Genomic DNA, 133,703 nt, shown 5'->3' with positions numbered 1-133,703 from the left:
ACAATCAACAACAATCAACAACTGATCGTTAATTGTGATAATTGAGTTTTAATTTTTCTTTATATTTTATCTTTTGCCATGTTAATTGATTGATTAACCGGTGACAGGTAAATATCAACAAGTTTAAATTGTTACCTGATTGATTTGTAATCAACTTTGTTATATTTGCTACAAACAATTTGTTGGTTATATCAACAATTATTAACCTTAATTATTACCTTAATTTACTTAATTAATCAAAATCATTTCATTTAATCATCGACATCATCAATTTACTAGAATTCAAATTTTCCCCATTGAGTTAACACAGAGACTCATCATTATCACCCAACTTTTTGCTTAATCTTTTGATTAGAATAATCAAACTTATATCAGTTTGAAGAGCACCAAAAATATGACCGGTCAATATTCAGAAACAATTAGTTAATTGTATTCACTCAGAGTAATTAACTGAAAACTCAATGTTTTCAGTTAATTTTCAACATAAACAAGTAATTCGCACACACCAACCAAATGTTGACCAAGATGTCAAAGGTTATACTTATATATATATTTAGAGAGCTCATGAGATGAACAATTGAATGGTACATGTTACATTTTTCTATCGTCAAAATTGACCGAGTAATGACCGATAATGTTTGGTCCATTTCCATTTCCCATAATTAACGTTTTTCGCTTATTGTAGCTAATCAACATTTCCATGTAGACCAAACATTATAATTGGTTAAAGGTCATTAAGAAGAAGATAAAATTAAGCTCAATACTTACCCATAATCCTTTGGTCTCTCATACTGGCGCCTTAACCTTTAAACCTAAAACTTACCTTTTCCTTTGTTGATCCTCCGTATGCTCCTAAGCTCTAATCTCATCCATATGCTCATCCAAATTGATCATCTCCTTTGGCGCTTCAATGCTGTTCACTTTCCTTTGTTAATGAAGCAAAGACAAACTCAAACCAACGGTCACTTCAAATTGACCAATAAGGTTAATTTTTACCTTTTCTTTGTAAACGCCTTTCTCACTATTTAAACTCATTTCTTTATTAATAAATTAGTCCAGTTGATGATGTACAAGTAAATGTTTTACTTGATTTGACTCTCTATGTTTTCGTGTTTAATTTAAATCAAGTTTAAGTTGATCAATTGATCGACATATTTAGTTGATTTAATTTTGATTGTGATTAAGTTGGTGAAATCAACAGGTTATGGGCTCAGTCGCTTCTCTTAAATTGTGTTAATCTTTGCGACAAATTTTGTGCGTTTAATTTTTCTCTCTCTCATCATCTCATCAATTACCTTACCAACAATTAATTAATCAACAATTCAACAAAATCATCATGATGGATCATCAAGATATGATTACGATTAAATTATCAAGTGATAATTATTTACATTGGAAAACGTATATTCAGGCTGTTCTAGAGTCTAAAGGAGTTTGGGAAATAGCCAATGGCTCATCTTTGTCCACTTCCATTTACAGAGGAAGAAATTGAAACTGAATCAGCCGCATCAATCAACAGAAGAAATAAATCAATAAGTGATTGGAAAACAAGTGATGCTACAGCGCGAATGCTTCTCATGAATTCAATGGATAAGGAACATATTAGTTTGGTAATTAATTGTTCAACCTCCAGCGAAATATTCAACTACATTATCGACCACAGAGAAGAGAGGACAACAAATAACGAGTGGACAATTCGGCGTAAGTTGACTGACTTAAGATTTACCTCATCTCACACGGTTACAAGCTATTTTGCTGAATTAGAATCTGTAGTTAAACAAATGAGAGATTTAGGTTATAATGTTGATGACACTCAATTAATGATAAAAGTTCTTGATGACTTACCTCCTAGTTTTCGGTCGTTTCGTCAGATGCTTGAAATTTCCCTTATCTCTGGTATTAATATAAACTTGCGAAATTTGAAATCTCAATTATTAATAAATGAAAAGCAAGATGAGCGAGAGAAAAATAATAAACATGGTGATGCTTTAGTTTCGACTAATAATTTCAAAGAAAATCAAAGTAACAATGTGAGAAAATGTTACGGTTGTGGAAGTGCTGATCATTTGCTACCTCAATGTCCTCAGAATAGGAACAGAAATTTTCAGAGAAACAACAAGTTCAACTCTTATAATAAGAGATCATTCCACAAGAACAAAAGGTTCAACAATAATCGAAATAACAACAGAAATAACAACAATCGAGACAACAACAGTAACAACAACCAAGAAAACAACCGGAATAATAACAACAACAATCAGAATCAAAGTAATAGAAACAGATCGAATCAAAGTAATCGTAATCGTGATAATAATTCAAACAGATCAAACAATCAGAACAACAATAATAATAACAATAATAATAATGAAGAAAATTCTGATAATAATTATGTTTCTTTCACTGTCAATGAAAATGAATCAAGTTGTTCTCAATGGTTGTTAGATACTGGAGCAAGTTTTCACATGACAAGTAATATTGAGTATTTTACTCGTTTCCATGAATTAGATGAACCGATTTTATTAACTATCGGCGATGGTAAGAAAATACAAGCGATAGCTAAAGGTGACATTCTTGTTAGTTGTTTCAATGGAAACAATTGGATAAAATGTGAATTGACCAATGTTCTCTATGTACCTAAATTAGGAAACTTTAATTTGTTCTCTTGGGGTCAAACTGTCACCAAAGGTTTTGGATTAAGATCCACATCTAATTCAACTGAAATTTTCGATGTTAATTCAGGTAAAACTGTCATGATTGCTAATAGATTTTCAAATACTTTCAAATTAATGATAAAACAAAGAGACAATAAAGATTCATTTTCATTGGTATCGAAAGCGACACTTACCGATTGGCATAAGCGACTTGCTCACATTAACGTTTATAAGATTATTCAAATGTCTCGAGATGGTATTTTACCTAAAATAAAAATCGATTATGAACCAAGTAAATTTCACTGCGAGGGTTGTATTAAAGGTAAAATGTGTCGAAAAGTTTACAAGTCAGTAAAAGAGAGAGATGTTAAGACTGGAGAATCTATCCACTGTGACCTCCAGGGTCCAATGTCAGTTAGCTCATTGAACGGAAGTAAATATGCTCTTGTTATTAAAGATGAAAAAAGTTCTTTTCGCGCCATTTTCTTCCAGAAACAAAAATCAGAATCTTTTTCTAATCTCGATAAGTTCATTAGATACGCTGAAAAAACGACCGAAAACAAGATAAAGTTCATCAGAAGTGATAATGGGAAAGAATTTATTGACATTAGAGTTAAAACTTTACTAGAAAATAAAGATATTGTCCACGAATTAACTGCACCTTATTCACCACAACAAAATGGTAGAATCGAGAGAGAGAACAGAACAATTACTGAATTAGCCAGGTCTATGATGCTAAATAGCAAATTGCCGAAGTTCCTTTGGGCTGAGGCGATGAGTACCGCTGTGTATGTGTTAAACTTAATTCCGAATAAGAGTCAACAAAATGTTAGCCCTCTTGAACTGTTCACGAAGAAAAAACCGAATTATACTCACCTTAAGACCTTTGGCTGTGTTTGTTATACCAAAATTCCTGATCACATGAGAAAGAAATGGGATCCAAAAGGAAAGAAAGTTATTTTCCTTGGTTACACCAATACCATCAATAATTATCGCATTTATGATCCATCAACAGGTAAAGTGTCCGTGAGCACTGAAATAAAGTTCAATGAAGAAGATTGTGATGGATCCAAGGTGATTGAAGAAGCTTTTGATGAAGACGAAGTTGATCTTGAATTACTATGTGGAGAAAATAAAAAACAAGATGATGATGATGATAATTTTGATGACAACTCCAGTGACACAACGGAAATAATAGACGATCCACCTGAATCAATTGATGATAATAATTTAATTAATCAAATTGCCTGTCAAGCAGTTATCACTAATCAAGAGCCTTTAACATATGAAGAGGCAATTACTTCTGACGATAATATTAATTGGATCAATGCTATGAAAGATGAAATGAAATCAATTGATGAAAATGATACTTACACTTTAACTGAGTTGCCAAAGGTAAAAATGTATTTCCTGTCGTTGGGTTTTCGTATCAAGAGGAACACCGATGGTTCTATCGAAAGATATAAGGCCAGGTTGGTGGCCAAAGGCTTTTCTCAAAAGCCGGGAATTGATTATTTTGAAACTTTTTCCCCTGTTGCTCGTTATGATTCAATTAGAGCAATTTTATCCATTTGTGTTGCTCATCGAATGCACATTATGCAGTTCGACATCAAAACTGCTTTTCTTTATGGTGAACTTGATGAAGAAATTTATATGCAGCAACCACCAGGATTCGACGATGGTACCAATCGAGTTATGTTTCTAAAGAAGGGGCTCTATGGATTAAAACAGGCACCACGTCAATGGAATAAAAAAGTTAACCAGTTTTTCCAATCGATCAATTTTCAACAATCAGAAGCCGATAAGTGTATTTTCATGAATTTCCATGATGGATTAACTATTTGTGTGATATATGTAGATGATGGTTTGATTGTCAGCTCAAACCAACAACAATTATCATCTTTAATTGACAATTTAAAGAAAACGTTTCAAGTTAAAGTTCATTCCCCTCAAGTATTTGTAGGAATGGAAATTCATCAAAGTTACGATCGATCATCAATAACAATTAAACAATCATGTTTCATCAACGAGTTATTAAAAAGATTCAACATGAGTGAATGTAAATCAGTGGTAACACCAGGTGACTCTAATCTCAAGCTACAATCAACTAATCAACCACCCGATACAAATTTCCCTTACCAGGAAGCCGTTGGTGCTTTACTTTACCTCTCAATCATCAGTAGACCGGATATCACCTTCCAAGTAAATAAAGCAAGTCAATATAACTGTTGCTACAATGCTACTCATTGGCAAGCGGTCAAACGAATTTTTCGTTATCTTCGAGGAACAATCAACAATGGAATCACCTTCTCATCTACTCGTGACAATTTAGAATTAATTGGATATTGTGACGCCGATTATGCTGCCGACATCGATACAAGAAAATCGACCTCAGGTTTCGTGGTAACTTTAGGAGGTTCGCCAGTTTCTTGGGCTTCTCGCTTACAGAAATCAGTTGCTCAATCAACCACTGAGGCCGAATACGTTTCAATTGCAGACTGTGGAAAAGATATACTTTGGTACATACAACTACTTAAAGATTTAAAAGTTTCGATCGATTTTCCAGTTAAAATAATGTCCGATAATCAAGGAGCAATTAAATTGTCGAAAAATTCAGTTTTTCATAAACGAACAAAACATGTTGATGTTCGTTATCATTTCATCCGTGATCATCAAGAGAAAGGTACAATACAATTGGACTTCATTCCAACTCATGATCAACCGGCGGATATGCTTACAAAGTCGTTATGTTCACCGTCATTGCGAAAATGTTGCAACTTTTTAAACATTTATTGAGATCGAGCTTGGAGCAAGAGAGGGTGTTGGTTATATCAACAATTATTAACCTTAATTATTACCTTAATTTACTTAATTAATCAAAATCATTTCATTTAATCATCGACATCATCAATTTACTAGAATTCAAATTTTCCCCATTGAGTTAACACAGAGACTCATCATTATCACCCAACTTTTTGCTTAATCTTTTGATTAGAATAATCAAACTTATATCAGTTTGAAGAGCACCAAAAATATGACCGGTCAATATTCAGAAACAATTAGTTAATTGTATTCACTCAGAGTAATTAACTGAAAACTCAATGTTTTCAGTTAATTTTCAACATAAACAAGTAATTCGCACACCAACCAAATGTTGACCAAGATGTCAAAGGTTATACTTATATATATATTTAGAGAGCTCATGAGATGAACAATTGAATGGTACATGTTACATTTTTCTATCGTCAAAATTGACCGAGTAATGACCGATAATGTTTGGTCCATTTCCATTTCCATAATTAACGTTTTCGCTTATTGTAGCTAATCAACATTTCCATGTAGACCAAACATTATAATTGGTTAAAGGTCATTAAGAAGAAGATAAAATTAAGCTCAATACTTACCCATAATCCTTTGGTCTCTCATACTGGCGCCTTAACCTTTAAACCTAAAACTTACCTTTTCCTTTGTTGATCCTCCGTATGCTCCTAAGCTCTAATCTCATCCATATGCTCATCCAAATTGATCATCTCCTTTGGCGCTTCAATGCTGTTCACTTTCCTTTGTTAATGAAGCAAAGACAAACTCAAACCAACGGTCACTTCAAATTGACCAATAAGGTTAATTTTTACCTTTTCTTTGTAAACGCCTTTCTCACTATTTAAACTCATTTCTTTATTAATAAATTAGTCCAGTTGATGATGTACAAGTAAATGTTTTACTTGATTTGACTCTCTATGTTTTCGTGTTTAATTTAAATCAAGTTTAAGTTGATCAATTGATCGACATATTTAGTTGATTTAATTTTGATTGTGATTAAGTTGGTGAAATCAACACAATTTAATAGATTTAATTTAATTGCAATTATTTCTGGTTAACATTAAATGGTGTATTTAACTAACTGTGAATATCAATTGCGTGATTGCAATTGGATTTAATTTAAACCAGATTTAACATTTTATTATTGTCCAGTTTTTAATCAAATCCTAATCATGACCTAAATTGTTGTTGTTGATTTAGATCACAATTGAAATTGTACTTTTTATTACCCAATTTAGTTAACTAAATAATGATGGGAAATTGATGATAATTAAAAAAAAACTGAATCAAATTAAGTTGATCTTTAACAAGTATTTTCAATATCACTGTAAACACAATTTAATTAGTTAATTGTTCCCGTAAATGTTAAGCTTAATTTTTACAACTTTCCAATCCTTTTAAGTGATTTAACAATTTAATATATTAACTGAATGGACTTTGGGTTTAAACATAAGTTTTTTTTCACAATTGATTAATTGTTAATCATTTCAACGTTTTCTTATACAGCAAATAGGCAGAAAAAAACTGCAACAATTAACAAATTAAATTATCATTTCCTCGGAAACATATTTGCTGATTTTCTTGGAATTACAATTAAATTGTTTACTCTAATCATCATTTAGCTGATTATGTTTTTTAACTGGACACTAATCAACAATGACAACGAAATAATCAACCAAAGATTGATGATTAATTAACTGTAAACAGCAATCATCTGGTTTCAATCATCAAACTAATTGAATAAATAAACAACAATTATCTTGCAAATTTCGTAAACAATTAAATCAAATTTGAATGACAATCAAATGTTGTTCAATATCAAATTATAATTACAATGATTCAGTTAAATTGTTGATAAATCTGTTTACCATCAATTAGGTTAATAATTAAGTAACTAATTAATCTGATTAATTTAGTAGCAATGGTTTTGATTATCAAATCATTTTGTCACCAAAATAGTGAGATGATTAAACTTTATGATCTTTGGTAAATTAACTAATGTAATTGACAAGCAAATTGACAAATTAACTGTTAACTGAGACTGTAAATTGTTTTGATGAGAACCATTATTATTATTAGAACTGTTAATTAATTAATCAACTGACAGTTGACAATTGAAACCATTAATTTACCGAGAAAAACAAAAAAAAATCACTCACAATATAATCAATCAAATTTAACATAAGAAAATCGTATCTCATCAAATAATTAACTTAATTTAAGTGAAATAATAAACTAATTGTTGTAACATCTAAATTGTCATCTCAATATTTACATTCACAATCTAATGAAAACAACAACAAATGATTAGTTTTTGATCAGGGATATTGATTGTGATTAAAATAGACAAATGTCAACAACAAGTGACATTTAATTAATATCAAAATTAAGGTAAACATCAATAACTAAATCAACTGATTATCAGGTATAATAATAATCGCACAATCAATAATCAATAATCAATAATCAGGCCAAACAATAACAGTTAATAAAAAAGTTTCAAATGCCCCGAGGGCCTAGAAAATTATGATTAACAATCAAGGTGGATAAAAAATTTACAATTAACATAAACTGTCAATTTAAATTTGTTATGGTCAAATAAATTACTGTCTCAATTGTTATTAAAATGAGGATAACAATTAACTTTATCAAATGAATATCATCATGATAATAAATAAATCAACTGACAGATTGATTGAAAGTGATGATTTATCAATTAACTTGATAATCTGATTGGAAATTGTAATGATTATAATTTGAATGAATTAATCAAGATGAGAATTGAAATTAACTGTCAACCAATTTTTTGATTAGTTAATATTTTCCAATTTAAATAATAACAATAATAGTTAATCAAGTTGAAAGAAACTCAAACAATCAACAAAAAGGATGAAATAATTAACAAGGAATAAGAAAAATAAATATAATTAAGAAAAGTAAATTAAGTTTGAGTATCACAATGAACAACCATTATCTGGAATGATGTAGATGAACATTATCATTGGTAATTAATTAATTTGAAAGCAATTAAATTAACTTTCTAAATGGAAAATTTAATGAAGAAAATAATTAAATTGTTCAAATTGTTATTACACCTTAAATTTCATGGTGATTGTGATGAATTCTGAGAGAGAGAGAGAGAGAGAGAGAGAGAGAGAGTTGAATGTATAAAGAGTGTCAATGTTTTACTATGAGTTGGATCATTTTAAAATAGTAACTGTTAACATGATGAGGATGAAAAAGAGATGAGGATGGAGATAAATGATGAGAGAACAAATTATGACAAAAGATTCATTTTCTTCTTCATCATCATCATCATCATCATCATCTTATTTTTACTACTGTCAAGAAGAGCGGAAAAAAATGGCTACTGTTGTTAAAATTAACTCTCAACATCTCCATTCACAGTTACGATTCATTCTGAATTGTGGATTAAAATTGTAACTTTATTAGCTTAATCTGTCTCTCTTTCTATTATTTCCTGGGTTTAACAATTAACAATTAATTGTGTTTCTTTGAAACAATTTAATTTCTCTCGCCAATTGTAAAACCAACAACAGGAAAAAAGGTTTCGTATGGATAAAGAGGATTAAAGGCAGAGAAAGATAATTAAAAAGCTCACTTTGGTAAATTAGATTTTATAATAACCTGAGAACAACAATTAACACAACAGAATTGTAATCATCAACAGTTAACCATTCCAATTAACAATCTTTAACAAGGATTGTAATTAAATCATCATCATCATCAAGGAAAACAACAACAAAGAGTAACTGAAATGGTGAAAAACTGATCCTGCAAACAGATTAAAGGAAAAGTAGGATTTAGATGAGAAACGAATTAAATTAAAAGGTTAATCCAAAAAAACCGCATAAACTGTTAACTAAATCACAGAGATGAAATAATCAAATAGAATTACAATTAACTGCGTTAATTAAGGGAAAAGTTTCTGGTCTAATTAATGGGAAAGTTTAAATAATAATAATAAATGTCAACACTTTTCCCTCTTAAACTGACCGATCACATTTATTCATTTACCATGTTCATTGACCAATTGATTTGAATTTTCTTTTCAATGTATCTTAATTGTTCAACGATTTTCTGTTAATTGAAGTGTTAACAATTAGGTGACCATCATCATCTTAATTGGAAAATCGTCTCAATTCAATTCTATCTTTTTTTTCATATTCTTTTCAATGATTAACTCTCTCTCTCTCTACCTACACATGGTTCTTGTTTCTTCATAACAACCACACACCTTCAATCATATTCATCCAGTTAATTCATTGAACAATATTCATGTTTTCATGATGATGGAAGATTATTATGATAATAGAATTCACTATTATGTCAGATAGATAATGGTGTTAACTCAGTGACCAGAAAAACAAACATCACAATCATGAAAACCCGTCAATCAAATGTTAACCGTTACGAGTAAATGGTAAAAGTTTTGGAAAAGTTTTTCTTTTCTTTTTCAATATGTTTTCTTTTTCTGTTTATCTTTTTTCCTAATCAATCCAATCAATCGAAATAACAATTAAGGCCTTTCAATTAATTAAATTAATTCTCACAAGTTTATCTTATTCACTTACGTTGTTGGTCTTAACTGTTAATCTAAACAAAACAATCTTCAATCATCTCTCTCTTGTTTTCCTTATGGATCTTGGAAACAATTAGCTAATTACAATTACCATTAAAAGTGATTACCTGATAAATGATCAACTCAATCAATTTTCACTTTAATTTGATTGTAATTTCATTAAATTCAACGACATCCATCCTAATATCGTGATTACCATATCCTAATTTCCCCAATGATTAACTCAAAACTAATACAATATTAATAATTTGGATGATCACAATCAATTTGATTAACTTGAGATTACCTTATAATCCTATTGAATAATTGTCAATCTGATTAAATTGATTTGTTCACCCACAATTGACAAAGACTTTGTCACTGACCCTTAATAGTTACTTAATCATTTACACAATATTAATAATAATCAAGCTTATGATTAACACGCCATGTTAACAATCAATTGAATGGTTACAGTTTTGGTTTATTGGAATGAAAATTGCTCGAAAATCAGTGATTACAATTAGTAAATTACTCAACAAAAACAGTGAATCGAATCAATCAGAACAATTATTTGACCCTAACACAAAGGTTACCGAATCAAGGAATCAATTGATTATCATCAATCTTTAATCCAACAAGTAACAATTTACTCTTAATCTAAAACTAATCCATTAATATTGATTGGTGGAAAAGCTTTCAAACAATTAACCAAATTAATCTTTCATAACGATAAACACTGCTGATTAGTATTCAATGTTAATAATCAATAGCAAATTTAATTAGCAGGTTGATGACATATTGATTAATTGGTAATCATCAACAATTAACCAGCGATGAAAAATTCTGAAACAATGTAACAACAATCAGGGGATAGAAAATGATTCAGCTACAATTAGGAATGAAACAATTAAATCGGTGACAATTTGTTGATTTAACTCTTTCAATAATATTATTACTTTTTGATCTTTATTGTTGATTTTTAATTGTTTCCTTTTGATTAATTGTTTATAATTATTATCATACATTTATAATTATATTTGTTATACAGAAGTTGTTATATTTACAATGGCAAGAAAATCAATGGTGACGATGTTCAAAGTTTCCCGATAATTTGATGCTGATGGACAATTAAAATTACGATGATGATGATGATGAAGATGATTAGATGACCAGATAGAAGGAAGAAAAAAAATGATAAACAATCAAATGATGAGGCAGAAATTAATGATGATTATGGTGAAAGATGATAAAGCTTTTTTCCTCCTTGATGATGAAGGGATAGACACACAAGTGATGATCATGATAGAGCTGATTAAGAGATGATTATGATGATCCATTGAAAGATAATCAGTGTTTCCATGTTTATATTGGATTATTAGTGGAAAATGAAAAGATGGAAACAAAATAAATAGAAAGCAAGATTGATTCTTGTTAACAAAGGTACGATCATGGAATCGGCATCGGTTGATGAACCGTACAAACGATTCTTATTTGCTGCTGGTTCGGGTTTTTTATCAATTATCGATGAAGTTTTGATTATATCGGTTTTACGAATGTTGAGATCGATTCGTGGTGTCCAAATGTTGTCGATCCTTTGGTTACGTATGATTGCAAAGTTGATGTAGAAAGATGAACCCAAAGAGAAATCAATATTTTCCAATGTGAAAAATAAGGGAAGAGTAAAATGGATTCGGGTTAATGGACCATCTCGACGAATAACGGGATTCCACATGATTGAACTTCTATTGGGAAGTGGTCGAGGCTCGGATAATGATCCGAAGATAATTGTCTCCCTGCAAGATAAATTGTCGCAAGTTACAACGTAATCATCTCCAAATCCATTGTCAGGAGAAAATTTCAACTGAATTGAAGTGAAATTTAGATTCAATATTAACAGAACATGGAGATAATTTTGCTGAGGCCAACGTTCAACCAGAATCCAAGTTCGTTCAAAGTTTTTCCAATGATAACAGAATTTAGATCCACCCGGTTTATTACAATTATCTCTTAAATATTTTACCCGGTAAATGGGTAAATTGTTGGTTGGCTGAGTGGAAACAATCCCATTGGAACTTAATTCAAAGGAAACATTGTACCAATTAATCAGATCGATACGTTCATTTGGACCATAACGTGGCCAACGAGATGAAGAATCATCAATAATCTGATGATTATTGTTACTATTTTCAGGATCGATTCCATCTTCGATTGATCCTTCCAACAACCAATGGCAACTTAAAACTTCATCATCAATTGTACCTCCGGTCTCATCGACGATTGGATCACGATAAGGCATTCGAATTCTACCTCGAACAGTTGAATTGGTGTAAATACACTCATATTTAGTTCCCTGGTCACCATAACGTATATAAAGGTACATTGAATGTTTCGTCTTTGGTTTAGAACCAAATCGATAAAGTGATAATTTTAAATCATCTGATATATAACGAGTTCGAGAGGCTTGGGTTACCTTGAAAATGGCGAAAACATTACACGAATTGGTCGCTAAACAAGATGAATCCAGGTAAAGATCATTGATGGCGATACATGTTGACCCTGAGGGCGAATATGAAGATGATGAAGATGCTGAACACTCACGGTGAAGATAAGATCGGAATGATGATGAACTTTGACTTGAATTAATGAATAAAGTCAATAGATTTACAGAGATAATCATTAAAGTAGAACCATAATAACCGAGAGTCACCATTGTACATGATAAAGTTAATTATCTCTCTCTAATTACAATGAGTATAATCAATTTCTCTGTGTGTTTGTTTGTTGATTAAATAATTGACTAGTTGATTCGTTGAATTTGTTTCGTTTTTCCTCCTATTTTCAGGTAACAATCAAATGAAACAACATCAGTGACAATCAACGACAATGATGATGACACACTAACTATTAATACGTTAACACCTGACGGAAAAGGTTAATTGTAACAATTTTCTCAATGATGATTGTTCATTTGAACGGTTTATTGAACCAATGGAATTGTAATCAACAAGAGGATCCATTTTGAAAACGAAAACAAATAGAGAAAAGAAAAGAAAACAAATCAACAAAATAACAGTAAATTTGTTGATTTGGTTAACATTTTTCTTTTCTTTTCCAACAGTAAATGAAGGTAAATTAATGAATTCACAATTAGTTGATGAAGAAAAAAACAACTACACAATTAGAAACACAATTAACTGCGAGAAAGATAATCAAAGCGCCATAAAAAAATATTATCGTTGATTTAATGTTCAACAATTGATGAGATTTTTGTTGTTTACCTTTTACACTTTGATATTAATAAAAGATGATGATGTTGATTATATGACGTTGATGATGAGAGGAAATAATTTACTGAATTAGTTATATGAAAGAAAAGAAGTTTTTTTTTTCAAATAGAACAAAAATTTTGAGGGAAAAAGAGAATCAAAAAAAGGAGAAAATGTTCATGACTGAAGCTCGAATGAAATCCAACTGGCTCAAAGAGAGGAAGATGAAGATAGGGAGGGAGAGAGAAGATGGAAGAGAGAAAGAGAGCGAAAGAGAAAGATGAACATGATGATAAGTGAGAGAGCGAAAGAGAGACTGTTGATAACAGAATAGAAGGAATAACATTGTGAGAGAGAGAGAAAGGGAGAAAGACAGCTGATTGTAAGAGAGAAAAGAGAAAATTCGAAAGAAAAAAAGAAAGAGGAATCTCGATTTTCCTATTTACCGAAATTTGGGCCAAAAATAAGTGACTTTTGGTTCCTAATTCTCTTTCTTTTTCTCTTACAATTCGATGCAATCAAAATCAATTGATCTTCTCTCCATCATCTTCATCATCTCTCGAAAGAAAAAAAACAACAAACATCAGTCTCTCTTTCTCTCTCTCTCACTCACTCATTCACTCACTCTCTCAGTGTGATATCACTTTTAATAGGAGAAAGTGGACCTTAGGTTATCATCATCTCTTTTCTGATGATTGACCCTTTATCTTCATAACAATGATGATCTCATATTAGCGCCACTAATCAATACAATCAAAATGTTTCACCATCTTGATTCCCTCTGATTGTTGATCAACTCCGATGGTTGAAAAGTTGTTTAGTTTTTAATACAATTGATTAGAAAGCCATTATTTTGCTTAATATCATCAACCCACCTCAATATCCTTGCGATTCTTATGAATTAAACCTTAAATTATCATGACGATTATCATTATCATCATTATTTCATATATTATCTCCTAAGGGCCTAACATAATATTGTTAAAACACAGCGAGAATCCTCAACATGATCAGGCCTCATCATCTTCATCCGTAATCATTATAATCACCAAATCAGCTTATTAACAGTTCTCACTCGCCAACCATATCACCACAGTTAATCTTCAACAATTTATTTTACATCAATTCCTGAATTTCAATTACATGTTCAGGACTTTTTATCAATTGTTTGTTGATGAAAAGCAATCAGGATGAAGATGGAGATGGAGATGAAAATGAAGATAAAGATGAAGATAATGACGATGATGATGATGATGCTGATGATGATATTGTCTAATATGATGATTGATGTTGATTAGGAAATTAAATAAGTGCTTGAATCGTACATTGATTAACTGGTACTACTTGATTATAGTGAATTAATCAACGGAAACTGTTGTTTAAAAAAAAACGATTGTCTAAATATCCAATATAACTGATTGTTGACAATTAACTGATTGTTGTGAATAATTGAATCAATTAATTATCAACCAGTTTTCCAGAATAATAAACATCCAATAATCAACACAAATCATTCAATTAAAAACTATTACCCTTCATCTTTTATCCTCATCCTCCTCTCGATGTCTCATCTTCCGTTTCCTCCTCCACCCTCATCATAACCGTTGACCATCAGACATTTATTATTATTTATGTCCATCTACACTTACGATTATTATAACTCTTGACCTCTCTCTCTCTCTCTCTTTTCCTTCATCTATTTAATCAGAGAAAGAAAAAAAATGACCAATGGTCATTTACTATTTACATGGGTAACTTTGGGTCTTTCTCTCTGTCCCTTAATCGTTAATCTCTTGCTGTCTCTTAACCAAACAATTACAATTGTAATCTAATCCTTTTTAATTTTCAACAATTGAATTAAGGATCAGACTTTCACTTTTGATTTGTTATCATCTCCTAATCATAATCAATTGTGATAACAAACCCAAAGATTTTTGCTATCAAGAATTGATATAAAAATGAGAAACATTTATAATCGTTGATTGTTGTTAGTTAATTGTAATCGGATACTTATTAGTTGTGGGAATTGTTATTTGATATTCATTGAAAATTAACCATTGCTGATTTTTTTATTTATCAATGTTTTCCTATTAAACAGTAACAATTAAAACCAAATCAACTGTAATTTTGTCAAACAATTAACTTCAACTAAACTCAATTGTGTTTTTCAATTTAAATTGTTGCTATTGAAATTTTATCCAATTGTTTTAATCAGTAAAATTTATTATTACTATTATTTTCATCATCTCTATTGTATAATTAATTGTGAAGGACAATTAATATAAATTTGCTATTAATTTGATAGTAATTGTTATCATTTAATGACAATTAAAGAGTCTCAATGGTTTTATCATCTAATTAGGATCAACTTTTAATGACAAATTGTTGTAACAATTTAATAGATGCAATTTGTTGTGTAATTTTGTAACAACCCCTTTTCTTGTAACTTAGTTACAATCACTGTTGATGTTGTTGCAACTTAGTTGCTTGTTTCCTTTTCCTCACCTTCTTGACCTCTCACTTCCTCTTCCTTTTTCATGGTATAAATACCTTCTAATTGATTGTTTAATTAAGTAGTACTGAAGGTCCTAAACTAAGTTTAGTGTCAATCTATTGTTTGTGAATCTCTCATTGGGATTGTCTCTCTTCCTCTCATTAAGATTGTCCTTCTCAGAAGGTTAAGTTTCTACCCCACACATTGTATCTAATTGTGAATCAATTAACACTTAAAGTCTCGTCTTGAACTATTGTTATATTAATTAGTGACTAATTGTAATTGACCCAAACTCGTATTTGAGACTGTGATTAAAGTCCATTTATTAATCCCCAAGAAAATCAACTTAGTCGTGCCTAGAGCCTATTTTGCCTTTTTGTCTCCATGTTGGATTTTGCCAATATTGTAACCAGATTGTGACAACTAAGTTGTCGAGTGTTGCTAAAATTATAATCGGTCATTATTTTATCTAACATTTGGTGGAGATGCCTCATCGATCTGTAGCTCATTTTAAGTGAGGGAGGAGTGAGTCTTCCTTATTTAAAGTCGCAGTTAAGTTAGTGCTGATTCCCATTCGTCATTTGTAATTGATTGAAAGTGCTCAATCTTTTTGTCTTGTGTTATATTGATTCAACTTAGTTGAAATAGATTGAAAGTGCTCAATCGTAGTGAGCAAAAGAAAGTGCTCTTTTGTGTGTTTGTTTGAAAGAACTCAACCAACACAACTCAGTTGTATAAGAAACTAAACCAGAGAATCAACTTAGTTGAAAAGTGCTTCGACTAAAATGGACAAAGAGAATAAGAGAGTGGACCTTCTTACGAACCCTTTAACTCCTACGAGTGCTACAGGAGCTAAAGCAGAGACGACCTTGGAAGCGGTCATGAAGATGTTGAATTCTATTCAGGAGAATATGAAAAAGTTGGAAAGTAAAATGGATCGTTCAGATAGCGCCATGAAGACTAGTTTGTCTGCTCTCGCTAAGAAAGTGACTAATTTGGAATCGACTGTTCCGATTCAGTCTACCTTCTTAGAAGGTCATGGTGGCGGTGGATCTAACTTTCTGAATATCGGTTCAAGTGAGAATCGAGATGGTTCAAGAGCGAATCAAAGAATTTATGGTTCAAGAACGAATCAAGAAGACGATGGACTAGAAGGAACTAGTACAGCTTATGATTCAAGTGCGAATCAAAGACGACCAAATGAGTATTCAACGATGAATACATTTTCTTATGAACTCAGTTCGACCAAATCTTAGATTTGAAGATTTCCCAACGTTTGATGGAAGTAATGAGAAAGCTTCTAGTTGGTTGATCGATTATGAGTTTTGTGCATCCGTGAATAATTGGCAAGGAGAAGATCTTGTCAGAGGTGTTGTAAATTGTTTTAAAGGTGATGCTAGAAAGTGGTACATATGCATCTACCTTCCGAGTGTGAATCGAGGAGAACACACTTGGGCAAATTTCAAGGAAATGTTCAGAGAAACATATGTAAGAGATGCTGATAAATTGGATCTTCAGATGAAGATAAGTCAAAGAAGACAAGGATATAATGAAAAACTGACAACGTATTTTCATGATATGTTATCTTTGTGCCGTGACTATGACGATCAGTTACCAGATAAAACGATAATAACTCATGTGCTGAGAGGCATGTTGCCTATGAATCGAACCGCATTGTCAACTGTACTTGGAAGTACATCATCATTGAAGACATTGGCCGTTCATGTAAGAAATATAAGTGACAACGAAGTTGTGACTAAGAATCTTAGAGATAAAAATCCTTCTAAGAAGGAGGGGAATCACCGTTCACGTTCGAAGGAACGAGATAAAGAAAATTCGATGGAAAGAATGAAGAGACGAGACCCATCGGATGTAATCTGCTACAATTGTCTAGAGAAAGGACATTTTGTTAACAACTGTAAACGACCTTTTGACCCTATTCGTGTAGCGACGAATAAGAAAGAATTGTATGAGAAAAGGTTCAGGAAGAATCCTGTTAATTGTATTGACCATGTTGAAGATTCAATTGAATCGAGTCAATCTGAACCAGAATTGTCTTTATCATCGATTGATTTATGGAGTGTCAAGACAATCTCTGCTGTTGAATTTAACTTTGGTGCAAAGTTACCTGTTCTGAATGTTGACATTAACAATGTGACAAGAGAGGCATTGTTAGACACTGGAGCGAAAATCAGTCTGATGAGAGATGATTGCCGAGAACTGTGTAAATTAAAATTGTTACCTTGGAAGTTTGGACCGTTAACTATGGCTAATGGAAACAAAGATTATCCTTTCGGTTACACTAACTGTTGGATGAAGGTTGATGATCTGTTGATTCCAATTAGATTCATTGTAATGTTGAGAATGAGTCGTCCACTGATCCTTGGAGCTGATTTTTGTGAATCACATGGTGTTGAAGTTTTGTTTGCTAAACGTTCAATACACATTACCAAGCCAGGTAAAGATGTGATTAAGCTGAACAAGAAGGTTACGAATAACCCGTTATCTGTTGAAGAGAACTTAGTTCCTGTAGAAGAGCCTACAGCGTTGAACTTAGTTCAAAATGAAATCAATTTAGTTGATCTAAATGATTACGATGATGTTTTTGCTAAATCAGTTAATGATGTTGGATGGATAGAAGGTGTTACTCATGAGATAAATACTGGTGATCATCCACCTATTTATGCTAAACCTTATCCAGTCCCTGTTTCTTTGAGAGAAAAGATCTCAGAAATGATTCAAGAAATGTTGGAACAAGGAATAATCAAACCAAGTACAAGTCCTTGGGCAAGTCCAATTGTTTTGGTCGCCAAGAAAGGTGGATCAACCCGATTCTGTGTAGATTATCGTGCATTGAATAAGATAACAACAAACGATCCTTATCCAATACCTAGAGTCGAAGATGCTTTAGATATTTTGGAAGGTTGTATCAAGTTCTCATCGCTAGACGTTGCTGCGATGTATTGGCATATAAAGATGAAAGAAGAAGATCAATCTAAAACTGCCTTTGTTGTTTCTCAAGGATTATTCGAATTCCTTCGAATGCCATTTGGACTGAAGAATGCCCCGGCCACTGCTGTTAGAACAATGAATCGTGTTCTTGCTGGTTTGAATAATGTAAATTGTTACATTTACTTCGACGATATTTTAGTGTTTGGAAAAACAGAAGATGAACATGATGAAAACTTAAGAAAAGTTTTGCAACGATTACGAGAAAACAACATTAAATTGAGACGTGAAAAATGTAGATTTGGTGTTGATAACATTGACTATTTAGGCTACAATATTTCGGTGAATGGAATATCGCCAAGTGAAGCCAATGTTGCTACTGTGATTGCGTTCTCAGAACCAAGAAATGTCACTGACATTAGAAGTTTTGTTGGATTGTGTTCCTATTTTAGACGATTTATCCCAAAGTTCAGTGAAGTAGCTCGTCCACTACATGTTTTGCTGAAGGATAAAGCAAAATTCGTTTGGACTGAAGTGGAACAAAAAGCATTTGATAATTTGAAATTAGCTATTACGTCGAAACCGGTCTTAGCTTGTTTTAAAACTGAAGGTGAAGTAGAACTTCATACTGATGCTTGTGATTATGGGATCGGTGCTGTTATGTACCAACGAAATGATGATAACGAACTGAAACCTGTTTGTTATATCTCACGAACATTGAGTCCTGCCGAAAAGAATTATGGTGTTACAGAGAAAGAATGTCTTGCGATTGTTTGGAGTATCATCAAATTGCGACATTATCTCTTTCAAAGAAAGTTTAGTGTAATAACTGACCACTGTGGATTGTGTTGGTTCATGACTTCTAAGAAGTTAACGCCGAGATTAACTCGCTGGAGTTTGAAAATGCAAGAATTTGAATTCGATGTAAAATACAAATCAGGAAAGTTACATGGTGACGCTGATTGTGTATCCCGTTATCCATTACCGAGAGATGAAGACGATAACGAAGAAAACGACGATGAATGTTTTGTATCAAGTGTTGATATAAAAGAAAGTGAGTTCTTAGAACTACAAAGAAGTGACCCGTTTGTGATGAAAATAAGATCATTATTTGATAATGAATCCATTTCCAAAAGGAAAAAGAAACGATTGAACAAAAGATTTGTTCTTGTTGAAGATTTGTTATATCGTAAAAGAGGTAAAGAACTACTTCCTTACATTCCATTGCCATTAAGAAAAAGAGTCATGAAAGAAGCTCATGAAGAAGGACACTTGGGTATGAATAAAGTTTCTCAGAAACTCAAGCAACAAATGTTCTGGCCGAAAATGGATCACGATATAAACGATTTCATTAAAAGATGTGATGCTTGTCAGAAAAGAAAACCGTATATGAAATCTAACCAAGGTTTCATGATACCAATTAAACGACCTGACAGAATCTTTCAAGAAATTTCCCTTGACTTAGCTGAATTCTCAAGAAGTGGAGAAGGATATAAGTATGTATTGGCGATAAATGATCGATTATCAAAATTTGCTGTGTCTGTACCGTTGAAAACAATCACTAGTTTGGATGTGATAACTGCGTTAGTGAGTAATTGGTTCTATAGATTTGGTTTACCTGAAGTTTTGATCACTGATCGAGGAACTAATCTAACCTCTGAAGAGTTCAAGGAATTCTTAGAATTCTATGGAGTTGAACATAGAACAACTACTCCATATCATCCACAATCTGATGGACAAACTGAAAGATTTAATTCTTACTTGGGAACAAGTATATCGATATTGACTAAAGGAGAACCAAAGAATTGGCCTTCTTACCTTGATCAAGTTATGTTTGCTTACAACACTACCCCTCATCGATCAACAAAATTTTCACCGTTTTATTTAGTTCATGGTATCGAAGCACGATCACCATGGCAAGGAAAATTAAAACTGGTACCGAAGATAAGTGAAAGATCTAAGATCGAAGATGATTTATCAAATCGTGATAAAGTTAGAGAAAAAGCAAAAGAAAACATTGAGATGGCTCAAGAAAAATCAAAATCTTATTATGATAAGAAAATGATCGAACCAAAATATGCTGTTGGAGATTTGGTTTGTGTTACTCAACCGATACTCAAGAAAGGAATTTCAAAGAAATTCATGGAACGATACCGAGGTCCCTATAAGATCAATCGAAAATTTAATGATGTTAATTATGAATTAATTAACTTGGATGGACCTATTAAAGTGATTGATTGTCATGTAAAAAGAATGAAACCTTATCATGCTGACTTGGATGAAACAATTCAAGAGAGAAATTCATCAACTCAGTTGATTAAGAAGAAACGAAAAGTTAAAATCAGGAAATTTGATTCAGAATCTGAAGATGAAAATCAAGAAATCATCTTAGATGAAACTGTACCTCGAGATATAATTTTGGATATCTTTGACAGTGATTAAATTGCTGTTAATTTAAACTAAGTTTAAATCATTACTCGTTTTCCCTGTGTAATGAATTGGGACTATTATTATTTTTTTGGTAACAAACTTTTCTAATTTTCGTAAAATTTAATGGACAATCCTATGAAAATTTAATGGGACAATCCCTATGGAAAATTTAATTGGGACATTTAATAATTAAATCAATGGGATCAATTGTCATCAATCAATTATGCTAATTGACACCTACACCAGAGTCGCCACTGTCCAACCATAACAACCGTTGTTAAGAGCCATTGGTGAAACTAAGTTTCCTTTTCCTTAATTGATTAATTGTGTTACTTGACTTGTTGAACTTAGTTCATTTTCTAATTCATTTTCTATTGAAAATTGTGTTTGAACTCAGTTCATTTATCAACTAATTAATTTTGTTAATCAATTAACCTTCATTGTGTTGAACTTAGTTCAAGTTTTGTTTATTTTCTATTGAAAATTTTGAGTGAATTTAGTCAATTGTTGATCATCTAATTTCTGTGTTGAACTCAGTTCATATTCATCATGTATCGATTACGACCAGAAGACTTGGAATGGAATCCAGTTCCTATTAGAAATGATCCAATTGATGCTCTTATTGATTCTCAAGATGGAGAAGTGGAAATTTTACATGTTGCTGTTCACCGAATCCTCGAACTCAACCGACAATCTCTGAATGGGTTTCGAACAATGCTGTTGAAACGACCTCTAAACCGAATGAACTTAGTTCAGATTCTTTCATTGATCAAGAGACAATCAAAGATTATGAATGTTGTATTTGTTGTAATCTCGCTAAACGACCAATGATTTGTTCTAATTGCAATTGTCTCATGTGTTCTCATCCATGTCTTCGAGCTTACAAAGAATCTGATGGATCTCGTTTTCCATGTCCATTGAAATGTAGTCGAATCAATATTCGATTCATTCCTTTACCGAAAGAAGGAGGAAGAAAGAATTGGAAAACGTTTGGAGATCTATTGACCCTTTGCTATTTTGCCCCTGATTGTCAAGAAAGAGTAGCCGCTCGATATTATTCTCATCATGTTAATCGATGTAGAATGAATCCAGAATTTTGTCTTCACTGTAATATGTTGATCTCAGATCAAAGGCAAACGAACTGATTGTGTTAAAGTTCAGAGAACTAGAAGATAGTAAAAGACGAAAACAAAGTGATGAACTTAGTTCATTGAAATCAGAGATTAATTTTCTCCGAGAAAAGATCAAGAAATTGGAAATCAAACCAATCGCTTCATGTCATTCAAATAATATCCGAAGTGCCGTCGATCATAAAATCCCGAGAACTAAGTTCGCTGTTACTTATGGAGATAGAAAAATCAGAATCGCTGGAATCGATTTGAATGAAACTGGTGCTACCTTAAGAAACGCAATTGAAACAAGATTGGGATGCAAAGTTGGACCTATTTTGAGATTCGATCACACAGTTATCAAAGATGATAAGAAATTAAAGCAACACCAACTTTGCTACAAACCGACCGAACTTGTGGCCTTACCAATCAATCGCCCTGTTGAAGATGGTCGAATTCTGAACATCGATATCACTGGCCGTCAAGAGGAATTAGTCTAATTTCAGAAGGGGAGGATGTTGTGTAATTTTGTAACAACCCCTTTTCTTGTAACTTAGTTACAATCACTGTTGATGTTGTTGCAACTTAGTTGCTTGTTTCCTTTTCCTCACCTTCTTGACCTCTCACTTCCTCTTCCTTTTTCATGGTATAAATACCTTCTAATTGATTGTTTAATTAAGTAGTACTGAAGGTCCTAAACTAAGTTTAGTGTCAATCTATTGTTTGTGAATCTCTCATTGGGATTGTCTCTCTTCCTCTCATTAAGATTGTCCTTCTCAGAAGGTTAAGTTTCTACCCCACACATTGTATCTAATTGTGAATCAATTAACACTTAAAGTCTCGTCTTGAACTATTGTTATATTAATTAGTGACTAATTGTAATTGACCCAAACTCGTATTTGAGACTGTGATTAAAGTCCATTTATTAATCCCCAAGAAAATCAACTTAGTCGTGCCTAGAGCCTATTTTGCCTTTTTGTCTCCATGTTGGATTTTGCCAATATTGTAACCAGATTGTGACAACTAAGTTGTCGAGTGTTGCTAAAATTATAATCGGTCATTATTTTATCTAACAAATTTAATTAGACTTACCTTTTTTGATTAATCATCGATTGATATGATTAATTTCAATTAACTTTAATCAATCAATTTAGTTGATTGTGTGATTATCAAATATAATTTGAGGTTAAGGTTGAAACATTTAAATCATTTGGATTATAATTGTTGATTAAGACAATCATTAGTTAAATTGTTGTCCTTTATATTTTGATTATCATTTCCTTTAGTTAAATAACAATTAAGTTAATCATCTTTTGAAGGATAACAACAATTTGATTACTATGGTAATGGTGATGATGATTAAGAATTGTAATTAACATCGGAAGACGGAAATTTAATCAAATTAAACAGATAACAATTAACTGATCAATTGATTATCAACAAAAACAAAATGAAACCTTGAAAATTAAATCAATCGTTAATTAGGTTGGATGATTAATGATTAATGTTAAATTGAACATTGGACAATTTAAATTGTCATTATAAATCAAATTGTCTATCATTATTCATTACCTAGATTTTAATTGTTGGCATTGAAAGTTGATTCTCATTGTTAATTGCTCAATTTTTTAGCCATTTATGTGATTTAATTATAATTGCTGACTGATTATCAGTTTAATTGTGAAAGGAATAAAAAATTTCCAAGTTAAAAAGGTTACCTGATTAACGATTAATTTAATTGTTCATCATTTTAACCATTCAAGCCGAAAGCAAATTAACTTGATTGTTGAGAACAACAATTGACTGATTAATGATTAGTGGAAATTGAAACTTTATCAGTGATTAATTGTTAACATTGAATGAAAACAAATTCTTAATTCTTCCTGATTGTAATCAATTAATGCCAATGTTAACCAAAAAAAGTGAACAATTAAATCAATTAATCATCATGTTGGAATCAACAACAATTAACATGTAGGTGGATTTTAAAAAGCTGACAAACTGATTAAGTTAATCATTTAAAAACCATTTAATTAATAAGTAATCATGTAATCATAACCACCCAAGAGCCAACAATTAGAGGGATAATTAATTCTGATTACAATTAGATCATTGTAAAGAAAAATAAGTTAATCATAATTTCACTCTTTCCAACAATTAACTTTGATTGTTTGTTTAGTTGATTACAGTTATTTAGAGTTAATTTAGTTTCTTGTTTATTATTTTTAATTGTCAATTGAAACCTTGAAACAATTTGTTGATTTTGACATTTGATTGACAATCAATTTGGTAAATAAAATTTTACGACAATTTGATTAACCAGAATTATATTATTCCAATGTTGGATCAACAATTAACTAATCATAATAGTTAATAAATTGAGCAAATTGAATGTAAATTAATCATAAAAATGGAAACAGAATTATAATCAAATTGTTGTCAACTAATAATCAATGTTGATTATGTTAATTGTTAGTTTAACTTTTTAAATTCACTTTCTAAATTGTGTGTGGGAATCTTATTACAATAATCAAGGTATTTGATTAATATGATTAAATAATCTGTGTTAATTATGAATACTAATCATGTTGTTTAGCTTGATCATTGAGACGATAATGGGTTTAATTGTGATAATAAATAACCTACGCTTTTGATCAATGGGTATTAACCAGTTGGGGTTGGGTTAAAATGTTAGTTAATTGTGATCATCATCAGTTGTTAATCACATATGATTAGTATAATCAATCAAAATCTAAATTACAACTAGAATCAAGATTTAATAATAAGGTTGAGATGATGATGGTTAATAAATATCATAACCTAAATTGCTGAGGAGGTTTGTTGTTGTTGCTGATGATGAATTAAATGTTGATTGTGATGATCATTTATTATCACCAACAATTTAAAGATGAGTTTTTGTAGTGTTGAATTCAATCAATGGAATTGATCATCTCGATTAAATTAAATGTTGATCAAAATGGTTAACGATGAAATTTTTTACTCTTTTTTTGTTCAAATTGTTGATCAACTTTTCCAATTTAATCACCTTAATCCTTTTTTACTGCTACGTGATCCTCTCGTTGATTGTTGATTGTTGATTGTCTCGACGTGTTGATTAGAAGAATAGTTAATTTAGATGTTACCCTTATTATAACAATTCAAAATTAATTAATTGGTTAAAAGTGATTAATCAATTCTGCCAAGGTTAATTCCAACTATTAATTCACTTTTGCGACCATTTTTGTTTCCATTATCTTCTTACATATGATTAACAATTAAGACGTTGATTATGATTCACTTTCAAGGTTAATTGTTCCAGATATTTTCAAGATGGTGATTAACTCAATGATGGTAATTTAATTGGCTATACTTGATTGTAATCCTTTCCTCCTTTTTCACAATTGATCAAGATGATAATTGTCGTTATTGATAAGCCAACGCCTTGAGACTAATATGTTCATTGATTGGAGATTATGATTTTGACAGTTTCACTTAGATGTTGATAACTGGTGTTACTCATAATCAATAGATGATTGTTATGTTAATCATGATAACTTGAATTGTAATCAACTTATCACATTAAATTTATCCTTCCAATATGAATGGTTAGTGATATTGATTAGAGATGGTAATTAAAATTATTAACCAATATTGGTGATGTTTCTGGTTAACATGATTAAACATCAATAACTTTTTCATTTTGGTTGATTATTTGATTCCAATCAATGTTTCCATTTGTTATTTTTACCATGACAATTAGAGGATAATAATCATTAATCATCAATCCTATTTCCACAATTTCTTTATTGTCTTTACCATCATTACGATCATATCTTTGACTCTCCGTCTTTATCTAACACGATCAAGGATAATTTCCGGTTTCCAGGTTAATCAAGAATCCATCATGTTGATCATCATAATTGTGGTGAAACAATTAACTCCATTAGGTATTCACGTTCCAGTTAACCATTGGGAAGACTCCAAGGAGATTGACCAGGAAAATCATCAGACTGACAATCATTTAATCACAAACATTGAGTTTAAATTGGGTTCATTTATTTGCTCTCATCCTCCATTGATGATCCTATAAATGTCAAGGTTAAAGAAAATTGTAAAGAAACAACAAAATATGTAATCATTAATTGTCATGGATGGAAAGGGAAAAGGAAGAGAACAATTATCGATGACATTACTCACTTGCTTCATCTTATTCTCATCAAAATGATTCCATTTAATTGTTGACAGAATCAAATTACCTTTAAAACAATTAGGAAACAAAAGAAAACAAAGAGATGAAAATAAACATTGTAATCAAAGGGTAAAGGTAAACACAAGTGAAAGAAACAATCAGAAAGAAGGAGATTCAGACAATTGGAAAGATTAAATAGAGTAAGTTGTAAGTTGAAAAGTCGAAAGTTAATTTTTCTCTCGTTAATCAAATATTATCATAATCAATTCCAAGTTAATTAATTGAAACATTTGGATTAATTTCTGATCACAAACAATTAACATGAAAATCAATAGAACGATCTGTGCTTCCATCTGGTGGAGAAAAGGAAAGACTAAAGTTCATTTTCTCGAAATTGTATTGACAGTTGGATGATTTTACTCACAATGTCAGTGAATATTAGAATTGAATTTATTAATAATTCGTTGATTCTTGATAAATATTGAGTCAATCTTTTGTCTTTGTTAACTTCTAGAAAACTAAAGGTAAATGTCAAAGATTCAGAGATGTTATCTATCAGTTATAACGAACTGTTTGACAATTTTAACACAGAACATGAGAAAAGAACTTTTATCCGAAATCGAATTTCGTTAAACTTAAAATAAGATAACGATTCTGTTAGAACGAACCCTTCAATCAATACTTCTCTAAAATGTCCCGTTGGGCCAAAATTGCCGTCGAAAATCGTTAAAAGTTTTTTGTCAATATTTCGACGATGATTGGAAAACTTGTCGATTTCATTTTCAGCGCATATTATGATCTATAAAAAGTCGTTGGAAATGCTCAAATTCAATAAAAATCGATAGAACTTCGAACGTTTTATAAAACAATTTAATTAGATTAATTTCCATCCAAATGACATTTTAACCTTGACAATTATCGATTTCGAGTTTGTTTACAGAAAAGATTATCCTTTGAGTGCTGAGCCTTAAATCTGATTGTAAAAACGAGGAGACAACCAACAATTACTATTTTCTTCAGCTCATAACAATCAATCAAATCAACTGTGTAGCATTCTGATAAAGATTGATTATTTTTCTACAAATTCTGATTCAATTTTCAACTGTCTGAGTCTTGGAAAAACTCTTGCTCTGACCAGAATAACGGAAATAAAGGTAAACGATATTTTCTCGGAAATATTTCGTATCAATTGGTTTATTGTATTCCAACAATTTATTGATTTTCATCTCTATTCAATTGCAAGTCTCTATTTCCAACTCTTTGTTTACTATTTTCCAATGTCTTCTATCAATATCATCTAATTACGAGAATATCTTAGAAACAATATCATCATCATCATCATCATCAAACTAAGGGGAGTTATTGATGCATCTCAATGTTAATCGTTCAGAGTTAATGTGATTTAATTTTCTCTAAATCAATTAACCGATATTGATACATTTTCCCCTTGATAACAATTCAATAAACGTCTCTACAGAATCAGAGATAAATTTAGTTGTTACAAGAACAACGATTTACTAATTACTTTGTGTCACGTTAAAAATAAATTACTGGGAGTTAATTTAATGAGAAGAAAACAAAATAGATATATTATTATATATTAATGATATTAAAATGATCAATAAAAATCAATTCTCATTACAATTCAATTGAGATGCGAAGAAAATGAAAAAAGTATCAACTCCATGGAAAGAATATGAAAAAGTCTCGTTTTTTTTGTTCTTTTATCGGATTATATTCAGAATTATCTCAATTCTCAGTCTATTTATCACTTCTAATCCCCTTGGTTCCTATTTGTGTCTCTAAATTATCTCAGTTCTCTTCCTCATTTGTCCTTGAAGAAATTTGTACTTCCGGAAGATTGACCTTCGAGGCAAAATATTGTCTTCTCGTTAATCTAATTTGTCAACAATTAATTTGTGTCATCCCTTTTGAACAAATTGTTCCGCTGATTTGATCATGTTTTCTGAATGAATGAAACTCTTGAAACAATCAACATGAAGGTAAACAAGAATCAGAATCAGTTAATTTGTTTACTATTCCGGTTAATTACAATCCAACAAAATGCTTTACAACAAAAATCAACCAATCAATCAGTTAATTGTGATATTTTCGCTTACATTGTCATTGGATTGTTAATTTCTCTCCTAATTAACTTAATCATTCTCTCTCTTCGGCTAATTTTACCAATTGATAGTGAATTTGATCATTCAATTGAACTGATTCGGACAATTATCTGTATTGTCCAGTTAATTATAATCTGTCGTCAACGATCATATTGGATTAATCTTTATGCTCTGTTGATTAACCATAATTTCAATGCAAACTTTCAATCTAAATATATTTATTTTATATTCTCGTTAATTGTTACAATTATCTTAATCATCGATGGATCTTCCTGGTTTGCAGATAAATCAGATAATTACAATTCGATTGATAATTGTTTTGATTTTTTCTTCTTCCCATCAAATAGAATTGATTATTTCCATTTATCTTATGAGGTTAAATTCACCTTGGTTTTAATTGCGATACTTTATTATGGATTAATTGTTCATGGAATTCAACTTATAACAATTAACTGGATCATCTACATTTGCTATTTAACATCATCATCACTTACTAATCATCTTCAGTATTTACAATTTAATCTGGTTAATGGTAAACTAATTTCTCTTGATAGCAATCAGATTAAAAAGGAGCGACTATTTCGTATACGATTGATTGTTAATCGTATTGATAAACTACGTCGACAATTAGATGACTCATTAGATTGGCTTCCATTTGTTTGGATATTGGCTCATCTTTTTGAATCATTTAGTTGTCTAATTGAATATTTAATTACTTCAAATGGACAATCAACTAATCACACTCAAGTTATTCATTTAACTATTTTCCTTCGTAGATGGTCACTATTTAGTTTATCATCGGTGTTTATGATTATCTTGTGTTTGGTGACAATTAAAGTGAAATCAAATTACCTGAACCTTGAACAACGAATTGCGACTCAAAATCATCAAATTAATTCACAATTAACGCGATTATCATCCAATGGGATCACCGATTTAGAGGAGATACTTTTTAAACAAGAGTTGTCTCGATGGAGACAACAATTAATGGAAAGACAATCAACCAAAGGAACCAATCAAATTAATCAATCGCTAATGGCGCTTCTGATTAACACAATTATCCCGATGTTTATTATACTCAAAACATGAAGTAATTAAAGTCCCAAATTAAATCAATTCTAAATCTGATTAATCTTTTTCCAACACTTTTCAATTTCAAAAATCTTCCTTTGAACAACAATCAGGATCTTCGATGATGAATTTAAAATTGATCAGAAAGAAAACTAATTAAACTGATTTCTTCTTAAATTACAATCACAATGAGATCAAGTTAATTGTTGGAATCAAGTTGGAAAACTATTCTCCGGAAAGTTAAATCATAATCACAATCAAAATCGGTCTGAATCATTACAAAGCCGTTCACTGGACTTTCACTGGTAACAAACAATCAAAATGGTGATTACAATTTAATTGCAACAATCAAATTACTTGGAATTGATGTTCAACAATCACTAAATGATTTAAATAGTAATCAATTAACTTTCCATTCATATTGCTCGTGTTCATCAATAAGTGGATATCATTGGACCTTTATCACCATGTTATCATCTGAATTGTTTTCATTGACAAGATAATTTACTTTCTAATGACAATTAATCAAAATCAATTATTGATTTGTGTCCTCATGTACCAATTGAAATGAGTAATTAAATCAGTTGAAGATGAGCATGTGAAGATCCACAATTTACCAAGGAAAAACATGACATAACATAATCGAAGCAATTTAATGAGAATCAATTGTTACTGTTTAACAATTAATTCACTGATTGTCATAAAAGATTCAGGTAAGAGAATCAAATTGTTACAATTAACCAACACCCTTATCAACCTGATCCTTTTAATTATTAACAAATAGTATCAATAACTTACAGGTAAACCTTTGTCACTTTTAATTTGTACAGTTAATTAATCATTTACATTGTATATTGTTACAGATTAATAGTTGATTAGTTTGTTCACACTAAATGATTAACTAAATCACCAGGTTCCAATTAACTGTCCAGTTTGATGACCACATGATGATTCTGGACTCACATTGATTTCTGGACAATTATTACATTGGAACATTAATTTATTAATTTAACAGTTTGAATTCACTTAATTGTTAATAATCAAGATCCCCTGGTGATAATTTAATCAAATTTGCTCTTTTAATTGTTGATCTCTTTTACAATTACTTAATGTAATTTGATTTTCTCTTGCAAATTTAATAACCAATTTGTTAATTACTTTGATAAAATTAAACATACAAACATAGATAATAGTTAATTCAGTTGATTACGATAATTGTTATCTCATTTTTAACATTATAATCAACAATTAAAAACACTCTTAACCAAATAAATCACTTAATTGCCAATTTGATTTCTTAATGAAAACAATTAATTGATAGTTTTTCACTTAATCAATCAACTTAATCAAACAAAGTACAATTTAAATTTCTCTTGATTATCATTACCATGAATCAATATAAATCATCGAGGACTAAATGTTTCAATACTAATCATGAAAAAGGAAAAACAAAACAATAAAGTTAATCAACTAATCAACTAATCAATTAATCAACTAATCAAATGATTAAATCACTTTTTCAATCTATCTTCAAATCTGATTACAAACAATTAGCTAATCAGATTAATGATTAATTACTTTCACTTTTCTCTTCTCGTCCTAACAGTGAAGTTGATTGTCTGATAAAAGGAATTGAATTCCAAATGATTAGAACTAATTGTTGATTTAATTGCGAATTTCGATCGTCCCTCTAGTGGAAATAAACGAAACTATCGAATAAAAGTTCGCGCAATCGTAAAGCCTTTGGGAGGAAAGAGAGAGAAAGAGTAACTGTTAATCTCTCTGTTCATTTCAACTTGTGCTCTCTTTTATTATAATTGTATTTTCATTTGATTTAATTGTTAACTGCGAACTATTTGATTAGTACTGAACCAATTTGGATAAGGGTATTCAAACAATTCGTTGATTAAAGTTAATTTTATTTCTCTTTGGATAATTGATTCAGTTTCATTTTCGTTTTCTCTTCAAATTTACTTTCTCCTTTTTTCTCTGTTTCCTTTTTGGTTCCTTTTTTTTGTTCTATTCTCTTTTCTCTTTCGCTTTTTTCTTTCATCTGTCTAATTTCTCTCTCTTCTTTCTCATATAAATATTTTTTTTTCTTTCTCTCTCTCTCTTCTCTTTATTTTCACCAGTATTCACTTACTGATCTTCTCGAATTTCTAGAGAGATGGTTCAGCATAATTGTTCGTCTTCACCTCTTACTCTTTCCTCTGATTCTACTACGTCTTGTACTTCATCAAAATATCATCACAGTCTCTTTGATCCTAATGATGAACGGGAAGCTTGTGGTGTTGGATTTATCGTCAATATTAATGGTCAACCCTCTCATCAGCTTCTTCTCGATGCCCAAACCATTAGTAAACGTATGGAGCATCGAGGTGCTTGTTCATGCGATAATCTTACCGGTGATGGTGCTGGATGTTTAGCATCAATTCCTCATGAGCTTTATTCTCGTGTTCTCAAAGAAACTCATGGTATTGAACTTCCACCTTTTGGTAAATATTATTCTGGTCTCATCTTTATTGGTGTTTCATCGTCTCCTCAAAGTGAAAAACGATTCAACGAATTGGCTGAAAGCCTTGGATTTAAGGTTATCTGCTGGAGAGATGTGCCAAAAAATAATAGCTGCTTGGGTGAAGTAGCTAAAGCATCCGAGCCCCTCGTTAAACAGGTATTCCTTATCTCGACTCGAAATGATTCAGGTGATGATGATGAGGCCACTGATCGTCGGGTTTACCTTCTACTTAAATGGTCTGGTCGTGTTCTTTTAGAAGAAGGTTTGGATTTTTACATTTGTTCACTTTCTCGTCGCACAATTGTCTATAAGGGACAATTTACTCCACCCCAATTATGGGATTATTATAAAGATCTTTCAGATCCACAATTTAAATCTTACCTTTGCCTGGTTCATGCTCGTTTCTCAACAAATACTTACCCAAATTGGGCTCGCGCTCATCCCTTAAGGTTATTGGCTCATAATGGTGAGATCAATACACTCAGAGGAAATGTCAACGCAATGAGAGCCCGTGAAGGTGTAATGAAAAGTACCCAATATGGTAAAGATTTAAACAAATTGTATCCTGTGGTTGAACCTGGTGTTTCCGATTCTGGTTCCTTTGATAATGTTCTGCAATTCATGGTGATGGCTGGTAATCGTAGTTTACCGGAAGCGATCATGACAATGGTACCCGAAGCCTGGCAAAATGATGATCTCATGAACATGGACAAAAAAACCTTCTACCGATGGTCAGGTTGTACCCTAGAACCTTGGGATGGTCCAGCTTTGTTAACCTTTACTGATGGACGTTACATCGGAGCGATTTTGGATCGTAATGGACTTCGACCTTCAAGATACTATGTGACAAACGATGGATTCGTAGTGATGGCATCCGAAGTTGGTGTTCTTGATATTCCACCGGAAAGAATCGCTGCCAAGGTTAGTTGGAAAAAAGAATTTTTTGTTTTCTCTTTCTCTTTTTCCCCTTTCCCCTCTCTTTCTCTCTCTCTTTTCTCCTTCTAACCTTTTTCTCAACTTGAAAATATCAAAATATCACCATAAATTATTTTCTTTTTTTTGCCTCATTGGAAGAAAAATTTAATTAATAGACTAATAATTATCCCTATTAATCAATAACAAAATTGATTTCATGTCAACAGGTTGATTGACATTGAAATATATGCAAATGATAGTTCACTCAACTCTTTCTGTCTCTCTATCTCTCTCTATCTCTCTCTATCTCTCTCTCTCTCTCTCTCTTTGTCTCTCCCATTTAATCAGCTACATTGTTTTAACTAATTTATCTCATCTGTTAAGCTATTTGAAGTACTTGTTAGCTAAAAAAAGAAAAACAGAAAAGAAAGAAAAAAAAGAATAAGAATATAAATATAACTCTCTTGATGATTTTCTCTCTCTGTGTAAATATTAATATTAATACATTTTTTTCCAATCACTTGATCATCTTTTACATAACGTTTGTAACTCTGTCAATAAATGGGAGAGACAATGACATTGTTTATTTTCCTCTATCAAAAATCAATTAGAGAGAGAGAGTGAAAGTTAATGAGATGTTCCCAATATTTTCCACTCATCAACTAATTAACCTTTTTGTTGATTTATTAAGATACTTTTACTAACCTATTCTCACTTGTGATGTATCAAAAGTATAATATAAAAATACATTTATTTTTATAAACAATTATTATGATGCCAGAGAAGATCATAATTACGTCATTTAATTAGATGGGGATGTCTTCTTTTATAGAGTAATGTGATTTATCATATGACACTTTCTCTAATTATGTATACAGGGTGTTGAGAGATTCATCAATTTATTAATAGCTGGAAGCTTCTTAAATCTTTTAATCAACTTTTTAATTCATCTTTTGCTCTATTTCCTTTTTCTCTATGTTTAAATCCTATTGGATTTTACCTTGAAAATGACTTGAAGATTTTCAGCTTCTTTAAATTGTTGCTTTTCATGTGATTAAATTTTGATTATTATTAGCTCTCTCTCTCTCTCTCTCTCTCTCTCTTCGTGAGATGCGCACGTTCTGGTTAGCTGATTATTATTATTTTAATCGAAAGTGCTTGAGAAACAAATTAATTGATTACTTAATCATCATGATAAGTGCAATCAGAGGTTGATTATTGTTTATATAACCCTTAGTCCAACTATTGATTTGATCCACTCATTTTGTATTGATTGTTGACTGTTGACTGTTAGAGTTGCTATTAGGATAATTTTCTATTAATAGTTTAACTGATTATATTAATTGCTCATTATGTCTGTTGAATTAATTAAATATTTTATTACTTTATTTTTTATCTTGCATTCATAGAGTCGTTTACGTCCAGGTAGAATGCTTCTGGTTGATACACAACAGCAAACTCTAGTCAAAGACGAAGAAATTAAATTGAACATAGCCAATGCTCGACCTCTTTCGAACTGGCTTCAGGAAATGTTTACTTTGAAAGAGTTGCGAGAATCCGCGGCCAACGAATTTCAAGGAGCCGATGCAACCGTCAGGCGTCGAGCTGTTTTCTTGGATGGTTTGGCTCGAGGCGATTCTCTTGTTGGTCGAGCTCAAGTATTACAAGATCGACGTTTGGCTCTATTCGGTTATACAACTGAAACTATTAATTTCCTCGTTTTACCAATGGTTAAAACGCAAAAAGAAGCACTTGGTTCTATGGGCAATGATGCTCCATTAGCTTGTCTTTCATTGTGCCAGCCTTTGTTGTACGATTATTTCAAACAACTTTTCGCTCAAGTTACTAATCCACCTATTGATCCATTCCGTGAGAAAGTTGTCATGTCTTTGGCATGTCCGGTTGGACCAGAATCAAATCTCCTCGAGCCCAGTGCAGTTCAATGTCGACGGTTATGGCTTGAACAACCAATCTTATCCATCACAGAAATGGAGATAATTAAGAAAACATCTTACAAGGGTTGGCACTGTAAGACCATTGATTGTGTCTACCCCGTAATCGAGGGTAAAGCTGGTCTTTTAAAGGCAATAAACTCCATTTGCGATGAAGCTTGTCTTGCTGCTCGAAGCGGCTACGCAATTATTGTACTTTCCGATCGTAAAGCGAATCACGATCTTGTCCCTGTCAGTACTCTTCTGGGTTTGGGTGCTGTTCATCATCATCTGATTAATGAAAGACAGAGGATGAAGGTTGGTCTTTTCCTGGAAACAGGAGAAGCTCGTGAAGTTCATCATATGACTGTCCTTTTGGGCTATGGTGCTGATGCCATTTGTCCGTATCTTGTTTTTGAGACAATGGCAACACTTCGAGAGGAAAGATTGTTATCCCTTTCGGATTCCGAAATTTTCGATAACTATGTTGCTGCCATGGAACGAGGTATTGCCAAAGTCATGGCAAAAATGGGTATCTCAACGTTACAAAGTTACAAGGGAGCTCAAATTTTCGAGGCTCTTGGTGTCGCTGAAGAAGTGATTGATAAGTGTTTCAAAAATACACCCTCACGAATTGGTGGTGTTAATTTTGACATTCTTGCTGAAGAAGCTATCGAACGTCACAATATCGCTTTCTCTCCTTCATATACTGCAGACTCACTGATATTGAGAAATCCTGGTTTCTACCATTGGAGAAGTGGTGGAGAAAAACATCTCAACGATCCATTGGCCATCGCTAATCTTCAAGATGCTGCTCGTTCTAACTCACCACAAGCTTATAAAACTTTTGTCCAATGGACTCAAGAAGCAGTCCGAGGTTGTACACTTCGAGGTCAACTAGCTCTAGTCTATACTGATAAACCTGTTCCATTGGATGAAGTTGAACCAGCCGCCGAAATTGTCAAACGATTTTGTACTGGTGCAATGAGCTTTGGTTCAATTTCATTAGAGGCTCATCAGACTCTTGCAATTGCCATGAATCGTGTTGGTGGAAAGTCAAACACTGGTGAAGGTGGAGAAGATGCTGATCGATGGGTAATCAAAGATCTCAACAATAATCGTCGAAGTGCGATTAAACAAGTAGCTTCTGGTCGGTTTGGTGTTACTGCTGCTTATTTGGCCGCTGCTGATGAACTTCAAATTAAAATGGCTCAAGGAGCTAAACCAGGAGAAGGAGGTGAACTTCCTGGACACAAAGTATCCAAAGAAATTGCAGCAACTCGTCACTCAGTTCCAGGAGTCGGTCTAATCAGTCCACCTCCTCATCACGATATTTATTCTATTGAGGATTTAGCTGAACTTATCTATGATCTTAAATGCTCCAATCCGGATGCACGTATCTCAGTTAAACTTGTCTCGGAAATGGGAGTTGGAATTGTCGCCGCTGGTGTGGCAAAAGGAAAAGCTGAACATATAACAATCTCAGGTCATGACGGAGGAACCGGTGCTAGCTCATGGACTGGTATTAAAGGCGCTGGTCTTCCTTGGGAACTTGGAATCTCAGAAACTCATCAAGTTCTTGTTGCTAACGATTTACGATCTCGTGTCGTTTTACAAGCTGATGGACAAATAAGAACAGCTTTTGATGTTATTGTTGGTGGTCTGTTGGGAGCTGATGAATTTGGCTTCTCAACAGCCCCACTTATTGTCTTGGGTTGTACTATGATGCGAAAATGTCATCTTAATACTTGTCCTGTTGGTGTTGCCACTCAAGATCCCGTGTTGAGGAAAAAATTTGAAGGAAAACCTGAACATGTAGTCAATTATTTGTTCTTATTGGCTGAAGAAATTCGAGAAGAAATGGCTAAATTGGGTGTTCGAAAGTTTAATGATCTTGTTGGTCGAACTGAATTGTTACGCTTTAATCCCGATTCTAAAAATCCTAAAGCCCAATTGCTCGATTTCAAAACAATCCTTTGTAATGCTCTTGATCTGCGGGCGGGTACAAATATTAAGGGCGGTAGTTTGAAGCAAGATTTTGAGTTAGACAAACGTTTAGAAAATTATCTAATTGAAAATTGTAAATCCATTCTAGATGGAACCTCAATGGAACCTCGTAAATTTAATTTACCAATTGTTAATCAAGATCGGGCTTTTGGGTCTACATTGAGTTACCATATAGCAAGAAAATTTGGTGAGGAAGGCTTAGCTAAACCTGATCTGATCCATGTACAAATTAGTGGATCAGCAGGTCAAAGTTTCGGTGCTTTTCTAGCTCATGGAATTACCCTTGAACTCGAAGGGGATTCCAATGATTATGTTGGTAAAGGTTTATCTGGTGGTGAGATAATTGTACGGCCAAGCAAAAATTTACCCGAAAATTTTAAGTCCGAAGAAAATATTCTAGTCGGTAATGTTTGTCTTTATGGTGCCACTTCTGGTAAGGCCTTTTTCCGTGGTATAGCTGCTGAAAGATTTTGTGTTCGTAACTCGGGTGCCATTGCAGTGGTTGAAGGTGTTGGAGATCATGGATGTGAGTACATGACTGGTGGTCGAGCGATTATTTTAGGAGTTGTGGGTCGTAATTTCGCCGCTGGAATGTCCGGTGGTTTAGCTTATGTTTACGATGTTGATGGTAAATTCCAAGGTAAATGTAATATGGAAATGATTGACCTGTATAAACTGGAGAAAGACGAAGATATCGATTTCGTTGCGAAAATGTTGACCGAATTTGTCCAGAAAACGGAATCAGCTGTTGCTCAACGAATTCTATCCAATTGGGAAGTAGAGAGAAACAATTTTATCAAAGTTTTCCCTAAAGAATATCAACGAGCTTTGGAACAGTTGAAAAAAGAGGAAACGGAAAAGGTTAAGCAAGAGGAAGATAAAAAATCTCCTCCTCCTGCAACTAAGGTTGAAGATATCGAAGATTCTATCATCGATAACGGTAAATTGGACAAAGTAAGGTTAGTTAATGATCCACTCTAACAATTAACTTTTCAACGCGTAAATAACATCAATTTGATTAACTTCTACTATTATCCATTAGTAGTAAACTGATTACTGGATACATTCATTTTTATCCATTTTGACAGTAATTAAGAGATTGATACGTGAAATCAATTTCTCGATAATTGGATCAAGTTTTGATTATTTTTTTTTTTCTCTATCAGAGGTTTCATGAAATACAAAAGACTGAAAGGTTATTATCGAGAAACCAGTAAACGATCAAAGGATTGGAATGAAGTATTCGATTTTAATTACATCAAAGAAAATGTTCGAACTCAAGCAGCTCGGTAAGTATTTGATATTTTTATTCTTATGCTTTATTTTCATTAGTCGATTTTTCCATCATTCTCTTTCATTCATTATTATAAGTTGACATTTAATGAATAAAAGAAAACGAGAAAAAAAAATAATAAGACAGAAACAAATCGATGAAAGTTATATATAAACTGGAAAGTTTAATATTTGGTTTTGACAATCGACTGTGATGATAATAATAATAATGTATTAATATTAATAAGGTTGAGATGGAATATTATTAGACTTTTGTTATTTGTATTCTGTTGATTATTATCAGTTTTGATTACTGTTATTAATATAATGATTACTTTTCTACTCATTTAGATGCATGGAGTGTGGTGTACCTTTTTGTCAGTCGTCTCATGGTTGTCCTCTTGGTAATATTATACCAAAATGGAATGATCTTGTCTATCAGAATGATTGGCAAGAAGCAATTAATCAACTTCTTCAGACAAACAATTTCCCTGAATTTACTGGTCGAGTGTGTCCAGCTCCATGTGAAGGAGCCTGTGTTCTGGGTATCAATGCACCCGCCGTGGCAATTAAAAGTATTGAAGTGTCCATCATTGAGAAAGCATTTGAAATGGGCTGGATGAAACCGATGCCACCTCTTTCACGGACTGGTAAAAAATGTGCCATCATCGGTAGTGGACCAGCGGGTCTCTCTTGTGCTCACCAATTGAACAAAGCTGGACACTCGGTAACTGTTTATGAAAGAAATGATAGAGTGGGTGGACTTTTACAATATGGTATTCCAACGATGAAATTGAGTAAGAAAACTGTTCAAAGGCGAATTGAATTAATGACTGCCGAGGGAATCATGTTTAAGACCAATTGTGATGTTGGTAAGACAATCAGTGCTTCTGATCTTATTGATCAATATGATGCACTTTGTGTTGCCACTGGAGCTACTTGGCCTCGAGATTTAAATATTCCTGGACGAGAGTTGAACGGTATCCATTTCGCAATGACTTTCCTTGAGACTTGGCAGAAGCAACAAATGCCCGGTATACTTGCGACAAATAGCAACAATAACAATACCTACAGTGTTAATAATCCTTCACTACCCAAGCCGACAATCAGCGCTGAAGGTAAGAATGTAATTGTTGTTGGTGGTGGAGATACAGGGTGTGATTGTATTGGAACATCGGTTCGTATGGGAGCTAAAAGTGTCATCTCATTTGAGATTCTTCCCCAACCACCTGATTCTCGTGGTGGTGATAATCCATGGCCAACATGGCCTCGAATTTTCCGTGTTGAGTATGGCCATGAAGAGGTGCGACTTAGAACTGATAAAGATCCTCGATTATATCAAATCTCAAGTAAAGAATTTCTTGACGATGGTGCAGGAAATGTTAAAGGTATTCGAGCGGTTTCCATTGAATGGGTTAAAGATGATAAGGGTGCCTGGAAAATGGCCGAAGTTCCTGGATCAGAACAAATTTTCGAAGCTGATTTGGTTCTATTGGCAATGGGTTTCCTTGGTCCAGAATCTTATCTCATTGAACAAGCTAAACTCGAGAAAGATGGTCGATCAAATATTGTCACCAAACCGGAAGGATATCAAACCAAAGTTCTGGACAAAGTATTTGCTTGTGGTGACTGTCGTCGTGGACAATCATTAGTGGTTCATGCAATCAACGAGGGGCGACAAGCAGCAAGGGAAATGGATGCATATCTGAATGGTGGACATTCTGGACTTCCGGGTCCAGGAGGAATTGTACCATTCACTCCCTATGTAGCCAATATTCAAGTTTAACCGGAAACGGAACAAAAAGCGTGGCAACATCAACTCGTTAAAACACACACACACACAAATGATTCCAACAATTAATAACTGTATCTAATTATTGTAAATAATTTTGGCAGCCTACTCAAACTTTCTCATGTTTAACATTCTATATTTTAACTTATATTTCGTTGATGAAATGATGATTACAGACGAAAATGACTCTAGAGAGTTTGTCTTGTAACGAAATCGATTTTCATTTTCTTCCTCCATCCTCTCAATCTTCATCTTCCTCTTTTCCCTCCTCTCTCTCTCTCTCTCTCTCTACTCTTTTGTTTTTAAACAATCAATGAGCTCTTTAGCCAAAGTATATAAGGTTTATACTTTTGTTTTTGTAATCAGAGTTTTAGTGAAGCCATTTTCCATTATTCATTTATCTCTTGTTATAATAATGATGAAAAATCTTCTTCCCACTCATCCATCTCTCTCCCTTTTCGAATCTTCTCAATCCCCTGTAACCTTTGCAACGAGATGATGATTTGTCTTTCTTTTTCTAGATTCGAAAAAAACAGAAGTTAAGCCAAGAGAATTTACTTTATATGTAAAAGACTCACCAAAGAGGAAAAGAGAATCAAAGAAACACTAAAAACCAAATTATCTTTAATTTGGTGGTAACTAGTGACAATTAACGACAAAATCAAAAAAAAAATTAATCTTAATCATGATCAAGTTTGATGTTTAATCCTGTTTCCAAATTAATCGTTAATCAATCTCTTTGCTGAACATGATCGAAGCTCCTATTTGCCAATCCAATCGAGATGATGATGGCATCATTAACTTAATACAATTTACTTAATTCGTTTGCTACAATTGATTAAATGTCCAACGATGATGATGATTAATTCAACGATTTATCAACTTAGATGACGTTTTACCAAGAGAGAGAATCATTTTTGCAGTTAAATCCAAATCAACTATTATATTAATTACTTAAAACAAAATGTAAACAATCAACAACAAAAAAAATGATATGAAAAACCATAGATTTAATTTAATGTTTCAATAGAAGATGATGTTCAATGGTGATTAAGTTGTTCCTGATTATAATTATGATGATTAATTAATTGTATCAAAAGACTACGGAAACAAAGACAATCGACAACAAGTCCCAGTAATAATAGTTAATAGTAATAATTGAATTGAAAACTTTTGATAATCAATTAACTGATGATCATAATTAGTCAGGACAATTGAGAAAAACAAAACTTTCATTAACCATTTTAATCATCAGCAATTGATTGTGAATATTTTTGGGTGATTAACTAAAGAAAAACTTACAATTTATGTGATTATATACTCTTGTCTGATTGTAATGATTAAATGAACGTTTAAATTGAAATTAATTACAACCAAATGTATTACAACAATTAATATTTAAGATATTCAAGCAATAATTAACTAATTTTTCAGTCGAAAACTTTTCAATGTGGTTTTGCCTTAAAAACTTTCAACAGGTTAATCAACTAATCAACTTAATTAATCTTTCATTCTGTTTCTTAATTGTGTCTTGCAGTGACAACAATCAAAACTAAATCAAAGCTTACACGAAAAAGATTCCTTCCAATTAATTAATTGTTAACCAAATTTCTGAAAAAAAGTGATTTCTCTTACCTCTTTTTTTTTAATTGTCTTGATTTGCTTTTCTCTGTGTCTTAATTGTAAATGTTTAATTGTGTAATTAATTAATTTATTAACCTGTGTAATGATATTAACAACAATTAGCAGACTAATTGTAAAATTATTTGATTGTTGTTTGAACAAGAAAATGTTTCATTTGATTGATGAAATTTCAAAACAATCATTAACTAAATCAAGAGTAATTAATTTTAATTAATTCTAGTTAAATTTGATCAACACATAATGTATTTCTCATTATTAACATTATTATTGTATCCAAACTAAATTAGTTAATTACAATCATTGTGATCATCAAAATTAGATTGTAAATAATTTGTTTCTTTTTTTTCAGTTTTAATTGTGTTGTTTTTTTTAATCAAAATCCATAGAAATTAAAAATTGTAGTTATTAAAATTAACATTTATTTGTCCCAATTAATTAACAATTTACTGTTGATGGTGAAAAATTAACAGAACAATTATCAACAATTTAACAAATTCATCTGATTAAATTGATATACTTTTAATCACGAGTACAATTAAGATAATCACAATCAACTGGTCCAATTGGATTGACAATCAAAAATTAAATCTGTTTAATTGTGAATTTGGAAACAGATTAATCCGTTAATCATTTAATGCTCAAGAAAAGGGAAAAATTAATTTGATTATGACAAAGAAACCTTCAGCAATTAACAGTTGATAATAAGAAGATAGTAACAATTAACTGATTAAGTTTACAAAATGATTTAAAAAATGATAATAAAAGGATAATAAATTGACATTGACTCTTAATCATTGGCTGATTTTGTATTCAAAGCAATTAGTTAAACTAATTGAATATAATCAGTGTGAATATTGATGAGATCTGAATTGTTGGGATTTAATTGTGAAACAGTTTGATGATTGTTTATGATTCGGTCTCATGATTGGATTTGTTGGATTAAATATTAATAATAATTAAAATGGAAAAGTTAATTGTTACAAAAGTTGATCATTAGATTCACAATTTAACTTGACTCTCATCGTAACCACCTCCAAATCCAAATGAGAAGCGCAATTTGTTGGCGAGGTCAAAGAAAGTGGATTGACCTTTTCCGTTCGGCATAATTGGTTCACTGATCGGTGGTGTAAGTGAGGGCAGCGGTTCATCGTGATCGGAGGAGGAAGCGGAAGATTCAGTTTCCGCCAGGGAGTTTTTATTATTTTCCTCTTCAGTGGTTGAAAGTGATACTGCTGATCGATTGATAGTCAACTGTTTCTCCATGATTTTAATATTTCTCATGGCACAATGAACCCGGAAGTGAACCATTGTCTCCAACAGGTAACCTGTGTAATCTTTGCGAGACTTTTCAAGCCATCGGCGAGCGGTGGTCAGATCATTTAGACGAACATAAGTTAATCCAAGTTCCATAGATGCATGAGGTGGAAGATAAGTATCACGAACGATTCGTTTCTCACTGAAAACAGAACGAAAAGTTTCAATATTTCAAAAGTTTTCGAGGATAAAAGTTATTTCATCTTCTGAATACTCACTTATCGATTATTTCAAGGAAACATTGTTCAGCTTGATAAGGGAATCCCATGGCTTTTAAACACATTCCCTTCATCAGAATTAAATCCAGATAATCGTCTATTGGATTCTCCGGATTCTCTGTTAATTTTACCAATAGAAGAAAAAAAAAGGAAAATCAGTTAATCAATTTACTATGATAATTGTCAACCGATTACTTACCGATCTCTTTAGCAAGTGGAATCAATTGTTTCTCAATTATTTTCAGAAGAGGGTCAATTAAGGTTACATCTTTTTCCATGATGGCGAAAATATTCCAAATATATGAAAATTCTAGGGCAGGAGCGATAATCCTTTTCTCTCCATTGACGAATCGTTCACTCGTTGTTATGGCAAACTTTTCCGCTGGAATTGTTTTACCTGCATAACGAATTCGTAGCGAAGGAACTTTTTTGAACAGTTCAATTGCTTCCGATCTTAATTTCTCATCAGGCTCAGATTCGTGGCTCATGTAATAATATGAAGCCGTTTGGTACGTGTAAGTCGCTGGAGACCAAGCGCATTCTTTACGTAGGATATCAGCATATTCACCAGCCTTTTTCCAATTACAACGAATTCTGTTGAAACAATTAAACAGAAACAATTAGATGACCAATAATTTAGAAATTAAATTGATTTAACTCACGTGTAGCACCAAAGTAATTCCCAGTAGCAAATATTGTGAAGTTGTTTCCATTGGTTCTGAATAGCGATACATTTCTCGAAGTTAATTATCGCCTCGTTTATTTTACCTTCAAGTTGATTAATACGACCAGCGAATAGGATGAAGAAAGCGCTCTGTAAATGATTAGCGAAGACAATTAGTGTTGATCTTGTTTTTCTTTGAGAAATTCATCTTACATTGGGATATTTTTCCATGGCACTGGCTAGTATATTACTGACGATGGTCAGATCTTCATTACCAAGGCCAAAAAGATGCTCGATATAACAGAAATAGGCCATCATGATTAACTTGGCTAAAGGTGATCTTAGTCCATCGGTAATTGCCGTTGACGCTTCGAGTTCAGTGAAACCGATTGATCGATTGCCCGAGAAACCGACAAATTCAAGAAGTCGAAGTACTTTGTTGGGTAAATGAGAAATCATGAGATTGAATGTTCCCAATCCCATTCGAACACCGGACTCAAAGTGTCGCTTGACCTTTTCGCTTGACCAGGAAACTCGTTGGGTCAAAATTATGTTACATTCTTTGTATGATTGGAAACAAGAACGGATTCTCAACGCTCCTTTTACCAAACTGATTAAATTCTGATCTTGAAGGAAGGTCATTAAGGCGATCATCAATTGAGCCTCAGCGTAAACTAATTCAGCGTGAATCTCATCTGAAAATCAATCAATTGAAACAATTAAAAATCATTAATAATCAACCAAGATGATCACTTGTAATATTTACCTTCAGTGTAATTGTTATAATTTGGCCTCCAAACTACTCTGGTCACTGAGTTCATTTGATGTTTTTTGACCTGGTAAAGGTCAATCACATGTTTCAATGAATCCATTGTTTGTTTAATTTGAATCTGAAATAGTTAAATTGACCAACAATTAATTTATCGTCACAATTAAGTGATTGATCAATACTTACATGTTCAAGGGTTAGAACTCCCTTGAAAAAAGTTAATGTTGCCTTTCCCAGAGCATGATAAAGACTAACATCAGCCCTGAATGATTAAAATTAGATCAACAATTAACAATTAAACTCTTAATTGTGACCATTTTTTCATAGTCAATCAACTTACCATCTATCAGCAATCTGACCAGCTTCATCAAATTGATTGTTGAGAGCAAGATCCAATACTTTGGTTACTTCCTCCATTGACTTTTCCAAACTCGGTGGTCTAACAATTAACAACAATTAGTGATGAAAATCAATGAAAAATTGTTACAATTAAGCTAATTCTGAGTGAATAGATTTTCTAAATTATCTTAAATCAATAAAAATGATAATTTTTACTTCATTTTGCTATTTATTTGATTCCTTTAATGAGCCTGAACTAATCAACGATTAATTAATTACTACTTACTCTTTATCATTGGTTAATTGTTTGTCATTAACAGTGGATTCATTATCATCAGTTGCATCAAGAAAGATCTGTTTACAAAAAAAATTGATATTCAAATTAGTTTAATTCAGTTAAATTAGATATAAGAATTAGATTATTTGGTAACCAACAATTAAGAAATTTTGATTTAATAGTCAACTTTTATTAGGAAAAAGAATACAATTTGATTCAATTACGAGATAATTAGATAATCAAGTGGATAAGTTGTCTATTAATCAAGTGATTGAAATTAATTATTGAATTAATTGTTCATTTTAACAGTTAATTAATCAATTAGACAATTAATCTTCATTTTTTATGATTGAATAACAGTAAACAATTACAAGTCAGCTCATAAACTTAACAAGCAATTAGTGTAAAGTTAATTAACTATGAAACTTATAATAAACAAAAAAAACCATTAAATCAATTTACAATTAACTGATTGTTTGAAAATCAATTCAGTCAATAATGTTGATCAAAGTCAATAAACTCACTAGATTTATAAACGATGAATTTAAATCAACCAATAGATTAGTTAATAGTATTGAAAAAAGTTCTAATAACAATTAGTTAATCAAAAACCTCCAAGAAGATTAAAACTTTATTACTTTCCTTTCATTTGAACTGTATTAAATTGTCCTAATTACAATTTCAATCTCTAATCATGGTTAAGAGAATTAGCTAATTGTGAAAGATATCAGATTTATCCAATGATAATCAAGGTGAATTTAACTAATCTCTTAAATTACCAACAATTTATTTAGTTTGTCCTTCATTTCCTATTCAGAATTTAAGTTATTGTGATTGGAGATAATTAAAAGTTAAATTGAGTTGAATTATTATCCTAAGTAACAATCAATTAATTGAGAAAATTACTCATTGAAGATGTTATTTACTTTGATAAACAATTAATGAACAATCAATGCTAAATTAAACACCTCGATGGAGATTATTACAATGTATAAATAGAGGATAACAATTAACTACATTTGATTAAATTTCACTCGAAAGTCAAATGATTAAGTAATTAAGTTTCTCTTAAATGAATATTAATTACAGATTAGATTGAAAATGAAAAGTATCACAATTAGTAAATTGTGATTGGGGTGAGAGTTGAAATATTCAAATTGTTGTTGGCCTAATATTTAGCTGATTAGTTAATCATCTCAATAGTGAATTGATTATCCACAGTTAATCAACCTTAAATTGTGAAAGAAAAAATTATGCCAATAATAAGATGATTAGTTAATTGCTGATTAACAATTAAATACACAATCAAAATGCGCAGCAATCAAAATCATTTAACTAACAACTGACTTTAACAATTTAAATAAAGTTAATTAAAGTGAAAAAATTTATACAGATACTGAATCATTTAATCAAACAATTGAATCAGCTGATTGTAAACAATTAATTCAGGAAGAAAAAAACAATCAAACTATATATAATTAAACTAATTATGTAAATATTTTTGACAACAGGGAAACTAAATTGTTGACAAAATATCCAACAATTAACTGACATATTTAACAAATATTAAATACTATCATCAAAAGTAATCACCATCAATAATAATAACCAACTTTTCATGATTAATAATGATGATAATCAGTTGATTGTGACATCAATACAATGGTCAACAATTTAACTCATAAATGTCTTGAGAAATATTTGACAATTAACAATTTATCAACAATTTACTTCCGTGATCAATTGAGTAGATTAACAAAGTATTTTCATTGAAAAAAAAAGTTAGATGACAAAAATGATGATAAAGTGATTAAAGGTTAACCATTTAATTAGTTAATAGGATTGGAAGATATTAGAAAATTAGTATTTAATATTTAATCAATCATTCAATTAACCATAACAGTGATGAAATTTATATCAAACTCTCTCTCTCTCTCAACTTTGTCATCCTCATCTTCATCCTCAACAAATTATTATCATCAAGTTGAATGAACTCTCACTTATAATATAACTGTAATAAGATAAAGGTAACGGTAAAATTTAACTACTTTTCTTATAATTAATTCATCGTCCATCTTAATCATGACCTAATTAAAGTATAAGAAATTGAATTAAACAATAACAATCAGAGTATTGGATCGGACATAAAGTAATCAACAATTTATTCAACATCATCAATGATCAAATTAAGGACAAACCGAAAGGTAAACATATCAACTGATGAGAGTAAAATTAAATTTAAATATTTTCCAATTGCAATTGAATTACTTTTATTAATAAGATGATGAAGATGAAGATGAAAATGAATAAGATGAGGATGGAGATGGAGATGATGAGGTCAAGCTTAAAATAGTTACTTTTGTCAAAATAAAGAAACTGGTCAAAAGGTGTGTTGATGATTACTTAATTTTCTGGTCTCCTCTTTGACCTAGAACTGGTTAGATGCTATTCTTAATTCAGTTAGTTGATTAACTTTTTGTTTCTATTGCTCTTGTTTTCCCATAACAATCAGTCTCCCTTAAGGTATTACAATTAACGCCAACAATTAAGTCGATCATCATTAAGACACTATTAATAACCTTTTCTTGTATCAGTTTCATGGTCATCAATTAAAGCCTATCATGATATCGTAGTTTAAAATTTATATATTTGAAACACTCAGACCACAATTAGTTAAATATTAATTGTTAATCGATATGAAAAACTTTATTGGAAAAACTGATTTGCAATTGTCAAGAGACAAATTTAATAGAAACTGATTGACTTATTGATTACAAAATGAAGATCATTAAATATATTAATTAACTGTTGATTAATTTTAGGAAATTTGAAATTGATTCAGTGAAAATTAACTAACCTCATCTTCAACAGAATCAGATTGATCATCAATTGGATTTGTTTCCTTAATCTGATTCATTGAAGTTCCGTTGACTTGTTGGTGTCGAATTGTCATTTTTAACAATTTGCGTGTGTTGATTGTTGATGATTAAATTTGGCTAATAATCAACTGTTGATTCGTTCCTGTTGCTTATTGAGCTTTTACTCCTATCGTTGACCTCAATCCTTACGATTTGATGCTATTATTGTTGAAAGATGAACAGGAAATTAACCATGATGATGATGACAATAAAGAGATGATGATGATGATGATGATGATGATGATGATGTAGGTGGAAGAAAGAGAAAAAGAAAGATAAATTAGATGATAATATTAAAAGATAACCAATAATCAATAACTACGATAGAGATGGTGAATAACAGTTAAAGGTAGAGAAACAATCAATGAGAATCAAAAGACAATCAACAAAGTTAATAATAACAATGAATGAGTTTCCAATGATCGGAATCATTTAAATAACTGATATTCAGATGAGTTTGTAACAATTAAAATAAAAGAAACAATTAAAGATGATTATCAAAATTAAGTTGGAGAGGGAGAAAAAAAAACAAATCAATCAACATACGTTTAGTAATTAGCTGATTATTAACTACGTGATAATATTAACGTAGACAATTAATACGAATCAATTTAAAGGAATTGGAGAAACGATGATCAGATTTGATTGTTGACGAAATTAAATTTCAAACGAACGAAACATTTTCATGTTAACTGAATTGATGTTGAACACTAAATGATAACCGGCTTAACGAATCAAGTTAAACACAATCAACTGATTCAACTCAACATCAAACATTTTCATCTCTCTCTCCTCATCACATACTCACTTCCTCTCACTCTTTCTCTTATTTATCTTCTCTCTCTTTCTTTTTTGTATATTCATCCTTCTCATCATCTTCTTCATCATCACTAATCATCCTTGTTCCCTTTCGATATTCAATCAACTTCCCTCTGGCTCATTTTTCGTGGATTCGATTCCATTTGGTTCATTATCGAACTTCATTTGTATCATTTAATTGCTTCTCTTTCCTCATTGTCCAGTTTCGGTCATCGGGCCAGTGTTATAACGACAAAGATGATGAAGATGAAGATGATAATTAGGGAAATGGTGATGATAGAATTGAAAACTAGTTTAACTTCATTATTTTCTTCATTTTTTGCTTCCTTGATTCTTTATTTTGTTTTCAAATTGTTCTCGAAAATTTAATGTTACCATCAAGGTAATAATTAGGTTAAACTTCATCAGTTGATTGTTGATTATGATGAGAAATCCTAATGATGAACAATCAACAAGAAAATCAGTCAACAATTAGTAATCTTGTTTTCTCAGTTGATTTATATCATGTAATATACCTTTTTGTTATCATGGTTAATTGTTAATCAACACATGATCAATAGATCAACGGAAGACAATTAATTTTAATCAAAAGTATAATCACCTTTTCAACAGGAAGGAAGAGCTTAATTGTTGCATTTATTTACTAATCAAATTTTTTGGTGTTTTTTAATAATCAAATTGAAACTATTACAACTTTCATCAGTTGAGTTTACTGATTAGTCTGGTTTAATTTATTACAACAATTAACGTTGAAAGATGGGAAAACAGTGAGATTACAAGTTATTCATAACAATTAACTGATTATCATATCAACTTTAGTGATGTTCAAATTGGATTAATAGATTTCATGATAATCGCAGTTAATTAACCATGAATGTCATCAGTCGTTAATTAACGTAATTAACTCAATCTATTAATTTTGTCTGTTCGTAATCAGAATTATATTGTTACTATTTATCAGTTTTTCATTGAAATTGAATTGAAACCAATTTAAACAATTAACATTTGAAAAATTTATTTTAAATTGTTATTAGTTGATTGGTATAGAAAAGTTAATTGTTAATCATTTGTTAATATTATAAAAATGATTCGAGTCTCTATTGATTAATTTTTGAGTTCGTACTTTTATTGATTAAATTTCACTTTTTGATTATCACTATCAAGGTTTCACTTTCTCTTACAATTAACCATGAACATCAAATGATGATTAGCAATTAATATAAACAATTTAACCTGAAGTAACAGAAATCAAATTAACTCACAATCAACAGGTAATATAATTATTACATAATCTAAACTTGGTCTTGTTTTCATCTTGTTTCCTTAATTATATTGAAGGAAATGGTCATTGAAAGATTAATTAACTAAATCCAATGTCCTTTAATTGCAATCAAAAAATTGAATCTAAATCATCATGGTAATAAAAAAATTCAATTCCAATCATTTAAATCATCAAACCTCTCGAGACATATCATGCTGATTAATAATTACTTAATGACAATCAGTTGATTGTCGCTCGTCTCAGATAATTAAGATATTAACAGGGTAATAATCATCTAATTACAAGGTTATTTTTATAAACTTATCAGTTGATCATTTACTTTGGGACAATTATCATAATCAACTGATTGATTATCATCTTGATACTTTTTACTCCGAAAATGGTGTTTTATAGCCGATGGTCAATTCGTACTCATGGTCATCTACTTGTGTTGTAACCACCAAATCAATCGGTTAATCAACAGTAATCATGTTAATTATGACCAAAGCACAATGACAATTAGTCTGAAAATAGTATTACAATTAAAACCAAATTGGAAATGAGACCAAAATAGCCTCGAGCTATCAAATTATGATAATTGAAACAATCAGTTGATCAATTGTCCTTTTCTATTTTTCACTTCAATTAAAGCTTAATTATGATTCCTTGACGATTGAATTACTTAAATCATTGTAGGGAAAAGAAAGTTAATTGTGGTAAATTGTGTTAAATTGTTTCTATGGGTTTTATTTAAACCCTTTCGGTGTTACCTGTGGATTATTTTTCTCAAGGTAAACTAGAAATCTATCAATTAGATTGAACAGAAAGTAAATGTTGTTTGGTTAGTTGAATGATGAATTTCCTATCTAATCAATTCAATCATTTCCATGATTTTTGTGATCAAGTTAACCAAACGAAATTAAATTTAACGTTTACCTTTCAAGTTGTAAACTCGTTTACAGGTAACCTTCAGAATACCTTAATAACCTGGACTATTATTGGTTATAAATATCAACCAGAAAGTGATCAATTTACCTGGTAATCGATTCTGTTGCTCAACAGGTAATGAGATTATCTTCATCTTCATGTAAATTGCTGTTAACCAATAAAATGAAAAGTAAATATTACAAATAATCATCCTAATTGGATATTATTATCAGTATATTTTGGTAAAATCTAAAGCCATGACAACGATTGGAACCAAAGTGTTAATGTAAATGGGAACGAAAGCTCTTCGAACTTCAATACACTGACCAATGGTTATTGGGACATAAGGAACTCGACGAATCTCAGATTTTATCAGAATTTCTTCAACGGTAACTTTGTAATCAGAATTGTTCCGTTTACGAGCATAATTGAAATTGTAACTATTCCAATAGGACAAACTCGATTGATCAGCTATGAAAGTCGATAATCTGATATCATCACGAGTAATACGATCAATTAAATGAATGAGTGCTACAAGAACTACTGTTAGATTGAAAAGAAGAGTAAATTTATCGACTAAATAATACCAAGAGAGTAGATTGACAGAACTGAGAGTTTGGGAAACTCGAAGAAGACACAGAAAAGATTCAAGGAAATATCGACCAAACCAAATAGCGGGTAACATGTTAAAGGAAGATTCGAGTGTCCGTTTAATTGAAGATAATCGAATCCAGGCTATTCTTAATTGGTACAATTGATTGTCAACCGAAAGATGAGATGGTGAGGTTGATAGAAGATTAGAAATTGATTGAAAGGGGACAACAGGTTGAACTGTGAACGAAGATGATGAAAGATGAGAATAAAGTTTATCGTAAACAACATGGAGTCGGAAAAATGAGTATAAATAGAAGACAATGGAAGTGTACACAACCCCGTTAATAATGAACACCCGAAGGCCGATTGTGGTCACTATGAGAATAACCTTTGAGCTATAAGATAGATTCCAAAGTGATGCGTAAAAAAATTTGTACCAATCGTCGATGGAACCGGAAACCCACCAAGAATAAGTTTCCATTGTAAAAACGAAGCTCAAAAGGCCCAAGAGGAGATAACTGGTTCGTCTAATTTTCGCAACCCAATCGGTCGGGTAAGTGTAGGAGTTAATTGTTAGATGTAACGATATCCATGATTGTCGATAAATTCCAATTATGATTAACTGTAACAATCCGGTGAATGATCTTTCGAACTCGATATAAAGACTTGGGTTGGTTCGGTCGAAAGTGATCACAATGTACACGAAGAAGGCACAGTTTACACAGGCAATGGAATAGATGAAAGGTGAATACAGTTTAGAATAGTAATTGAATGGTAACTGATTCGAAACATGATTAACTGGTATTCCAACAATTAAGAAGAATATTGATAGAAAATAGTTATCGACGATAATCATGATTGAACAAAGAAATGAACTCACGACTAATTGGAAAACAATTGGAAACCCTTACCCGATTAGGGAACAATTAGAAATCAAAATATCAGAAAAAAAAGAAAAGTTAATTTGCTAATAATCAATAGAAGAAAATTTAATTTCTCATCAATTGAATTATCGATGAAAACTGTTATTAAAAATTCGTATATTGATTGATTGGGAAATTAACATTTCTTTTTGTTAATCATTTCGATTTAATTGATTGGAAACTTTTAAAAATTTAGATTTAGTTGATGATTAAATTTTCTTCCAATGAAATTGATAACTTAATGAACTTTATACCAAATTAATTGTTACTTTAATTGTCAATTTTTCATCGGACAGACAAAAAAAAATATTGAATTATTGATTTTAATTTAGTGTTGATAGATTTTTCTTTCTGATTTATTTTTAATCATGAAAATCTTATTGAAATCGCAACAACAATTGAATACAATGTTAAAGTAACGGTAATAATAATAATCTTTATCATAATTAACTGTACATATTAAACATTTGCTCTCAAGGTAAGTTGATTAACTATTGAAAGATATTAAGTGTTAACAAGTTGACCTTACAATTAATCAATTATTGTTAACTGATTGTTCAAAATTGGAAAGTTATGAGAAAAAAATTGACAATAACAATTGTAAGTGATTGGTTCGAGTGTCTCAAGTCTTATTGATTGTTGTTGTTGATCAACAATTAAGAAGAGTTGGTTGGTGATGATTGATTTGATTCTCGAATGAAACTAAGTGTAATTACTGTGAGGGGCAGAACAGCTGAGAAAAATGAAAGAATCAAATTACGATTAATATTGAACATATCGGCCAAAGTATAAGGGATAAAAGGCCTGGATCCTAATTCTTGGCTTAATTTAACATATTCCAATTTAATTTCCATCGAATCATCAAGTCGAGGTGCCAAATGATCACCAATGTAAAAGGTAATTGAAGTTTCATAATTAGTGATATAATCAACCAGAATTGTGATTCCAAAAAGTGATAGAGTGCGAATTAGGTAAATGATTAGTAAATTGTTGGTAAGGGTTGATGTTGATTCTGTGTTGGGTAATGAGGGATAGAAACAGTTGACCAAAATTAAACACGTGGTGAAAAATGCGTCGAAATACCAAACAATTGACCACCAGTTAATTGTCCGATCAAGAAAACGTTTAATTGCCTGATAACGGAAGCGGTCACTTCGGATCGTGGTAATATCATGAGTGGACGGGCGAGTGGACTTGTTCATTGTAAAGATCACTTTATCTTTAAATGAGAGACACAATTGATGAACTGAATAAACGGAAATTGTATATAAATAAGTTGAATAAAAGTGAAGTCCATTTGAGATCCAAATTGAATGAATCAATAGAAACAAACTCCCAAAATTGATTAGTTTATCAGCTAACGAAGACCAATTAAAGTTGATTAACAATTGGATAGTTTGATAATTTAAGAAAATAATGTAAACAATTAACAAACATAATCGGATTTTGGTTATTTTAATTTTTTGTGATGAGCTAAGGGAAGGGATCGTAGAAGTGACCAGTTGATTGTAACCGGTGATGGTCATTTTCATGGCAGCGACCAGTAAAATGTATGTTACCTCACGAAGAGTAATTAGTAAATTGCCTGATGTAACATTAACTGTTCCCAAGTAGTTGACATTTACGATATTAATTAATGAGATGAAAATGTTCACAAAAAAAGGAATCGATTTGTACCCTGATAATAAAGAGCCGCTCGATTCATCTGATACTCGAGCATCAGAATTTAGTCCATTCAAAAATAGAAACCATTTATCAATGAACGACAATTTAATTACAGAGACTAAGTTGAATTTCATTTTAAAGTCAAATAATTACTATTCACAATGAAAGAAAATTTGACATGCTGATGAAATTTTCAATTCTGAATGTTAAATTCACGCCGAATCTTATTATTATTATTATTGTTACAATTAAGGTGTCATAGTAACATGACAATATTATTGACTTAAAATCTATTACTAGTATTTATATTTTAAGGATCGAGAAGATAATTGATAAATATTTTTGTATATTGATTCCAAAAACGTGCATTATAAAAAGATAACGGTAAAATTTGAAGAAGAGGTTAATCATTCATCCTGAGCTTTACATAGTACTGATGGATGCGATGAGTCCGATGAACCTTGATTTTCGTGCTATTTGACCGTATGTGATGTGCATGCTAATTGTCGGTGAAAGTTTAAGATGCCAATCGATACCTGAAACAAAACCTGTTGCAAAATTCAAGGTCATTAATGTCATCGGCGAAGAAACGCGTTTAAAGGTCATTTGGAGGATATTTCATTATCTTACACATTCTCCTATCCTTGGCACTGAGTTTGTGAGCTCATTGTCATCAAAGATATATAAGATGGCAAAACGAAAAAGTTATTGAGAATTCCATTTTTTAAAATATATTTAATATTAATCGTATTTGAGTTCATTTTCCTTCAATCTTAAATAAAGGGTTTTGATTTAGCTTCAAACAACTACATTAGAAAATTAATTTAACGATTACCTTTTGTTTATCAGTTTCGTTTCGATTTTACTTGAGTAATAAATGTGTGAGGAGATCAACTTCTCTCCCCTGATTGTAACCACTTACAATCAACAATCATCACCTACAGTCAGTACAATACACTTACAATCAACAATAACAATTGGTTGTGATGATTGTTGATTGCTCAACATTGTGTTGTAATCATCATCATCACCCTGACCCAGCTGACCATTGGTCAAAGATAAGATGATGATGAAAAGACTCCCTCTTAATTTGTATATAAGAGAAAAAATGAAAATAAATTATGTTCACTTCGAGATCTTCTCTTGTTAAAATCTCTCTCTCTCTCTCTCTTTGATTTCCTAGCTTTCACTTTCAAAGCTGATCAAAGTTTTTCCTCTCCTCTCGCACTCTTTCTCTCTCTCTTTAAGGTACTCGAACCCCGATACCGTCACAAATGAACAAATGGATCCAATGGGAGAAAACTCAATTATAACGACCAACAAGATAATTAAAAGAAATTTAAATAGTTGCAACATACGTGTATTTATGCTTCTGTGAAAATGTTTCTTTCGTCTTCTTCCTCTAGCAATTTCTAAGGTTAATTGTCTTTTCTATTAATTGATGAGTTTGGAAAAAAAGTCTAAAGGAATGTCAGCTAGAGATCATTTAGGTCATTCTGTAAGGATAAGGTTACAAGGTCATTCTATGATTTAATTTAAAACAAAGAGATTCAAATATAATAATTAATAAATAATTAAGGAATAAATTAAAACCACGATCGATGTCAATTTGCACGATCGTTGCTTATTTCATTCGAAATGAAAAGATTGAAATCACGATACAATTTTACAAGTGATCAGATCAAGTTGTTATAAAGACGAGATTCAAAGGTTTAAATTTATTCCTTCAAACTTCGATCATTGGATAATTTTTGTTCTTCTTTTCAAAAAATCTTCAAATGACCTTTAAATGGGTTTATCGTGAAACGATCTCAATGACCTTGAAACTTTTTCCACAAATTCCTTCAGTTCTGAAATGTATCTGTACGTAGGTCTGGGGTTTTTAAGCCCACTAATTTTTCACTTATATCCGAAAATCTGCGTAAAATGAAGTTGAATAGCCTTGTATTTGCTTTCAGCTCACCAGCCGACGAATACTCTTTAGATTAAACGGTGAAGCTGAAAACAAGTCCGTGGGTCAGCGTTTACACTTTCAGCTACAAATCATCGGACGAAACCAAAAGAGTGACACCAAATGTTGATGGATAAGTGTGTTAAATAACAAACGTCTCCTCCCTCGACCATCTCACAAGTCGACATGTTGGTTTGTTTACTTGTTTGTTTTCGATTTAAGTTCTCAGATGGCGTTAGACTCACGAAGAGTTTGGATCAACCATCCAGGTGTTTTTACTTGAATCTTTCAGTTGAACTGAAATGAGTCCTTACTCTTTGTTGTAATAAATTCTCTCTCATTTTTACTGTCTGCTGGAGTCAATTATTACAATTAGAATTTTTTTTATTCTCTTTCATTTTTTTTCGTCAAAATGTCTCAAGACTGTGATTGTAAAACAAGTTACCAACAGTTCATAAAGAAACAGTTTCTCCGAATAGAAGACCTTGAAAATCAGATATCTCTCCTGCGAGTGGAAAGAGATTCACTTCTTCATGAAAATGAACGGATAATGTTCAATTTTCAAATGTTAAGTCTCAAGAATAAGAGCCACAAATCAAGGTAAGAATTTATTCTTTTTTTCCTTTTTGATCAAATCTCATAATTGTGATGTTTCTGTTGAAGTAGGCAACTTCCTGTTGATGTTACAACAGCAGCTTCATCCATACACCATGGATCAACAACTAATGGAGGAGAGAGGAAGCCAGAAACCTATGAATTGTCACAAGAGATTATGGATAAACGATTAGAGATAATTGTTCGTAAATATGGAAAAGGATCGTTCAAAGCAGCTTCGGTGATACAAAAAGCTTTCCGTAATTATCAGTTGAACAAAAGGTTTAAAAATCTTGCTTTGAATGCGCTACGAGTCAATAATCAAGAAAAGGATCTCCAGAAACAGCAACAATTGCGACAACAACAACAACAACAACAACAACAGCAACAGCATAGTTTAACTGTGACCGGTGGGGGTAGTGCGACAAGCCTTGGTGGTTTAATTGTAAATGATTTTGTTGATGGGGAATCTAGTCAATCATTTGAGCCTTTACATCAAAATCTTAAATCATCATTTAAACAAAGTGAATCAAAATTAACTCGAACCAGTTCATCATCTTCTGCTCCTAAAGGTACATTTAATCATCATCATCTAAATCAGCAACAAACCCATCAAGTCCATCAACAGCAACAACAACACCAAAACCAAAACCAAAACCAAAACCATCAGCAACAACAACATCAACATCAACAGCAACAGCAAAACCAACAACAACAACATCTTTATCATCATCACCCAAATTTTCATCCAAATGGTTTCTCCAATAGTTTCAATAATAATATAAGTAATAATCTTGTTAATTCTAATTCAATTATACCTCGTTCACCTACAATGCCTTCTCTTCAATCATCTCCAGTAGCTACAAGCGGAGGAGGAGGTGGTGCTGGAAGTACAGGTAATAGTGGTCGTGTGGTGGTCAAGAATAAAATCTCTGCCAATACTAATCACCTTTCACAAGGACATCAACAATTATCAAGTCAACACAATGCACACCCACAACCATCACAACCTCTACCCCAACAACATCAATATCAACAACAGCAACAACAAAATTCCGTTCATGTTCATCATGGTGGTTCAATGAAAACCTCAGTTTCAGCTACATCATTTCCCCACCGGACACCACATTATGATGTGATAAGAGCTCGTGAATATCGTGTAGGTTTAAATTTGTTTAATAAAAATCCACCAGAAAGAGGGATTCAATATCTATTTGACAAAGGTTTCATCGACGACATTGTTGATGAATCTAAATTGGTCCATTATTCCGGTAATCTGGACTGTGGACGAAAAGCCGTTCGAGTGGCTACATTTCTATTAACCAAAAAAGGATTATCCAAACAGATGATTGGAGAGTATCTTGGAGATTTACAATCTCCATTCAATCAATTAGTTTTAAAATTTTTCGTTCGAGAGATGGATTTTACTGGAATGTTATTAGATGTTGGGTTGAGAAAATTTCAAACTTTCTTCCGATTTCCAGGTAAATATATAAATTAACAAATCGTTTATCCTTTTACCATGACCATTAATTAATGTCCTTTTAATTAATACAATTTGCAACAGTAAATTTTCGTTTCTATTGGGTGTTTTGAGCGTTATGAATTATACAGGGCGATTACGTTAAATTAACAGATTTGTTTTCGGAATAACTTGAGAACGGCGAATCGTTGACAAGATCAGATTAGATATGGACTTGATAAATTTGTTTGACATCAAGTTCGAAACTGACCTTTCGGTAGGCCAAAGTCCATGAATCGCTAGGCCAAAATTATCTGGTAAAATTTTGCGAAATATTTTGCTCTTTTAAAGCCAGAAAAATGATTTCTGTTCTCAAGCGAAATTCTGACGGACTTTTGGCCTACCGAAAGGTCAGTTTCGAACTTGATGTCAAACAAATTGGTCTCCAAGTCCATATCTGCAATCTGATCTTGTCAACGATTCGCCGTTCTCAAGTTATTCCGAAAACAAATCTGTTAATTTAACGTAATCGCCCTGTACTTTGAACAACAAAAAAAACCAATTTGATTTATTACTTTAGGGATCATAACAAATTGTCATTAACAATTAACTCGTTTATTGATCATTTTACTATCCGCCAATTGAACGATTGAGTTACCTGTTAATCTGTCGTGTGATGTCAGTTCCGTTGTTGTTTTGTTTTGTTTATCATAACAATAATAATCATCTTCTTCATCCTCACAATCTGATCGTCCTCATCAGTCTCATCATCACAATGATCGTTATTATTTTGACTGTAATCATGTTGACAAGAGAGTTAACAGGAAAAAGAAGCCTTATATTTGAGAGAATACATGAAAATCTATATCTATTATATCTGATTTCCCGTTTCAACTTATTGTTGTATTTAAACTGTAAACAATCAAGAAAACAAAATGTTCACCATTCAGCTAATCAGTTTCATTATTCATCTACTACCTTTTCCTACCTTAAACACACTAACTCTCTCTCTCTCTCTCTCTCTCTCTCTCTCTCTCTCTCTCACACACACACATTTTCATCCTTCACTAAGTTAAGGTACTTATTCAAATATATTAACTAATATCCTCTTTTTGTCTTCTTCATCTTCTTCATCCACTTTCTATATTAATCTTATTCAGGTGAAGCTCAGAAAATCGAGAGATTGGTTGAAACATTTGCTGAACGTTACTGTGAATGTAATGAGGGTCTTGAACTAGATCGAGGTGGTGATTCGGAGGAAACACCTATAATTACCAATAAGGATGACGTATTTATCCTGTCATTTGCAATTATTATGCTTAATACTGATCTACATGTTCCCAATAATAAACGTAGAATGACAGTCGATCAATGGATTAAAAATCTTCGGGGTGTAGTCAAGTCCAATTTAACGGAAGACTTTCTAATAGGAATCTATGAGCGGATCAAACAAGCGGAAATGAAAACAGGTCATGATCATTGTTTACAAGTGCTCAAAGTTCAAGCTTCTTTGGTAGCCTCATCTCGAAATGTTACAGTTCCCAATTTAAGTGCAAATACTTATAGACGGTTAATATGTTTCTGTCGACTTCATGAGATTGTTGATCTAAATAAGAAAGAGCGTCAAGGTCAACACCAAAGAGAAGTTTTCCTTTTCAATGATCTACTTTTAGTCACCAAAGTGTACAAGAAGGGAGGAGGATCTGCTCCAAGAACAACCAATATCGCCGCTGCCGCCGCAGCATCAGTGGCCTCGAATCATCTTGGTAATGGTTCGGTCGCTTCACAATTGTACAGTTACCGTCGAAGTATCTTATTAACATCAGTGAATGTTTCCCTTTTCTCAACACACTATTATCCGTATGGAATCAAAATCTCTTCCAGAGTGGATAAAGATAAGACAATGATTCTTTTCAACGCTCGTAATGACACTGATCGGTTCAAATTTTTCGAAGATCTAAAAGAAAGTATCGCAGAAATGCACCAAATGGAAATGATTAGAATCCAATCAACTATGGGTAATTCCAATGGTTGTTCAGGGACAACATCTCCTTCTAGTGGTTCCGGTGGTTCAGCCAAACGATTAACAGTTAATTCTGTCGGTACTGTTTCCAGTTCCTCACTTTCCACCGCTGGAAATAGTAACACCTTGAAAGCAACTTGTTCAACTGGATCTTCGGGTTCATCATCTTCTTCCTCTTCATCGTCTTCATCTACTGTCACAACAAATACAACGACAATAAATTCATCTTCCACTGGTAATCTTCCGAGTCTTAATCATTCATCTTTAATGGATTTAACAACTTCTTCCAATTCATCGTCGCCATCATCTTCTTACTCTTCACCCAAATCAGGCCTCTCATCTTCTGGTAAACATCAAGGTATCAACAAAGTATCTGTGTCAACCTCTTCCTTAGACTCTGCTCTTCCAAACTCATCATCTTCATCCAAATCATCTCATCATCTTCCCCCATTACCTACTCAACCTTCATCTTCTCAGTCAACATCTTCATCATCACTTTCAGTCACACCAGTAACCACAACAAATGTTGGCAGTGTTGGCGTTGGGTCAAACCCAATGACCAGTTCACTTTTAACAACCCTAACAACGACACCTCAAAGTCTTGTATCAACAACCTCGTTATCCTCATCCTCATCTTCCTCATCATCTTCTAATCAACAGTTGACTTCAACCCAGCAACCACAACAACAACACCCAAACACGACAACAACAACAACTCATTATGTTTGAAAGAAAAAGAAATATATATTCACAAACTGAATCAATGAAAAAACGAAACAATAAGATTTTTATTTCTGTTTTAACTCTAATTTGATTTCTAATCATAGCTGATTACTGCATACTCACAATTTACACACATACAACATGATTCATCTTATTGTTTAAAATGATGATCAACAATTGACTCACTCACACACAGAGGAAGAGCAAAGGAAATCTATTTAAATGCCTTAATCAATTCTAAATCAACTCTCACACCAGAAAGAAAAGTTAATATATAAATAACTCCATGTACATGATGATTCATATTTAATTACAACCAAAAAAGAGATAAAAAGTGACAACAATTAATGACAATTAATACAAAGGAAACCTATTATATAGATAATATCGAAAGGATAATTTGTTGTTAACCAGCCTACACTCAACAACAACAAAAACAACAACAACAATTAAATCAACTCACCAAACTTGAAAAAAAGGATAAATGAGACAAACACCAAAGTTGAATTGATATAATATTATTATTTCCAATGAACCAACAAAATCCAGTCAATTATAATGATAAAATATTCGTCGCAATTGAAATTAACGCCCTGTTATTATCGCAACAGAAACAAAATTTACTACATTCGTCGTAATCAATTAAGTGAAGGTCGGTATTAGCATCAACTTATATTATATAAACTTTTCCAATTCTCTTCTTTCCACTTACCGGATGACTTAATTGTCGTTGGTAGACAGATGTCAGAATAATGGTCAGAGAGAGAGAGAGAGCGAACGAGCCAGCGAGTGAGCGAGAGAGAGAGAGAGAGATAATATGAAAAGGAAGAGAAAATAAGCAAGGGACAGCCTTCCAACAGCTTGCGAAAATATCATCTGCATCATTTTTCTCCATCCTCTTTTCTTTCTCTTCTTATTCTCTCAAGAAAATCTCTTGAAGAATAGAAAATCTAAGACTGTCAAACTGCAGGTTTTCTTCTTAAGAAGATGTCCCTCCCGTTTCCTCTTCCTTTTCATCTCTCCCTCTGTCTCTCTCTCTCTCTCTCTCTCTCTTTCTCCTGTTCGTCATTCTCAGTTTTCCTATTTCTCTTCTTTGTCTCTCATTATCATCTCTCAGGTAACTTTAAGTTTTAGAAATATTCTCATTCATGAAAATACATTTCAACTTGTGTCCATCTACCTGTGACCTGAAACACGTACTCGATTGAAAGAGAGTGTCTTTTTTAACTGGTTCTTTAAATAATCTGTAACACTCTCTCAATTGTGTTCAAGGGTAAAGTTTAAATTAGGTCAAAGTTTTATCATCATCAACGAAAAAAACTTCATCATTTCCATCTACATACAAATTAAAATGGTGATGAAGATCTGAAGTGAAAGAGATAAAGAAAGATGATTGAAGAATATTCTCTAAATTATTTCAACTGTAAACAAATTTTTTCTCTTGTGTTTCAATCCATGATTTTTTCTTCTTCTTTTTATTGAACTTCATTAGCTTATCAAGTTATCAAGTTATATTGTTTTTCTTTTTCATCTTCTCCATCATCATCTTCATCATTCATCATCAGCTCTTCTCATTTTCAACTGTTATTCTATTTTGTTCACTCTATTTGTGTGTGATAGTTTTTTTTTCTTCGAACTTTTTCTTTCTTTATCCTTGGCTGATTGACTCTTTTTCGAATTGTAGCTTTTTTTATATTCTATTTGATTTTCCCATTCTGATTGATTAATAGGATTTTTTATTTATCTGCAACATGATTCTATTCATTGTGTACAGTAGTAATCAAGTTTGCTCAATTAAATACAGTTCCATAGGGGACTGGAATAAATACCAACAACACCAACTAAACCATCATAATCACAATCATGAGACAAATAACACTAATAATAATCATCATGGTTCTGATCAATCTCATCATTTTAATCATCATTCAGCTCTGAGGAAGCAACTTCCTGTTGATGTTACAACAGCAGCTTCATCCATACACCATGGATCAACAACTAATGGAGGAGAGAGGAAGCCAGAAACCTATGAATTGTCACAAGAGATTATGGATAAACGATTAGAGATAATTGTTCGTAAATATGGAAAAGGATCGTTCAAAGCAGCTTCGGTGATACAAAAAGCTTTCCGTAATTATCAGTTGAACAAAAGGTTTAAAAATCTTGCTTTGAATGCGCTACGAGTCAATAATCAAGAAAAGGATCTCCAGAAACAGCAACAATTGCGACAACAACAACAACAACAACAACAACAACATAGTTTAACTGTGACCGGTGGGGGTAGTGCGACAAGCCTTGGTGGTTTAATTGTAAATGATTTTGTTGATGGGGAATCTAGTCAATCATTTGAGCCTTTACATCAAAATCTTAAATCATCATTTCAACAAAGTGAATCAAAATTAACTCGAACCAGTTCATCATCTTCTGCTCCTAAAGGTACATTTAATCATCATCATCTAAATCAGCAACAAACCCATCAAGTCCATCAACAACAGCAACAACAACACCAAAACCAAAACCATCAGCAACAACAACATCAACAGCAACAGCAAAACCAACAACAACAACATCTTTATCATCATCACCCAAATTTTCATCCAAATGGTTTCTCCAATAGTTTCAATAATAATATAAGTAATAATCTTGTTAATTCTAATTCAATTATACCTCGTTCACCTACAATGCCTTCTCTTCAATCATCTCCAGTAGCTACAAGCGGAGGAGGAGGTGGTGCTGGAAGTACAGGTAATAGTGGTCGTGTGGTGGTCAAGAATAAAATCTCTGCCAATACTAATCACCTTTCACAAGGACACCAACAATTATCAAGTCAACACAATGCACACCCACAACCATCACAACAGAAAAAACCACCTCAACCTCAACAACATTATCAACAACAGCAACAAAATCCCGTTCATGTTCATCATGTTGGTTCAATGAAAACCTCAGTTTCAGCTAAATTCTTTCCCCACCGGACACTACATTATGATGTGATTAGAGCTCGTGAATATCGTGTAGGTTTAAATTTGTTTAATAAAAATCCACCAGAAAGAGGGATTCAATATCTATTTGACAAAGGTTTCATCGACGACATTGTTGATGAATCTAAATTGGTCCATTATTCCGGTAATCTGGACTGTGGACGAAAAGCCGTTCGAGTGGCTACATTTCTATTAACCAAAAAAGGATTATCCAAACAGATGATTGGAGAGTATCTTGGAGATTTACAATCTCCATTCAATCAATTAGTTTTAAAGTTTTTCGTTCGAGAGATGGATTTTACTGGAATGTTATTAGATGTTGGGTTGAGAAAATTTCAAACTTTCTTCCGATTTCCAGGTAAATATACAAATTAACTAATCGTTTATCCCAGTTATCCTTTTACCATGACCATTAATTAATGTCCTTTTAATTAATACAATTTGCAACAGTAAAGTGTTTTGATTGTTTTTGTTTCTATTGGGTGTTTTGAGCTGTATGAATTATATTTTGAACAACAAAAAAAACCAATTTGATTTATTACTTTAGGGATCATAACAAATTGTCATTAACAATTAACTCGTTTATTGATCATTTTACTATCCGCCAATTGAACGATTGAGTTACCTGTTAATCTGTCGTGTGATGTCAGTTCCGTTGTTGTTTTGTTTTGTTTATCATAACAATAATCATCTTCTTCATCCTCACAATCTGATCGTCCTCATCAGTCTCATCATCACAATGATCGTTATTATTTTGACTGTAATCATGTTGACAAGAGAGTTAACAGGAAAAAGAAGCCTTATATTTGAAAGAATACATGAAAATCTATATCTGATTTCCCGTTTCAACTTATTGTTGTATTTAAACTGTAAACAATCAAGAAAACAAAATGTTCACCATTCAGCTAATCAGTTTCATTATTCATCTACTACCTTTTCCTACCTTAAACACACTAATCTTCCTCTCTCTCTCTCTCTCTCTCTCTCTCTCTCTCTCTCTCTCTCTCTCTCTCTCTCTCTCTCTCTCTCTCTCTCTCCCTAACTTTTTTCATCCTTCACTAAGTTAAGGTACTTATTCAAATATATTAACTAATATCCTCTTTTTGTCTTCTTCATCATCATCATCCACTTTCTATATTAATCTTATTCAGGTGAAGCTCAGAAAATCGAGAGATTGGTTGAAACATTTGCTGAACGTTACTGTGAATGTAATGAGGGTCTTGAACTAGATCGAGGTGGTGATTCGGAGGAAACACCTATAATTACCAATAAGGATGACGTATTTATCCTGTCATTTGCAATTATTATGCTTAATACTGATCTACATGTTCCCAATAATAAACGCCGAATGACAGTCGATCAATGGATTAAAAACCTTCGAGGTGTAGTCAAGTCCAATTTAACGGAAGACTTTCTAATAGGAATCTATGAGCGGATCAAACAAGCGGAAATGAAAACAGGTCATGATCATTGTTTACAAGTGCTTAAAGTTCAAGCTTCTTTGGTAGCCTCATCTCGAAATGTTACAGTTCCCAATTTAAGTGCAAATACTTATAGACGGTTAATATGTTTCTGTCGACTTCATGAGATTGTTGATCTAAATAAGAAAGAGCGTCAAGGTCAACACCAAAGAGAAGTTTTCCTTTTCAATGATCTACTTTTAGTCACCAAAGTGTACAAGAAGGGAGGAGGATCTGCTCCAAGAACAACCAATATCGCCGCTGCCGCCGCAGCATCAGTGGCCTCGAATCATCTTGGTAATGGTTCGGTCGCTTCACAATTGTACAGTTACCGTCGAAGTATCTTATTAACATCAGTGAATGTTTCCCTTTTCTCAACACACTATTATCCGTATGGAATCAAAATCTCTTCCAGAGTGGATAAAGATAAGACAATGATTCTTTTCAACGCTCGTAATGACACTGATCGGTTCAAATTTTTCGAAGATCTAAAAGAAAGTATCGCAGAAATGCACCAAATGGAAATGATTAGAATCCAATCAACTATGGGTAATTCCAATGGTTGTTCAGGGACAACATCTCCTTCTAGTGGTTCCGGTGGTTCAGCCAAACGATTAACAGTTAATTCTGTCGGTACTGTTTCCAGTTCCTCACTTTCCACCGCTGGAAATAGTAACACCTGAAAGCAACTTGTTCAACTGGATCTTCGGGTTCATCATCTTCTTCCTCTTCATCGTCTTCATCTACTGTCACAACAAATACAACGACAATAAATTCATCTTCCACTGGTAATCTTCCGAGTCTTAATCATTCATCTTTAATGGATTTAACAACTTCTTCCAATTCATCGTCGCCATCATCTTCTTACTCTTCACCCAAATCAGGCCTCTCATCTTCTGGTAAACATCAAGGTATCAACAAAGTATCTGTGTCAACCTCTTCCTTAGACTCTGCTCTTCCAAACTCATCATCTTCATCCAAATCATCTCATCATCTTCCCCCTCTGCACATCCATCTTGTTTAAAATGATGATCAACAATTGACTCACTCACACACAGAGGAAGAGCAAAGGAAATCTATTTAAATGCCTTAATCAATTCTAAATCAACTCTCACACCAGAAAGAAAAGTTAATATATAAATAACTCCATGTACATGATGATTCATATTTAATTACAACCAAAAAAGAGATAAAAAGTGACAACAATTAATGACAATTAATACAAAGGAAACCTATTATATAGATAATATCGAAAGGATAATTTGTTGTTAACCAGCCTACACTCAACAACAACAAAAACAACAACAACAATTAAATCAACTCACCAAACTTGAAAAAAAGGATAAATGAGACAAACACCAAAGTTGAATTGATATAATATTATTATTTCCAATGAACCAACAAAATCCAGTCAATTATAATGATAAAATATTCGTCGCAATTGAAATTAACGCCCTGTTATTATCGCAACAGAAACAAAGTTTACTACATGCGTCGTAATCAATTAAGTGAAGGTCGGTATTAGCATCAACTTACTGTCAACATTTCTCTCTCTCTCTCAAAAATCAACCCATTTTTCAGCTCAAATGTCAATTATGATGCTGATGATGTTAACCAAGTTACCAAAAAGCAACAAGTCAATCTCCTCCTCTGGTCAAGATTAAGCAAGATTAAGGATCAACATGATATATATCAAGACGAATTTATATTCAAGTTAAACCAGAATTGAGAGAGAAACATGAAAATAGAGGATATGATATCAATCTAATTTTCTCAAAATGGATAACATTTCCAAAGGAAATTGTTTAAATTATCATCAATGGAAATCAAAATCAATCTCCTTGTATGATAATCAGCTGATCGGAAAACCAATTGATCAAAACAAACATTTGTTCTCCTTCCTCTTTCTCCATCTCTTTTTCAACCTTAGTATTTTTTTATCAATTATCTTTTCCCTATTAGTAGTGGATTATAATCTATGTATGACAATTATCTTTTGATTTAATTGTGATACTTTTCTGCTCAACCCAAACAACTGAATTAATTATTTATCATTTGAATAATCTTGATGATTATTGTTAATGGTGATCACTCAAAAAAAGATATTCAATGATGCTCATCATGATGAATTTATATCATCATGATTACCCTGATTTTCATTATTTTACCTTATTTGTATTTCCCTTTCTTTATCTCTCTTTTCATCCTTTGTTCATCATCTCAATCATCATCATCATCAAATTAATTGCATTATCTGATTTTCTCTCTCTCTCTCTCTCTCTTCCTCATTCTTGCTCATCACCGAATATTGTTATTACCTTGACCTTGCCCTTTCTCTTTCTCTTTCTCTACTTTTGCCATCTTCCAATATTTTTTTCGTCATCATCATCATCTTCATCATCGCAACCAACCACAACTTCATCAACAACAACAACATCTTGTCATTTGTATAGCAACAAATAACCACAACATGAAACAAGGAGGAGAAAGAAACAAAATGTTTTTTTAATTGTTTCTCGAGAGAAACTTATTATTATTATTATTATTATTATATTATATCAATTAATTATTACAATTAGAGAAACAATTAATGCCATTATCAATGGTGTGTCAAAGAATCAACAAAATACTCTATATATTGTAAAGAAAGTATATAAATATAAAGAAATTGGTTTTAATACAAAACAACACAATTAATTGTCTCAGCCTCTTCTTTATTGACTAATCATTGATTTAATTATCATTCTAATCATCACACTAATCAATTAGTCATCATTGATTTACTCAAACTTTCGCTATCTAATCAACCTTGTGTGTTGATTCATTTTTTTTTCAATTGAAGGACAAATTCACTAATCAAATTGTCAACTAGTGATAACTAAATGATAATTTTTTAATTCAATTCTTTGGGTGTGTAACAATTACAATTGATTGTTGATAATTTGTTTTTTTATCATTTAATCCGTTCAATTTTTTTGCATGTCAATCACAATTTAAACAATTAACTTTTTGAACGTGTTGATTATGAATTTTTTTTCTGTGCTCTTATTGATTATAATCAATTTACTATTGAGTGATTAGTATTGATTAAGTAACAATTGACCTTAAATTGTGGAAATTGTTTAATGGGTTAAGGTTAATCTAATAATAATTCGAGTCATTGATCAACGTTGTTAGTTAATTGTTACGAGATGATTGAAAAAATTTCCAACATTTTCCAACCTTTAGTATTATTCAATCAGATTTATGGTTAAACAATAATTGAATTACAATTAAGATGATTATCGTTAATAACTATTTAACGTTTAATTAGGTTGATTGTTGAGTTTAAATTGTTTAACTGTTAAGTCAAGAAGTGATTAACAGTTAAGTGTTTAGATAATAACAATTAAATTTGAAAAAATCCAAGCCAATGAAAAGTAATGTTTACTTTTTTATTGTTTAATTTAATTACTTTGATAATTAAACCATAAATCATATTGAACAGGTAAATTTATTGGACAATTTATTCAATCAATGTGATAAACACAATCAGTTGATTGTTAAATTGTAATTCATTTGGTGAAAAAAGGGTGTATTAATTGTTACAATTAAAAAAAGGAAGAAACCAGAAACCTGATTATCAGGGTTTCTAAATTATATTACTAATCACAATTAGTGAATTATTTTATTTATCATCATATGATTGTTGTTAATTAACGAGGTCTTGTTATGATTTAATCAAGTTAATCAGTTAATCAGTTAATCACAATGACATTAAATGTTACAGTTGAAATATTATTCAATTGGATTGATTTTATTGTTGTTGTAGTTAAATTAGTTCCTGTAAATTGCTGATAATTAACTAATTGCGTTCGTTAATTTTATCGTGATTACGTGTGGATTAATTTTGATTACGTTTCAATTTAATTGTGAACCTCTGGTTTAGTTAATTTATGTCAATTCATTGAGTTTTCTTTAATTGTTGTTAGGTCAACAATTGATTTTTGAATTAATTTACTTGATTATAAATAGATAATTTGTTTTTGTTACTCGTTAATCACAATCAGATTGATTTAATCGCTAAATTAAGGTTATCAGCAATCAGGTGATTACTTTAATTTAGCAAATGATTAAAATTCAACTGATTGCCAATAGTTTTTAATTGTTTCAATTAATATCAGACCTTTTTTTTAATTCTTGATTAGTCTGATGTTAATTGTAGCCAAGATTCAAAGATGATCCAGAAACTGTTAACAATTAAGAGTTAACAATGTTTCAATTAGTTTCTATAACTAAATTAATCTTTTAAATCACTTTGGTAATTACCTGATTAAGTCAATACTTGATCAGAATAACAAACAATTTAAATTATTGAGAAAAATATGATTACAGTTAACAATCAATTAATTGAATAGTTTACCAATCAAAGAAACTGAATAATCAATGTCACGTTTGATTGTTGTTGATTTTATGCACAATTAAGATAATTGTTGAATAGTTAAATTGGACAGTATAATGATTAGTGATTAAATATATTTATGTTAAGGTGAATGAGTTTTGATGATGATGATTAAATTGCTGTTGATTGTTTTCCTTAGTTAAATGATTTGCAACTTCCTTTGAGATAATGATGGTGACAAACAATTTACTAATCACAATCAAGGTTAAGTTGGTTCCTTCTCATCATCATAACTTGTATAGTTAATCTTGAATAGTTAATTGTGATTAAAACCAGTTTCAAACTCTCCATTGTTATTTATCATCACAACGACAATTTAAATAACTTTTTTCCATCTTCTCTATGTTAATTGTTTACTCCTATGAAATCATTGAATCAAATCATTTCTCTCCCTCTCTCTCTGTATAACATTAAATTGTTAACAATTAGACGAGTAATTTAAGAAATATATATTTCTCTTTGTGTGTTAATCAACAACAACAACAACATTGGTATTAAATTGTTTATCCATCTAAGAAGATACAACAATTTAATGTCCATGGAAATGGAAACAATTATAATTGTAAACTTTTTCCTCTTCAGGTCTCTTTGTGTACATTTGAACCGTACGATTAATTGTCTTGGATTGGGCGTAATCTAAATTTATCCATGAGATGATGATTATTAGCTTGGAACCAAATTAATAAATGAATATACAATTAAGCGACGAACCAGGATTATGAGAGAGAGAGAGAGTATCAATTAATCTGAATGGATGAGGATGTAATCTCATCCTCTTTGGAGGTTGTTGTTAATCTTAGATTCTGAATTGGATTCGGAATGAAACTTTGGTTAAATTGGTTTGAATCTAATTCACTTGGTGAGTAAATTGTAACACCTACAGGATGATAATCATCTTTGCAAATTTTTAGCATCATTAAAGTTAATTAGTTGAGAGAGTCTGATGGTTATAATGATTTGATGGGAAAGAAAATTGTTCAACTATTAAAGAGAAAATAATGAGAAAATTAAATTTCAAGAGAAGTTGATTTGACATTTATGCCGATGGAAATGAAAGTGGCCTGAGAATTAGTTCTTAATTGCATTAAAGTTAATCATCATTATATATTTTTTTCATCTTCTCTGTGGGAGTAATGGTCCTTTTCCTTAATTCAGTTGATTGATATCAACATTGGATCGACAATGGTGATAAACCATAACTGGTTTAGATTTAATTCCTTGGACTGTGGGAATTAGATCCGAGTGAAGATTAGCTTCGGCATTGTCTTAGGTCTCCTTGCGATTCCATAGTGGGAATCTAGTGACACTTTGGTTCCTGATTCGGTGGATATTTGGAATTTTTGTAAAATGTTTGTCAGGTACAAAAAGAGTTCGACTTGTGCTAATCCTTCACCTGGACAGGCTCTTTTACCGCCGCTGAAGGGAACGAGATACTTTGGTGTGGTCACTTTGGATTCTCCGTTTGATTTTGTGAGGAAACGATCTGGATTAAACTCCTCGGGATTGTCCCAAAGTTTAGGATCGTAATGAACTGACCAGAAATTGAATATTACGATACAATCTTTGGGAATGTTGAACTGTCCGATTTTCGTGTCTTTTGCTGCTCTCCGTAAGAGATTGACAGGTAATACAGATGCATGTCGATGAGTTTCATTTAGAAAGGCCATTGTGAACGGCATTTGATTTCGATCGGTAAACATTGGCTTCCTTTCAGAACCAATGTTATTCATAATTTCTTCACGAATTTTATCCTGAAGCTCTGGATATTTAACCAGATAGACCATCGCCCATGTGAGAGTACTAATCACAGTCTCTGATCCAGCGCCGAAAAAATCAGCTGTATTTCTCAGGAGCACTTGAATGCTAAATACATCGTCGGCATTTTGTCCTTTTCTGTGACGATTCTTTCGTTCCAATAAATATCCATCTAAATAGTCGATAACTTCATTTTCGTCAAACTTTTGCTCATGTTTATCAATCTCAGTTTGGAAATAATTGTGAGAAGAGCGAATCGCTTTTGCGACAACATCGGCATTAAACTTGCCAAAAGCAATTAGGACATTTGATAACCAAGGAAGAAAAGCTGTAACTCCAGCAAACTGGAAATGCTTGACGACATCATTAAAATCACGGTCTAATTGTAGTTTAACGGGATCTTTATAATCAAATTTATGTCCAAAAAGTAAGATTGAAATATTATTGGAGACACTTGGCAAGATTTTCGCCTCAAAATCAACCGAATCTGAGTCCAAAGTGGTTAGAAATTGATCGATCTCATCGCTGATCTTTTCCTCCATGGAACTTTTTCCAAGACCAACATTTCTCAGAATAGACATTGCCGTTTGTCTATGATCTCGCCAAGAATCACCGGACATCTCAATCAAAGATCGTTCATTCATTATCCCAGGGAAAAAGGTCTCATGAGGGCGAGCGAGTAAATCTTCATTGGAAAAAGCTTCTTTCATATGATCCCAATCACTAATCACGATCACATGATGAATGCCCAATTTAAGACAGAAAACTGGTCCATATTGTTTAGCCAAAAAATCAAATTCCAGGTAAATATGATTACGGATAAACGGTAAATATCCAAGCACAGGTAACCCCCAAGGTCCAGGGGGTAATGAACGAATCTTAATGAACCAATTGATTAAATATCGAGCTAAATAAACGACAATCAAGGTGAAAATAACGAGAACACTTTTGGGATAACTTGAAGGGTCATCGTTAAAGTAAAACATTGAAACTAAATCAGATTTAATTGTTACAAGACTCAGGAACAGAACAGAAATTTGAACAGTTAAAAACACATAGAGAATGGCGAAACAGTTAAATGGCAAGTGATAGAAAGTGATTAACAGTTAATTGTTGATAAAATTAGTGAATGAGAAATGGAAAAATAAATTTACCCCTTTATTTATTTTCTCGTTTAAGTGTTGGCCTTGATTTGGACTTTAATTAACTATAATTATCTTTGTTAATTCATTTTCTCTTTGTATTAATACTTGAATAATCAATCATAATTCTAGTCAAAACAATTAAGTGTAATTCAGCAAATTAACAAATTAAATGAAGACTATACGATTTTTGATCATTTCTATTGGTACATCAATGTAATTGATTGTTTATTGATTAGATTTCAATTGATCACTTGAACTAAGATCTACTTTTTTTCATCGAATTGGTTAATCCTCTAGACTATCATTCAATTAATATTAAGTATAAGTGAACGTATCGAATCAAGTTAATCATTTTAATTCGCTTGATTCGATTGAAAATTTCCATAGATAATTAATTTCTCTTCGTTGCCTATCGTGATTCCAACTAATCAAGTTAATTATCTTTATAACAAGCCAATCAAAAATGATCGTTGAAAGTGTTTCCTTATTACTCTTCACATGGATGAGGGGATTTCGTCGTGTTGTCGATTTAAATTGTTCATTTTTAACTTTTAATTTACTTTTGATTTGAAGGAATTAAAATTAACCAACACCTACACGATTGTCCAACTGATGGGTCGCTAATTCATTAAGTAAGTATTACATGTTTATGATGGTAATTTGTAATTAGGGAATTGAGAAAACTAAGTGATCCATTTATTGGAATTACAATTTCATTGAGATAAAATGGTCTCAACAATTAAGACTTAATTGTGAGAGTTCATCTCTGTGGGTGTCAATTTAACCTTTAAGTTTCTTAACCTTTTCCAACTCTATGGTTGTAAAGTTATAAATACTCAGCAATTTACTAATTGCGTCTGATGAGCTATTTCATGTTGATCATTAACGAAATCAGATTAAAATTTATGAATGATTTTTATTAATATTTCGCCATGTTGGAGTAAATGATTTGCAAGTAATTATTAATGAATGTTATAGTTATTATATTGAATGAAATCGAAGCTTAAAAAAACATTTTCACGAAATATTAAAGGTTCGGTATTCGAATGCTGGAAGAGTTCGTGTATATGAGAGTTAAATTCTGGTGAATATAAGTTCTGGCATGAATTTTGGTCTTCGAGCGATTCCGTAAATTGCTTCAAAGGAAACTTCGACTTCTGGTTCGGTTGATATTTGGAATTTTTGTAAAATGTTAGTCAAGAACAAAATAGTTCGACTTGTGCTAATCCTTCACCTGGACAGGCTCTTTTACCACCACTGAAGGGAACAAGATACTTTGGTGTGGTCACTTTGGATTCTCCGTTTGATTTGGTGAGGAAACGATCTGGATTAAACTCCTCGGGATTGTCCCAAAGTTTAGGATCTCGGTGACATGTCCAGAAATTGAATATCACGATACAGTCTTTGGGAATGTTGAACTGTCCGATTTTCGTGTCTTTTGCTGCTCTTCGTAAGAGATTGACAGGTAATACAGATGCATGTCGATGTGTTTCATTTAGAAAGGCCATTGTGAACGGCATTTGATTTCGATCGGTAAACATTGGCTTCCTTTCAGAACCAATGTTATTCATAATTTCTTCACGAATTTTATCCTGAAGCTCTGGATATTTAACCAGATAGACCATCGCCCATAATAAAGTGCTAACAACAGTCTCTGATCCAGCACCGAAAAAGTCACCAGCATTTCGTAACAAAATCTCGATACTGTAAAGGTCGTCAGCGTTTTGTCCTTTTTTCTCTCGGTTCTTTCGTTCCAATAGATATCCGTCAATATAATCTTTTATATCATTCTCATTGAAGTTATTCTGGTGTTCACTTATTTCCGATTGGAATAAATTCTTTGTGAATAAAGTAAATTCGTTGACAAAAACATTATCGATTTTACCAAGGGCAATGAAAACATTTCGCATCCATGGAAGAAAAACAGTCAATCCAGCGAACGTTATGGTCCCGGCGAAATCGTTGAAAATTTTGTCCAATTTGATCTTTTTGGGGTCATTATGATCAAATTTATGTCCAAAAAGTAAGATCGAAATATTATTGGAAACACTTGGCATGATTTTCCTCTCGAAATCAACTTTACCAACAGAATCGATTGTGGTTAGAAATTGATCGATCTCATCGCTGATCTTTTCCTCCATTGAACTTTTTCCAAGGCCAACATTTCTCAGAATAGACATTGCCGTTTGTCTATGATCTCGCCAAGAATCACCGGACATTTCAATGAACGACGGTTGTTCCTTTTCATCGGCAAATAGCCTCTCATGAGGTCGGGCGGTTAAACTCTCATTGGAAAAAGCTTCTTTCAAATGATCCCAATCAGTGATCACAACAACATTATGTTTACCCAACTTGAGACTATAAACGGGTCCATATTTCTTGGCCAACGAATCAAATTCCAGGTAAAGATGTCGCCTGAGGAAAGGTAAATAGCCAACAATAGGTAAGCCACAAGGGCCAGGGGGCAATGAGCGAATCCGAACAATCAAATTGACCAAACAACGAACCAAATAAACAACGATCAAAATGAAAACAATGGAAAAACCTTTCGACTCGAATAAGTTGATCTCAAATGGAAACATGGTTAACACTTATTCTTTAATCTACTTTTCTACCTTTTTCACTGAACACAATTAAAATTAATTACCACTGAAATTCGTAAAACAAGTTAATCAAAACTCTTATTGGGTCGAGAACAAAATTAGATGAAGAAAATTTTTCCAACGACAAATAAATAACAAAGAAAAAAACATTAACCACAAGGAGGCGCTTTTCCAACGATTGAAGTGATTAATTAACTTTTAGAAATTTTGACGAAAGTTTTCACAATTGTTGCTTCTAATTCTGATTGTTTTCGATTGATTAAACTATTCTGAACGAAGGTTCAGCTTATCTACATTCAGGGGAAATTTCATTCGATTCTGATGAGAATGAGAGTGACAATTATCTCATGATTAACTCTTCCAATTAGAAATTAGTTTTGATACTTTCATCATTTTCATCTGTAAACAAATCAGTTTGTCGAGTTGATTGCTGATTTCCACCTTGTTGATAATCCGATTCCAAGAAATGAAAGATAATAGAGTCTCACCTAAGTGTAATATACTTGATCCTGTTCAAGGTTAATTTCTCAGAATTTTACAAATTATCACTCAGGAGGGATCATAGTATCAAATGAGTTGATTCGTTAATTGTAATCAAAATATTGAAACTTTGCTTGTGAGCAAATTTAACAATTTGTTGCAATAATCAATCGATGTGAGATAATAATTCATTTGAAACAATCAGTTGTTTGTACCAATTGATTGAAAGCATGTAAATATCAGTTAATTAGTCTCAATATTTTCTTAGGTTAATATCATTAATAGAAAAAAATTTAATTTGTTTTAATTAACTTTTTTATTCGAGTTGAAAATTAAATTTTCATTTTACGAAAAAATCAGTTTGTTATTTGGAGATGGTCCCTGGTTCCATTTGTATCAACCCAAAAGTTTATGGAGTTGATTTGAATTTGAATCAATTAAGTTTACTAATTATCTAAAGTATTACTTTGTCTAGATTGACAATTAATTATCAATTGTTCTCACCTTGTTCATTAGCTCTTTGGTTAGTTCTGATTTCATCTTTGTTTTTGACTGATAGTTTTCGACGTTTCTTTGATCAGTTCATCTTCTGGTTTTCTTATTGTTTTTCTAATCATTGAATTAGAATTTTCATCTATTTTTGATATTCTTTTGTTTAGATAAATTACCATGGACATAAGTCCATCTTCCAGTCCTCTTGGAATTGATTCTATCATCACTGATGATAGCAGGAAAAGAAGTAACCAAGAAAATTCTACCAACGGTCAAACGGATATATCCAAACGGGTTAAACGTGAAGAAGATGCCGCTCAGATAAACCCATGGAAGAAGATGATGATGATGATCAATTAGATTATGGTGATGACATTACCGAAGAGCTGCCGAATACTGTCTACCTTGAGCTTCTTAAGCCTGATGTTTCTTTGGAAAAATTTGGTATCCCGGTTACTATAGACAAATTCATTTCCTCTATAATCTATTTTGATCCAACTTTTCATGGAGCTAAAAATTTCCCTGAAGTTATGAACGTTAAATCTAAATTACGTAGTGTCACCGGAAAACTGACCTTCGAATCACTTGACATATACTGTCTTTACTATCTTCCAGTTGTCATGTATTCCTTTTGTAGGTTGATGTCCAAAGCACTTGACCAGAAGAAAGATATTCTCAAAGAAAATCCAACCAAATATTATGAAGATGTTTACATCTTGATGAAGGAAGAATTTCATTCGCAGATCGATTTTAAATTGGTTAAATTCCGCCCGAAACATGAATTCGAAGGTCCCCAGGCTGGTGATTTAGCTTTCATTCGCGCTAAATGTATTCGATATCCCGAAGATACCGACGGAACATTTGAAGAAAACTATCACTTTGGACTCTTTTTATCAAGCCAAACCCGTGTCGTTAAACCGGAAGTCTATGCAATCGAACACGCAATAGTCAACAATTACCCAGCGGAAGAACGAGGTGACCTTATCTGCGAAGAGAGTATTGTCCGTGTTCGTCATGTAAATTCACTCTTTCTAAGAAACGATTACCAATTAGCGATATTTAAACTAGTCAACTGTCTATTCCACATGCTCCAAGCTAAGGCTCTTTACTTGCTCGGTGCTAATCCTTGTCAAGAACATTTTCTAAATCCTGTTATGGTGATTAAAAATTCTGGAGTAACAATCGAAGAGAATTTGCAACTTCCACCAGAAGATTTGGACACCATTCAGAAAGCGATCGATCTTGTTGGTCAAAGTGACTCTTCATCCTCTTGTTTCCTCGCCATCGATTTCACGGATCCAAGTCGCTACAATAATCTACTCGAGCCGATCCTCAAACAAATGATCTTAAATGTACCTTTCTTCAGGAGTAAAGAAACCGAATCAACTCCAATTTTAATCATTTCCAAATGTCCAGATTCACTAAAACAATTGTACGAAAATTTGATTCGTGACGATTATTTTGGTGAGAACGGAGTCATTTTAGATCCAAGTCCAGCTGAATCAGCTCAAGTTGACGCTAAACTAATTTCGCTATTTCAAAATCATATGTCGACTCTAACTCACGATAAAGAAGCCAAACAGAAAGGAAGCGAAAGATACACCAAGTGTATCGAATATTTGGAAAAAAATCGCTCACTCGATGACCTTAAAGCTCAATGGGTTGTTGATATGCAAAGAACACGAAAAGAAGTCAAAAGAAGATTAATCAGAAAATGTAAAATTATTCTAACCAATTTAGATAATATTTGTAAAGATGATCAATATTTGATCAACTTTAATGCAAAGGCCTTCGGTCAACATCGTATTTTGTGCTGTGTCTTACTCGATGCTCATCAATTTACCGAAACGGAAACAGTTTGTCTAACCAATTTTGGAATAACCAAATTCATTCTCTTTGGAAATTCATCAATCGAATTGCCTGAGGAAGAACAATTAACACCAAAAGGATTAGACAGATCACTTTTACATCGATTACAGATGATTGACGCTCGTAATCAAGATAAATCGCCTTACACATCATACGTTAAACGTTGAACCAGTTCAATGAATCAACACAATCAGAAGCAAATTAATCAATCATCAAAACATTTTCCACTTAACTCATTCAATACCAAGATGATTAACATTTTGTAATTGTTGTTGCCTTAACACCAAAAGCTACAACCGATTATAAATTCAATTCTGATAATTTCTCTAATTATTTAATGAAACAAACAAATTGTTCCAAATCAAAGATCTCCTCCTAACTGAATCTCATTATTTTTATACAAAACAAAATTTAATCATCAAAATGTGTTCACTTAATTGTTGAAAAGAATCACCAAGAAATAAAGACAAACCTTTAGGTTAATCAACTAACACCAACTTATTTAATTCCCAATTGAATGCAATCAATATTAAGAAGATAATATGATTAATGAACAATTAACTTACCAAATTGTTCTAACTGATTGTAATTGCTTCGAATGTCATTTTCCTCAAGCAATTAAGAGAAACAGAAACTCGATCCAATTGTGACAAGCCCAAAAAACGAGGACAATTAACCAACTAGAAAAGAGATAAACAAACACCCACAACGATTACTCCTTTTATCCATAAGGATATTTAAATCTCCCAAAGAAACTGTAACTCGCTTTAATTACCAAAGGATTAAGATGATTAAAGTTAATTGGATAATACGAATTGAGCCCAAAGAAAATTAATAGAATAATTTAAAGACGAAATGATAATGAAAACAATGTTCATTTCGAAGCCATTGACTGACAAATAAGATTAATCTACATTTAGAAAATGAGATGAACCATTCCAATGATAATCGATATGATTGAGAAGAAGTGAAAACAAATGGACTGTTGAACATTTCGATGGTCAAGGTACTTTGAGTTCGCAAGTTTGTTGCTCGAAGTTTAATGTCGATTTTGTTTATTCGACCCAAGATTGGATTTCGGTTGTTTTCCTATGGAAAATATATGATGAGAAGAGGAGAAGAAGAGGAAGACGAAGATGATAAGTGAGAGAGTCTGAGGGAAGAATTTAAATGTTGCCAAAAATAAAAGAATCAAGGGGAGTTTCTATTCTAAATGAGATGTTACATCCATAGGAAAAAACGAATGTCTCTTTTTACTCTCTTTCTCTTTTCTCTCACCTCTTTGGTTTGAGTTTCGAGATTTTCTCTCATCTCATCATTTCATCCTCATCCTCATCCCATATGTGTAATGATGATGATGAGAAAAAGAGATCATGAAAGTCACTAGTTGATTTACTTACGATTATCGAGAGGAAGAAAAAAAACTCATTTTCTTTTCCATTCTGATCCATATTTTCATCGTGTTGGTTTTTCATTTGTTTCCCTTTTTCCTGGTTAATTAATTGTCTCTGTTGATTGTTCATTTTATCATCTTCATCTTGTTTACTTCATCACAATGACAATGGAATTACAAAAGTCACTTCAAGGCCCTGAGGGTCTTAATTTACCTTCCAGTGTTAATGGTAACCACAATACGACTGCAATAAGCACCATTGGTGTTCAATCAGGGAAAACGAGGATTATAATTGCTGTTCTTGTGGTAAGTTAATCATTTTCTTAGCTAATTAACTTCCTTACTCTCAGCGAAAATGTGACCAAATGGATTATTGAAGATTATCACAAATTAATCCACGATTTGGATTCCAAGTTAATCTGATCAACTTTTTCTGGTTTGGTTCACATTTGCGCTCAAATTAATGAAAAACCGTTGATTTCAACTCTTTCGCAGTTAAATTTGATTAATTTCAAATTCGATTTTCAATTTTCTCACCTAATTATCACCAACAATTAGCTAAACAATGTGATTAACCTAATCTATTTCTAATTCTTTGTTTTAATCTTTTTAATCCAGAGTAAAGATTGGATTGAATTGAAAATCTGTGACATGGAGCCCTCACTAATTGAAATCGGTCGATCATTAAATGAAGCAATTGATTATCAACAACAACACTTAACTACTCTGAAAAAGCTTGAGGTGAGAAACAATTAAGCTTAATTTGGATTAAGAAAATGGGCAATTTGTTGTGAAATTGTCAATTCTCCGAGTTTTCAAATTCTGTGTTTAGATTGACAATCCGATTAAGATGAAGGTTAATCTTAAATACGTTTGTTATTCTTAATTTGGTTCCAATTCAATTGTAATCAATGACTAATTCTATTTTAATTTAATTGTTTAGACCAAACAAACTCCAGTGGAAAAACTTTTGGGCTCAGCTGATGAGATCTTAGCAAATAAGGAAACCGATCCAATTGTTTTCTCGTCGATGGCCGAGAATCTGGCCTTGGCCTGGAAGAATTTAAATCATCAATTACAATCAAGATCGAAAACATTAAATCAATCAGTTTCCTTTTATCGACGATGTGACCAGTTTGATCAGTGGATCGAAAAAGCGGAAACCGAATTCTCTGTGGTCGAACTTCCGGAAACTCTGGAAGGAGTGAGGAAAATTTTGTCCGAAATCGAGACGATCAAAAGAAACCTTTTGGAATGTTCAATGTTCGCAATGAACGAACAGCAATTACTATTGGCCAATCTCGATGAATTAGCGGCTGTAAATCTATTCGATTCGAGGCCATTGTTCAAATCAACTGAAATCGCCAATGTGATCGCTTATGTGATCGATTATTTGGAAAAGTTACAAGAAAAACGCCGAAAATTAGTGACCTTGTTTATCCAACGAAAGAAATTGTTGGACTCACAATATCTACGATTACGATACATTGAACTTCTCAATGGGGTTTGTAGATTATATTCAACAATTTACTTAATCAATTACTTTTCCAACAATTTACGCAATGGAATTTAAATCATTACCATAAATTGTTATTCATTTGATAGTAATTCAGTTATTAAATTAACTGTATTTTGTTACCAAAAAAAACTCAATTTTCATCTCTCAGGACTCTAAGTAAACATAATTTAAAAATAGTTATTAGGTAAACAATTTAAATTGCAGAATATTAGTCAGAAAATTGTTGTAATTAACTTAATCCATTTTAATTTTTGACAGAAAATCTCAAAGTTATTTTCTTAATTCCAATGATTATCAAAAATTATTAGCAAAGAAAATGGTTCCGAGAAAGTTTTATTATGATAATAACAAGCAAATTTGCTGATACAATTTAAATTGTGACAAGTTAATTGAAGTTACTGATCATTGAGGAGAGTAAATTGTTTCAAGTGAACATTAATTAAGGTTAAATTGTTACGATTGTCACAACTTTACTACTTGGAACTAGAATCTAAATCTCAGAGATGGAAAATATTTCTTTCTCATCTTCACCCTGATTTCCTGAAACCTTAATCATGAGTTTAAATTGTTCATCATTTAGAATTGAATCTCTGTTTTTTATTGTTCATTAATTTTCGATCAGATTATCAATCGAATGGACCAGGAAAGGTCGATCCTCGAAGGTATTGCCCCAGGAAATTCTGCTCGTGAGGCGGGAATCGCTCGTTACAAAATGGATGAAATCGAAAGAAGTTTGAAGAACTTGGGAACTGAATCATTACGCCTGGCGAGTGGAATTGATTTACATTCTCAGGAGATGAACAGTAAAGTTAAAGATTTAGCATTTGCAGTTCTGGAAGAATATTCTAGTCTCATGTTTACCCTGGAAGAGATGAAATCTCTTCAAAGTTCCTTTGCCTCTTTTCTTGAAAGTGCTTCTTTAACCATCGCTAAATTGGATACAATGTTTGATTCCCTCGAACCATCGGTCTCGAATTCATCGTTTCGACCTCAATCACCGGTTCCCTTTGTTACAATGGATAATATTCAGGAGACAATTAAGGAAACAGTGACTCAAGGCTACTATTTATTGGATCTTGTAGGAACCAATCAAGCTTATATTCAACCGATTAATGCTAAACTTCATGAAATCCAGGAAAAGGTTAGAGCTTTGGAGGAAAAACTTGCTTCCATCCAGCCGATTAGTACCATGGAGATTGGAACGGAAACTGAAGATGACCTGGTTCAAAATGAAAAACAACAACAACAACAATTGTATCAAGAGTATCAACAACAATCGCAACAATCAAAGGAAACTATTGTTAGTGAAGCTTTGGTTAGAGTGATCAACTTGAAAGATGATTTAAGTCGATGGTTAAATCAACGAGTTTGTGATTTTATGAGAGGCCATCAAGACATGGGAAGCTCAATGGGAATAGTTAACGATTTTCTGGAAAAACACCAAAAACTTTCCATCGAAATGGAGACAAAGTCATTGGAATTGAAAGTTTTACTGTCAATTGTTAACCGAATGGAAATTGATGCTGAAAATATACCCGAAGATGTGACCAACTCTCTTGACGAACTCAAATCGAATTGGGAATTGTACTCATCATTATTAGAAACTCGAATCCTTTTATCAAAACGATATTCAACCTTTCATAAGATCGCATCAGATGTAAGTTATTACAATGAATTGAGGAAAAAAATAACCACCAATCAATTAATTTCCGTGTTCCAGGTAACTCGTAATTTAGATCAACTTGAAAATGACCTAATCAAATTGGACAAAGTTACCGATGAAAATATCCGACCGTTGACTGAGATTTGGGTTTCACTGAAACAAGAGATCATTAAATTGAAAAATCTCGAAGTAAATTTCACCCGAGAAGTTAAACAGGTAAGAAAAGTCAATCTAATTTAATTGTTCGATCAACTAATCATTCCAATGTAATCAGAGTAAAGATCCATTCTTGGACAAAGAACGAGGAATCCTTTGTACTCAATCGTGTTTAACTTATATCAACAATTTAACGATCAAAATTGAATCTCTAATGGAATCACGAAAGAATCAACTTAACGAGGAGAAAGTTAAATCAACTCGATCAGTCCAAGTTTCCGTTCAAACGGACGAGGTAAAAATCAAATGGAATCCAATCAAATCCACCAATCTAATCACTTTCTTAATCACTTACAATCAACAGATTCCTAAGCCGAAACCAGTGGAGGTAAAAAACGCCGAGACCATGGTGAATAATTCAGTTTCAAGAATCTCCAGCGAGGAAAAAATCACCCGAACAGTTTATCATGATATAACTAATATCAAAAGTCAACGGTTAATTGAGATTCCTGGTGAGTTGATTAAACCAAATTAACTAAATTGTTTCCTTATTATTTTTGGGTTGAAAAGTAATGGTAGTTATGATAATTGCTAAGCTTTCACTTGAATTGATTGAGAAAAGATTTCAGCTTGTAATCATCAACTGTGTTTATTTTATGCTAATTATTACTTTAGATTATCATGTTAATCAACTGATCAACTAATCAGTTAATCTTTAATCTATATCTTTCATGATTATCAAAGATAAACCAGAAACACTTCCTGATCGACCTCCAATGTTTATACAAAATTTGAATGATGTTACTTTGGATGAGAAATCGGTTCTATTTTTATCTTGTGCTGTTATTGGTCACCCTGTACCAAAGGTTACCTGGTATCGAGATGGTCAGCAAGTTTATTGTTCCCGAGGTCAAGAGGTTACCGAGGATATGGAGAGTAAAACTTATTCCTTGATAATTCAAGATGTAACTCGATCCCATGAAGGTGTTTACACGGTTCAAGCAATTAATCAATTGGGCAAAGCTTCAAGTTGCTGTAATGTTACAATTAAGACAAAATTAACTACTAAACATCCGCAATTTATTAAATATCTGGAAGATCGAGTAGTTAAAGTAGGAGATAATGTTACCTTAAATTGTCAGATTTCAGGTTAGTCTTTATTTTGATTGTTCTTGAAGGAAACAAGTATTGTTAATATTTATTCATTTTCGTTTCAACTTAAGGTCAACCTGAACCGCAGGTCACTTGGTATTTTAATCATCGTCGCATTGAGCCCAATGATTTAACTCGATTCAAGTTCATTCATGAAGGTGAAACTTATGGTCTGATTATCTCATCAATTACTGATGATCTTCAAGGTAATTATTGTATCGTCGCTGAAAATATCGCAGGTAAAGCAGTTTCCAGTGGGAATATAATTATAACCGATTTGAATAAATCATTGGGTTCACAATCATTGATTGGATTGGGATCATCATCATATTCTGGTGGTTTGGTCAATCAAAATTTACTCTCAATCAACAACAACATGACACGAGCAAGTTCAGAGGTACGAACAACATTCCGTGAAATGACCAGTTCTAGTCGGACAATTAAAACAACGACAAGTTCATCAACCGGATCAGCAGCATCATTTGTCCAACAACAACAGCAACAATTTTCCCAACCATCATCATCACTTTCAGGATCCTCAGTAATTGAACGAATCCCACCCTTTCAACCACAATCAACCCCACCACCACCACCACCACCACCTCCTCCTCCATCATCATCATCATTATCTTATCCTCATCTCCATCAACCTGGATTAGTATCACGAGAAAGTAAATCGATCACTCGAGAAGAGCATCATTACAGTAAAATCAACGACGAAGAGCCGGAAATATCTCATAGTTTTAATCAAGAAAATTTAGTGACCACCGATAAAGGAATCGAGTCTCATGAAGTGAAATCGATTACGGAGAAAAATATTAAATCACCTTCAGGTTTAAGGACAATGTCAACAATGAGATCTCCAAACGAGCCCATAAAAGCCCCACATATAATCCGTCATTTAACTAATCAACTTGTCAACCCTGGAGAAGAGGTTACCTTTGAAATTGAATTGACGGGGATCCCGTTACCTCAGGTTACCTGGTATCGCAAGGGGATACCTCTTAATCTGAGTGATGATAATTTCATCTTCACCAATCCGATGGAAGGAGTTTACCGATTAACATTTAAAGAAGCCTGGCCTGAAGATTCAGGATTAATCACAATTAAGGCAAACAATTCATTAGGAGCAATTGAATCAAATGCTAATCTATTGGTACAACAGTCAAGGAGGGAAAGTGTATCAAGTGGAAGTGCAGTTCGGTGTGTTAATGAAGGAGCCTCAGTGAGACAGAAAAAAGATGTAAGCAAATGAATGATTATAATCAATCATATGACCAATTTGACCTGGAAAATGTAAGATAATTAAACTAATTAATCTTGTTTCTCTTTTTTCCATCAAGTTTTTCACTCGAATCGCCATGGAACAAGCAGCTTCAACCTACGATTATAAGATGAGATGTATGAGTTTAGATCGTAAATTGTCAGTCGAAGGACCTGGTCGACTATTCCGATTAGGAGGCGGTGGTGGTGGGTCAGGGATTTATCCTTTCTCAGGTGATCTTAAAGGAGCCGATTCATTTGAATCGCTTCCTTGTGGATACAAATATTCAACCTCATCAGCGAAATCAGATATCAGTGAGGAGCCAAGTTATTATTCAGCTCAAGAGGATAATCTAAGCACAGAATTCAAACCAGTTTGGGTTCCGAAAGGTTTTTTCTCACCATTAACATCATCAACTCTACCGAGAGCATCCAAACAATGGCAACCAGTTCGAGCTCCAGGTCAGGGCAACAGAGAGGCTCCGTTTACAAAGGTAACAATCAGGGAAGATTAAGGTTTAAATCTAAAAGTTAATCGAATCATCAATCAATTTTCATCGATAAGATTCTTGATTATCGATAGTTTTTCCCTCTTGTCTTCGCAATTGCTGTTGTATTATTTTAAATATCCCCTTTTCTTTCATTATTATTGCTCCTTTTCCTAATTGTCCAGGCAATGTCCATACCCAGAGGTGATATTTGTCCATCCCTATTGTCAACTACCCTCTCGGTGGGTTCGTTATCCCAAACATCACTCCACTCCCTCCAATCGACCTCTTTTTTTGGTCAAGATATTTCAGATAATCCAAATTCTGAAGGTAATCCAGTTAGAGCTCCAATATTTATCACCGTAAGTAGAAAACAATTGATTTATAATCAAGTTAATTGTTTCATTTACTCTCATCTAACATTTTAGTGATTTTAATTGTTCTCCCTCTCTCTCTCTCTTTGTTATATTTAAAGGGGCTCAAAGATAAATCAATACCTGAAGGTGGTTACATCTCATTAGAATGTGAAGTTGATGGTTACCCACCGCCGACAATTAAATGGTATCACAATGATATTGAAGTTGCTTCGGCTTCTGGCTCACAAATTGATTCATTAACTGGGGGAATTTGTAGATTAATCATCGAGAAATCAACTAAACCCGCCGCTGGAAAATACGTTTGCCGAGCCTCCAATTTAGCTGGATCCATATCGACCTCTTGTACTCTTAAAATAATCAATCAACAATCAACACCGTCAACACCAATCAACTAAACAATGAAAATCAATCTCAATGATCTTAAATCTTATATCAAACTTAATCAACAATCAAACAAAATTATACAAATAAAAATTGAAACTCGTGTGAAACTTAATTGTCAACAATCAACACACAAACACAATTATCTAACTGCCATTTAATACTAAATAAATTGTAATCACCCAATCAAAAAAAAAGAAAACAAAGCAATTTAGACAAACACAGTTACAATTTGGTTACAATTAACAGTCGACAATTAGTTAAATTGAAAATTTGTTAATTTCTCAGCAACTCGCCTCGAGCGATCAACAATTTAACCGTTACACAAGAACGTTAATTGTTTAAATTAAATGGCCAATTTTGTTGTCTACTAAAGAGAGACAATTAAAAAAAACAACCAAATTAACAGAAAAGAGAGTAACAATTAGTAAATTAATATCTTCTTCTCGTATTCGAATACAATTAAATCTAATTGTATCATCAAAATCTATTAATAGGAAAGTAATAGAAGAAGCAAAAAAAACTGATTAACATGAAAGAAAAGAATAAAAAAATTAACCAATTAGACGAAAAAACCAAATGATCAAATTGTTGATTAAATTGATATTCCAATCGTAATCCAGTTAATCGTTAATTGACAGAAAGTACAATACAATTAACCGAGAAATGATTTACTCCAATCCGAAAGTGAATTAAACAAATTGGCTTTTTCTTTATAAACAGAATACAAACTGACCAATGGTCGAGAACGAAATCGAGAGTGATGACCAATAAACGAAATGAAAGAGAAAAAGGTGGAAAAGTTTAAAGGAGAGAATGAAAAACAATTAACTTAATTGTAATTGGAATGGAAAAGATAATCAAAAGTGAGAAAGAAAAACTTCTCATCAACAGATGACGTTGCCTGCGTTGGAAGACAAGCAAAGGAGAGGAAGAGAAACTGTAAACTCTCAGTAACATCAACAAGCAACTGCAGTTGTTTTGCTCTCTCTCTCTTTCTCTCTCATCTTTTACTCTGTTTTTGTTATTACTTTACTCTCATCATCATCAACAACAACAACATCATCATCATCTGCCTCTTGATCTTGATTACCATCAGCATAACAACAACAACAATCACAGAATCAACAAAAAAAAACTCTACTCTCTCTCTCTGTTGTAGAGTGAAAACCAACATCTAATTTTTTTTCTTCCTTGTTAATTTTATTCTCTTCTGTGTCTCTGTCTTTTTTTCTTTCTTTTCTCTCTCTCTCTCTATTTATTCTCTCAGTGTTTTATTTTTTCTCTCTCTTTGTGAGTTAATTTATCTTCTCATTCTGATATCAACTGATTTTCATTCATTTGTGACCCTGTTATTGATATAATGATGTCTTCACCAAGTCCAGGCAAAAGAAGAATGGACACTGATGTCCTTAAATTGTAATCATCTTTTTTTCCAATGTTAATTGTATCATTTGTTTTTTTTCTCTCTCTCTCTCTATCCTTTTTTCACCTTCTTCTTCACCTTCCTTTCTCTCTCTCTCTCTCTCCTCTCACCAGAAAAAAAACCACTATTGCTAATCAATTGTTTTGTGTATCGATGGATTAATTTATTCTATTCTCTTTTGTGTTTGTTCTATTCTATTCTCTTTTCTTTTTTTTTGTTCTATTCTTTTCTCGCAATAGAATTGAATCTAAACATGTAGTTACCATCCTTGGTGGATTAAATGAATTTTGTGTTAAATTCTACGGACCCAAAGGAAGTAAGTTTAAAAAAATTCTCTTCCTATTTAGCCAACAAACATTAACTACTCATCATCATCATCATCGTTGGAGTTTATTATGTTTTTTTTTGATGATCCAAAAGTTTACTAGGGATTAATGTTTCATCTTTCTCTCTCTCTCCCTCTCCCTCTCTCATTCTCTTTTCTCCTTCTTCCCTTTTCATAATCAGCTCCATATGAAGGAGGTGTTTGGAAAGTTCGTGTTGATTTACCGGAAAAGTATCCATTTAAATCACCATCCATTGGATTTATGAACAAAATATATCACCCTAACATCGATGAGGTCTCTGGTACCGTTTGTTTGGACGTAATTAACCAGGCCTGGACAGCTCTTTACGATCTCTCCAATATCTTTGAATCATTTTTACCACAATTACTTACCTATCCCAATCCAATTGATCCACTGAACGGAGATGCTGCAGCTTTATACCTCCATAAACCAGAGGAATACATTAGGAAAGTTGCAGGTAAATTATTTCCCCTTTTTTTTTGTTCATAATCAATAAAAACAACTTAGATCAATCTGAAAACATGATCATCACCATTAAATGATAATGTTACTAAATGTAGGTTAGATTCTGACATTGAAAGTATTCAATAGTTTCCTATAGGAAAACAAAAGTAAAACAGTTCAAGTCTTTTTTTAGTAAGAGTGTTTTTCATTTCCCCAATCGCAATCATCTGGTCTCTCTCTCTCTCTCTCCCTTTGTTTTCATAACAGTAGAGTTACTGTTACTTTCAGGTAGTAATCACTCTCTCAGGTTTGATTGGTCTTACCAACAATTAGAAACCAATTGATTCCTTACTCATGTATGTAAATATAAACAACAACAACAACAAAACTCACAATTACATCAATCTAAACATAGATGATGGCCTCATCAGTAAATTATGCGCGTTACTAAGGAATAATCAACCTAAATGTTGATGCGTAAACCTTGTTCATTGGTATCAGCTGATTTCACCTTCTTCTTGTTTCTCTTTCCTTTCCTTTCATCATCAGCTCCTCATCATCCTTGAAGATTGAAACTTGTTTACATTGTGAATTGTTGCCTTTTCTCTATGCTTTTCTTCAATATCTCTTCCTCTTTTCCTTTCTTTCTTTCTTTCTTTCTCTCTCTCTCTCGATCTCCTTTGTAAAAAAAAATGGTAGATACACTTGATAATTTGTTTCTTTCTCTCTCTCTCTTTCTCATCGTGATTATATTTTTTTAGAATTACAATTAAATTTTAATCGCATCCTCAACCAACACACTCTTACAATTATAATTATCAAATTGTTAACAGCAATAATTTGATTCTCGTTCCGATCAATAATATTATTGCTTTTCAAAGCAAACAATTTGTTTTCCTTTCATATTATTAGTTTTGTTACGAATCAGCTTGACAATCAAGTTAACAATTTGGTTTCATTATCAATCAATGGTTGAAAATTGCAAACTTAATCATATTTTTTTCTCATTTTCTCTCTGACAATTTATTGATTGCAATATGTATCATGTGTCTCCCTATGTGTGTTTAAAATGGATTATATTTAATCATCTCAGATTATGATGATAATTGTATTATAAATCTCTCTCTCTCTCTCTCTCTCTCTCTCAATCATTAGAATTAGTTTCAAACCAAAAGTTGACAAAAATGAAACATTTAATTCATACTAAAAATATATCAGAATTAAGGTAACAATCAATTGATAATCTTATTTTTACCCTGGACTTTTTTGGTCTCAGTTTATAAAAAATGGTTCCTTTTTTTGGTGAAAACAATTGTTACCTTTCATGGTTTAACGCTTTTGTAGCTCAATCCACTCTGAGTATCCAAAAACCCACCACCACCTTCACTAATCACCCTCCTCTTTACCTTCTTAGTTTGTTAAATCAACTTTTTTTTCTGCTTAATTGCAAACAAATTTAGACCTAAATCGTTTTCAAGATGATGATGATGCTTTGCCAAAGTAAATACATGATTAACATGATGTTTTATTGGCCACACGTTGACCTTAACACCAAAACAATCAACTAAATCAATTGAATTTCAGTTTGATTATAATGCAACAATAAGTCCTTTCAATATACAATCTACTTAATTTGGTTTGTTGATTAGGTAACATAATTTAATCGTAACTGATTTAGTTTGAGAAAAGGTGATTCTCTTATATTTATAAATTGAATAGAAACTGTGTCATCACCTCTTGATAATCTTCTCCTGTTAATCTAAATCTCTTTCACCTTAATTTTACAATCAATTCTTAATTTTTTTCACCATCATTATAATTCAATCTTAATTATAATTCATTTCAATGAAACCTTTTTTTTCCTTACTACATTAATCCATAGCTGAGTTAACTTGAATTGTTATTAATTGTAAATAATTACATTAATCTATTACTTTACACAATCGTTGAATTTGAACATTGGTCAACAATCAGTCAAATAATTTAACAATTTACCTTGATTATAATTGGATTCAAGTTAAATCATAATACTAAACTTGGGTGGACCAGTTTGACCTACTAACAGTTAACTCTCTATGTGTTTGTTATTATGATTTTTGATTGTTGTTACTGTTAAAAAGTTAGTTTAACTTATTACAATTAACAATAATGTAATTTAATTTCACTGTTTATAATTTAACTTAATCTGATTTAGTTACGAGTTACTTATCTTTAAGTAATTATCACTCTTTTACTATTTCTTAATTGTTTACCTTAATTGTCTTATTGTCTAATCTGTTGTTTAGTTAATTTTTTTTCTAATGATAATGATTATCACTATTAATTTAACAATCACTGTTAAAGTTCATCTCCATTCAGTCCAATCAACTGATTTTCTCTTTATCTTAATTAGCGAGTTAATTTTTCCATAAGTTAATTGGCTTGAGATTGTTACCATTTATCATTCAGTGATCATTATCCTAATCAAGACAATTAACTTTTGTCTATTGCTGTTGAGTGAAATAAACTAAATCCATTGTTTGATTTGATTTCTCTCTCTCTCTCTCTCTCTCTCTCTTGCTGTTAATTGTGATTAAAATGGTTTGATTTAAAATTGAAAACACGAGTTGATGATAGGTTAAAATCAACCTTATTGATTATGAAAATCGATCAATTTAATGACAATTAATTTAGATTTTTTTCTTTTATTTCAATTTTCCAATTTCTACAATTAATATATCAACACAATTTATAAATTATTGATTTTCCTCTCTTATAAATAATAATATTATCTCCTGAATAGAAGCTTTTTCATGTGGAAAAAAAATTCTGACAAAGATTATGATGGAACATGAAAAGTTAATCATGATTCTAGTTAGATGATTAGTCTTTTCTAGAGTAACAATTAACTCTCTCTCTCTCTCTCTCTCTTTCTCTCTTGCATTTCTCCCCGAATATTTAATTGTCACTTAATTGTTGAAGGTTTTTTTTAATTGTTATGATTTCATTTGATTTTATTCATTGATTTCATCACGTTATCATCTTTATAATCATTGTTACTTTTTTTATTAATTGTATGACGTTTTTTTCTTGATTCACTTACCTGTGATGGACAATTAAATTGTTGTTAATTGGCTGGTTAAGTCTTTTGGAAATGATTACTTTTTTATCCAACCAAGTTTCGCAATTAGTTAATTGTTTCAAGGGCAATGATCGAAGATGACAGATTGACTCAATTGTTAAATGACATTAAATGATTTCCAATTTGTAATGATTAATCAAAAATTGTTACGATGATTGTGATTGCATCAGAAAGTCTTGATTTTGATTTAATAAATCATTTAAATCTTATGATGATGATTAACTTTTGACATTAAATTTTGTCTGTCACATTGATCAACCTTTAACTGTTTGCAATTTAAAAAAAAAGGTCGTTAACAATAACAGTAATTTAGTTAATTGTTGATTGGTTGACAATGAATCAAAACTGTTAACCAAATACAATACTAACCAATCAATAGTCAATTACCTTCAGGAGATGATTGAAATGCAACAAATCTAAATTAACTTTTGATTGTTGTTAACAACAATCAAGAAGCAAATAATATACATAAAAAACAATCATATCATGTTAATCATATCATATTATCATAAATTTATGATGATTAACACACCGGAAGAGTCTAACCTATTTCTCGTCATTATCATTACCTGGATTTAATCAACAATCAACATTGAACTACCTTATTAATATCATTATCATAGTAATCAAATGGATAATAAAAATTGTATTAAACCGATTGCAATTTGTTGCACAATCAAATTAAATTATTACCAAAATTAACGTGAAATTTGTGTGTACTGGTAAACCTAAATAACAATTTATTGATTAGTTGATGAGTTGATTCATTTTTCGTATCAACATTCACATGAAAGTATTATGAGGTCACTGAGATGATGAAATAAACGGAAGTTTCAACAATTAATTATTATTAATTTTGATCACTTAAATAGTTAATCTCAATTACTCTAGTTAATATGGATCACAATTTTCATTATTCTAGTTAATTTGATTACTATTTTTCATTTTCATTTTTCATAATAACAATTCAACTCTATTTTCTCAATCAATTGATGATCATTTTTGATTATCAATGATAGTATTTGACAAAATTAATTTATAACCAGAATAGTAGAGAGACTTAATTACATTGGAATTCATTGATTAGGATGATTATTTATTTTTTCTCTTCGATAACTGATTGTGATTATTTTTCTCTCTATTCAATTGTTAAAATGATGAGCGACATTCAATCGATACTCTTGAAAAAAAGGAATAGAAAAATAATCAAGAATTAATTCAGTTTCTTTCACAAGGAAATCCTTTGATTCTTCATCACATCATCTTTTCCTCTTCTCTTGACGTAACCAATTCTATTCTGACCTGAATGTACTTCACCTTCCATAGAGAGAGAGATAGAGTAAAGAAAGGGAAAGAAGATGGATGATAAGAAGATCGAACTGAAGAAATGGGAAGCAAAAGGAACCACGAAAACTAGGTTACTGTCTCTGTTACATGAAAAGGCAAAAAAAGAGTCACAATTAACTGAGTTTGCCTATTCCATTGTTACTCAACATTCTGAACATTTTTCCTCTTCAAACTGATACTTTTCTTTGCATTCTATCATGATTTTCACCATAACCACCCAACAATATGATCAGAGAGGGAGATACATACTTTTTGCTTCATTTTTCTGATACTGTGTTACCTTCATGATTGTTTATTGAAAATCAGCTGATAATCGATTTTAAAAAGATGAAGGATTATTGATTACTTATCTCTCTCTCTCTCTCTCTCTCTCTCTCTCTCTCTCTCTCTCTCTCTTTACATGTACATCCGTACGATGCACTCGAGATCATGATTGAATTATTTATTCACTTGGAATTTCATGTTCCTTGGCATTTAAATTCAATCATTATCCTCATGATTAAGGTTTAATAGCCTTTGAAAAGTTTCTACTTTTAAATGATTATTTATTGTTGACAATTGATTGTTAATCATCTCAATTTTTGCCATGATCATCATGTATCCAATTCACTGGTAATCTTGTGATATTTTTTTTTGTCAACTTCTCCTATTATATCACAACGATAATTATAATTATCTGTAGTTTACTTGGAAACATAATGTTTCATGAATTTAATATCATCTCAATTATAAGATGATTACTTTAACTTCTCATCATCGTTTTCGTTTATCTTCATCTTTTTTTTTGCCCTTCCTTCATCTTGCTTCATCTTTTTCGTTTCAACTTCCTTTTCTCTTTCTCTTTAACTTACTCTCCTCTTCATCATCGTCATCCTCATCCTCATCATCTTAAGATGGGTCAGGATTTGTATGGGGAACCCTCATTTTCTTGCTGTTACTTTGATTTGTTTTCTCTCTCTTCGCTTGATTATCATTTTTCCACCCTCCGGGTATATTATATTGTGTGTATATATATAACATTATATTAATACACTTTAGTCCTTGATTATTTTAAGAGGTGTTGCAAAAAGGAGGCGGAGAGGGTGGGCCAAGAGTGTGCTTAAAGTTTCTCAAGAAGGTGTATTTAAGTTACAAGGAAAAGCGATGGATAGTTTTTAATGGGCTCTACGGAAACATGGGAGACTGAATTTCACTTTTCCATAGATACATGTACCTATTATCATCGTCATTATTGTGTTGATGATGATGAGATTATTACTATTATTAATATAACTTTGTTATACTTTCAAAGAATATGAAGACGAAGATGAGAAGAAGAAGAAAAGATGACTTTAGAAACTTTTTTCTTTTCGAAAATGTACTTTTTTCGTTCTCTTTTACTTGAACATCTCATTATCGTTCTTGTATACCTTGAATATAATTCATACTTTACTAATAATTTTTTTTTCTTTTCTCTTTTATATTTTTCTTTTGGTCATCTACTCACAAACAATCTCCTCTTGGATCTTGACCATTCATTTATCAACTTGATTATTATTGTTATTGTTGTTTTCTTTATTATCGCTAACAATTCAATTTTTTTTTGTTCTTAAACATCACAATGATTCACATTCAACATGATTTTTCAACAATTTTCATGATGATTTCCCTTTCATTTTAATTCTCTTGGGCCTACTCACACACTCATCACAATCAACTGATTGGCTTGTAATGCTTGTCATCGTATTACCAACCAACAATTTAACCTGATTTTTTTTACTCTCCCAAACAACAAAAATCAACTCATCTTAACCATCATCAACAATCAACATGCTCTGGAAAACCCTTTACAACTCAAACGGAACTATCCATCTCTTGGCTTGGTCTTTATACAATTTTCTGGGCCCCATCATCATCCTTCATTTTACCAAAAAAAAAACAATCTCTCTCCTTTTTCACTTACCTCTTTCTCTAATTCACTTCTTAATTGTTACTCTTAAATCCCCTTCTTATGATTTTCTTACCTTTTAATTATTGTTATTATGATTTATGTGTTTGTCTCTCCTTGATGATATTCTAGATTATGTTAAAAAATACGCAACCGAAGAAGCGTTGAAAGAACAACAAGACAAAGAATCATCGTCAGAGGAAAGTTCGATGAGCGATTTCTCTGATGACGAAACAAAAGATATGGAATTATAACTTGAAGCCTTTAGTTTTTTTCTTCTTTCATCATCTTTCATCTTCTTCTCTCTTTTCTTTATATATTATATCATCATCTCTACAAAATCAACATTTTATCAATTTTCTCTCTCTCTCTCTCTCGATTTACCTGAAAAAACAAACAAAACAAAACAAGAAAACAATTGAAAAAAAACAAAATCAAATCAACATAAACACAAACTTATATGATAACATTACATAAACAAAATGCATACATAAAAACACATTCACCTTAAACATACACACAAATACACATACACACCTAACACCAAATATTACATCTTTTACCATGATTACCATCATCAGAATCATTTTGAATTAATTATTGTATTAATTTTACCAACAAGAAGTTTTCATTTGATTATGATGATTAAAAGAAAAACATTAATGAGTGATTCTCAAGAGGAAAATGGTGCAAGAAGAAGAGGAAGAGATTAATCAAGATAATTAAGATTTTGAATTATATTCTTTTGGATTATCAGATGAAAAAATAGATTCGTGTGTTATTTTGATTGCAATCGAAATCAATTAATCAATGTAAACAAACAAAAAAGGGATAATATTAACCCTTTGATTGCTAAATAATCAAATTTGTTGTCGTGGCTACTCATTTATAATATTAACGCAACATTATCACAATTTAACTAATTGTAATTGTAATTGTAACGATTATAGATGTGTAACCAAAACTAATTGAAAGAAGGTACAAAAAAAATTTTCGTCAATTGATTAATTGATTTTGATTAGAAATGTTTGTAGATCTTATTGATTAACACTTTTTGGAGGCAAGAGTTTCAGGTTTTCCCACTAATTTGATTGTTTAAATTTTGATCATTTGAATTATTTCATTTGTTTTCTCCTTTAATTGTCTTGATTAGATTAATTGAATTGTATTCTTTTGGTTTGTTTGTCCATCAGGAAGATCCACTTTTTCCGTTTCCTTTTTCTTGCTCCTTTTTGTAAACACCAAAGGCTAACGATTATTATTATATTATTACTATTAACCAGATAATTGTCATAATTAAAAGATAAATGAAATCATTGTTAATTATATTGTTGCCACAATAAGAGAAACAAAACAATCCATTGATAATTTTAATTTTTTTTTCTTCTTCTCGAAATTTAAGTTGGAAAACTTTTTTTTCGTTCTTTGCTTTTCCACCCAACGAATTTTGTTGGGACCATGATGGAGATTTTTTTAATTATAATTAACCATTAACGAAGTAAAATCAAATTAATTGATTCTTTTTTTCTGTCCATAACAATTGTAATCACTTTTCCCTTTGTATTAATTTGTTTTCTCCGATTATGATTAATTACATTGAATTGAGTTTTTCTTTTTTCGATAAAAATTGTTAAATACTAAACATGACACGAAAAACTTAACAGTTAACTTAATTGTAACTTGATTTTTTTCCGCCAATCGGTGTGGATCATGTTGTTGTTGCCTAATTAATATATAAGGAATATGTTGATAGAGAGACGATGATGATGATGATCGTGATCATGTTGGTGACTCTTTGTTGACTTGGTGATGGTGAGGAGCAAAATTATGAAGATGACGCTGAATAATTATCATCAATTTCCGGTAATTTGTGTGTTGCTATGATGATAAGATAACCGACAAGAATCAGGTCTTCAAACTTTCATGATCTTAATTAAATTTACTTTTCACTGATTTCCTGTTGCCTTGTGTGTCACATTTGATTAATATCATTATCATGATTATCTCCACTTTCATCATTTTCCATTCAGTTGTAACCTTTTACTTCAATTTGTTGTTTTATTGAAAATCTTTTTAAAGGTTTCCCTTTATTTTTACTTCTCTCCTTTTCCTTTCTTTTTCAGGTGATTTCCATTTAATTGAGGGAGAAAATTTCGATTGTCTTTGTGATCCATCAATTGATTGGCATGGTTATTGGTACTAATTGTTTGATTTTCTAATGTCTTTTGATTGTTTACTGTTGAGGTGATTCCGGTTGTTGTTGGGGTTGTTGGGGTTGATCTTGTTGTGGATTGTTGGATGTGCGAGGATGAGAAAGGACGGAATCGATTAGTCCAAATTCAATGGCTTCTTCAGGGGACATGAATTTATCCCTTTCGAGCATCTCCTGAATCTCTTCAATCGGTTTTCCTGTATGTCTTGAGTATAAACCATTAAGCATTTTCTTAATTTTATTCATTTCTTCAGCTAATATAATCATATCAGTTGTTTGGCCTCGAGCTGATCCATGAGGCTGGTGAACCATTATTCTTGAATGAGGAAGAGAATGTCTCATCCCAGGAGTTCCACTAGTTAAAAGTAAACTGGCCATCGAACAACATTGACCTAAAGTAATTACATCATAAGGATAGAATGAAAAATAAATATTAATTAGTATATAAACAATAAACATCAATGGGAAAGTTTATCTTACTTACCAACACACCAAGTTGCAATTGGAGGTAAAATGTATTGCATAGTATCATAAATGGCCATTCCAGCCGGAACTTCACCTCCTGGACTATTAATATACATATGGATTGGTTTTTTACTGCTCTCTGATTGTAAGAATAACAATTGAGCCACAGTTAATGAAGCTGTATCATCATTTATCGCTCCCATGAGACAAATGATCCTTTCCTTTAATAGTCTAGAATAAATGTCATAACTTCTCTCACCAGTTCCAGTTTGCTCAACAACAATCGGCACCAAATGTAAACCACGAACACTTTTAATCACAGTAGATGATTTAGTAGAAACAAGAAGATGATTTGATTGTATCGAATCAACTGAGCAATCAACCGATGAGCTAAATAAACTTCGATACGAATAATTCACCAAACGATTTAATCTCGATCGATACATAGTCTATTTAACAAAAAGAATACAATCAACCAAATAAAGAGACAAAACAAAAACAGAAAACAATAATTCAATTAGTGACAAAGTTAATTAAAAGATTCAATTGAAAGTTAATGAAAATTTTTTATTTTCAATCGTTAATCGGTCACGTGGTCAATCAGCTGTTCCAGTGAAGGTTAGTTTGTTTTCTAATCACAAGGTGGCAGCAAAGAAGAGAAAAATAATTGATTCGATTTTGGAAAATTTATTTTGACAATTAACTAATTACCTGTTTAAAAATAGTAACTTTTCAAATTAAATTGATACAATTGTGAATTTGTAAGACCTCCTGGATCATCAATTAAAAGGTAAGCCATCGATGAGTGTAAAGATTTTAGAGATAAAGTTTTTTTTTTATTGGAATAAAGCAAAAATGTTTTATCCCTTTAGAGATTTAATTTTGACACAAAAATTTTAATGCATTTTTATTATTTTATTAATTTATCCTTTTCCTTTAATTGTCCAAATTTAGGCTGGTCATTTTTAATGATTTAATTGCTGTTCTCTTCAAGTTGACTGATGGTTACCGATATTTTTGCTAAATATCAATGAAATTGGAACCACAAATAAGTAAACAACAAAGTGAAAGTATAAAAGGAAAACGTTTATAGATTTGAGTGGGAATTGTTTTTATCTGGGAAATCAAATTTTCCCAATCTAATTGATTGTCAAATCATTGGTGGATCAACAATATAAAAGTGTAACTCTTGGTGTAAATTGTCGTGGGTTTTATCTTGGACTCTCCATGACCATGGGATGGACCATTTTTGTTACCAGGTTATGGTCAATGATTTGCCGAGAAAAAAAAACAATAACAAAATCATTTCATTTTTTTGGGTCAAGACAACAATCTAATTTGATTTTAATCAATCGGATCAACGGTTGACTGTAACCAACGAATACAATATGGCTTCCGGTTACATCTTTCTGCTCTTTCTATACAAACTCTATATGGAAACTACGAGAAATTAATATTGAAAATCATTCCTGTTCTGATGTGATATTACCTGAGGTTTCAAATGTGGACAAATGATTCCTTTGGATTAACTCAAGGATGAATCAATTAACCGGTCATGCTAAAGCCCATGTTAATCAAACAAGACTCTCAATCATCAATATAACACCATCATTAATCTGATACAAACTAAAGACTGGTTTTTTTTATTAATGATGATGATAAGCTAACTCATAATGAAATTACTGATTCGAATTGGAAGATTCAAGAATCCAGAAACGAAGAAAATTATTCTGGACAATCAGACGACCTGTTAACTTTTCTCTCTCTCTTAAAGTGATTGATCTATCTAATTAAGAGTCAGTTTCAGTTTTATTTGCTAATTCTTGAAACTGTAACTATGTCTTACCTGTTGGAAAGTTACTCGAAATTAAGAAGAAGAGTGAAAAGTGATTAAAAATTATTCCAAGGCTTCCAAAGCCTGAATTAATTTATCACAATTGGGATCAACAACATCTCTCCAAATGTTACAATTAAATGGCATCCATACACTAAATACACATTCAAAGTACATTAATAATCTATCAACCATCAATCCAGCCGAAAAAAAGATGCTAGAAATTAATGGGAAAGATAATCGAAAACCAATCGAAAGTAATCAATCAATGGATCAGCTACTAATTACCAAGGGAATAATCAGTAAAACTTAATCGATTACTTGTTTTCGGGCTGATTGTTGCCGTGAATTGTTGATTAAACCATAAAGTTTACTAATTGGGGAATAGACGATTGACATTGAAAAGGAAATCCTGAAAATCGAGAGAGAGAGAGAGAGCCTGAACAAAATCACCAAGGCTAATTTTACATAATTGGTTAATCGATGATTAGAAATGGTTCTTTATTTGAATTGTCTTTATTTGGAATCGAAAAAACAACGGGTCGGATTACTTTAAATTTCTCTCTCTCTCTCTCGTTATCGAACTACAATAACAACTACCTGCGAATCATCAAGTGTTAGATCACCTTGATAAAGTGAAAGCGGAGAAGGCGAAGAAGAAAAAGAAAGAGAAAAAAGAAAGTGACGAAAAAAAAACTTGGAAAATCAAGAGAAAACTTGAATTAACGATAATCCTTGTTTATCAATTGGAAGTGTAATTGGAGCAGAATATTTATCCATCAACTTGTCACAGATTAAGAATTAATCTAAGGCATATCACGCGTTACCGTTGTTTGTTTGTTCGTTGATGGTACAGGTAATAAAAACGAACTCACCTTTTCCGGTCAAATTCTTTTCGTTTTTTCCATTTTCATTGGATTCGAATTTGTTTTTCTTCTTCTTCTTGATCTTCTTGATCATCTTTTATCTCTAATCTTAATTCACAACCTCTCAGAGCAACAATTAACTCTGATAATCTTTTAAACATTTCGATGATCATAACACACTCACAGCTTAAGGACAAACTCATCTTCATCAGTTGTGACCAATTAACGCGAGTAAAAAAGTCGAAGCGCAAACTATTCAATTGATGTTCGTAAAAGGTTCAAGCTTAATGTTATTTACCAGCCTCAGGGTAATAACTTTCCAAGGATTCACTGTAATCGATTGAAATTAAATCTTGGTGAACCATTTAGACGTTACCATGATTATTGTGCACAATTAACTAATTTTTTTTTTACTTAAATTGCTCTTGTTGACACGTTTTCCCTTAATTGAAAGTTGTATTCTCAATTATTATCATGTATTAACTTTGGTTTTACCACAGGTAACAAACTATTTCATTTTAATTGTTAATCAGTCAAGTATCATCATTAGTACTTTACTTTAATTAAGGCTAATCAATGATGATTAAGATGATATACAATCATTAACTATTTTAATCCTCTCATTTTAAAGTCACACTTTCAAGTGATTAACTTTTTTTTCTTGATTTGCTTCTTGATTTTCATTGATATTTCATGATCAATATTATTACAACTAATTAACTTGATTAACTTTGTTGTTATTATTTGTTGTTGTTTGTTGTTGATTAAAACAAAAGGTTAATAAGGAAAATTGAATCAAAATGAAATATTGATTATGAAACAATCAATTTAGGATTAATCTTGAAATTACCTTTGATCTCCCTGAGTAAATCAATTGATTGTTAACATAAGACAATTTTTTAATCAAATTGATTGATGATAATGAAAACTAATTAAAATTAAATCCTTTTCAAAGTGATTTTTATACAAAACCAACAATTTCAATGTGATCATTACCTGGATGTTAATCACTATTATTATCATTGATTAGCAATTAAAGACAATCTATAAAGGTTTCTAATTGTAAATGTTTTAAAATTGTTAAAAGTGCAAAGAAGTAAATTAATTGTAATCAATTTAAATCCAATTTTCAAGGTTTTCAATTGCAATAAATTGCGACCAAAGGGAAAGTCTTGTTAGTCTTGTTTTCTTTTTGATATTTTGGATTATTAACTAATCTCCATGAGTTGAGAAGATGATTAACTTTGATGATGATCGCAATTTAGTAATAATCATGAATCTATAAGATGATAATTAACTTGACGATAAATAAACTGTGCAACAACCTTGACCGATCTAATGATTAGCAAGGTAAATTTATTGATTTAAATTGTTAGGTCAAAGGAGGAAAACAAATTATACATTTAAGACAAAGGTAAAGTTAATCACAATCAAAGAAATTAACAAAGTTAAACGTTAATTGTGAAGTCAATCAACGTTAGTTAATGATTTCAGGGAATGGCAGGAATCAAGAAAAACCCAGAATTAACATTGAGCTTTTTGTTTAGATGATTTAATGATGATCAGTAACCTAATCATGATTAAGGAATTAAATTGAAAATTTAAATGATCACAATTGAAACAACATTTCATTGCTCATCACAATTAACAATTTACTTATATTGTTGACAACATATTTCAATGATTAGTTCATTGATTAACATTAATAATTTAATTTTCCATATCTCTGATTACATTTTTTTTATAGGTATTGAAACAAACAATCAATTGATTGTAACAATTGGGTAACATGATGAAACCTTTAATTGTTGTTGCTTCTGTTCAGCTTAATTGTAATTTAAGGTGTTAATTGTTTTGAATTTTGTTCTTGTCACTGGTTTACAATCAATGCTGGCAATTGAATACTCAAAAATTTAAATTACTAACCTAATTGTTTATCTTACAATTAGCTAATTGTCCTTGTCCATTTATGAGTTACAATTTAACAAACATCAAGTATTAAATTCAATGTCAAACAATGATTCAAATTGAATCAAGAGGGAAGACATTATTTTAAAAAACGATGATTAAGTAATTGTTGATTAATTACTTCTGCTAATTAAACGAGAAGATGATTTAAAGAAAATAAAATAAGGTGAAAACTTTGAAGATTAATTAAGTTAATTAACTTTGGTAAATCAGGAAGAGAAATTAAATTAATTTGATCAACAAGATCGAGAGAAAAAAAAACTTTTACTTTTCAAGTTTATCTTTAGATATGAAAATCATTGGGGAAGATTTAATTTTTTTACCATTAATCTAATTGCAATCAACCGAGAATTTAAATTAGCCGTAAGGTCTAAACTATAATCACACAATTTAAATCGTTAATTATCAACTTCTAATATCAGTAAACAATCAAATTAACTTCTCATAAAGTGAAGAAAAACTTTAAGATGAAAAAGACAAAGTTGATCAAGTAATCAAATCGTTGGTTTAACTTTTTAAATTGTTGCAAACAAACAATTTTTGTTCAACAATTTACAAAATTAAAAGTGAAAATTAATCAAATTAAAATTAATTAATGATCTTAAAAGGTCACTGGAAATCATTGATCACCATTATAATTAAAGCTCGAGAAAGAAAAAGAAATGGTTCCATCAATTGACTTACTTTCGAAGTTTTCAAATTAATTTAAAGCGAAAAGTTTAATTTAAATTAATTTACTTTCTCGAGATGACAATTAACGCGTAATAAAAATGTAATCATTGTAATCGTAATCATGTTAATCATGATTATCAAAATCTCGATGTCGGTGTTGAACGAATGAGTTATTTGTTTGTCGAGTTCGTCATCGAATCGACTCGTTCTAATACGTTGGCGTTTTCCGTCCAGGGTCAAGTTAAGTCTTCGTACTTCAGATTAACTGGATTGAAAAAGTGACCTTGTTTTCGATCATCAATTTGTTTTTAATTCTTAAAATCATCGCAATCATCTTGATCATCTTTCTCTCTCTGTCTTCTTCTTAATTTCTTTTCTATTAATATTTAATGTTTTTCCAATGCAAGGTTACATTATTTTCCAAATCAATTGATTCCTTGGATTCTTTTCATTGGTTTTGAAAGATTATCTTATTAACTCAGAAATCTTAGTAAGATCACTTTCTCCGTCTCCATCATCGTCATCATCATCATCATCTTGTTCATCTTCTTCTTCATTTTAATCATCTTTCTCATCATTATCATCGAATAGAATCAAATTTCTTATATCATCTCTCTGTCTTCTAATTACAAGGTTACGTTCAATAAGAAATCGGTAGTTTCTTTTTTCATTAGAACTCAAGATTATCGTTAGTGAGAGAGACCTCGTAAGATCACTTTCATCGTTATCTTCATCATCATCAATCATCCTACATATATTTATCTCTCTCTCTCTCTCTCTCTCTCTCTTCCATTTCCCTCCTTCTCTTTACCTCACCATCTTCACCATCATCTTCCTTTTATCTCCCTCACGAGGTCAGTCTTCCTTCTCACTCGAATTTGAAATTTTCGTTCATCGAGGTTTATAAAAAGACGACTGAATAAAAATCTTCCTTTTCATTTTATCTTCTCAGTTGGAATCATCAGTTTCCTCTAGTGACTTAGTTTCTCATCGTTTCATTAAGTTTCACCTTTTTGATTATAACCATGATTAAGGTAAGTTAATCTAAATTATTCTTGAGATTAAACTTTAAAGTCTACGATCAACTTTAAAACTTTTTTCTTCTAAACAAACTTTTCGTCAAGTGTCCAACCAATTCGAGAATTGGAAAAAATAAGTGCAAGGAATATAATTTTTTTCTTCGAATTCACGACCATTGTGATTAATTGTTATACTCAATCAATTAACCAATCTAATCGATTCACAATCAAACCAATCGCAAGTTGATTAGATTCATCTAGTTTCTTTTAATTAACCATTTAAATTGTTATGTTATCATATCGTTTACCTTGCTAATTTTAAGCTAATTGAAGTGATTAGTTTTTCTGATAAACTTTTTGTTCAGTTGATTGTTAACAAGATTTATTTTGGTTAAAGTGATTGATTAGATGACACTATTTTGGTTTTAATTGATTGATGATCAGGGTAATTAAATATAAATTCATATAAATACATATAGAGATCAAAATTTAACTTTTCATGATTTAAAATGTAATCAAATTTTATTTGTAGTCTAATCACATTTGCATGATGATATTTATCATGATGGTTTGGAACTTAATTATGATAGAAAGAGTTAATCGGTCTACAATCAGTTGATTAGTATGTTGACCTAATTGTTAATTATTTCTTTTTTTGGTCAATTTTTTTTCTATTCTCAGGTAGTAGTTTTATTGTCCGTCCTCTCGGTCGCTTTCGCCACCAAAGGAGGTAGTAACATTGTCCAGCAACGACAAACCGACTCAGAGGGTTCACTTGGACCTGAATCGTTACCTTTCCTCGCTCCTCCTCCAGCCCCAGCCCCAGAACCCGCTGGTGCTGGTCCAGATTTGGATGCTCTTTATGGTCCCCCTAAGCCTTATGCCTTTGGTTATGATGCTCCTGGTTCAGATGGACGATCATCTCGATCTGAAAGTTCAGATGGACGAAAGGTGACCGGATCATACACCATGGTTGGTGCTGATGGTATCAATCGAGTTGTACACTATGTTGCCGATGGCGATGGTTTCAGAGCTTCAATCATTACCAATGAACCAGGTACTGAGAGACAAAATCCTTCAGGAGTAATCATGGAAACCTCCCAGCCCAAAGCTGAGGAAATCGCTCGAGCTTTCGGACCCGTTGCCGAACCTGGACCAGATGCTCCTCGACAATACATTGGTGCTCCAATTCCCGCTTTACCTTCAGTAAACTCTTTCCAACGAACTCCAGCAGTTAGCCAAGGATCAGCTTCACCCGCTTTCGATGCTTTCAGTCAACAAAAGCAAGACGATGATCGATTTGAACAACAATCTCAACAATCAAGCCAACAATCACTTGGAACCGCTGCTCTTCCCGCTCCAGCTCCACTTCCACAAGCACCAAAATCTTTCTCCCAACAAATCATCCACTCAGTTCCCGCTCCAACTGTCCAACAACAAGTTGCCACCCAGTCTTCAAGCCAGTCCAAATCGCAGCTCCAATTTCCCAACAACAACAACAATTATTCAGCGACTACCAACCTGTTATTGTCCAAGAGATCCCAAGAGTTGCTCCCCTTCCCCGACCCACTTTGATTGTCCAACAACAACCCGCTTTCATCCCTCAACCTCTTCCAGCTCCTCAACCCATTCCAGTTGCTCGACCAGTCGTCATCGCTCCAGCCCCACTTCCAGTCCAAACTTTTAACTTCCAACCCGCTCAACCAATTGCATCAGGCTCACTTTCATCCGCCTCCGGAGTTAAAACCGCTTCAACTTCAGCTTCAGCCTCAAACTCCTTTGGCTCAATCAAGTCCGCTTCATCTCCTTCAGGAGCCACTAAAAGCCGATTAGTTGCTCCAAGTCGAGTTGCTGTTCGAGTCGTTTCCCCAGCTCCTTTACCCGCTCTCCCAGCTCTCCCAGCCCCCGTCCAACCTTTTTCGTCCAACCTCAACCCGCCCCAACCCAAAACTCATTCTCATCCGCCAACAATCAAGGAAAAACCAACCTCGCCTCCGCTTCAGCCCCAATCAAATCCGCTGCATCTTCAGGCAAATTCAATGGTCAACGAATCTTGAAACCTTTCTACATCACATCAACCCAAGCTCCAGTCAGATTTGAACAATCTCAACAATCAATTTTCAACAATCAACCCGAATCATCATCAGCTTCTCGAATCATCTCACAAGTAAAAGATGAACAAAAGAAAGACGCTGAATCACAAGAAGATCAATTTTTCAGAAGCTAATTCAGTTTCCGAACCAATTAAACCAACTTAAGAAAAAAAGACAAAAAAAAATTTTCTACAATCATGATGTTAATTGCCATATAAACCATCAACTCCTTTTTTGAAAACTTTTTTATAAAATCATTTTTACCAAAAGAAAAAAAAACTTTTGTTTCGAAAACTTTTTTTACTTATCCAAATTTCCCTCTTCTTTCATAAGCTACCGCCATCTATCAGCAGATTTAACAACTAATCTCAACTTCGGAGTTGATATGATGAACCGATATCATGGAATCAGATATTCGGTTATGTTGAGGCCTAGAGTTTCAACGATGATTTAATTTGATTGTGATTTAGAATAATTATTTTTACCCTTTAATTGGCTTATTAACCAGTTAGAATATTCGATCGATTAGTAAATTTCCATATATTGGCTCTTTGGAACTTGCAATTGGTCGAATAGAATTTATAATGTGTTGGTATTTCCGCGTGGATTCTGATATTCGGTAACCAGTTTCGTCTTTAATTATTTTCATGTTTACTTTTTGAATTTAATGTTGATGAGAAATTATTTTCTTTTGATTTAAAATCGTAATTTGATTGTTCTCTTGTTATTTACTTTTTTTGTTCGTTGTTACTTATTACCAAATTTTTTGCTCTCTTTTCCAATGAGCGGATTTATTTTGAATCGTGGTAAATCATTTGCTGCCAAATACAAGAAGTTTGAAAGTAAATCAGAGGAAAAAGATGAAGTCCAACAACCGCAGCAACTTAAAGGCTGTTCTTCTGGTAGAATTGGTGTTATTGATTGTGAACCTGTTCGAAAAGTTTATAATAAATCGAAGGATGATGAAGACGATGACGATATTGTAATTGATGTTGGTTTAAGCAGAACAGGATCAATGAGCGGAATCCATGAACTAAAAACAAAATCGAAACGAGGAAAGCGTAATGGTAAAAAAGAAAAGCGTTCAGTCAAATCGAAAAAACGTGAAACCATTGATGTAAAACCTTTTCTCATGGTTCCCAAATGTGAAGCCTATGAAAGTGATGTAATGGATGACGATATTATATCAGATTCTGATGGTTCTGTTTATACTGAAGGTCACAGTGAAGAATCAATTGAACCCGATTTGGATATTACTCTTGTCGACACCAACCAACCATTGAAAGAAAGGAAAACAGATACAATTGAGTTGAAACTAAAATTCAATGGAAAATTCAACAGATTTACAGTTGATTATAATGAAAGAATATTGAGACATTTAAATTCTTTTTATAAAAGTCTTGGTGTTTCCAAAAGAACTCATGAATTGGTGATAACTTATAACGATAAAGTTTTAACGTTCAATGAATCAGCTAAATCTCTAGACTTGACCATTGTCGATGTATTAGAAGCTTATGCCAAGGAAAGATCTGAACCTCTTGAGAAAACAACGAAAACCAAAGTCCATCGAGATCCAAATTCTATTGAGATAAAAGTTCGAAACAATCAAGATGGTCGCCATGATCAACCTCTAATCATTTACCTGGATAAAAATGGAACCATGGAAAAACTAATGAAACAATATGCAGAAATAAAGAAATACAATCTATCAGAATTAATATTTGACTTTGATGGTGAAAAATTGACCGGTGAAGAAACTCCAACTGATTTAGACATGGAAAATGGTTCATTAATTGATGTTCGAATCAAAAACAAGTGATCAAACATTTTAGAATCCATGATGATTACTCAAACTGATTAACATCCATCAACAATAATCGACCAATATTGTGATATAAAATTTACACCAACAACTCTTGAAACCAATTGATCAACTCAAATCAAACGTTTCAAGACAAAAGTTTATATTGTTATGAGTTATACATAATATTCAATCTGATTAACTCTTATTGGAAAAAAATTTTTCTTTATATTTTATATAATCATATACACACACACACACTTGAAAAAACAAATTGTAATCCCAATTGATGAAATCCTTTCACTCTCATCATCACATTTATATATACATACATAATATCAATAGTATCTATATATTTACCTGTATAAACTCACAAAGGAATCAAATTATTGTATCATTTTCCTTTACAATTTATATATATACATATTTTACACAATTAGCAACAGCATCAACAATCGCGAACAACAATTAAACCCCCAAGAACGAAACTAATGAAGAAACAAACAAACTGATTAAATGTCAAAGAAAACAAGTAAACAAGATGATGTTGAAGATAAACGATTAACTGGAAAACGTTTCAAAGTCAAAGTTTAAGTGAAAGAAAAAGGATAACAACTGATGACCATTGATCACTTTATCACACTGACCATTGGAAAAAGAAAGAAAAGAAAGAGGATCAACACAATAAAGAAAGAGGAAAAAAAGCCAACGAGTCAAAAGAAACAGTTCTAAAGCGAAGATGAAAAGTTCGAAGGCCAAAAGTGATTATCATTATCTAATCAGTGAAACTGATAATGTTGAGGATAAAGATTAAAGATGAAGGATAAAAGATGGCGAATAACAATAACATGATAAGGAAGAGTGAAAGAAACAAATTCAACTTGGTTAACAATAAAGTCCAATCGTCGATAATCAATAGTATTAATAACCAACAACTCTAATAACTATTAACTTCAAGTTCTAATATCAATTTACCTTGTTATCTTTTTCTATTTTCTTTTTCTCTTCTTCTTCTTCATCATCATCTTCTTCTTCTAGTTTAGCTTTCTTTTTCTTTCTTCTTCGTTATTATCACCATCATCATCTTCTTCTAACTTTCAATCAGATAAAAGGATTTCTAACTTTATCTCATCTCCCCTGTGGGCTTATCATCTCTATCTATGGTTAAGATGTTATCATGTAAGAAGATGAGAAGAAGAAGAAAAAAATCTATTATTTCGAGCAATTTGTTAACCTTGTCCTTAACCGAGAAGAAATTGACTTTTGTTAATTGTCTCTCTTTTTCTGTATATTGATAGATAAAAAAGACTAACCAATGGTTAGAATTCATCTGTCTATGGTGTGTGTCAATTTCCATAGAGTTTACCACATATTTAGATCTAAATCAGTGAAGAAGATGAAGAAAAGTTCGTTAAAACTTTGAGAAGATATTTATTATTACCTTTTATTATTTATTCCAAAGGTAGAGATTGATTATTTTCTCTTCTTCTTCTAAATGATAGACGATTAGAAGATGATGAGAATTGAGAGAGAGAGAGAGAGAATAACGAAAAATGATCTACCCAATGGGGACAATAGAAAAAAGGTCTTTTTCGACAAGAGAAACAAGAAAATTCGGATCGTCTTAAAAGATATGAGAATGATGATGATGATGATTAGAAAGAAATGATGATGATGGAAAAGAAAAGGTAACAAATAATCAGAGAAAAAGATCTTTTTGTTTGAAGAAAAAAAAAATATTCTTCTTCCTTTTTTCTCTCTCTTGTCTCATGTTTCACCTTAACGTTAACCTTACGAATCCATAGGATCTTTTGTATTGTGAATTCGTGAATGATGAATGTTTTTTTTGTCTTCGTTGAAGGAGGAGGATGAAGAAGATGAAGAATAAGAAACAAAAAAAATAAGAGAATATCAACTCTCATCTTCTCTTTTTTTCTTCTTGTTTTTCTTCCTCTTTGCTCAATCTCTTTTTCTCTCTCTCTCGGTGTCTCTTCATTTCTACAGTAGTTTACGTCGGCAGATTGTTAGAATTGGTCCTCCTTCATCTTCATCTTTCATTCTAACCATTAACTATATTGGATAAACTAATGACCGTTTACCTGAAATAACAATTTAACTTCAAAGGTAAGAGAAGCAAAAAAATCAAGGTAACCATAGGATCTTTTCTTGGGCTACACCTTACAACGCCTCAGTCCGGCCTTTCTTTTTCTCCTTCTTTTTGTCTTTCATTTTTTTTTTATTCTGTTATTTTCTTTGTTTTTCCTTTCTCTCTCTCTCTCTTTTTTACAGGTAAACAATTAAAGGGTAACAATCAATTTATTTACGGAGGAAAAAAATAGAAGCTCAAATGAAAAGTGTAATGGTTCACACAAGGAGAGAGAAAGTCAAGTTAACCTGAGGAAAACAAAGGCCTAGGAAAAGGAGATAAACAATTAGAATGGAGGAAGAGACATTTCCATCTTAATCGTTAAAGATTCTTTTTTGTTTACAATTAATTGACTTGGATGGTTGGTGTGAGAATATTGGATGGCAAAAAAGAAGGTGAATTATATCAATTTTACAGGAATTAATTCCAATTTATGAGAGACGAAGGCAAAAGGAAGGAGTTTCTATAATAATGTCTGCTGTTTGTGTATAACAAAAGGAAAAGGAATCATCATCAACATCGTCATTACCATCACCATCAATATCTTCTTCTTCTTATCATTATTACAGAGGGACAACAACAATGTGAAGACGTAGATGATGATGATGATGATGAAAAAAAAATCAAAAAGAGGAAGGAGGAAAGGATAGGAGGAAGGGGGAGATTGAAATGACATGTATCTTGTTGACAAAGGATCAGCAAAAGGAGCCAGTAGCTAATATCAAACCAAGACCACCATCAGTCAATTTCAAACTCACCAGGGAATCTTATCTTCTCTGCTTTTTCATCATCATCATCATCCTTTCTTTATCATCTCTTCTCTCCCTCTAATGTCTTCTTCTTCATCATCAGCATCTCTCTCTCTCTCTCTCAATCTTACCTTGAATGTTGATACATCATATATACACATAAAGAAGTAAAAAATATACATACACATAAAAAATACACATAGAATTCAATTCTTGATATATTTCTGTGTATGTATATTACTTTTACTGTGAATGATGAATCTCTCTGACTATATTATATTAAAAGTCAGGTCAACAGTCAAGGTAAGGTTAGGACACTGACGGAGAGATATAATGTTTGTATGTTTATGTGTTTCTCTTAACTTTCTCTATCTCTTGTCTGTTTATACATTTTCCTATTAGAACGAAGAAGATGTATAGTGTAATGATGATAATGATGATGATGGAGATGAAGATGGTGATAAAGATCTAGAAAGAAAAAGAGAAGATGGAAAATGTTCAAAGATGGAGAGGAAAAGTAACACAATGGACTTTGATGATGGATTTAATATGGATACAACACACACACACTCACCAATATATTAACTTAAACTACGTTTGCAGATTGTATTGGATGGAGATGAGAAACTCTAAATATATTATCATCATCATTATGACGACAACAAGAGATGTACAAACGGAGGAAAAAGCCAGAAAGAAACAGAAAAAAGTACCAAAGGAAAAGCGAAAAATGTTGATAATCAATAATATTTCTCATTAATTTAATTCTGTTTCAAATGGTCATCAATATTAAGTGTTATCTGTTACCTGAATCTAGGGTAATAATAATTAATCACTTTGTTTCACTTCTTGAATACCTGAGTGTGTGTGGATAAGTTGTAAATGGATTGATGATGATTGTTTAATCAATCAAACAATCATGAATCAACCAACAACAACTTGTTCCAACCTCAATCCTCAACCAGTGATTTAACCACAAATACATAATCATCATGATGATTACCTTGAGAGAGTAAGAAAAAAAAAGAAAAGATTTCAATGTAAATTGTTACTATTATCATCTTGTTGTTGATAGTAATAGTAACAATATCAACTAATAGACATTTAAAGTCTAGTTAATTATAACCCATTTCAATTTCCTCTCGGAAATTTAATCAATGAATGTTAATATACACACTCACTCACTCACTCACTGACAACAAACAACAACCAAACTAACCCACTAATAATTGTAACTTCAAACAATCACAAACAATAAGTAATAGTAACATCGGATTCATTTGAATAATAATGTTGCTTAAAATGTTGTTAAGTATTTATTATTGTTACTATTACTATGATTGTAATTGTTATTTGTGATTGTTGTTGTTGTTGAAAATCCTATTTGAGTCTTAACAAGAAAAGGATTTAACTCTATTATATTTTTTTTTTCTTACAGCAGGAAAATAAAAGGAACCACAAGCAAAAAATACTAAACGAAAACAAAAACAACACCAACAATCAGAGGGATAAGATAACATTTTGGATTAGGATTTTGGACACAATGATAATCGTCAATCAGTTATAAGTAGTTTTTATCATTACAATCTAATCGCTACAAGTAACAACAATCAAAGGAAATAATCAACTAATACGTTAACCTTTAATATCTGCCGAGTGTCAACCGATTTTCAAGCTTATAACAACAACAATCAATTTCTTTTTTCTTTTTGCTTCTTCTTCTCTCAAATAATCAATGAAACTGTCATTTAACTTTCATTTACCTTAATCATCATCTTTACGATAATAACAATCAGTTGAAACAATTAACATTTTATGTAGATTAACCTTTTTCTGAAACTTTTATCCTTTTTAACTTGACGTTTTCCAATTTACATGATTATTATCATGATGATTACGTTTTTGAATTATATTTAAAAATGATAATCATGATAGAAAGTGAGTTATCATCATCATTTATTGATTGCAATTCTTTAATCAACTTGTAATTGTTAACTAAGATTGACAGAGCATAAAGAAAGGTGTTAACAATAATAACAACAATTTAAAAACGTAACATAATCAACATTCAGATTGATTTAAATGATCAATTTCAATTGATTGGTAAATTTTTGTTGCAAAAAAAAGTTTCTTTTCCCATTAATTCATTTTCTGTCATTTTCATCAACATCATCAATTTAAATCATCATAATAATCAACATAACCCTAAATTGTTAACAATTTAACACGAATCTTAATCAATCGATTCATCCTGAAATGCTCAACAATTATTTCAACTTGTTTATTTTAATTGTTACAATCGAGCTCATTATCAAATATATATACAGATAAATCATCACATTGGATGAATACAATTTAATCAACAACAATCAAATTAATAGCAATTGAAACGATTAATAACCAAGTTGCAGATGGAAATTTAAAACAACTCAATCACTAATTTAGATCGCTGATTAAAATTAGATTAAACATATTCCCTTTTTTTATTATGATTAACATTAAATGATTTAACAGTTGATTGGTAAGGTCAATGGTACTTTAAATTGTTGATTATTGTTAGTTAACAATCAACAATCAAACAGCAGAAGCAACAACAACAACAACAACAACAGTAAAAGATAAATAATAGTAACATTGAAAATTTGATCTTCCCTCCAAACAGAAACACAGTTTTTACAATCATGTTAATTGTATTCAAAATTGATGAACCAAATCTAATTGTGAACAGTTAATAGTAAAATATATATATAAAAAAAGCTAAATGGTTAACTAATCATGATGATAATAAATAGCAATTCAAAGTAACAATAATAGTAAATAGGAAAAAAGGTAAAATAAAAAAAAACTAAACATCTCACACCGAAACTAATCAAGTCACCATTAAGTAAATTGTTGAATTTATATATATAGAGACAACAATTAAAATAGAGGCGAAACTTAGTTCAAGTGTCCAGAACTAAATTGTCAACTAGATTGTTGTTGTTGACCAACAATCAAAAAGGAAAACGATATTTAAAATGTAACCGAATCAAATTGTGGATGCAAAATTTAAAAGAAAATCAAATTACGATTAACCTTCAATGAGGAAAATTAAAAAATCTCAAGACGTGAAGTAAGAATTAACAAAAATAAGAGATTAGTTAATCATTTATATGTAAAGGTGATTAACTAATCAGTTGACAATCAACATTGAGCGTATTCATGATGATGATATTGAACCAGAGGCAAAGTTTATCATTTGGTTAATCATCACAATTTAAGTGAAAAAGAAAAGGTAAAAGTATTTAAGGTCAAAGGGAAGAGAAAAACAAAAAAAAAACTAAAGAAAACAAAATGTTACCTTTGAAAAGCTAATCTCAGGTTATTATAATTCATCTTTAAGCTTAACTAAGATTAAGGATTAACGTCATGTCGAAACGTTTTGTACCTTCGGGATCTCAAGGGACGAAATATGATTAACATGTATTATTATTATGATATTATGGTTTCTAAATTGGTGAGGATGAGGATGAGGATGAAGATGAGGATGAAGATGGAGATACTTTTGTTGTTGTTAACCTTTTATATTTCATTTTTGTCTTTGTCTTGGTTGATCTTGACCCTTGGTCAAGATTTTCAATTTTTCTTTACTGAAAATGTTAATTTGGTTTTGAAGAAGATGAAGATGATTATAACAATCAGGGTTAACCCAAATGATTAAGAGTAAACTACTAGAAATTGATTTTGATTGAAAAGCGTAAAATCATTTAAACGTAAACCCGAAGCCAAAGCCAATTAAATGAAGTAGTTAACAATTTAGTTAACAATTTAGTAACCATTTTGTTTGTCAGATTTTACCTGAACATTTACCTTTTACCTGTGTCTCTTTTGTGTCCTCTTTTTTTTTTTACCTTTAACACTTACCCTCTTACCTTTGTACTCATTATTATAAGATGATACCATTGATAATCATACTGATGTCCATTGATAATTGACCATTAAAACATAGAGTGACCATTGACAAAAATGTTTCCTTTTGTTTTCACCAATACAACAAACTTACGATATTGAAAATTGAAATGAAAAGCAAAACCTACGAAATTGGAAATTGTCTCATAAATTGTTAATTTATCGCGATGATAATTTGATAATGATACAGTTTGTGAATAACTTTAAATTGTAACAAATGATCATGATGATCAAGAGGAAATTTGATTCCAATGATCAAGAGACTTTGTTACAACAATGAATAAATTACAATGTGAATACAATGAGAATGTAAAGATTTGGTTGGTGAAGAAAAAAAATTCGTAGAGTTTTTTTCCTCTTCTTCGCGTTTAACCAGCGCGTCTCATTTTACCCACCCCACTATGTAGATACACACAAATGACGATGATTATCATCATAATGATGATGATGATAATTGTAATCATATTCATATTTGTCTGATGATAATAGAAGATAAAGAAAAGAGAAAATTTTTCAGTTTCTTTTTCTCTACCTTGTTCAAAATGCTAAACAAAATGTTATCGTTACTAAAGAAATGGTCGCATTATCATTGTATTATTATCATTATTGTGGTATTCAATTTGCTAATACAGTTGAAGGGAAACATTTGTCATCCATTTGATTCCTCATCCTTATCATCCTCATCTCCTTTTGTCATCATCATCCAATGAAGGTGAAAAGGAGGAAATGATAATAATAAGAAACACTAACACCCAAACATAAACATATACAAGGAATCAAAAGGAGTCTGAAGATGATGATGATGAGGAAGATGAGGACGACGACAATGACCACGAATGATGATAAAGAGAGAGAGAGAGAGAGAGGATAACGATGACGACAACGAATGACAATGGGACCTGAGGCCATTTTTTGTACCATTGACATTGTTACTTGAATATAATAGTGATCCAGATAAAAGCGTTTCGTTTTTTTTACTATTGGTTAACAATCAATTGTTATAATCAACTGATTGTCATAATATTTACTTATGGTTATTTAATGTTATTGATGAGTTTTACTCCAAGAAATCATAATAATCAATGTTCATCTTAATGTAATTAAAATGAATTGTTGATAATACAACCATTGGATAAGGTTTTTTTGATTGTCAATGAGTTAAGTGTCTACTCTTGGATAAGAGTCAAGATGAAGATGAAGATGAGGATCAGGAAGATAGGACTTTTTTATAGGTTTGTCTTCATCCCTCTTCCCTCCTTAGTCCCAAAGTTACTTGGACTTTTTGTCCACAGAAAAGTTGACAACCAAGTTGACATTTTTTTATCAACAATCGCAACTTATCAATGTTTTAAGGCGCTGATTGTGACACAGATACAAAAGTAAACATTAACTACTAATATACAAACACATTGACACTATCAAGTATCAACCACAATCAACTGATATCAAGTTATCAGGTTAAAAGGTTATCTGATTGTAGACTAAATTGTTTTGTAATTTGATATTAAATTAACTTTAACTGCATGTTAACAATGTTAATTTGCATCATTTGCTTAAATTGTTACTGATTCTCATCTCAAGTTGAATGTTTTTTTATTATTCAACAAAATCATTTAATTTCATTCATTTTTTTCCCCAAATAAACAAATTAAATCGTGATAATTAATCATCATGAGACTATGATGATTAAATCATTTTCAATATAATTTGTTTATTTATTATAATTTAATCATCATGAGATAATTTAATCTGTCTGTATATATAAAAGGTACAGTTGATTAATTCATTCACGATGACAAGTTAATATAATACATCAACTATTTTGTATAGAATAAAAAGTTAATTTGATTAAGAGGATTAATATGATTTAGTTGATTTGATTTGTAAGAAAATCAATTGTTTAGGTTGGAAAAGTTAAGGTGTAAACAATTGAAATCGTTTTAAGTGATTAAATTTAAACTTTGGCGCCAGAAGACAAAGTTTATCTTCATCTTTTTGTGAAAGAAGAAAATTTTTTAAATTCTTGTGATTCTTGAAAAGAGATGATGATCAAGAAGATGAATCAAGCAATTTGGAAACAATTGACATACAATGAGACAGACAATGAAGATGAAGATGATACAGAGAGAGAGAGAGAGAGAGAGAGAGAGAGAGAGAGAGAGAGAGAGAGAGAGAGAGAGAGAGAGAGAGAGAGAGAAGAAAGAGAAAGGAAGAAAAGTCAACCCTTAATTCCAACTGTGATTCTCTGTTGGAAATCATTCTCTGAGTTTTGAGACTGGTGAAGATGATGATGATACTGAAGAAGAGGATAAAGTGGGAGGTGAAGTTCACATTGTGATGGTCACTTTGGATCATCATCTTCAATCTCCATCAGATGTATCATCATCTTCATCAGGAAGAAAAAAAGTAAGAATGGAAAAGTGTAAATAAAGTAAAACCAAGATAAAAGCAATTGGAACCAAAGTATTTAGAAAGAAAGGAGAAAATCTTTTCATGTGGAAAAAGTTTCAATGGTCATTGAAATCGAATCTTCTTGATTGTTAACTGGACACAACTGATGAAAAGTGACCAACAGGAAAATAAGAAAAGTTAAAAAGGTGACCATCACCTTGAACACAATTGACAAATGAATTGTTAATTTATTCATTATTAATGAGTCTCTGCAGTGTCCGTGTTTATCTCCTCTTAATGACCCTTAAAGGTCACTTTTCCGGTCAACAGCATTAACCCTTTCTAGTTGATCTTTTCTTTCTTTGGGTCAAATTTCGGTCCAATTTTTGGTCATCATAAGTTTTTGGTCGCTTCTTCTTCTTTTCTTGATGTCCATCAATCTGAAGAGTAACAATTTCCATCTTCTTCTTTCTCCTTGGATGATCCTCTTTTCCTTTTTCTTTCTCTATCCGCTAATCGATTAATTAATTGTCAATAATCAATAATCACAATCATTGATTATTCTTTTGTCTCCCTGAAGTAACTTTTTCCATTGTATCTTGTCGACTCTCCGGTTCCCTTCTTAAGCCAATTTGTCCATTAACCCAACACCAACTGACCCAAAGACATCAAGTGACCTTTACATTCACTCCTTCCTCCTCTTCTCATCCTATTACCTCCTACCTTCACCCTCCCAAGAAGTAGGAGAGGATGAGGAGGTTGAGAGAGAGAGAGAGAGAGAGAGAGAGAGAGAGAGAGAGAGAGAGAGAGAGAAGAAAAGAAAGGGAGAAAGAAAGAGAAAGGAAGAAAAGTCAACCCTTAATTCCAACTGTGATTCTCTGTTGGAAATCATTCTCTGAGTTTTGAGACTGGTGAAGATGATGATGATACTGAAGAAGAGGATAAAGTGGGAGGTGAAGTTCACATTGTGATGGTCACTTTGGATCATCATCTTCAATCTCCATCAGATGTATCATCATCTTCATCAGGAAGAAAAAAAGTAAGAATGGAAAAGTGTAAATAAAGTAAAACCAAGATAAAAGCAATTGGAACCAAAGTATTTAGAAAGAAAGGAGAAAATCTTTTCATGTGGAAAAAGTTTCAATGGTCATTGAAATCGAATCTTCTTGATTGTTAACTGGACACAACTGATGAAAAGTGACCAACAGGAAAATAAGAAAAGTTAAAAAGGTGACCATCACCTTGAACACAATTGACAAATGAATTGTTAATTTATTCATTATTAATGAGTCTCTGCAGTGTCCGTGTTTATCTCCTCTTAATGACCCTTAAAGGTCACTTTTCCGTCAACAGCATTAACCCTTTCTAGTTGATCTTTTCTTTCTTTGGGTCAAATTTCGGTCCAATTTTTGGTCATCATAAGTTTTTGGTCGCTTCTTCTTCTTTTCTTGATGTCCATCAATCTGAAGAGTAACAATTTCCATCTTCTTCTTTCTCCTTGGATGATCCTCTTTTCCTTTTTCTTTCTCTATCCGCTAATCGATTAATTAATTGTCAATAATCAATAATCACAATCATTGATTATTCTTTTGTCTCCCTGAAGTAACTTTTTCCATTGTATCTTGTCGACTCTCCGGTTCCCTTCTTAAGCCAATTTGTCCATTAACCCAACACCAACTGACCCAAAGACATCAAGTGACCCTTTACATTCACTCCCCTTCCTCCTCTTCTCATCCTATTACCTCCTACCTTCACCCTCCCAAGAAGTAGGAGAGGATGAGGAGGTTGAGAGAGAGAGAGAGAGAGAGAGAGAGAGAGAGAGAGAGAGAGAGAGAGAGAGAGCAAAGACGATAAACGAAAGATAATAAAATGTCAATGTTAAATGAATTTAGAACAAAAAGCTTACCTTTGGTGAGATTAAAGGTGTTCCTTTTCAGGTAAACCCTTTTTACTACTTAACCTTTAATCCATAATCTTAATCCAATCTAATCCCAAATGATAACTAAACGTTTCTCAACTTCAATTATCACTCATATTTAATGAATGAGAGTTTCCAATGTTTATCCTTAAAATGAGCAAAACGTTTTCTTGTCCATCGGTCAAAAACTGTAAAGAGAAAAGATAAAGATGAGGATGAGGATGAAAAAGATGCAGATGAAAAGTCTCCAGGGTATTTAGTTTTTTTGCTGAAAAAAAGAAGCAAAAAATAACAAAAGTATCAACATGAAAAAGCAAAAAAATAGATTCAAGGTTACCAGATGATTATTACAATTCTTTCAATGATAATTGTTATTTATTTCATTTGCAATTAAGGTCAATCAGAGTTACTATTAGAAAACTATTACATACATGATATGTGATCAGTTAATAATAAACGAAAGGAAAAGAAAAAGTTTGACCGTTTCAATTAAATTGTTTGAATTGAAATTAACTAATTATCATTGAAAGTTATCTTCTTGTATTTATTGTTACCATAATAATATCATTATTATCTGTTGATAGTGATAGTATTAGTTTCACTTTGATTTACAAGAAGATAAACTTTGACTTTTTATGTTCCAAAAAGGTAACTCTTTGTGTAAAGGTTACCTTTGAGTTTTTTTATGTTACCTGGTTGTAGTTAAATATACTAGATATTAGTGAAGGCTTTTTTGGTTCAAACAATCAATATCAATCATAACAATCAGCAAACGATCAGCAATCAACAACAACAACAAGAAAATAACATCAACAGGTTAACGAGTTGAGAGGGCAAATGATTTTATGACATCGTTTTAGGGTTTTACTTGTTACCGTTGTGTTGATTGTTGATTGTTGATGGAAAGACAAGAGATGAGAATCAGGGAAAATAGTCCATTGATTGTAAACAATAAATTTTGTCAATGATTGACAACAAGATGGGAGAGAGAGAGAGAGAGGGATGATGATGAGGATGAGAGAACTTTTTTCTTCTTTTTTCTCTTCCGTTTTCTTTTTATGTTGTATCTCCTGGATTTTTATGGTTCCCATGTTATCGTTAAAACCACAGAATCATCATCACCACCATGGTGAACATAATTATTACCTCCATCATCATTGTTAATTGTAACACGATCATCACCCAACAATCAGTGAAATTTTGTTCCTAAAGTGTGAAAGAGAGAGAGAGAGAGACAATTAGTCAAATAATTAAAATTTAAAGTAGTTAATTGTTTATATTTGATATTAGATTTTAGGTTGTTATTAATTTCAATTGCAATTATCAAATTAATTTGTCTAAATCAACCTTGAACCATTAAGTTGTTTGTCAAAAATGTTCAAGTTAATTGAATGAAATTATTTTTAGTTAATTCTTTACAATTAAGATGGTGAAGGTAAAGTGATTTACCGAGTCAAATTAATTGCCATAGACTTGACTATGTTTATACATAATATTTAATTAAGTTACTGATAATACTTAATTTAGTTCGCTATATATTTTCTGATTAAGATGAAGATCTTAATCTTAATCTTATATTTTGTGTACTATTAATTTCAATGAATGATCTTGATTATCATTACGTTAACTGTGATTTTGATTCATTTTAAAAGGTTGACTTTTAGTTTGATTGATTAACCGTGAATCCAGTTTTCCTTTTACTTGATTGTGATTAAATATAATATATATTTTTTTACCTTTAATCATTTATCCTCTTGATACCGGATTAACTTACTCACATTATGAGCATTTTTTTATATATATATTTTAATCCAGACAAAACTTTAAGGTAACTTAATTTAAAGTTTATCATCATTTTGATTTAATAACTTTAACAACAAATAATCATAATCATAATTATATCAATCTAATAATGATGATAATTAGTTTACTATGAATTAGATTATGTTATGATTAAGTGATTAAAGTTGATTTTCATGTTACATCAATTTGATTATATATTTTTCATTTTCATCTATGTCATCAAATGAACACATATAATGTAATAGTTAATTAATTGTTGATACAAAATCAACAATTGATCATCTCAAGTGGTTATTAGATCAATGATTTACCTCTGGTTTTATGGATTAAATTAGATGGATTATTATCTGTCTTAATTTAATGATTTATGTGTTAAAATTAACACCGAAGACAAATTAACTGTTTAATTAATGTTCTAAATTGGTTAGTAAGATATGATGAATAGATTTGATTAGTTTAATGAAACGTTTTCCAATTCAATTCTCATCTCGATGGTAAATGAGAGTTAATTTGATTGTTAGCCAAGGTAAATTGTTCTGACTCGACTCATGGGTAAATTATTGAATTACGCATGAGTCTGAGTAAGAATTGGAACCAGAATTTTTTTTAGGTAAATCAACCGACCAAAATCAATATCTGAATGGAAACAATGAGATTACATATATGAAATGGTCTATATGATTTTCCATTGGAAATTTGTTAACTGTTACAATTTTCTTGTTGATCATGTTTAAGGTTGTGAGGGTGTTGAGATTATGATTGTTGGTTTGTTAAACTTTGCTTAACCTTGAATAGTTTGAATTATTGTTGATAAAATGATGATGATGATGATGATGGATAAGGAAGGATTGAGAATCAACAATCATCAAAGATACGAACACAATGATGAAAATTTTGTGGTAAGAATTTTTTTTCGGTTCCCAGAAGTAAGAAAGGAAAAATATTATTCTACCATCAATCAGTATAAGCCAGGTATGTTTACATGGTTAAAAGTGGATAATTAGGCTAATCAGTTAATCAAAGAGAGTGAGAGAGTGAGAGAGAGAGAGAGAAAGGTTAGTCTTTGAGAGGAAAAGACAGAATCTTCAACAATACAACCAATAACAAGAAAAACAACAGACACAAATTGAATGAATGATTCTAACAAGAGAGTTAACATTGTATTCTAATGATAATTTGACATTGATTTTCAACTGAACATGAACATGAGTGTAGGAATAGAATAGGAGAGAAAGTGAATGAATACAATAATGTTAAGAACGGTGATGATATATAAAGATGAAGAGAGAGAGAGAGAGAGAGAGAGAGAGAGAGAGAGAGAGAGACTGAGATGTAGAAATTTAAAGCCTAAGGAATAAGGAAGGAGGAAGGTGATGATGATGATGATGATAACGATCAAGAGGATAGAGAAGATGAAGAAGAGGGATAAAGATGATGATGAAGAAGGTTAAACATAAGTGGATAATAACATACCTTTTTTTGGCTCTAATAATACATATTTGCTTAACCAAAGAACATGCGAGAAGAGAAAAAAAAAGAAAGAAAAAAGAAAGAGAGAAAAAAAAACAAAATCAGAAGGCAAAAAGGTAAAGGTAAGAGAGAAGAAAAAAAAAATGGAAAATGTTATGGGAACAACTTGTAGCCACTTTCTATTTACACATGAGAGCAATTAGCAATCGAGAATACAGGGAGAATACACTTTATTAGATTGACGAGAAAAAAAAGAAGAGAAAAATTAAGTTAATTGTAAATCACCAATTAGATTGTGATGATTAATCAATGGGAATGAATTTAAATCTGGTTAACCCATTAGTGATTAGGGCCCATGGATAGATGGAGACTCTGGCAAAAGAACAAAAGGTTAATAGGGGGCGGGGCCAATTAAATTTTCTCTTTTTGTTTAATGTTGTTTACTTTTCCATTTTGATTGTGATTAATTTGATTGTGATTTCTTTTGGTAAATTGATTGATGACGATTAGATTTTTATTTATTGATTAAATTAGAGTGACACACACACACACACTCACACTCACACGCGGTGTCTCACATTCGTATATAGTGGATACAAAGTGATAAAAGAATAACAGTTTTACCATAGAGATTGAATATCTGTTTGGGATGAGAAAAAGAGACAATCAAAAGTGATTCTTGTGTTAACACTATTAAGTAAATGGTGGTAAAGGAAACCATTATCAAGCGTTTTTATTAACCGTGAGATTGAACATACAGTAAATGATAACAGTTTTCTATCATCATCATTAAATGAAGAAGATCAACTCGAAGAAGTGAAGATGATGAAGATAATGATGATGATATTCCTTATTATATTATTGTTATATTGGAAGACACAACAGACAAAAGATTTTTATTCTTTTTTTGTTGTTGTTGTTGTTCCTTCTTTGATTTTGGTTAATAAGGTCAATATAATAATAATAGATGAGATTGTCATCCTCATCTCTATTTTTTTTTCTTCATCCTCCTTCTCATCTCCATCACATATTCATCTTGTTCATCTTCCTCCTCCTTCATCATCACCAGTGGAAAACCAATTTACCGTTACAGTCTATTAGATACAAGATATAATGTAAATAATATTATAAACTGTTTCTATTTTAACTCCTTAAGAGACAGTAATGATAATATAATCAACCCAATGATGATGATACTAATATAAACAATCAATTATTGATTATATTATTCCCAGTTGAATATAATAACAACAGTTATTTAATCGAGTTGATATTAAACAGGTTAGTTAAATTGAATTGAGATCAACAATCAACAATGTAAACATTATTGATTTTTTTTTCTCATATTTGTTGTTTTCCAAATTGTTGTTACTCATTATTTGTGATTAATTGATTATTTTGATTATCAATTTTTTTACTCAAATCTAATTGTAAATGATGATGATGATGATGATAGGGAGTGTTTTCCAAATGTATATATAGTTAATATTGTAAGTAGAAATGATAAAAATTCCCTATTGGTGTTGGAATTTTATTTTTTTTTTCTTGTTCTTATTCAATCTGAATTAAAAACGTCATCTTTTTCTTACAGGTAACAGTTTAAATGATATAAATAGTTAAGTGTTTACCTGTGACCACACAAGATGACTTAGACTGATGATGAGCATCTTCATCATCAACATCAAGATCAACTCATTGGGACACCAGCAAAATGATTCAACAATTTACCATCATGATTAACTGAATGAAGAAATTCATTAATTTAACAGTTTATCTTTACTCTTACTTGACACCTTGGATTCAACAATCAGCAATCTAATTACAACTGAATTTGGATAAATAAACAACATTGGAACAAGTAGAAAACCAATGAATGGTCAATCGTAATACTTATTGGTCATGGAAGGAGATGAGGAAAAAAAAGAGTTACAAAGAGTAACATATTTACACAGATCTTAAAGTTTTCTGTAATTCTTGTGTTGACCTTTGGTCAAGGATCATCTCTAAGAGACATTTGCTTAACAATATTACCGTAAATGAGATGGAAAAGAAAAGAGTTGATTTCTTTTCTTCTTCATCATCTTCTTCGTCTTATCATTTCTCTTTCTTTTTTTAGATGGTAAACATAAGACTCACTTATTGACAATGAAGAAGAAGATGATGATGATTATGATGAGGATGAAAAGAAAACGAAAAGGCCTCAGGAGATACTGGTGAGTGTCGTAAATCAAATACCAATCAAAACATTATTTTATCCTTTGCTTTTCTTCCTCCTCCCCTTTTAGGACACTGGACACGATAAAGGCCATAAAAGTTGAACATAAACAACTAGCACCCACCATCACTGTCCACTATCATCATTGTCATCATACCTTTTCAAGACCTTTACCCTTCACCCTATTGTCCCTTCTGGTCAACTCAAACCTTTCTCCCTCCCTCTTCCATTATCATCACCCTGTGGCCCTTGGGTCATCATCAACATCATTACAAAAGCTTGACCATTATTATCAGTTGACAATATTTTCATTCATATGAAATGCAAACGAAAAAAAAAGTTTTTTCTTTGACAAAAGGTAAGAAGTATAAATCTCAGGTAAATGGAAAACTTTTTTTTTCAAATTTCATTATTTTCTTTTCTTGATATAAACAAAAGTAGAGTAAATTTTTCTTCAATTATTTTCATATTAACAATTGATTTTCAGTTGAATACAATCAATATTATACGACGTATAGGAGATGGGACAGCAATTAACTTTTAAACAGACAAAATAATTAGGCAAAAGTTACATTAAGTTAACCTTAGGAAACTTGGGCTACCTTTGTAACCTTAGGGAGTCATGGACACCATGAAGATGACAAAGATGAAGATGAGGATAATGATGATAAGAGAAAGAGAGAGAGAGGGAGTGACAGAAGATGATAATAATGACTGAATGAGAGAGAGAGAGAGAGAGAGAGATAATGGTTAAAGGTGAAAAATTATTACCTGAGATTGACCATAAAATTGGAGTTGACCATTGGTTTCGTTGTGATTCTTGACCAATGGTCATTTGGGGGAATATTTTGAGCTTTAAAATGTTTGGTCCGTCAGGGAACCAAAGCCGACTGTCTAAATTATTGTCAAACAAATAACAATTACCAACGAAAAATGATTAACAATATAACAATTAACCCAAGAGACAATAATTCAACCAATTGTAATGTCAACTGATTCTCAACAATTATAAATAATCAATCAAAGATGATGAAGAAGAAAAAATCTCAACAATTAATTGAAACCACACACATTCACCAATGTGAATTAAAATTAACCATTTGAAAATTTATAATAATTAATAATCAACACAATAGTTGAACAACAATTAATAACAATTAAATGTCATATGTAAAAAAAATGAATATAAAATTACGGAAATAAATTTTCATTCATCTTGATTACGGAACAATAATCAACTGATGATGATTAACAAGATGATTCAACTGATATTGTTGATGATAAGCACGTTCATTGACACGCACACAGAGATAGCGACACACACGCGCATTCAGCACGTAGCACGTGCTAAAACATAACAAACCTATGGATCCATTGTAATGATAACCTTTTGAGGTTTGGACAATCAGAGAGATGATCAAAAAAGATAAACAAACAATCAGATTAACAATTGACAATCTTTTACAAAATTATCATTATTATTATCCTCTGATCACAATTAACTAACCAAGAAAATAAATATACAGATTAACAATTTATCTAAATTGTTAATAATAATTCAGATATAAAAAAATTACATATAATTTAAATTATGATCACGATGATAAAAAAAAATGATAATGATTGAAAATCATGATATTTGATTTAAATTTACAATCAGAAAATTATCATATAAATTATAATTGTTATCAGAAATAAATGAAAGAAAAAAATTAAATATAAATCATGATTTCAATCAAATTGATTGTGATGATTATTGTAAACAATCAAACCCGAAAAAAACCAAGAATCAATAAAATATATGATGAAACCTTTTCCAATGGAATTGAAAATGATAACAATTATTATCATCATCTTTTCATGACCAGATAAAGAGGATTAAGAGTAGATTATCATCCTTATCATCCTGATGATGATAATCATTAAAGTGATGCAAGTGACCCATTTAAATGGATGACATTACAAGAGAGAGAGAGAGAGAGAGAGAGAGAGAGAGAGAGAGAGAGAGAGAGAAAGGTTAAAAAAACAGAGAGAAAACGAAACATGAATTGAAGAGATGATGAGGATGCGGATGAAGATGATGATAATGATGATGAAGAGAAATACTATTTTTATGTTACTGTTATAAAGTGACGAGAACAGACGTTTAATGGTAAATATCTGAGGGGGAATGCGAATAGACTGTTGATAGAAATGTCAAAGGCAGTCGATTCTCTGCTTCATTCAATCATCATTTCTTATTATATTTGTTTCTATATAGGGTGGGTTAGAATAGAATATTATGTTCGATGGGTGGAGTTTAGTGGAAGCGAGAGTGGGCTGTGGAAGGTGGAAGGTGGGAAGGCTGCATCGAAGCAGAAAGAAGGAGGAGGAAAAAGTGGAAAAGTAGGAGAAGAGAAGAAGAAGAAGAGAGAGAGAGAGAGAAGAAGAAAAAGTAAACTGAGAGTAAACTGATTCTAGTAGAAGAAGAGGAAACATTTGATAGAGAGAAAATTCTGAACTTCTACTGAGTTTCGAAAAAGAGAACAAACAATTTTTAAAGAGAGAGAAAGAGGGAGAGAGAGAGAGAGAGAGAAAAGGATATTCATTATTCATTAGTTTGTTTTCTAATCATCTCTTCATCTTGATCGTTTTCATTGTCATCTAAAAGTTATCGTCGATTTTCAATTTGATCATATTTTTTATTTCGAATTTTTTTCTTGTTCTTTTTACCTTGTTGATTGTTGTTTTGGTGTTTTCGCATTTATTTAATTGTTCTTTGTGTTTATATGAGTGTTAATTAACAGTGTGTAACCCACTCAACATCTTCATCAACTTAATTGATCATCGAGAATGCAAAATTTCAATGTTCCATTCAGTGATTATGATCATCTAAATTATGGTCATCGGATCTATCCTGGTCAAAGTTCATGGTCAGCTCATTATCATGCAGCTATAAGTCATCATCCCCAAGGAAGTGGTTCAACCCTTGACCCTTTAAGTGGTAATAATTTTTATCCTCAACACCATCAACACCAACAACAACTTCAATCAAACACTGATTGTATTCATTTTGATTATCATCATGGTCAACATCATCCTCTCCATCCTCATCATGCCGCAGCAGCAGCAGTGACCGCTGCTCTTCACCATGGGTCAGGTCCACTTCACCATTCGGCCACTTTTCTCCGTTACGTTCGACCCTCACCACTAAGTGGTTCAAATAAATCGGAAGCGATGACCTGCCTTTGGATTGATCCAGCGCAACCAACACGAAAAACTTGTAACAAAACCTTTTCCGGAATGCAAGAGATCGTGTCCCACATCACGATTGACCATGTAGGTGGACCTGAGTGCTCCAATCATACCTGCTTCTGGGAGGACTGTCCACGCAACGGGAAACCCTTTAAGGCTAAATACAAATTAGTTAATCACATTAGAGTTCACACCGGAGAAAAACCCTTCTCATGTACAGTTTGCGGTAAAGTTTTTGCTCGAAGTGAAAATCTTAAAATTCATAGACGGACTCACACAGGTAAGAAAACCACTGACCACAAACGGTCAATATATTTTACACACACAAACTCATTTGAATGTTAACATTTTCACCGAAAGATCATTGATAAGATGATGAGAATTTTCAAATATCCGGATTAAATCAAATTTACTTACAGTTAATTGTTAATCAATGTAAAACCCTTTCCATTAACTTCAACTTCCGTTAGATGAAAAGTTAATGCATTCAAGTGATTGTTAACTTGATTCCGTTTTATTAAAAATCGGGTGTCAACTGATGCTGATGATGATGATGATGATAAACCCACTATCATCCTCATCTTCATCTGCAACCACACATCATCATAATCATTAACTGGTACAATAAATTTGCAATATTGCAATTATTAAGTCAAAAGGCCGAGACGAGATGATAATGTATATTAATGAAATGGATGATGATGCATATGATGAGGATGATGAGGATGATAAAGTCACACTTACATTCATCCATAAGCATTAACATTGCAAATACACAATCAGATACATTATGATAACAAACAAACACAATTCATCTGAATAGTTATTATTTATTATCATTTTTTTTTCTCATCCTCATCCTCCTCATCATCATCATCTTATATCTCCTTAGTATCATTGTTATTGTTCATCATCATCTTGATATTATTATTATTATTTTTTTCTTGATACAAACAGAATATATAAAAGTGATCACTTCGTACTTCCGTTTCCGTTAGTGTGTCTGTAGCATCATTATCATTATCAATAGTAAATATACCATTTGAATCCCGCTTTTCTCTTGCTCATCATCATCATCAGGCCTTTCATAGGGTGTCAATAGTTCCCATGGACCCTCCATCCCTCCCACTTTAACCACCCATGGATAAAATAGCTGCAACTTTCTGGTGATGATGAGAAGAATAGAAAAGAATTAGAAGAAGATGAAAAAGAAAAAGTGAAAAAAAAAGAAAGAAGAAGATGATGAGGATGAGGAAGATAATGATGAAGATGTTGATGATGATGTAGAAGCTTCAACAGAATCATGTGCAGTCCAGGAAAACAAACAAATGAGAAAAAAAAACTCAGCGAAACAAAAGGAAAATGTTAATCACCCTGAAAGAAGATGAAACATTGGGATACAATTAATTGAGAATCATTTTCGCGAGCTAATTGTAAACAGAAGCAATTAATAAGCTTGAAACCGTAATTTAGCTAATTAATATTTTCTGATTAGTTGGAAAACTTGTCACTCACTTGTCAATGAGATGAAGTGACAGAAAATCAAATGAAACGAAAACCGTGAAATGCAAAAATAGATTCAAACATAAGACGACATAACACTTTCCATGATTGTAATTAACTTAATTGCTGTTGTTTTTTTCTTTCTTTAATTGCTATAGGAGAGAAACCATTTAAATGTGAATATGAAGGTTGTGATCGTAAATTTGCCAACTCATCTGATCGTAAGAAACATAGTCATGTCCATACAAGTGACAAACCTTATAACTGTAAAATCCGTGGTTGTGATAAAAGTTACACTCATCCAAGTTCATTGAGGAAACACATGAAAGTTCATGGACGATCTCCCCCACCCTCATCGATTGACGGTGACACCACCATGAGGAATACAAGTTCAGCACCATTATCAACAACAACGGAAATCATTGACTCTAAAAGTGAACTACAAGCTAAATTGTTAGGGTTACCTTTGGGTGGCAATGGTATTAATGGACTCGGTGGTAACAATTTAACACCTTCAAATGGCACCAATAATAGTCCCAATTCAAGCAATCACGGTTCATCATCTTCATCTTCATCCTTAATGAATGGCATCTTATCTGATCTTCATCACCCCCACCACTCACACCTTAACACCAACAATAACAATCATCATCATCAATTACATCATCATAATCACTTTAATCAACATCACCATCACCCCCATTTAACTCATCACCAACAACAACAACAACAACAGCAACAACAACAACAACAACATCTTAATCAACATCAACTCAACTCATCATCTTCATCCCCAGGATCATCACTGTACCATACATCACCATTATCCTCATCTCTGCCCCCACCAACATCAACAAGTAACACCAACAATCAACACCAACTTTACCCCCACCAACAGGGTGGTGGTCATCAATCCCAACACCACCCAATCATTTACAAAATGGTAACAGTAATAGTTTAACATCAACCACACCAACAACAACGTCCAGTGGTAATAATAGTAATAATAACAACCCAACCACCACCTCCAACACCAACAACAACAGTGCTAATAATACCAACAATAATAATAGTGCTAATAACAGTTCGAGTAACAACAACAACGGTAACAATTCAAGTAACAACGGAAACGGGAATGGACCAAATACCAACAATGGTTCAACCAATTCTAATTCAACCAATTCAAATAATAATAATGTTAATAGCAATTCTAATTCAAATAGTAGTTCATCATCTAATTTATACCACAATGGACTCCATCCATATGCGACAAATTTTCCCTCCCTCTCTTCAGCATCACCTTCATCAGCATCTTCATCTTCCAATCGATCATCATCTTCATCGACAAACTTAAATTCTGGAGGGATTTTAGGTGTCAGCGGAGGAGGAACAGGTATCGGATTAAATTCATTCAATTCCTCAACAAATCATCACCATAATCTTCACAATCATCATCATCATCATTCATTATCATCTCATCATCATCATCATGGGACCCATTTATCTGATTGGTATGTTTGCCACCCCAACGGAACAGGAGGACTGCCCACCCCGCCTTCAAATGAACTTTCACCAAAGGCTTCAGGACCTACAGCACTTTACACAGGTCACTCTCTACCTCATATGTCACATCTTCATGTTACAACTTCATATTAAATTAATTATATTATTATTATTATTCAAATTAATATTATATCTATTATTGATTATTGCTTATTATCACACCCACTCGATAACTTCCGCTTCCTCCTCTCTCATCCCGAAGCCCAATTTTTTTGCTTTCATATTGACCATTAACTTGACCATCACACTTACACCTTATAAATATTATCCCCGATTAGTACCTTGATTGAATAAAGAGCAAGAAAATTTTTTTCCCTGGGATGGATTAAGAGTGGAAGATGATAATTTCCACCTTGATACAATGAAAAACCTTTCACAATCAATTTAATTCAATTAGATTTTTTTAAACAAAAACAAATTGTAATTAAAGATTAAAAATCAACTACAAATCAACAACAACAAGACAAAAAAAAATCAAACAACAAAAACAAACCAATGAATCAAAAAACTTTATTATCGTTTTCATATTGATGATATTTTATTATTGTGAATCAGTTGATAGTTGAATCTTTGATTTGATGGTTCATTTATTAGCCTATGTGTGTGTTTTAATCAAATTTGATTGTTTCATGAGCATCCTCAGTGTAATCAAAAGGTTAATCAAGTTAATCAACAAATCAATAAAAACCCCGTTAATCCCATGAAAGGAGGAGGAGGGATAATCCTTTTTGCAAGAAAATCTATCAATCTGATAATGGTGAATATTGAACAGGAAGAAAAAATTTCTTACAAATGAAAGTAAATAATCTGATTACAATTTCGAGACAATTTAATGTAAAGGTGAATGAAATTGATTCGATTGGTGAACAATTAATCATTTCGATTCACTAGTAACCTTGCTAATCTATCATGTTAATCTTAATGATGATGAAAACCCTTGAACTGAAGGTGAAACAAATTCGATTGGAAACAAAAGGACAAAAGGCCGTGAGAAAAGTAACAAGGTCGAGGTGGGAGTGAATCGGGTGGTTCCAAGTAGATTAATCAATGGAAAACAATATTGTTACCTGGCCAGTCCACAAACAAGAAACTTTACCTGTTGTAGTTGTGTTGTTGTTGTTGAGTTGACGATCAATGTAACGAGAGAGAGAGAGAGAGAGAGAGATACATAAAAAATAGAGAAAAAAATTTTCTCCAAAAAATTCTTATTGTATATTCCTTGTAGCCCTCGACTTTGCAGTTCTAAAAGGTTCTAAGGTGCCAAAAGAAAAGGTAAGTTAAAAGCATATCCTCAATGCTAAGATTACCTGCTGAGTCTTTTTCTTACCTGTTGTTGTTGTTATTAGAAAATGAATTGAGAGAGAGAGAGAGAAAAGAAAGAGAAGAAAAATTTAATTGAAGATTCACTGTTGGATTCTGTTGATGCTTTTGTTTCTCTTATCATCATCATCATCATCGTCGTCATCATCATCATGAGAAGTAACAACATTCAAGTGAAGAAGAAAAAAAAATTATCAAAACTTATATTCATCAGAATTGATGGAACCACACCCAATGATAATAATAATAATGCTCATGAAATTATATCGAGGATTCAGATGCGCATCCACTGAATATCCATGAACTCAAGTTGTCAGAATCAGAGTCTCATCATGATTATCATGTTCAATTATAATTCATTTTAAAATTGAGAATCAAAGAGAATCCAGAATTTTAATATCTTCCCCTCTCAGAATTTTCATCTAATCTTCCAATCGTTGATGATTGTTTATTGTTAATTGTTGTGATTGTTTACTTGCATAGTTTTTAATAGGTAGGCGGTCATGATGATAATCAACTTTAAAAGTTAATCTGTTTGTTTGATTGTAAACAATAATAATGATTAATTAATCAAGATGATATGAGGAAAGACAAGAGGATTAACGTTGAATATGGAGTTTGATGTTAAGATGAATTTTTTTTTTTTTTTCTTCCATGGGTTAATCCAGCATCGTAACATTTTCATATACAAATGAAATGAGGATGAGGATGAACCCTGCAAGGATGATGATGATGATGAAGATGGTGAGTGATTGAGATAATAATAATAATAATAATGTTGTAAGAAACAAAATTATTATTATTTAGATTTAGATTGTTACTGATGAAGAGAAAAAGTTTTTTTTTCTTCTTCTTCTGTATCTAAACAGTGGGAGGGAACTGGAAATGATTTAAATACAAGATTAAAAGGGGAATTAATGAATTGTGAGTCTCTTTCTCATCATCATCACTATTATCATCATCTTCATCTTCATCATCATCAGTAAACAACAAACAAACAACAACGGAAATGAATGATGTATCTGTTTTAAAGGTTGAATTAATAAATCTCTCTTCAGGCGAAGCCATTTTTTTAC

At 31.8% G+C, this 133,703-nt stretch overlaps 13 protein-coding genes, 4 long non-coding RNA genes and 2 pseudogenes across 22 annotated transcripts; 12 read left to right on the top strand and 7 right to left on the bottom strand.

Annotated features, from left to right (window-relative positions):
• Positions 1-26,091: 26,091 nt before the first annotated feature.
• LOC128397807 (uncharacterized) lies at positions 26,092-27,135 on the bottom strand. The gene is made up of 2 exons (XR_008327009.1): positions 26,502-27,135; positions 26,092-26,388 (listed from the first exon to the last, which is right to left on the bottom strand). It is a non-coding gene; the product is annotated as an uncharacterized LOC128397807 (long non-coding RNA).
• A 1,246-nt stretch (positions 27,136-28,381) lies between these two features.
• On the top strand, positions 28,382-30,940 carry LOC128397806 (uncharacterized). 2 transcript variants are annotated; one of them, XM_053358558.1, is made up of 3 exons: positions 28,382-29,709; positions 29,804-30,403; positions 30,554-30,940. In XM_053358558.1, the coding sequence occupies exon 1, from the start codon at positions 28,464-28,466 to the stop codon at positions 29,706-29,708; it is 1,245 nt and encodes a 414-aa protein (XP_053214533.1). In that variant the 5' UTR covers positions 28,382-28,463; the 3' UTR covers position 29,709; positions 29,804-30,403; positions 30,554-30,940. The 2 variants fall into 2 exon arrangements, with proteins under 2 accessions (XP_053214533.1, XP_053214532.1); XM_053358557.1 differs by having other exon boundaries at positions 28,382-30,403.
• Positions 30,941-31,445: 505 nt separating this feature from the next.
• Positions 31,446-41,485, top strand: LOC128397985 (uncharacterized). Its single transcript, XM_053358788.1, has 5 exons — positions 31,446-31,576; positions 31,823-33,126; positions 34,530-38,017; positions 38,225-38,347; positions 38,682-41,485. Exons 2-5 carry the CDS (start codon positions 31,858-31,860, stop codon positions 40,114-40,116), a joined length of 6,315 nt encoding a protein of 2,104 aa, XP_053214763.1. The 5' UTR covers positions 31,446-31,576; positions 31,823-31,857; the 3' UTR covers positions 40,117-41,485.
• A 677-nt stretch (positions 41,486-42,162) lies between these two features.
• LOC128397986 (tetratricopeptide repeat protein 39B-like) lies at positions 42,163-49,046 on the bottom strand. The gene is made up of 11 exons (XM_053358789.1): positions 48,812-49,046; positions 48,205-48,424; positions 45,357-45,424; positions 45,072-45,170; positions 44,918-44,993; positions 44,729-44,852; positions 44,176-44,657; positions 43,961-44,112; positions 43,498-43,892; positions 43,299-43,416; positions 42,163-43,222 (listed from the first exon to the last, which is right to left on the bottom strand). The coding sequence occupies exons 2-11, from the start codon at positions 48,298-48,300 to the stop codon at positions 42,766-42,768; spliced, it is 2,067 nt and encodes a 688-aa protein (XP_053214764.1). The 5' UTR covers positions 48,301-48,424; positions 48,812-49,046; the 3' UTR covers positions 42,163-42,765.
• A 4,101-nt stretch (positions 49,047-53,147) lies between these two features.
• On the bottom strand, positions 53,148-56,556 carry LOC128397796 (uncharacterized). Its single transcript, XM_053358548.1, has 2 exons — positions 55,085-56,556; positions 53,148-55,002 (listed from the first exon to the last, which is right to left on the bottom strand). The coding sequence occupies exon 2, from the start codon at positions 54,586-54,588 to the stop codon at positions 53,446-53,448; it is 1,143 nt and encodes a 380-aa protein (XP_053214523.1). The 5' UTR covers positions 54,589-55,002; positions 55,085-56,556; the 3' UTR covers positions 53,148-53,445.
• A 110-nt stretch (positions 56,557-56,666) lies between these two features.
• Positions 56,667-61,792, top strand: LOC128397791 (IQ motif and SEC7 domain-containing protein 2-like). 2 transcript variants are annotated; one of them, XM_053358543.1, is made up of 4 exons: positions 56,667-57,005; positions 57,069-57,784; positions 57,857-58,483; positions 59,622-61,792. In XM_053358543.1, exons 1-4 carry the CDS (start codon positions 56,818-56,820, stop codon positions 61,211-61,213), a joined length of 3,123 nt encoding a protein of 1,040 aa, XP_053214518.1. In that variant the 5' UTR covers positions 56,667-56,817; the 3' UTR covers positions 61,214-61,792. The 2 variants fall into 2 exon arrangements, with proteins under 2 accessions (XP_053214518.1, XP_053214517.1); XM_053358542.1 differs by having other exon boundaries at positions 57,072-58,483.
• LOC128397792 (IQ motif and SEC7 domain-containing protein 2-like) lies at positions 61,742-68,345 on the top strand. The gene is made up of 3 exons (XM_053358544.1): positions 61,742-61,859; positions 62,938-64,546; positions 65,340-68,345. The coding sequence occupies exons 2-3, from the start codon at positions 62,959-62,961 to the stop codon at positions 66,329-66,331; spliced, it is 2,580 nt and encodes an 859-aa protein (XP_053214519.1). The 5' UTR covers positions 61,742-61,859; positions 62,938-62,958; the 3' UTR covers positions 66,332-68,345.
• A 2,176-nt stretch (positions 68,346-70,521) lies between these two features.
• LOC128397795 (cytochrome P450 2C15-like) lies at positions 70,522-73,047 on the bottom strand. Its single transcript, XM_053358547.1, has one exon. The coding sequence runs from the start codon at positions 72,828-72,830 to the stop codon at positions 71,322-71,324; it is 1,509 nt and encodes a 502-aa protein (XP_053214522.1). The 5' UTR covers positions 72,831-73,047; the 3' UTR covers positions 70,522-71,321.
• An 838-nt stretch (positions 73,048-73,885) lies between these two features.
• LOC128397794 (cytochrome P450 2C15-like) lies at positions 73,886-75,928 on the bottom strand (annotated as a pseudogene).
• Positions 75,929-76,440: 512 nt separating this feature from the next.
• LOC128397793 (uncharacterized) lies at positions 76,441-78,920 on the top strand. The gene is made up of 2 exons (XM_053358546.1): positions 76,441-76,595; positions 76,732-78,920. The coding sequence occupies exon 2, from the start codon at positions 76,894-76,896 to the stop codon at positions 78,598-78,600; it is 1,707 nt and encodes a 568-aa protein (XP_053214521.1). The 5' UTR covers positions 76,441-76,595; positions 76,732-76,893; the 3' UTR covers positions 78,601-78,920.
• A 474-nt stretch (positions 78,921-79,394) lies between these two features.
• On the top strand, positions 79,395-88,244 carry LOC128397789 (muscle M-line assembly protein unc-89-like). Its single transcript, XM_053358541.1, has 12 exons — positions 79,395-80,132; positions 80,445-80,567; positions 80,770-81,330; positions 81,968-83,002; positions 83,066-83,224; positions 83,283-83,459; positions 83,529-83,676; positions 83,909-84,313; positions 84,388-85,559; positions 85,660-86,073; positions 86,253-86,429; positions 86,543-88,244. The coding sequence occupies exons 1-12, from the start codon at positions 79,989-79,991 to the stop codon at positions 86,837-86,839; spliced, it is 4,812 nt and encodes a 1,603-aa protein (XP_053214516.1). The 5' UTR covers positions 79,395-79,988; the 3' UTR covers positions 86,840-88,244.
• LOC128397798 (ubiquitin-conjugating enzyme E2 H) lies at positions 88,104-96,107 on the top strand. The gene is made up of 4 exons (XM_053358550.1): positions 88,104-88,244; positions 88,491-88,567; positions 88,759-89,055; positions 95,570-96,107. Exons 1-4 carry the CDS (start codon positions 88,189-88,191, stop codon positions 95,689-95,691), a joined length of 552 nt encoding a protein of 183 aa, XP_053214525.1. The 5' UTR covers positions 88,104-88,188; the 3' UTR covers positions 95,692-96,107.
• A 1,416-nt stretch (positions 96,108-97,523) lies between these two features.
• On the bottom strand, positions 97,524-98,702 carry LOC128397797 (ATP-dependent Clp protease proteolytic subunit-like). The gene is made up of 2 exons (XM_053358549.1): positions 98,134-98,702; positions 97,524-98,041 (listed from the first exon to the last, which is right to left on the bottom strand). The coding sequence occupies exons 1-2, from the start codon at positions 98,558-98,560 to the stop codon at positions 97,671-97,673; spliced, it is 798 nt and encodes a 265-aa protein (XP_053214524.1). The 5' UTR covers positions 98,561-98,702; the 3' UTR covers positions 97,524-97,670.
• A 48-nt stretch (positions 98,703-98,750) lies between these two features.
• LOC128397799 (uncharacterized) lies at positions 98,751-101,539 on the top strand. The gene is made up of 2 exons (XR_008327008.1): positions 98,751-98,904; positions 99,069-101,539. It is a non-coding gene; the product is annotated as an uncharacterized LOC128397799 (long non-coding RNA).
• Positions 101,540-104,298: 2,759 nt separating this feature from the next.
• LOC128397724 (uncharacterized) lies at positions 104,299-106,807 on the top strand (annotated as a pseudogene).
• Positions 106,808-107,007: 200 nt separating this feature from the next.
• LOC128397725 (uncharacterized) lies at positions 107,008-110,708 on the top strand. The gene is made up of 2 exons (XM_053358471.1): positions 107,008-110,491; positions 110,657-110,708. The coding sequence occupies exon 1, from the start codon at positions 107,348-107,350 to the stop codon at positions 108,383-108,385; it is 1,038 nt and encodes a 345-aa protein (XP_053214446.1). The 5' UTR covers positions 107,008-107,347; the 3' UTR covers positions 108,386-110,491; positions 110,657-110,708.
• Positions 110,709-118,368: 7,660 nt separating this feature from the next.
• On the bottom strand, positions 118,369-123,094 carry LOC128397787 (uncharacterized). Of its 2 annotated transcripts, XR_008327003.1 has the most exons (4): positions 122,796-123,094; positions 120,212-120,725; positions 119,508-119,707; positions 118,369-119,350 (listed from the first exon to the last, which is right to left on the bottom strand). It is a non-coding gene; the product is annotated as an uncharacterized LOC128397787 (long non-coding RNA). The 2 variants fall into 2 exon arrangements; XR_008327002.1 differs by having other exon boundaries at positions 118,369-119,707; positions 122,796-123,091.
• Positions 123,095-123,233: 139 nt separating this feature from the next.
• On the top strand, positions 123,234-126,566 carry LOC128397788 (uncharacterized). 3 transcript variants are annotated; one of them, XR_008327005.1, is made up of 5 exons: positions 123,238-124,073; positions 124,249-124,282; positions 124,384-125,005; positions 125,078-125,385; positions 125,495-126,565. It is a non-coding gene; the product is annotated as an uncharacterized LOC128397788 (long non-coding RNA). The 3 variants fall into 3 exon arrangements; XR_008327004.1 differs by having other exon boundaries at positions 123,234-124,073; positions 125,078-126,566; XR_008327006.1 differs by lacking the exon at positions 124,249-124,282 and having other exon boundaries at positions 123,235-124,073; positions 125,078-126,565.
• An 846-nt stretch (positions 126,567-127,412) lies between these two features.
• Positions 127,413-131,428, top strand: LOC128397809 (pair-rule protein odd-paired-like). Its single transcript, XM_053358560.1, is given in 3 exon segments — positions 127,413-128,521; positions 129,903-130,670; positions 130,673-131,428. Coding segments are annotated over 3 exon segments (2,178 nt in total). The 5' UTR covers positions 127,413-127,839; the 3' UTR covers positions 131,401-131,428.
• The last annotated feature ends 2,275 nt before the right edge of the window (positions 131,429-133,703 follow it).

Source organism: Panonychus citri, unplaced genomic scaffold (genome assembly GCF_014898815.1).
Source record: "Panonychus citri isolate SS breed McGregor unplaced genomic scaffold, ASM1489881v1 Contig00040, whole genome shotgun sequence".
Taxonomy (NCBI): domain Eukaryota; kingdom Metazoa; phylum Arthropoda; class Arachnida; order Trombidiformes; family Tetranychidae; genus Panonychus; species Panonychus citri.
This window is presented reverse-complemented; position numbering and strand designations above follow the sequence as displayed.

Coding starts and splice junctions, on each gene's coding strand:
- LOC128397806 (XM_053358558.1), top strand. CDS start 28,464: ATGAATGAAACTCTTGAAACAATCAACATGAAGGTAAACAAGAATCAG.
- LOC128397985 (XM_053358788.1), top strand. CDS start 31,858: ATGGTTCAGCATAATTGTTCGTCTTCACCTCTTACTCTTTCCTCTGAT. Junction 33,127..34,529: donor CGGAAAGAATCGCTGCCAAG/GTTAGTTGGAAA, acceptor TTGCATTCATAG/AGTCGTTTACGTCCAGGTAG. Junction 38,348..38,681: donor GTTCGAACTCAAGCAGCTCG/GTAAGTATTTGA, acceptor CTACTCATTTAG/ATGCATGGAGTGTGGTGTAC.
- LOC128397986 (XM_053358789.1), bottom strand. CDS start 48,300: ATGACAATTCGACACCAACAAGTCAACGGAACTTCAATGAATCAGATT. Junction 45,425..48,204: donor CTGATTCTGTTGAAGATGAG/GTTAGTTAATTT, acceptor TTTTGTAAACAG/ATCTTTCTTGATGCAACTGA. Junction 43,223..43,298: donor TTCCTTGAAATAATCGATAA/GTGAGTATTCAG, acceptor TTCTGTTTTCAG/TGAGAAACGAATCGTTCGTG.
- LOC128397796 (XM_053358548.1), bottom strand. CDS start 54,588: ATGAAATTCAACTTAGTCTCTGTAATTAAATTGTCGTTCATTGATAAA.
- LOC128397791 (XM_053358542.1), top strand. CDS start 56,818: ATGTCTCAAGACTGTGATTGTAAAACAAGTTACCAACAGTTCATAAAG. Junction 57,006..57,071: donor AATAAGAGCCACAAATCAAG/GTAAGAATTTAT, acceptor CTGTTGAAGTAG/GCAACTTCCTGTTGATGTTA. Junction 58,484..59,621: donor AACTTTCTTCCGATTTCCAG/GTAAATATATAA, acceptor AATCTTATTCAG/GTGAAGCTCAGAAAATCGAG.
- LOC128397792 (XM_053358544.1), top strand. CDS start 62,959: ATGATTCTATTCATTGTGTACAGTAGTAATCAAGTTTGCTCAATTAAA. Junction 64,547..65,339: donor AACTTTCTTCCGATTTCCAG/GTAAATATACAA, acceptor AATCTTATTCAG/GTGAAGCTCAGAAAATCGAG.
- LOC128397795 (XM_053358547.1), bottom strand. CDS start 72,830: ATGTTTTACTTTAACGATGACCCTTCAAGTTATCCCAAAAGTGTTCTC.
- LOC128397793 (XM_053358546.1), top strand. CDS start 76,894: ATGGAAGAAGATGATGATGATGATCAATTAGATTATGGTGATGACATT.
- LOC128397789 (XM_053358541.1), top strand. CDS start 79,989: ATGACAATGGAATTACAAAAGTCACTTCAAGGCCCTGAGGGTCTTAAT. Junction 83,225..83,282: donor TCACCCGAGAAGTTAAACAG/GTAAGAAAAGTC, acceptor CAATGTAATCAG/AGTAAAGATCCATTCTTGGA. Junction 85,560..85,659: donor CAGTGAGACAGAAAAAAGAT/GTAAGCAAATGA, acceptor TTTTCCATCAAG/TTTTTCACTCGAATCGCCAT.
- LOC128397798 (XM_053358550.1), top strand. CDS start 88,189: ATGATGTCTTCACCAAGTCCAGGCAAAAGAAGAATGGACACTGATGTC. Junction 88,245..88,490: donor GACACTGATGTCCTTAAATT/GTAATCATCTTT, acceptor TTCTCGCAATAG/AATTGAATCTAAACATGTAG. Junction 88,568..88,758: donor ATTCTACGGACCCAAAGGAA/GTAAGTTTAAAA, acceptor TTTCATAATCAG/CTCCATATGAAGGAGGTGTT.
- LOC128397797 (XM_053358549.1), bottom strand. CDS start 98,560: ATGTATCGATCGAGATTAAATCGTTTGGTGAATTATTCGTATCGAAGT. Junction 98,042..98,133: donor AATTGCAACTTGGTGTGTTG/GTAAGTAAGATA, acceptor TAATTACTTTAG/GTCAATGTTGTTCGATGGCC.
- LOC128397725 (XM_053358471.1), top strand. CDS start 107,348: ATGAGCGGATTTATTTTGAATCGTGGTAAATCATTTGCTGCCAAATAC.